Source organism: Numenius arquata, chromosome 3 (genome assembly GCF_964106895.1).
Source record: "Numenius arquata chromosome 3, bNumArq3.hap1.1, whole genome shotgun sequence".
Lineage (NCBI taxonomy): Eukaryota > Metazoa > Chordata > Aves > Charadriiformes > Scolopacidae > Numenius > Numenius arquata.
The window spans coordinates 24,701,664-24,845,842 of record NC_133578.1 but is presented as its reverse complement, the minus strand read 5'-3'; the positions used below and the strand labels follow the sequence as shown (position 1 = coordinate 24,845,842).

General features: G+C 38.2%; 2 protein-coding genes across 5 annotated transcripts; both read left to right on the top strand.

Annotated features, from left to right (window-relative positions):
- The first annotated feature begins 76,160 nt into the window (after window positions 1–76,160).
- Window positions 76,161–80,573, top strand: ATP5MC3 (ATP synthase membrane subunit c locus 3). 2 transcript variants are annotated; one of them, XM_074145207.1, is made up of 5 exons: window positions 76,161–76,210; window positions 76,302–76,391; window positions 77,317–77,394; window positions 77,765–77,958; window positions 79,355–80,573. In XM_074145207.1, the coding sequence occupies exons 2-5, from the start codon at window positions 76,353–76,355 to the stop codon at window positions 79,467–79,469; spliced, it is 426 nt and encodes a 141-aa protein (XP_074001308.1). In that variant the 5' UTR covers window positions 76,161–76,210; window positions 76,302–76,352; the 3' UTR covers window positions 79,470–80,573. The 2 variants fall into 2 exon arrangements, with proteins under 2 accessions (XP_074001308.1, XP_074001309.1); XM_074145208.1 differs by having other exon boundaries at window positions 76,161–76,192; window positions 79,355–79,599.
- Window positions 80,574–83,817: 3,244 nt separating this feature from the next.
- Window positions 83,818–134,109, top strand: ATF2 (activating transcription factor 2). Of its 3 annotated transcripts, XM_074144779.1 has the most exons (14): window positions 83,818–83,885; window positions 87,687–87,720; window positions 93,699–93,767; window positions 94,489–94,558; window positions 96,951–97,047; window positions 98,795–98,913; window positions 100,682–100,810; window positions 106,684–106,862; window positions 107,183–107,297; window positions 107,476–107,562; window positions 117,033–117,182; window positions 119,194–119,400; window positions 125,186–125,291; window positions 131,425–134,109. In XM_074144779.1, the coding sequence occupies exons 4-14, from the start codon at window positions 94,511–94,513 to the stop codon at window positions 131,649–131,651; spliced, it is 1,464 nt and encodes a 487-aa protein (XP_074000880.1). In that variant the 5' UTR covers window positions 83,818–83,885; window positions 87,687–87,720; window positions 93,699–93,767; window positions 94,489–94,510; the 3' UTR covers window positions 131,652–134,109. The 3 variants fall into 3 exon arrangements, with proteins under 3 accessions (XP_074000880.1, XP_074000882.1, XP_074000883.1); XM_074144781.1 differs by lacking the exon at window positions 107,476–107,562 and having other exon boundaries at window positions 131,425–134,070; XM_074144782.1 differs by lacking the exons at window positions 83,818–83,885; window positions 87,687–87,720; window positions 93,699–93,767; window positions 96,951–97,047 and having other exon boundaries at window positions 94,534–94,558.
- Window positions 134,110–144,179: the final 10,070 nt, after the last annotated feature.

Below are 144,179 nucleotides of genomic sequence, written 5' to 3'. Positions count from 1 at the left end.
CACCAACTTAATTGTTAAAGCATGAAGGTTTGAGGTGAGAAGCATACAGCCTTCTGATGCTTTTTTGTTTTAAATTAAATCATCTCAAGGGAAGTTTGAAAGCAGGTTGTTGCACTTACATGATGAACTTATTTCACAGGGCATGATCCTGACTCCATGAAAGACATCAAGTAGCTTTGGTGGAAAAAGGCCCTACAAAAGGAGATCACACGTGGGCTCTGGTATTCAAATAGTCCCTGAAGCCCTCAGAACAGTCTTGCCAAAAGGAGGATCAGGGTGTCCCCCTCGGGCTGCAGGAGTCTCCAGGCCACTAAATGCTCAAGTGGAGAAGCCATCAGTGTCCTCCTCCACTTGACACATTGTGGTGGCAATGTCAGTCTTTCCTAGGCTCATGCCACAGATCAACTGAGGCATCTCTTCCAGTCGTGGGTGGTATACCACTGTTTGTTAAATTTCCATATTATGGATAAGCACAGTGCATTACTTCAGAAGCGTTCACATAACCCATCTATATCCACAAATTTGGAAGGTAACTGAATAGCATTAATAATCTTACTGCAAATGTTTCTCTTTCAGCTTCACTGTGGTCTGTAGAAATGCCCAAAGAAACAAGACACTACTGTGCATCTGAAAGCACTGCAACATGGAGAGAGGAGCAGAAGCATTTGAAAGGAAATAAGAAAGACTGGTAAGCAAAGCTGACTCTTTTTTTCTTCAGGGAACTCTTCCTCATTTTAATGCTATTTAAATTTTTTTACATGTTTTGATTATCTTTTTTTTATTTAGCATTTTTAACGGTTAATAACTGTTGATTATTTTAAAAGATAGGTAAAAAATAGAACCCATAGAAGCTAGCATTGCTTCTTCCAAGGAAGCAAATAAGATAAATACTCTAAAAATACATAGGAGATGGAAAATGTCATCAATATGCACTAACATATTCTCCATATCATTCTTCAATATAAGTGTCACGAAGAAAACTAACAATCCACATCCAGTATTCTTCAATCAATGAGCAGTTGAAGATGAAAATTAATATTATAGAGTAGAATAACCAATTATAAGCCAATTCAAAAATCTATTTATCATGGACTCATTTTTTGCAATGGGTGGATGAGATCTGAAAGGGAGAGAGAGAGAGTGATTAAGCAGCACTGAGTCAACTTACCAGCTTCCCAAGCACAGAGCTTTGTCACCACCCCAAAAAGAGAGCTGATGTCTGATGAACAAGTGAGATATTTGGGCTCAGCTCTCCTCCCTGGGTACAAGGAGTCAGCTAAGAGAGTGGTCTCTCAGGCAGAGTTAGGCTCAGGCTCTCCATCAGACCAGCAGAATTTTGTTCCAGCATTAATTTTCTCCAAGAGAGTTGCCAGGATATCCTTGAACACATAAACCCAATTAAGCCAAGCTAAACTGATCATTAGGCTTTCAAGTATGTGTCTGCTGATATTTTATAAGGCCGTAGTCTACTTAAAGTTTCACCTCCTGCAGCCACCCAAGGTTGATCCTGGGAGTCCACTGAAACAACAGGCAAAAGCTCTTAAATTTCTGGGAGAGTCTTTGAGTGTCTCACAATTATAGAGGCCACTGTGGCTCATGTGAGGATGACTCCAAATTTCTTTCTACCCCTTCCAGCTGCTGAGGTAGCACCCACTCTGACTAGCTGGTGTGACTTTGACCTATACCCATGGGCATCCCAACAATGTGCAAGTGGGAAAGAACAGGAAGGGAGTGTAGGAGATGATACACGCTCATTTATCCAGGCAAAGACTGAATTCTATTTGTCACCTTGAGGGCCTGTTTAAATTTTCTGATTTTTCTCATTTGCAATAATTGTCATGCTGTAGCTGTGATCTTGCAGTTGTCATTCGGTGAGTGCTAGTACCTACTGGAAAGCAAACAAAACCTAGTGTTTAGCGTCTCCCTTCTCCTCCCTTCCAAACCCACCTCCCCACCCTAGTCCCAGCTTATATAGACAACTCACCTTTGCACAAATAGCCCTAGTCCTCCAGAAGGAAATGCTGGTCCAGCAACCAAGACACTTTTTAAAATAAATAAACTGAATTTGATTAACAGAGAGGATATGCACCATTCCCCAATCCTGCTGACTTTCCACTGACCTTACTTTGCAACCAAGTGGTCAGAAACCATTTTCACTGACCCAAGCTAAGAAGGCAACATCGCTTCTGTTCATCTGAGCCTCAGTTTCTTGCAAGATTAGTTCACACTTAAATATGGTGCAGGACTAAGTGAGTGGATACATCAGAGAACTTCTAGAGGGATTTTATAGACAGCCACGGGTCAACAGCCCCAGGTCAACACCGCTGGCCACAGCTAGTGTCTGCCCATCCTCATGCTCACTTTTGCCTCTTATTAGAGACCTCGTGAGCCTGAAGACATTCTCCCTCTTTGACTGCTGTCTGCATTTCTTTATGCTTTACCAGGTCTTCCGTGATAGTAAACATCTCGTATACAATTTTGCCTGAAGAGGTGTTTGCTCCCTTTGATTCCCTTTCGCAGAACTCAACAGCCTACAGGCTCAAGTCCTGTTTTCTTAAATTTGGAGATGTACTGACTAAACTACATGTCTAACCAGAAGCAGTCAGGAACATGGGGCCCAGCTCTTTGTGGTAGAGTGCTGGAAAATGAAACGAAAGGAATGTAAACGCGTTATCATCACATCCCACTTGAAAAAATCTTTTAAAATGCAACAATTAGAGTATTATCATTCAAAAATGTAATTTACGAGTGTCTTTTGTGGATCAGTAGGACTTTCAGGCTATCAATATCCATGCTATTGTGCTGTTATGGCCTAGGACTGTGTGGCCTTCACAGCTTTGTGCACTGAATATGCACTTCCCAGTATTTAAAATTCTCATTTGCCTGTTTGGAATCCCATTGTTTCTTCTGTTTTATCTGAAAGACACTGTCTGACTCCTTTTTCTCCCTTCCCAGGCCCTGCTCATGCTTTTAATGAAGAAAACCTGCAGACTGCAGTTGTGATTTCTGTATTTCTACAAGAACCTCCTTTATGATTTCTGCAAGGTTGTGCACAACCCAACTGAACAGGAGCCCAAAGTCTGCTGCCAGTGACTTTGCTGAGATCACAGGAGGGCTAAGAAAGACAAAAATCAAGCTAGATCTTGGTTGCATAATGCCAGTTACTAGAGGAAATACAGAGGATTAAATCAGAGGTGGCATTAAGAGGTAAGTGAGGGCAAGTACCTGTGTCATAAACTAGTCTGAGTTAAATGATCAAAACCTAAGATAGAATCTGGTATAATGAAAATGGAAACACAGCAACGGATAGGACAAAATATATTCCTTATTGCATCTCAGCTTCAAATTATCATTAAATGTGTACTTCAGGCTGAACCTGACCCAAGCTGACGTGCACTGAATAGTTACACCATGCCTTCTGTCAGTCCCTGCGACTGGTCTAGCAATAGAGCAAGGCTTGAAAAAGCTGGAAGAATGGTAGTTTTTTAAAATGTATGTATTTGTATTTTAAAAAAACTCATAATATTTTTCATCAGAACCTATTTCAAATGAGCACATATGGAGGATATGTATATACATATATATATGTATATATTTGTATCTAAAAGTAATATGAAGGTAGTTAATAACGACTAGAGTGCTACACTTAGTTATTACTTCCTCAGCACATCTTAAACTGAAGCCTGCTTGGTGGTTTTTACTATTCTGACAGCCAACAGGACATAGCAGAGAACATCCCATCACAGTGCTGGCACTCTTGCCTGCCTTTGCTGAAATCTTGCATGATTGCACTGTACCAGTTACACTGTCCAGAGAGCCATCACGAGTTTCCCTTGTCAGTTCATGTCCTCCGAATCCTTCCAGGTCATGCTGGCAGGGAACAGAGTGACTGCGGGGAAGTCAGGGAGTTGTACTAGTGATGGATTTGGCCCTTGGAAAAAAGAGACGGGTATCTCTCTTTTCCCTCTCTCTCTCTCCAGCAGGAAATTTCCATTTCCAATCCAATGACTCACACAAGTCTCTTCACCTTTTTATCTGAAGCTCTCAGTCTCCCGCTGAAGAGCAGAAGCTAAATTCTACAAAACAACATAAAGGGGATGCCAGTTACAATTAGGCTAAATTTAATGCACTCTCCATGTATGTTAATGCTTTATATACAGCTACGCATGCAGCTAAAGCGATAGATAGAAAATGAGCTGAGAAATAGAAGAAAATGAAGTTCATAGCAAAGGCTGTGTTTCCCCCAGTGGAAAGCATTTAATGATTGGGAATTGCCTCTTTATTTTACCCATGTTTCCTCCCAACTCTATCAGCCAACTTTCTGCTAACTCTCCCTCTGCTTTTTGTTATCAACTTGGGTTTTTTATCCTGTTCATAGGAAAAGAAAGCAAGCAGACAAGAATGAAAAACAGAATTAGATAAATAACTGGCAGCATTTCACAAGAAGCATATCCTAGAGAGAGCAACAACAATCTAGATAAGGTTCAACTTTTCTTTTTGCTTGCTTTAAGGACAGTTGTTTGGCAGCTCCACACTTCCCATGTATGCTTTTCAGTTTATGTATAAATGTAAACTTCCTCCCTTGAGTATCACCCTGCAAAGAAACAAATAATAATGGAAAAAAGTTTGGGGGAGATATTTGTAAATGATAAAAATCGTATGCATCTATAGTAACATATTTTGTATAAAGAATTTTAAAGCAGCCTTTTTACTCTCGTGTAGGAAATGTAAAATGCAATGATTGCTTTTTTTCATAACCAGTAACTATACAGACAGATATGCAGGGATAGGGAGGGACAAACAAACCTAAAGATGACAGATCTGTACAGAATGCTGTTAGTATGCCGGATCTTATTACAGAGCAGTGGGAGGCCTTGTACACTACGTACCAGCTCTATGGGGACCTCCATATTTAAAACAAGATGAAAAAAATGTGATTTGAAAAACCCCTCATGGGCAGCCTTCAAAGGCACAGACAGGTTCTGACTGGATTAACATTTATTGACTGTTTAAGCCTGCTTTTTTGCTTCAGGACAGAGATACACGAGTTTAATTGCAGAGGCTGTTCTGCCAACTGATCACCAGAGTGGCAACCAAAGCTTTACTAATCGTTCCTTCATTAAAGAAAAGTCTCTATTACAAAACAAATTAAGCATGCTCTGATACTAACCTACAGGTCCAATGGCATTACAGCAAAGTTTAAGCTGTTAGAGCACTGAAAAACTTATTAAGGTTTAGCGCTGAGATAGCACTTTTGTATTGATTTTACAATACACAGGTATTATGATTTATGGAGTGCTAGTGTCACTCTAACAAGCTGAAGGACACACAATATCATCTCCAACATCATTAAAATTCAGAAGCCTCTAGAACTAACTCATCAACCACTGTACATTGTCACAGACTATAGAGCTGTATTCCGGTTGGAAAATGCCCTAAGCTTTCTGGACAGTTGTCTTCATGTATCATTTAATTAGAAAAAAAAAAGAAAAAGTATATAAAAAAAAAGTATATAAAAAAAACCAAACTCTGCAGACATTTTAAAATTTAACTGATTGCAAATGTCTCTTTTATGTAACAAAATGGCACTATTATTTACCATCACCTATAACGAAATGAGTGTTTCTGCCTTCTGTTGCCTGAATACTGAAGTACCAGTATTAGGGCTATTGGAAATAGCTGGTTAATCCAAAAGGGAAGAGGAAGGCTTTGGCGCGCTCAGTGAGAGCCGTGCATTACATTACCTTGTTCTGTCTCAGGAATGTTTTATTTTACGGAAGTTTGGGTCCCCACCCTGTCTCAGACCAAAGCCATCCCTCCCTCCCAAGCGGCTGCTCTCGCTTTTTTTTTCCCAGGAAAAGACAAAACCCGGCGCTCCCGGCATCGCGCTTCTTTTAGAAAGCGGAGGAAGCGGCGCCGGATGCGAACAGAACCCAAAGGCCGCTGCGAACGACCAGGAGCCGACGATGCGGCAGCGGCCGCCGGCCCCGAGCCCCCCGCCCCGGCCGGCGGAGCGGCCCCGGCCCCATCCCGGCCCCGGCCCCGGCCCGGCGGTTCCGCGGTGCGCTGGAGACCCCTGTCGGCGGCCGGCAGCAAGGGCGGCCCGGGGGGGCCGGCGCCGGGGCCGGTCCGCCAGCCGCGGGCAGGAGCCGGGCTGCGGGCCGCGACGGGGAGAGAGTTCCGAAGGTGAGCCACGCCAAAATACGCAGCGTTTCTCCTTAAAAATGTTTTTGGTTTTGTGTTTTTTTTTTCCCACGCGTGTGCCTGCCCTTCCCGTCGCGCGGCAGTCGAGCCTCTGCTCCTGTACCCCGGTTCTGAACTAGTGACACCAAGTTAATATTTTTGCAACATCTGAGTAGAGGCACAACTTTCCCGTTCTTCTAGTGCTATCTAAGCGCAGGAAACCCTCCTCCTGGCATTTTATAACTCCGCTCATTGAAAGCATGCAAATGACAATGGTGTCTGTAGCATTGGAATGGATCTGGGCTAGCTGAAGGAATTTATCTTGGCAAAACTCTGCTTTATTACCCTGCACTGCACTAAGTAGTCACTATTCATAGTTATATCAATAGGAATACTCAAGCCTGCTTCTTTTCTGTGTGGTTATTCGTGCAGCCCACATGTGGTCATTTACACCAGCAGTACCAAATCACTTAAAAAAGGAACGTACGAGTGACTGTACAAACCACCTGAGTACCAAAGCCATTTGTTTCTAATAAGGCGGTGTAAGATGCCAGGCGTTATATAATAAGCATTTCCATTCTTTTCTTTTGCACAGTGATCACTGGTAGCTGTTATTTCCCACCTCAGTTCATGAAAAGTGTCATATCGTTATTACATTTGCTCCACGAATATAATCAAATATAGAAACATGCGTTCTACTGACGGTCTTTTGTGTGCACAGCTCCACTTACAAGCTGTGGGAATGTTTCATGTGAAAGGACTTCAAAGTGGGGCAATTGGATAGCTAAGCTTTTTAGAAAGCGGCTTTATCTGAGGACTTGCAAGGTGTCCTAAATTGGCAGAGCCTTGCGGTGTGCCCCATGCTTCTGTCTAGCATGTACATGTTCATTTTCCTCCCAAATTCTGAAATATCTAAATATTTTTTAGCTCTGAGTACACTTGAAAATGTTATTTAAAAATACAAAATACTTCCCAAATTATTTTTCTAAATAATGCTAAACTGTAGCTTATTGATTACTTTTATTTGAAATGACACTTAGAGCTCTTCGGATTTACCTCTTACGCTGGTGTTAAATCTTAATTCAACCAGGAGAGTGTCCCGATCTCAGATCGCACTAATGCACAGCAAAAGTACGTTCAACGTAAACAAGGTCAGAATTGGTCCATAACATATGAACGGCACTTGGAAGTAATTGAATTAAAAGCCCCACAAAAGTATAAATGAGCATTTCTGTCTGCGGAGAATTGAAGTACACCCCTTTTTTTGATGTTTCACAAATCTATTAAAAATCCTGCAAGACTCAAGTGGTCCTGCAAAATGCTACTCCGCTCTGTACAGCAGAGTAAAATCTAAAATAATAAATTAAGTCTTCTTAAAATCATAACAACATAAATATCAAAAGGATTAGATATTTTCCAAATCAGTGTAAACGTGTGTTAGTCAATGGCTTATTAGAGTGAAAGTTGTTTATATTTTGTCACTTATATTTTTAATAGCATATTATTTCTAAGGAAGGGAGAAAAGGCTTTTCTTTCCGCTATTGCCAAAGACGCCTGATTGCAAAATTCAATCAATCCTAAAATTAAAATTAGGAGGCCGGATCAGCATGAAAGCAATTGTGTTATAAGTCAGCGTTAAGATGTTATTGATAGAAAAGCTAATGCAATACATTTTCCTCTGTCACACGTTTCTGGCCCAAAGCAATTTGCCAACTAGCTAACCACCTCAGCATAAACACCGGGGAGCCCCCGCTGGGTCCTGGAAATCCCGCTTGTCTGCAAGTGCACAATATACAAGGCAAATCTCCATAAAGCTCGGTGCCACAGTTGAATACAAACACTCCTCAGGTCCTGCTGTGACTTGGCAAACCCCGCCGGACAGCTGGAAACTGAGAGGAAAGGAGCTGCTGCCAATAACGTGTTACAAGGGATTGTCAGTGCAAAGTTTCCTGCAAACAGACAGCGACTGACATTATTATTTTGCTGGAGGATATTGATGTGATGTATAAGATATATACGATGACACACGGTTGCATTTGATATATATTTGACAGGATATACGGTAAAGCACAGTGCCTTTCTGATACGATCTGTGTGCTTGGGCGAAGGATTAAACCCTGAAAAAACAGAGTTTGTCCCAACCTTACGTTTTACTTAACATAATTCTGGAAATCAGATATTGCCCTAAATATCTTTTTATTACGGGTATCAAAAAGATTTAGCATACTAAGGGTCATGAATGTGTATCTAACACCTCTGCAGCTGCAGTTTGCTGTAGCTAGATTGCATACAGTCACTCTTTCATTTTTTTCTTGGAACCACTTGCAATGAAGTGCTACCGGCGATCATTAAAAAAAGATTGCTCTTTTTATGTAGCTTGAATATACAAAATGGTACTTATCTGCATTCCAGTACAAAGAATGCTTGAAAGACAATTCAAAGGTATAAATGAAATAGCTAAATTAGGGATTGGTATACTCAGTCGTGATCAGTCTAATGTAAAGAATTTTTAATGTAAAGAAGCTACATTTTCTAACTGTGAATAAAAGCCCAGAGTTCTATATGTGTTATAATAAATTAATGCAATGAAAACAGGTACACTTATCCTGTAAAGAAGCTTATTAACCAGACTGCTAGTGCTGCAAGATTTGGCATACAGTAAACAATACTTTTTTTTTTGTTAGAATAATGACGTACAGTTTATTGTCTTATACTATGCAGCACTTGGGGACCACATCCATTTACCAAAATAATACCAAATTAGTACTGCAAATATTGAAATCAGACCTTTCAGACTAACCAGTGGCCTAATTTTCTCTTCAATCTGCTCTTAATCTCAATTCATCAATAATACTGCCTTATTATAGGACTTTGACAGCGAGCTAGGGCTTTTGATAAATTATACATCTCAAGCCAGATTTAAAATTTGAAGCTCAAGTGCTAATTATCTGTACAGGCCTAGTTAATAACGAGATTTCTTGTTAAGTATCTGATCACAGCATGGGCATCATTTGTCAAGAACCTCAAGTCTACCTTGGAGACTAGCTCTTCGAATTCTCCCTTGCCTACCATATGTAAAATTGGGATCTTTGTTTCTATAATAACCTTTTATTAGGAAGCTGACATAATGATTAAGTTCGCTGTAGACACATACAATGAGTTAGACAATTACCCTTGCTGCTTTAAACTACTCAGGCTCCTAGCAAGACAAAATAATTAATATTGAATTTTAATTTGATGTGTTCCACATTTAAACCCCAATTTGCAAAGTACACCTGGAAGGCTGCCGCTGTTTCCTTGCAGTTTGTGCTGATGAAATAAAGGCTCCTGCAGTTTGAATGTAAAAGCACAGAAGGCATGATGCACCACAATCACTTCTCAGTGGAGCAAAGAATTTTCGAGCATTAATGGGAAAGGTAATTACCTAGGTCTAACTTTATAGCCTTTTCTCTAATGAAACTATAATCTCCCAGGCCTACATGGTTTAAGCATTTACATGATTTTAACGATTTCACTGCCATAACAGTTGTCACACGTGGTAATTTAGAAACTCAGTGCCTTAAAACAAAGATGCTAATTATATTTCTATATTTTTATTGTTGAAATAAAACTGGACTGTGTGAAGTGACAGAACCATAATAAAAACAACCATGCGCTGCATTCCCTAAGTGCAAGGAACGAGGGGGGAGCATATTTGTTTGCAGGAAAAAAGGCGCCCAAGAGCTTTCACAACTGTACCTGTGAACTGCGCTGGGCGGTTTAATTCCCCTGAGCTTTGGCAGTGGGGGAAAGTGCACGATAGGGTCCGAGGAGCTTTAGTCACCCTGACTTCAGGCAAAACTCCCATTGTGCCCACTTGTGTAGTCATTCCCTTATTAAAAGACAAATGGTTCTCAACCCATTGCCCTTGGAAGGTGTAGTCCTGGAGCCCATCCCATATACTAGTCTAGTGCTTTCCTACAAGTGTTACCACAGTCCTGGTGGCAAAGCTTCCACCACAACTGACAAGCGCTTTCTCTCACATATGGACAAACGTGAGCCTGAAACTTGGGGAAATGGGCATATCGCCTGAAAGGCTGGATGGAGCAGCCATTTGCAGGCAGGGTGTATCCTGTAGCGTGGGTCCGGCTTTTCAGAGCGGTGCCTCCTGTGTCTGCTGGGGTGGGACAGGGCTCCCACCCAGCTCACATCATCCGCTCTTCACAGCTTTTGCAGCCTCCCCTCTGCATCTCTCTGCTGGCCTCTGCTTTTAATGCACTGGGCGGTTTGGCTACTGCCTCAGCTCTGTGTCAGACGTGCAGGCTTGCAGGGGTGTAACACCATTAGTAAAATCGGCTTTCCCAATGACCTCAGCTCTGGGGCTGGGACCCCAGCAAGCATCCTGCCTTTACTCAGTTCTAGTAGGGCTGGATGGTTTCCTCCAGAGTTGGCTTTTGTCTATACTCAAAAACCTCACAGCTCTAAGCAAGCTGAAGTCATGGCTGCTACAATTTCCAGGATAATCTAATTTGATGTTCATTGTCACGGCATAGCTGTATTTTCCAAAACCTGCTCACATCCACAAACTGGGGGCATCAGGTGCAAAGTTTGGATGCATACCAAAATACGAGCTTTCCAAAAAGGCAAGTGTGCTCATGCCTAATGCAGATACCTTCTGATTATTTTCAGCTTACAGACAACACAAAATGATACATTTAAACAGAAAAATCAGAAGCCACTTTGCTGATAGGAAGGTGAGTCTCAATATCATTTGGAGTGTCGGTTGGGAGTCATAATTTTAAAACTATTCAGACATTTCAGTTTTTTTCAATTCTTTACTGGGATGAAAAGCCAAGAAGATAGAAAATTATTTATCAAGCTTATTTTTCTGGCAGAGTCACTCCTACTGGTCCACAAAAATATGTCAAGACTGTAAGTAGTGCCTTTTGGATCACAAATTCCAGTGAAAGACAGTGTAAAATATACATCTGGTAGAACAATCTCAGAGAGGTAAGCTCTGAAAAATCCCCAGGGAGCAATGGGCCTGGAGGATGAAGCAGTGAACAAAGAAACACGGACAACTCATATACGGTGACCAAACACAGATTTCTACTTTGGCCCCTGTAACTAACGTTTCTCTCTTTGCGTTGATATGAGAAAGACCAGATGAGAGCCTTGCATGAAACTGTATCAATCCTTTTAGCCTGGGGAAGAAGACATCATTAGTCAGCCTCGCACCAAAGCAAGAAGTAAAGGAGCTGCCAGGCTGGGGAGGGGCAAGAATGTAGTGCTGGACTGTGGGGGTTTGTGGTTTTCTCTTTTTCTTTCCCTTAGGAAAAGGAATAATTAAATTCACCGTCTCTGCTTCAGCTCAAGGAGGACACTGCAGACCAGAAGGAGATCATGTGGCATAATAACATGTGATGATGGCAGGTAAAAGCTTCTTTTGTCCAAAGCTTAAACTTATCAGTGTCTGTAAATCAGCATTTACCATTATATATAAATTCAGAAAGATAATTTCCCAATCTTTAGGGATTGAAAACTCAAAAAGATTTGAAATTGAAAGGTCCTCTCTGATCCACTGACAAGGAAAACTCTTTTTGTAACACTTTCACAGTGACTTTTTCAGTATACTTTAAGTGTTAAAACTGCTTTTGCTTCGTTTGCGTCAGCAACAGGGTAGACAGACTAACAAGAGACATGGGCTGGTTACTGTCAGCTGCCTGTGGTTTTGTTGCCTATTCCATTAAGGAAGATTATTTGCTCGTCTTCTTCAACTAATGAGCAAGGTACTTGAAGCTATCCTGCCTTTACAACAGGGAAAGGACACAACGAAGAAGGGAGAAACGAAGGTGTGGTGAGTTGTCACCAGCAACAGCCCGTGGTGTCCCAGAGCAGATCCCAAGACAGCCAGGAGGTGCTTTAGTACTGCACGGACACATCTGTGTATCTGCTCCAAATCACCCATGTGCCTGTGCCCCAGGCCAGAGCAGCATCTCTCCCACCATGTGTCACCAGGCATGCATCCCAGGAAACCCACAAGCACACGTGCAGACAGATGTATTTAATTAACTTACCTACTGCTATGCACCCTGTGCTCATAACTCACTTCAGGTGTGTCCAGCAAGGCTCTTTATTGCAAGAAGGATTGCTGTGCTCACAGAGCTTCACAGAGCACAGTACATCCCCACTCATCTACTGCATGTGTTCAGTGTTACTTTTTGTGTAATAGCACAAAATAGGTGACTCTGGAAAGCAGGGCAGCTGAATGAGCCTCACATGGGGCAAGACTAAGGGCTACAAACTCCTGTAATTCCAACAAGATACAGTCTCCTGCACTTTCCTCACCAGTTTGTTCACACCAGAAAGTGCTCACAAGCTATGTTGCTCACCACAAGACAGGTCTTCCACACACACCCCTGTGTTTCCAGCTCCTAAACTGGGCTGTATCACCAAGGATGGAGACCTGTTAGTCTCCTCATTTTCTTAGCACTGTGAAGGAATACATCAGGATGCTGGATACTGAGGGAGAAGCACTAGGAAAATAAAATGCTTTATCAGTTTCATCATTAGATGACATTTTATCTTAGCAGATTATTTTCTTTTTTTTTTTTTTTTTTTTTGTTAGAAAGCATAGATTTGCGGTAACAGGCAGATGTTAGAAAAGATGAAATAAGAAGGTGCGTTATTAAGATGGTAAGCAGTGACAGGCGTCTTCCTTAGCTACTCCAGTATAGCCATTCACTACCAATGTTGCCTAATTAGCCTTTACCACTTACCCCAGGGAGGGGAAGCCCTGCGAGCTGCCGCTCTCCTGCTCCTCCTCTTCAGTATGACAAACAAAAGCAGCCAAAGCAGCTGTTCTGAGCCACTGGCTCCTTCAAAGGTGAGGACAGAATGATCTCTTTCTGCTGCTTACTTACTCCTGGCTTATATATAATATAATTTATATTATATAATATATATATAAAATTTCCTCTCTAGTCTAAAACATCTTGACTACCATTGCTACTGAATACTTTAAGCAATAGATTCCTGCCTTTTGAAGATAGTTTGGAAACCTCATGCATCATGGCGTAAAAAATTATGAAGAATTCTTAGTAGATTCCTGAATGTGTCTTTCTATAGGTTTTATAGAAAGAAAAAAATACGATTCTATTAACGCTGAAATTCAGAATGGGTTATTCAGATTAGGAGATTTCTAACAAAAATTTGTCGTTAGTTTTAGAAGGGGCTTCTTTCAGGGTTCCCATCACAATTAAAAATTTCTTCACAGCCACAGATCTTGCTGAACTGGAAGTCAAAACCGGCATTTTTTGGTATGTATAAATGATGTAATACTCAGGCTCAAGGTGTTAGATGTAAAACAACACTGGCGTAAAGTCAGTTTTAACTGTATGAAAAAATAGTAGAATTTCAACACAATACAGCAATATATAAAATTCACAAATGTTTACTAATGCACACAGGCAACACAAATCAAACATCCCTTTTTTTCTTGAGACATACATTGTTTTTTTCAGACATCATATTACCGTGCAATAAAAAAGCCCAAATCACTTATCAAAAATACTGCCAATGAAAAAATAGGATTGCCACTTTGCTGGTGGTCTTAGCAGATAAAGCAAAATTGCCACTATACATCATCCTTAAAAGAAAGACAATACCAAAGGGGAAGCTGCCAGAAGGTGCCATTTTCAGATGTCAAGATAAGGGATGGACGTGTGAATTAATGCAAGACTTGTTGCATGTTGTCTGTAACAGGCAACCTGGTGCCCTGCTAAAGCAGACAGCGATGCTTGCGCTTGGATGCATTTCTAGGGTGTATAACTGAAGGAACCTAAGAGAAACTTAAGGAAACAAATACTAGTCTTCAGAATATTCCTGGAGGCAACTGCTATGGGTTCTTGATAGTGCTGTAAGCAGTCCTTTTGGAGCTGTATGGAGAAACAATGCAGAGATGGGATCCTGGGGGAAAAAAATCCATCGGAAAAATCCATTAACCCTAAGGGCATAAATCGAGAAGCCACCTTTGGCCTTCCTGGGACAAGGGCTTCTAGGAAAGAATCACTAGTGTCCATGTTGTGAAAAGGCTGTGTAAGTACCATATTTCAGATACCGAGGATGGGAATGTTAATGACATGATGCAGAACAACAAGGTTAGTGGGCACTGCAAGAAATAACGACCATATTAACAGTAATGCTAAGAACTACAGTGATTCTAGGGACAGGTAAGTGTTTCATTGGTAAAATGAGTGCCTGCCAGGGCAGGGGCAGGTTTTGGCACATAAGGAGGTACAGTTTTGGAGCTTTTTTTTGGTGTTATGTGTGATTGTGATAAGTATCAAGATTACAAGGATTGGTTGTCTACAAAGCTAGCTATACTCTTGCGAGCAAGCAAAGGACCATTGGGGAAGCTGTGATGCAGGCTTAGGTTTCCCTGGGCTAGCATGTAATGTCCTTCTGAATCTATCTGTATGTGGCTAGTGCTTGGGTTTGTTGGACTTAAATACATTAACCAAGACTATCTAAAACCTCACCTGTGTTTAAGGGTAGATTTGCACCTATTTTGGACTTCTGAAAATGGATGAAAGTTAGTCAATTTCTTTTTGACAGAAAAATATGTTTAGCTGAGTGTCTCAGATATTAAAAAATAATATTCTTCTGGCCACTAACTTTACAGAGAAGTTACTCTCCAGCAACCTAAAGCCTCTTGAATGTGTCATTCTTAGGCTGAAGAGTGTGTCTATACTGCTTTGCTTTCCTATATCTCTACCTTGTAATGTTTTCAAGTTGCGTGTTCTTTCACTGCCAGAACTGTATTTCTGGCACAGCTGCCAGCTGGTTGCTTTGTGCTGGAGCCTGCTCATGGCAGAGCTACCAGAACATGGAGTCTCCTTAAGTTCTCTGTGTACCTTGTCTTATTCAGACAGATGAAGGGTCCAGAGCAGAGGTATCTGAAAGCAGGGTGCCTTGGTACTCTGTAGCTCAGAGCTGCTCACGCACCCTCCGCTGTGTCCTCAGACCACTGCAGAGCCAGCAGGTACAGGTGAGGGTCACGCAATATAACTGCAAAATCAGTTCTGCCATTTTCCTGCAAATGTGAAGGCTGTCATTCCTACAAAGCCCTTATGTGCTAAAAAAAAAAATCTAAAGAATTTACATCTGCTCCCTAACACAAGTGTAAATCCAGAAAACTGATACTGAGAGTTGGGAATGAGGCATCTGTGTCTATACTGAGATGCCTGTGTCTATACTGAGACAACTGAAAGCAGAATTTAAACATTAGTTGTATTCCTTCACCTGTAACACGACCATGCTTGAGTTGGCCCTAGAGATGGTTTTAAGAAGAGTGTTGTAGTGCTAAACATATCTAACTGTTAAATCTTTAACTGAGTTTTCACCGGTCATGTAAAAAGCCAGAGTAATACCGGAGTTACATTTCTACTGACTTACACTCTTCACAAATGAAAGAAGGTGAGATGACTTGCTAACTGGTGCAGTAATTAGTCTTCAAGAGGGTAGGAGATACAACATTAAATTGGAGCTCAGGTTACAGGGATGAAATCAAATGAACAAGTTCAGTGTCTCTAATATCTTACCACTTATTCCATAAGCTGTCTAAGTACATCAAGAGATTTAATTAATGCTGAGATTCCCTGATCAGTTGCAGAAAAAAGACAAAACACAGTGTATGGCAAAAGAGTCCTAATCAGACTGACCTGCTACGTGGTACCAGAATTATCAGGGTACCCTACATGCACATTGCAGATGCTGTACAGTCTCTGCGTCAGACTCTGCTGAAATTCAGACCTACACTGCAAGTTCCTGTACTCAGAAGGGCATTTAGAACAAGCTGAGAAGACCTTAACTGATCAATTTGTCAAGGAGAAAATTTTCGCTGTTAAACTTTAAATGGAAAAGGAGTTTCTTCAAAAATGCAAGACTCTTCCATCATGTACAAGCTCTTTTTACAGATTAGCTAGCATTTCTGTGCTGCCCACCCACTTCCCCAGTATAAACCCTGCCGAGGACAAGCCCTACAGTTCAAAGCCCTGTGGAGGAATGAATGAAGCTTGAAACTGCTCCAGGTGGGAAATGAGAACCTTCTTCCCCTTCATCTGACTAGACAGACGTGTTTGCCCCCTCCGGAGCCAACAGCTCAGCAGGGAGCCGTGCCTCACAGGGTCCGTATCCATCCTGCCCCAGGTGCAGCTGCCTGAGCACCACAGGAGCGGCAGGGTCAGGCCTGGCATGGGGCAGCACCTTGAGGTTCTGCTTTAATTACTTGCTCTTTTGACTTCTGCAAAAGAATGGAAGCATTTTTTTTGGAAGGGGCTACGTTCAGAGAGAAATCACAGTGCGCTGGGGAGTTTAAGTGGGGCATGTTTTAATTTAATAATTTAATTCTCTTTTCTCCACATAGCAGCTGGGCTTTGTATCCCAACTAATTTAGGTAGGAAGCTTGTTTTTATTCCATTAACTTGCAGCATGGATGTCACCAGCCATAGCTGATAGCAGTGACCACTGCCAGAAAGTCATCAACACTTTTATGTTTGTAGGTTCACAGTACTCCTTATTATGCCTGCAAAACCTATAACAGTGGATCTGCACAATTTGTTCTAGAGCGGAAGCTACTTAATGCTTCACTCTGTTAAAAATGCAAAAGTGAAAAAACTGATCTTGCCTCCATCGCTCAGACAGCTGCCGTCACTGGGGAAGGACCGAATCCGGAGCCTGTGCCAGTGTTTTCTGATGAGCTATTGGCACATTAGAGAGTTACCATGTTGACCTGGGGAGGAGCACACCTGTTCAGTCAACCCGTGTGCATGATAACATATGATAATCGTGCATCAGTGCTTCTGGGGACTCTGTCTTTACACCCAGACTGCCAAGAGATCATGCCATCTATAATGCCTACATGAGTACGCAGGGTTCTAGTTGTTGAATAATGTTGGAGCTTGTTTGTTACTCTTTTCACATGCTCAGATTGGCAAGAAGTTGACAAGATCTTGATCTAAATTCTCATTGATCGTTTGATTTCAGAAGAGCTGTAACACTCTGCAGTAGCTATGAATTTGGCCAGTTTTCTACATCATGTTGGTTGTTTAAGGACCAAGCAGAATATTGTTTTTTCTTTAGAGGTTGATAAGTTCAGTCCTCAGAAGAAGCTGTTGACTACCATTAGTAGTGGGTTCATTTGTTCTCTGCTGGACACTGCCAGCCAGCAGGGGTTTAGGCTGTTGTGCAGCTCCCAGCTCAATTATTTCTCAGGGCTCTTTGTTTAATATAATGGGGTCAAATTCAGACTGTAGGTGGCTGATGATTTCTGGTCCAATTTACAATAGCCTGTCTGCAAGCCCACCTTGAATCCAGTTAATCTCTTTTGTGAAATAAAGTGAAAACTCTGCAAAGTGTTCAGTATTTTGGTCCAATATTTAGTTTGTATTATGTAAGCTCATTAGCAATTTTTCCTGTTCAGAGTGACTGTGACATATTTATGCAGCTGTGTTGATAGAGGAATTATTTTTATTTCCCATATTGTAATGCACTGCAGTGGGAAGTTTTTCTGCTGAAAAATGAAATGAAGAAATGAAAATAGGTTTAGTACTACCAATATCTACCATTAACTGGTTTGTGAACCTCAAGTTTGCAACTAATCAGATATTCCTGATCACTGTTAACAGTGTGATTTTGTCTTTAGGAGGCCACAGTACTCTGGCTTGTCAATATATAGGCATTGTAGCTGACCATTTGGCCCTTTAGAGTGGGTATTAAGTTGCTACCTTGGCTGACTTACAAACACGGAAAAGGACAAAGGGCTGAAGGACCCAACAACTTCTGGAACATCACAGTGGGACGTAGGTGTGATGCTTGCCTCGGGGATCATGCAGAAAGCTCTGGGGATTCAAGGGCTTTTGCAAAATAAACTGCTGCCTTTATTTTCATGTTTTATGGGAGGGCTAAAACAAAAGGCCTCAATCTCACACTGTCTAAACAGAGTAGCGATGAGACTAATTATCTTCTTCTGGATTAAAGCTCTAATCCAGACTGCGTGGTACAGAGATCCAGACAACACTTGATATTTCATGATTTTTACAATGAGGCAAATAGATAAGACATTAGGAAAGCTTTAGCAATGATGATCCAGAATGCAGGGTACGCTCCCGTATCAGGCTATTTCTACTAGGAGATAAAGTGAGTCATCTGGACTTGATGTAGTGTGTTAGAAATCTTAGTTTTGCTAAAACAACATCTAACTACAGAGACAATTTATAGTAGATTTTATGTATAGTCCTAGTGGTAGACATAACCACCTGCTTGCAAAGAAGAAGTAAGGCTTTGCAGTTTTCTGGTATATAGCACCTTTTCCTCTGAAACAAGTGTTTTTCTTTCTATAGCAGTCAAAGTAGCAAAGACAACACTGTACCAGAGCAGCATCTTTATTTAATCTGATCTGTGTGTCATATTATTCTATATTGCATTCACTTCAGTCCATGCATGTTTGTTTCTTTGATGTGTATGCAGATCTGAGCACTTGCTATTTATTTTGGTGCAGGAGAAAGTGGCTGAAGTTTTGCTTATATTGCAGTTATCTGGTTTTACTTGCTTACTAATAGAAAAGCTTCCTTTTAACAGTTGTATCAGGAATTTTGCAATATAGGGATGCTTTTCAAATATAAAAAAACAGTTACCAGAGTGACTTAAAATGTAAACTAATGTAAACATAGAATTCTAAATATATTTGGTTTTGTGATAGAATAAAGTAAGCTCCATTTGCTAATTCCACAGTTGGTGGAAAAGGATAGAAAAAAATTCCCCTTTATTTCCCTTTGTAGATAAAGACATGAGTGTTGATTCTTTGCTCATGAGATAAACCTTCTTTGTGGCAGTAATGGATGCAACTTGCAAACAGGAAAAGAGGTAAGTAGGAAAAAACCACAAAGCTTACTATTCAGAAGCAAAACTAAAATAGATATTTTATATTTGAAAGTTATCTCACTATTGAGTAAATAAGATGTCAAAACTAACTGTAGTCCTGGGTTGGTTTCTGTTCAGTTCTTTCTCAGGAAAATTTAATAAAAAGTTGAAACTGAATAAAGACTATGAGGATGTGAACAGATTCTTTAAGCTGCCAGAGGTCAGCAAGCTTGGAAAGACACCGCAGAAGTTTCTAGGCAACTCTATATTTAACATTTATATGTCTTAATTTCTTATCTTTATTGTTATCCTTATTCCTTATTTCTACAGTTCTATTTTGAGCATTCGTATTTGACTTAAGTTCTAAAATCTTTCAGAATTTTGAATAAACAATGAATATTTCCTTCCTTTTTCTTCTTCTTTTTTTTTTTTTTTTTTTCAGATGAGCATCCTTTTGTTGTCCTTTCACTCTGTTCCGGTTCCAGTTGCTAATGCACAAGTAATAGAATCGAGTCTTAAGAAAAATTGAGACCCTGAAGGTAAAAAGCCTGAAAAGTTCAATGTGGAACTGTGAATAAAATGTATTAAGCTAAGAGTTTGGTTAAGGTTTTGGTGAAGCTTCTCATGTAAATGTTAGTTAGCAGAGCATGGGCAAAAGAATAAGATGAGTAAGAAACTGGCTAAACAGTAGATATTTAGCTGAGCTGAGTGGGAAAGGTATTGGAAAAATGGTACTGGTTCAAAGCCTGATCAAATCTAAAGAGTTGAAAAAATGTTTTCATTATTATCTTGACACGAAACAGATGTGTTAATGAATGCTGCAGGTGATGCAAATTTGAAAGGCACTGATGGTTTGGATCAGGTCTGGAATATTATATAGGCAGAACTTAGGGAAAAATAAGTTTGAAATTTAACAAAACCAAATGCAACATTAAAAAGAACTCTGGCTGCAATCTGGAATTTCATCAGAAACATCAGATGAAGTGAAAGTCATCCTTTAATCAGTGAGCACATACAACTCCAAGCCACCAATGCAATTGATCTGGTAAAGATGTAAACATTTGGGGCTCCCTCTAGGTTTCTGCACATTATTGTGTTTCAGAACATAGGTATGCTCCACATGTACAAGGCTTGTCTAGGCTAGTAATAATAAAGCTGAGGAGGATATATGATACTGGCTTTGCATATAGCAAAGAAATAAAAACAGAAAGAAGATTCCATTTAAAAATTGATGCCAAATAGAAAAAGGCTGATTTCAGGCCAATCTAAAATGTAGATGGAAAAATAAAACAAGGTCCATCTAACTCACTAGAAACCTGAGTTTAAAATAACATTCGGCCAAAGGGTTACAGAGTGCTGGGAACAAGTGTGATTTTAAGGTGGATCACTTATGACGACATGATCATTTTTAGTGTCAGAGGCCTGGCTTCAAAGCCCTCTTGACTGATTTTTCTTCATTTAACAGTTTGGTTAAATTGCAGTAACACCTTTTCCTCGGGCACCTCTTCAGCTCCTATCAGAAATCAAAACTGACCACTGAACTCAGTATCCAGAAAAGATTGTCAAAACCCTTCCATTTGCACACTGTGGTATCAACTTTCTGCAGACTCGCAGTCTCACAAATGCAGTTCTTGATATATCAGTTTTACCTTTTTGATCCTCTATTTGCATATCTTTGCTAAGAAAAAAGGGTTTTCCTGACTTCTAGACCTCAGTGTACTTTTCATGAATGCTCAGGCAAACTATCTGCAAGCATGAAATGGTTGAGGAAGAGAGTACACCTGCACTGGAGAAGAAGAATGCATTGCCATTAGGAAGGATGAAGTGTCACTCTTTTGCTGGTTTTATCAATAGGTATCCACGAGCTGCCAGATCTGTACTGCCCGGAGCTGTTCCTGGCAGGCATCTAAGAATGGAACTCTGTGGTTGGACACTGTGGTTTTCAGACACTGTAGTAGAAGACATTTCCCTGAGATTTCATGTCTCTTCCATTGGTTTCTTTCTAGCTCATTTGAAAAAGTGGCAATGTCAAAGAGCCAGAGAAGTTCTTGGTTCTCTAGGGCAACTATGGGGATAGTAGGCTGCACAAGGTACCTTCAGCTTAGTAAAGCCTTCATGCTGCTTAACTGCTGGGTATCCCCTTAGAGGAACAAGCTGAGAAAGATGATATATCATCTCTTTTTTTTTTTTTTTTAATTGTCAGGCACTAAAAAAAAGAAGAAAAAAAAAGCTGTTGTCCATCTGAAGCACTTTGTATGCATGAGTCACCCTTCAGGCACCTGGTGGAGATAAACTTCTCAACTGTCAGAAAAACTGCTGGACCTTTTGGTACAAAAGATCATCCTCTTAAGGATACTTAATGGCTGGGTAGCAGTCTCCTGTGTGAATGTATCTGAGTAATTATAGCTTAAAGTTATACTAATCACTCCTAATAGAGATGGACTGTTCCTCCTGCTGTGTCCCTCACTGCTCCCAGATGAGAACTATCTCAACAATTTGGGATTAGCAAAACCACTTGTTATACTATTAGCTTCATAACTTTATTAACATCTTTGATTATAGAACAGATGGATGAATCTTAATCATTCTATAATGGAAGATTAAATAGCTTAAATTATATCAATCATATTTAAGTCTTTACTTAATAAAACAACAATTTAAGTTGGGTCATCAGTAGGGTTTGAACCCAGGGCCTTAGATTAGCAGCCAAGACTTCCTCCATTAAAAGAGTAAACCCATTATCTGCTTGCAGTTGTACACTTATATCTATGTACATTGGCCATTAAAATATATGACACACGCTGTGCCAGTGGATTACACATTGAATTTTGAGATTAAGAATTCCTAGGTTCCTTTTGTGCCTCTCAGAAGGAGTTTTGCCCCCTGACTAGAGTAGGCAATGAGAAATGGGTCAGCTGGTGACAGTGTTCAGTTATATTTTTACATAAAGCTTGTATAAATGTTTGGGTATCAAACAACTTTATTAAAACGTCTGGTTCAATTACCTTTAGTTCAGAGACACGTAAGAGTCAAACATGCATATTTGGTGTATGCACTTTGAGATCCAGACAAAAAAGAGAGTTCTTGAATGCCCATCCTGTTATTATGAGCAGAATATAACCATGAGAACACAGTAAAAACTGTGGGCATTGATTACAGTATACTTTTTGTCATCTACTTCAGGTAAACTGCCTCACTGTAAACAAAAGTTTTCAGAGTTGTTTTTTTTTCTTCTACATCATTTTTGCTGTGCTACCTGAACCTTAGGTAACCTCAGATACTCTTTGTGACCTCCCCTGGGGTCAACACTGGTTTGTGCTGACCCAGAATCCCAACTGCACCTTATTAAAGCCCTTTATCTGCCACCTTATGAGTCGCCTTAGTAGAGATAACACACCAAATTTTACTGAAGGTGGCAAATGACACCACTGACTGGAGATAAGATGTAATATTCTCTGAATATTTAATGAAAGAACCATTGCAGACTGATTCAACAAATCTCATGTGAAAAAGAGATCTTCAATCCTAAGTGTAAATTTGAATGCAGTATATTTACAATGCCGGTCTACAGCAAGCTTTGATTTCATGACTGCGTGCAGAGAACTGATCTGTTTATTTTTGTAAATAATGTTGGACTAGCAGAAAACACATGACTGTTGCTTGACACTGTTAACTCAGAGCTGCAACTCCAAGACAGAAGGTGAAGCATGGTAAATTAAAGATCAGCCACTGATACGGAGTTTGAGAATATCACCTCCAAAAGCAAAAGACCCAAGAACACACTGAGGAATGTGTTTGGCTCCATCTTAGTGGGAACAGAAACTACAAATTTCTCATCAAAAACACTTCCTGTGGCATCATTTGGCTTCCTTTGGGGGGTTTAAAAGCAGGTCGAGCTCTAGCTAGCTTCGGAAAACTCACAATAAAAGGTACAATTGCAAAGTAGCTCTATAGCTGTATATTAACTGTTATAATTCTGCAAACTTTGCAAGTTTGCCCATCAGTCTTCCTCCAAACTTTACATACATACTAAAGATTAAAATTTTATTTGGAGATGTCATTTCACTTTACTGCGAATCAGTACATCAGCTCTTCTATAAGTGCACTCAGTTGCTCCCTGAAGAGAGAGAGAAACTTAGCAGTGGTATATATATTTCCTGCTCATTACACTGTAAAAACCCTTGGAGAACTGATACATTGATTAGCACAAGTCAGAAGTGCATCTTTGTCTTGATCAATACATTTGTGTGTTGCGGACTGGCTAATGGCAAGTGTCAGAGTGCCCACCTGTTTGAAATAATTGCAGGATACAAGCATTAACCTATTGAAAGAGCACATTTATTGGGCACAAAGAAAAATTTATGATCTTCAACTATACAGCCTGTGCAATAACACTGACTGCCAAGTAGAATAGAGATAGTTCAGCTATATTAAAATAACAGGTAAATCTGGAGTCTGGGGTTTGCTCCAGGTATTTAAAGACCTGAGCAGAGCATAATGAAGGAACAGATGTACCACTTCAAGCCAGTATGGTACATGAGTAGACTCAGAGGAGCGTTGGAACACAAAATAAAAAAAGATACAACTCTGATCAAAAATATATATTTAAAGGTTCAGAAAATAGCATGACTGTTTATAGAGTCTGTATGGAGTCTTCAAGGTCTGATATAGATGTGCCGTAACTGTAATTCATGTCACTCCCTGAGGATAAGGTACTTTTTTATGCTCTTGTGAATTATTTTATATTTTAAAATAGCTTTTCCAGGTGAACTGAAACACCTAGCAGGTTGCTTTTAAGTACTCTGATACTTCTGACTGGCCGTGTTTTTCATTTTAAGCTCACAAAATGGAGGAGGAGCTCCCTGTTTTGTCAATCTTATAGACAAGTAGATAGAAAGTTCTCCATTGAGATTAAGTTAGGTTGCCTTGTTAGCATGCAGGAATTAAATATTTCCCAGGAAAGCACCTAGCTGCCACAGTAAGCTTATTCTAAAATAAGCTGCTTTCAGTATTTTCTGCTGCTGCTATTCTACTCCAAATGGCATATCTCCATACTCAGCAGGAGATAACTATTGTCTGGTGGTTCAATATCTCACCTGGTAGAGGTTATGTCTAACTTCTGGTACTCCAAGGCACAAATAAGCATGATTTCCCAAGCAGATCAGAGGAGACTCATAACAGCCAAGCTGCAGAAAGACCTGGACCAGACCTGTCCACTCGCCTTTCTTAGAGGAGACAAGAGATGTCTGAACACGTCCTGATGTATGGAGATAGAAAGGGAGTAACTTAGAGCCATAGAATAGTTTGAGTTGGACAGGACCTTTGAAGGTCATCTAGTCCAATCCCCTTGCAATAAGCAGGGACATCTTCAACTAGACCAGGTTGCTCAGAGCCCCGACCAACCTGACCTTGAATGTTTCCGGGGATGGGGCATCTACCACCTCTCTGGGCAACCTGTTCCAGTGTTTCACCACCCTCACAGTAAAGAATTTCTTCCTTATATCTAGTGTAAATCTTTCCTCTTTCAGTTTAAAACCATTACCCCTTCTCCTATCACAACAAGTCCTACTAAAAAGTCTGTCCCCATCTTTCTTATAAGCCCCCTTTAAGGACAAAAGGCTGCAATAAGGTCTCCCCAGAGCCTTCTCTTCTCCAGGTGGAACAACCCCAACTCTCTCAGCCTGTCCTCATAAGAGAGGTGTTCCATGCCTCTGGTCATTTTTGTGTCCCTCCTCTGGACCCGCTCCAACAGGCCCATGTCTTTCCTGTGCTGAGGACTCCAGAGCTGGATGCAGTACTCCAGGTGGGATGTCACCAGAGCAGAGCAGACAGGCGAAATCACCTCCCTCACCCTGCTAGCCACGCTGCTTTTGATGCAGCCCAGCACACAGTTGGCTTTCTGGGCTGCGAGTACACATTGCCAGCTCATGTGCAGCTTTTCATCCACCAGTACCCACAAGTCCTTCTTGGCAGGGCTGTTCTCAATCCCTTCATCCCCCAGCCTGTATTGATATCAGAGGTTGCTTCAACTCAGGTGCAGGACCCTGCACTTGGCCTTATTGAATCTCATGGGCCCACTTCTCAAGCTTGTCCAGGTCCCTTGGGATGGCATCCTGTCCCTCAGGTGTGTCAACAGCACCACTCAACTTCCAACAAGAGACAGCCTATGTTGGACTGAGGTACCCTAAATACTTCATATGGTTTTACGGTGGAGTCCTGAAACTCTACAGTTGCCAAAACTGAATCATTATGGCCAGGGAAACACAAATTGCAGGAAACAGTCACCTGAGGGAAGCACGCTGGTTAGGTGCCAGTGCCCTGAGTGGCTGTCCTGACTTTACCCAAAAGAGCCTGATACAGGAACGAAGAGTTGTTTGATCTAAACCCAAAATTTTGTGTTGCTGCAAGAGAATCTCTTTCCATGCTGAAGCAGCTAAACTATTATCTTTTCCCAGTCTGTTTAAGACAAAGTGTTTCTACAGCGCTCTCTCAGATGCCATAGCGTTGTGGCTTTCTCCTGGCCCAGTCAGCTATATCTCCTTATCAGCGTACAGCAGGAAGACTAGGACTTGCATATCGATCTCCGGTTTTAGTGTAATTAGGACTCAGGGCCTGTACTAGGTTTGTCACATGCCTATGTATAGGTGACAAACAGGGGTATTTGAGATTGTTCTCTGAAACCTCAAAACATTGAGGTTTTGTACTAGTTACATGGAGATGGAGGTAAAACCTGGGCTTGGGAGGAATCTTCTTAATTATAGGTTGAGAGCTGCCACCTGAATTCGGACCCATCACCTTGATTTATTCCTTGAAATAAGACCAAATGGGTAACAGAAGCCTAAAAAGCTCATATAAGAGAAGTTAGTGGAGTGACTGTTCCTCCTATTAAAGTAAGAAAACAGTGATTAGGAAGTGTAATATTGAGTTTTTCCTTCTTGTTTTCTGTAGTGCTGAGTTTGTAGGAGAGAGAATGTGCACTTCTCAGGTATCTTGGAAGTGCTTTTAAGTGTTTCGAACACATCTGCTGGACTCTGAAAATGCTTTAATTACTAAAGATTAAGACTGGTATGGGTTGGGGATTTTTGGTTTTCAACTTCTACAGGTAATCTGATAGTCTTTTCTGTTCTTTGTAGTTTCCTATAGTCACACTGAGGTTAGCTGTATAAATAACAGAAATTTACTCACCCTAATGTATCTTTTAAAATAATATCCGAGGATGAGGTACTATTGCTGTAATGTAGAAAACAAACGTAATGCCATTGTTAACAGCATGTAGTGCTCCTGCAATCCACAAAGGTACAGAAAAGATGGAGTTTAACCAATGATTAAAGGGGAGCACTGAATTGATAGAGCAGCAGTGACCTCTTTTCCCTGTGGTTTTGCTGTTTACATGAGAAGTCTTTTAAATACTAGTGTTAACCTAGCTCTGTTTTCACTAGCTGTAGGCTAATGCATTCGTTACTAAGCAAAAGCCATCCTTTTTGAAGCATTGTGGCAAGTGTCCGCGCTAATTGAAAAGAACCCTTTGGAACTTGCTCTCAGTACAACAGCTGGCTCTCTTGGTAAAATGGAGAGCTCCAAGTTTTGAGGCAGCCTTTAATTAAATGTAAAAATGTTTCAGGAAGGTAGTAACAAATAGCCCAAAGCAACCATGTTCTGGGCTTTGCTGCTGAGCTGGATCAACCCTCTGACACGTGCTGAAAGGAATTCTTGTGAATCCAAGAGGAGCAGTGTAAGGTAAGACATTGGTGACACAGGTTCTGGGAGAGCATTTCAGATCCACTGATTTGTCTGTGGACTTGGTCTAGTGAAATATTCAGCTCTTGTCTTCAGGCTTTCCATAGTAGCATATCTAATACAGAAACTGTAATAGTGACTTAATATACAGTTGTTAATATGAAATTCAGTGCTTCCATTTGGATGCTCAGCTTTACAGTAATGAGTAGCATTTTAGGTGGGAGCTATGCTGGCCAGGTGGATGCAGAGTCTCATGCATCTTTTGTATCTCAGCAGTTGTCACAAACTTATAAAACCCCCTCTGGTTATGGGGGGTAGAAACTTCCGAGTTAAGAAGGTAGGATTTTAGGTGTGGTGTTTAGTTATAATAGGCCCACCTTTTCATCGGCTAGGAGGAGATGGATGTTCACTTTGTCACGTGCACATCCTTCCTTCAGTTGCAGTTCTCTGGTTGCTTCTACAGTTTAGTCTGTGCGAATAGGTACAGGTAGTGCTTGGTGAAGACACCAGCAGACCAAGCTTGGGCGACAGTTAAGTATCCAGGGAGATCTAGATTAGAATCTAGGCTTGGACAAAGCACAATGTCAAGCACTGAGATGCCCGTTTCACTGGTGTCTGTGGGTGACACCTGCCCAAGGAGAAGGCAGCCCAGTGGCACAACCTCTGCAGCCTGAAGGAGGAAAGGGTACTTGCAGCCTGTTCTCAAATGCCCAGGAAGGCATTTCCTGCTTGAAGAGCACTGGACATAAAAAGCCAGTTGTAAGTGATGGAACTTCTATGCAGGTATCTACACTCTTCATATTTACAGTGTTTGCCTGCAGTACTTAGCTGCTCATACATACCTGAAGTCAGTGTATGAAATTGGAAGTTGACAATGTACTGTGAATTTGACCCTTTTTCAGCCTGTACCATGAAACAGAATCAGCCATTACATTATATTTGACTGCATTTTCTTACATACCTTTGACACAAAACCCAAATTACACCGGAAGGGTTCTTCCTAAGAACCAAGGCAACTTTTCAGTATGCTTTTATTCTTACTTTTATTCTGTTCACTCTGTGGGTCCATGTCAGTTTGCTTGATGTTCACCTCTTGAACTGAGTAAGGAATCATTGCCATAGGGATTTTATAGTGTTAGAACTTATTACTGGTAATTTATTCATATTCAGATCTGACCCTTTTGGGACATGCCCTATGTAATAGAATCTTTCATTACATTATCTTACATAATTTTTGCACGGAACCCTAGTCCCACTGGATGGATGTTTCCCAAGTACTGGGAGAAGTGCTTAATGAAGGAATTGTTGCCATAGGGGTTTTACAGAGTTACAGCTTTCTATTGTTAACATATTCAGCTTGGAAATTGCGTTTATACTGTACATGCAGATAGACAAGCTAAAAAAGGGAGATTAAATCTCAATTAATTCTGGACACTTCTGAAACATTCTTTGGAAAAACAGAGCGCATCTATCTAAGCAAACTGAGACTGTGTTTAAAGCACTGTTTGAGTGTCAGTTATTTAACCTGCAAGATACCTCTAAAGGACAGGTTCATAAGCTTTATTTTCATCAATTTATACATGAGAGTACAAAGAAAGAACTAAGTGACTTACTGAGAAAAATGCAGCACATAACAAAAAAAGCCCCTCAAATTCAAACTTGGGGCTTCCTGTTCCTGGCGTGTCCTGTCGTTCTTTTTACAGATCTTTTGACTCCAGCTGCATGTATGTGTTACACATTTGGAATCTGCATGGCTCCCAAACTGGAAAAAATAAGAAATGATGAGCAGCAGTATGTGTTTTCTTGTGGAAATTTTTTTCTTCAATGAGTTACTCAATGCTTGCACTGTTGCTGAAATAGCCATCAAACTGAAATGCAATATGCCATATGCAACTGTCTTAATTGTGAGGCCATTCTCTTCAACATATGTTTAGAAAAATTGAATGCAGACTTTGTAGTAAATAAGCTATTCTCTGAATGTTGCCTGCAGTACAGATCTGCAAAGATGTCTTAGCATAGGGCATGTTTGTATGAATACATACATACAAGTTTAAAATACTTTTCTTAATTTTAAGATGAAGTCAGGCTGTTTTACAGCTTTTCTCCAAAACATTCTAGGTGGGAGCAAGAGGAAAATAAAAATACAGGAACAGCCAAATGACCGTTTGACTGTCAAACTCAGTAACCTCTCTCTGACAGTGGCCAAAAGAGATGCTCAAGTGAGAACTGAAAGAAAAAGGACAGAAGTAATCCTACCTAAAAAAGTAAGCAGCACAGAGACTGTTTGTGACAGATGTTGCTCTGATTAAAACATCAAATACTGTGAGATGCAAAAGAAAAATTTAGTGCAGTCAATGGGACTCTAATGTGTACAGAAATAGGTACATCGTGTACAGTTTCTCTCTCCTGATTTCCGTGGTTTTCTAGTTTGTGAGCCTACGGTTGACAGACACCCAGACTGAACATGAGGCGTGTGCTCTCACTCAGGCATCTAGATCTGAGGGGGGACTGTAACAGTTGAAAATCCAGAGTGCCAAGCTGTCATGAAGTCAGAAGGATGCTCTCACCTTCCCATTCAATGTCATCTACAAGGCATCAGGGGCTTATGCTGTCTGGGTCCAGGTAGGTCTGGGAATGCTAGAAGCTTAAAACCAAGAGGGCCACCAGAGGTCTGTGCCCTCTCTCTCACCAGGTGACCTGCTCTGCCAAGGCTAGGAGGAGTTTTTAACGTGGATGAGCACACTCTTCCTCAAAGCTGTAAAGGGGATGGGAGGATTTTGTTTTGTAGCTGATGGAGTAGACTTGTTAATAAGGTCTTAATAGTTAAATCCTGTTTTGAAAACGTTCATCCCCATTCCTATCTCATCTGCTTATTTTCTTTCCACCTTCCATTCTTTGGTGGCTGGAGCAAATGCGTATACACTTTAGTTTGGTCACACAGCCTTGCTGGAAGAGCTTGGTTCTGTCCTCAGGACAACTGTCTGCCAAAAGGATGATGCCATTCCTTAGTAAAACTTCTTTTTTCAAGCTGAGAATCCGTTTACCTCTGCCCCCTCCCCCCCCCCCCCCCTTTTTTTTTTTCCACACAAGGCCATTTTCAGTCTAACCCTAGCAAATCCCAAGCAAGCTATTTAGCAAATGAATGATAGTAAATGTTCTCCTGGATAACCTTGGTCATAGATACAAATTAGTATGCTGTTCACGTGGGCAGGATTTCAGGTTGGTGCTAGCTATTGCTGGGAATTTTCCTCTCTGCCATATTCCAGTTACATTTCATGGCTCTCGGTTGTAATACTATTTCCATTTCTCCCCAGCATGAGAGAAACAACTAGAATCCTGGCTTGCAATCTGTCTCACTAATGCTTAAGCTGGTGTTCACAACCCTAAGGGCTTGTAGACAATTTAATTACATTCATTTCATAATTTCAAGTGATGGTATTTTGTAAACATTTTTAATGTATCATCATTAATATGCTAAGGAAAGAAATCTATTTCTGCCAGGAAAGAGGAAATAAATCTTCACTATCTCTTTGGTCCACTAGTTTACATTTAGAATAGAACACCTTTTCTGAAAAGCTGTTGGAGACATATGCTCCCATTATTATCTCACAGTGATTTATCACTAACTCTAAAATAAACATTATATCCAAGTTACCTGCTTGCTACTGCTCTTACTATGCCTTTTTGGAACATCTTAAAGAACCAGCATATGAACATTGATGTGGGTTTGTTTGGCTTGGGTTTTTTTTTTGCCTGCACTCTGTTTTTATATTGTTGCCACACTTACTTTTTCAAATTGTGTGACGAAGGAGAGAAACAAATAAAACCAAAATTGCCATCTGGCATCCTAGGTAGGAGAAGGCAAACTCCCACATAGAAACCAATACTGAAATGTCCTTATTAGAAGGATGCTGAGTTGAAAAATTTTCATGCTCTATGGGAAAGCTCACTAAAACATAAGGTATGCTATACCCTTAAGGCCAAGACGATCTTTTTACCTACGTATTTGGGGCTGGGTGAGTCAGTGCAGCACTCGGTAGCTTAAAACAGGCATAGAGTCAGACCACAGTCTGAGCTGCCCAACATCTCTCCATTTGTGAAACAGGACATCTGTTCTCTGCTTTCCAGCCACTTTTGCAAGTAAAAAATAACACTGTTTCAAATAGAGTTGAGAAGAAGGTGGTTTCTTGTATCTGGAAGATAGAGTTGATCCAAGGCATAAGACAAGTGGAACCTGTAGTCCTCTGCCTTAGTGGTGTCTGCCTTTTGGTTAACTAATCACAGGCTGCACCCGCTTCAGAACAATGCCATTAAATTACGGATATTTACTTATATTTGAGATAAGAATCTAGTATCCCTCTCAATATAAAGGATCCTATTATGCCATAGCTGTGTAAACCAAGAATAATTAATAATTCCAAAGGAACTTAGCTTGAGTTGAGGTTAAGGAAAAGAGGGTAACAAAGAATAGAGTGAGGTTGGGGGAAGTTATACAATTGTGTGGCTACATTTTAAAAGAAAAAGCTGACTAGAAGCCACTTGAGTACTTCCTGAAGGCTAATGTTATTTATTTTGGTTTTAGCTGCTTGATCTATGTTGCAAATCTTCTAGTTCTCATGCCCTGTACAGAATTAGAACTCAATTAACGAGTTTGGTCACAAGATGCATCATTACCCCAACTTGAAAGATGAGGGGAAGGAGGGAGAAAGGTCACTACTCAGCCCTTCATTACTATACCATTTTCTCCTTTGTTTCTGGTGATCATTGCTGCAGTAAAATTTGTTAATAGCTATGTGAGGGAAGCTAGCCAAGCTGAAGTATCTCTGCTCTTTCACTAAAAACTTCACCCAGTGTCAGTAATTTTCCCTTGGGCAGTGGACTAATCCTGAACATTTAAGATACTTGTCTCCCTTTTGGAAAGGCTGCTTTAGATTCATAAATGTTTGTCACTGCTTGAAACTACTAAATCCTGCTCTGTTCTGTGCTTTCTGATTGTTCTGAGGTTGTGCAGTGGCAAAACTATACAGAAATTCTGGGCCGGTTATTTTAAACAATAAATAAATAAAATAATCACCATCAGGTACAAAACTCTCATTGAGTGTGTGTAGACTACTGCTTTAGGATTATTACAATAGCACTTCTTGGTCTTAAAGCATTAAGAATTGCTTTTTTTTTTACCGTGTTTATAAACTGATGTGCGCAAATTCAAAACCTGAAGGATTGCCTATAGATATTTGCCAAATACAGTATAACTAATGCTATGTGGTCCTAGAGCAATGTTGTGTTTTACTCTGTGGAAGTAAGTCCTGCATTGCATATTTATTTACTTCAAATGTTTCATATTTTTCAAGATCATCTCTTTAGTTATTTTATCCAGTAGATATTTATTATAAAATACAGACACACATCACAGAATACCACAGTAGGTTTTCCTGGCAAAAATGCCAGGAAATTCTAGTTGTTTCTCTCATGCTGGGGAGAAATGTAGCCTGCTAGAAGACAAGAGGTGAGGTTAAAAATAGTTAGCACGTGGCAGTGCAAGATAGGAGTTTGGGACTTTAAGATCCAGTCTAATTATTCACTAGACCAGTATGCTTCTGTCATCTTCACCAATTCAGAATAACACTTGGAAAAAACAAGTGACCCTCACTATCATACATAATGTGGCAGCTTAATTGGCAAGAAGAGAGTGAAAAGTAGGCTAGGAAAACCCTTTGAGACTGATGGAGCATATTTCAGTGGCTTCATCAAGGTAATGTTCCCCAGGTGATTGGAGGCAGCAAATATTTCACCAGGAAAAATATAAAGGTGCTTCAACTGCAGAACCCCAAACAAATTATTACAAACACTTTTTTTTTTTAAAGAGCCTTTCATATCCTACGTATCTAGAGGAAAAGTAGAAGAAACTGATTAATTTTAAAACCCATAAATTATGGTGTTAGTGCACCTAAAAATAACTTGCATTTGCAGTGAGATTTAACTCAGTTGTGTTAAATGTTTGATTTCATCAAAGGATGGAAGCAGTCAATGTGTATTTTTGTGCAGGTTAGCACATAGCACATCCTTTTGCACACATGCCCAGAATGGAAATAATAATGAAGTATCCTTAATTTCATAGTCAAAGAGCCTATCTAGACCCACCAGGCTCACAAAAGCTCACATTTATTCAGTATTCAATTTACAGTCAAATTTTATAAATACCCTTTTAAGTGGAAACAATGTAGCTACTATTAGAAGAATTTCTGATTAAAACAATCACAAATTAAATGAAGACTTTTTTTGTTGTTGTTGTTATGGCTTTCTAGATAGCATAGTAAAACTACAAAGAAAAGAACTTCTAGAGTTTCCAGTACAAGTAGCCTTATTCTGTTAAATCCAGATTTAAATAAATAGTCAAACTTTAAATATCTATTTTAAACAAAATTCATAGCCCCATTATTAGAAGAGTTATGTGTCCCCACATCAATGTAAGGTTAATTATTTATACCTTCTCATTAATCTTTTCTGTAAAAAAACCATCGTCACGTGATTTTGCTTTTTAAGCATTACTAATGTGTACCATGGCAACTAACATAAGCTACTCTTTTGACCTAACAAAATGCGTGGGAAACTGGAAAACACTTTCTCCTATTGTTACCTGTGCACATAATGTAGGGTTGTTATCACCAAGGGTCCCATGTTCATATGAGGAGACTAGATGCTCTAGAAAGTCTAGATTAACTTGGGTACAGTTTCAAAATGACTTAATGATATTTGAAATGGAAATGTACTAGCTAGTTGTTAGTTGCCAGTTAAAATAATTCCTGTCAGCAGTGACTAAAAGTATTTGAGAGTAATGGTGTTAGTCCCAGTCTTTCAGACCATGTGTTTGCATCCTAAAATCAGACATCCTCATGTATGCTCTAAGCAGAGGGAGTTGAGTAGCTGAATGGGTCTGGCCAGAGTATTTTTTTGTTTTAAGATGGGTCTATAGAAGATCTGAGCATGGATATTGTCCATGCTACTGGAAAAAAGGAATTTGATTTCACATCCAGGAAAAAAAATAGAACAGGAGTTTTGTCTGATGTTGAACTACAGATATTTACAATCACCATGCTCAGTACTGAGATACCATCAGGGATATAATATTTATACCTTACTGGTTGTCATACTTTCCCTAACGCATAAAGCTTTGACCTGAAAGAACAGTGTCATTATAACGGGCCAGACACCATCAGAGATATCTCTTCCCAGAGTTAATTTTTATAAGAATTTTCAAGGCTGATACAATTTTCATTCCCGAGTCCAATAAATAAATAAAAAGTACAAAAGATGTTTCAATTACACAAGTCTGTCAGCTTATACAAAGAACGTAACATTTCTTAAACTGACTGCTGTGCTATATGTTAATTAGTCATCACCAGAGAATGAAGGGCTCCATTAGCAGGCAGGTGCACATGAGATGGTGTTAACGGAATATATATGCACAGATTCTGAAATCTAACCATCTTATTTGCAATCTGTTACTGAGCTGAAATTTAGTTAAACATCTTGAAGATGTACAAAATAGCTTGCAGAGGAGATACTGGCTCTTAAGTAATTGGCAGCAATGCTAGCTCATTAGAATAGCCTCTCATCTGACATGCCAAATGTGCCCTGTGTTGAGCTGTTCAATAATCAACAACCAATCGTTCCTCTTTTCACATCACTCAGCATGACAAATCAGTGATATTAACCACACGGGTTAAGGACAATGCCAGTCATTGTTTATATCTCAGGTTAGCCAATTCTCTTTCAATCAATACAATGTCTCTAAAAATACAATACAAATAGACTGGTGGTGTAGTCTTTGTAAAAATCACGTGACTTCCCCACATTTTAAAAAGAAAGCAATAAATTATAAATGTGCAATACAAACAGTGGTATGAAACTGGCTATATTTAACTTGAAGAATATAGGGGCTGCGTTGCTGAAAGGAACTGGTCACTGTGTTTGCCAATACCCAACTTGGAGATATCCAAACCCAGAGTTTCAGAGGAATACGTGATAAAAAGCCCAAGTGGAAGAAGTCCCTTAGCTTTTCTCATGCTGAGTCAGCTTCACACTGATAATGCTCAAGCACTTCTTCGAAGTGACAGGAGTTAAAGGATGAGAAGCCCAGGGCACCCTTTTCTGCATGTGTTACTTCCTGTTGGTCAGTGCTGAAGCACAACTGCTGTTGTGCATCTCTTAGTTTAGTTCGGCTTCTCTCAGCTTCACAGCCTTCTGTAGTCCTTACCAAGTTGAATAATGTAGACATCTGTGCATTTTATCACCCCTGTACTTACCTGCGGTCAAAATCACTGATAAATAAGGAAAGGGATAAAATATGGTCTTCAGAGAGTACTATTTGCTGCTTTACTGTGCCACCATTAGCCATGACAGCAAGTGGCTGTTTGCTCTTATCCATAGCATATTGCTGGTCATCCCTCAGTTCTGACGTACAACAGCACTGTACTTTTCGCTCTTTCACTTCCTAACTTCAGGAAAAGCATCTCATAGAAATGTAGCAATGAGTCAGTGAGTCTAATATCTACTTGACGACAATTTAGTCCTATACTCTCCTTATCACTAGTTTTGTAAGCAATAGTAATGGAAATCCACAGAGTACTGTGACTATCAGAAATTTAAAATACTGGTAATATGCTAAGCATACCAAATCCTGCTGATTCTGTCAGTTTGGAAAGAGCTGCAGACTAAGTGGAACAGGGTGATATGCTCTGAAGGTAGCTGAAAGGACATGAGTCATAATTCTAAAGAGGGAGGCTGGAGAAAAGGATAAGGAGAAATAGTAATATTAGAAATTTCTTGAGCTCTCTGTTCCTCAACAATGTGTAAGATCTAACAAAGAGGTGTTTCTCTTGCTCTGCACACGTTTGTGATCTGCCAAGCTGCAGATGTTGTCCCTGCAGCCAAGGACACGGCAACCTTTCAGCTTGCCTACTTCAATCCCTGGCTTTCCACTTACAGCTGAAGTCCTGCAGTTGATTGCCTCCTGAAATGAGCACGTGCCATCACTTTTTCTCCAGCTTTGCTTTCACTGGTAACAGAGCAACACGTGAGCAATGGAGGGCTCCTTGAGTAGTGCCTACGCACGAGGTCGGTCTGCAGGCTGAGCAGTAACTCAGCACTGGTTACCTCGTGAGAGTCTCTCACTGCAGCTCCTTGTCTCTCTATTCTCTCCCTCCCCTCCCTTATTTCCCCAATTACGTATAAACACAGTAACTTGATTTCAAAAGTTTTGATAATGTTGTGTTTTGTCTGAATTTTGGCTTTATTTCCTGTTTCATTTCTGGCACCCAAACGTTTTGTTACACTGCTTTTGGTGCTTTCTTTTACATAGAAGATGGTAAAAATCTATACACCATATTTAAATATATATTTCTATAGTATAGACACTGGAGAAATTAAAAGACAGAACACGGAACACCACTGAAAAGATTCTGTAAATATGCATAGTGGCTGTCATTAAAACTATATTTATGCAGCCTCCCACTGGTCTGTCTGGGCATAGCTGGGCTCCCTTCTGCAGTACACACTGTACCACTGTGGGAAAGCACAGTGCAGGGGGAAGTTATTTGCTTACGATGGGAATCACATAATAAATACATCCTGAGATGGTTGGGATATCTATTACCGTGCCTTGGCGAGCTTGGGCATTTAAATGTCTAGTCATTTTTCTTTTTTTAACGGCTCATTTTACATACAGTACATCATTGTACCACTGACCTTTTCTCTTCTGACTTGTGCTGATGACATCATGAAAATGACAAGATTACCAGGAGCGATGGAAATAGGTGCTTATCATTGTACAAATTAGCAAAGAGCTGGCAGCAACAGGAGCAACATGATAAGCTACTACATCTGCTCTGGTGCAGACGAGAAGACCATGTCCCAGCCATCTAAAATCAGCAATGAGAATTCAGTTAGGGACAAAAGCTCTTGTTTGCCCAGGAGCTTCTCTCAGTGTGGGAGCATCCAGATGATAATGTCTGATTACCATCTATGAAAACATGGAGTTAAAGGTATTAAAAAGCCAGTATTTACCAACTTCAATAGATAAATGGCACACTTGCTACAAATATCTCATATTTTAAATGTGGAGTTTAGTCATATTTTTTGGCTGAATTTCGGTAATTACTTCCACATAACAACCTCTCCGCTCTTTTTAATTCCTTTTTTCAGTTTTAAAGTTATAATAAGCACTGAAATGCTATAACTGTATTTCATGATGGTTTTAAAGTTCTCATAAGAATATAGGGTTCTTGTACTACCATATTTAAAATGCATTGATATTCCTGAGACGCTAGCCTTGACTCAGTATAGCGGCATTATTAGGCGTGTAGCAAAGTTTATTTAGTAGATTCACACTCGTGCTAAAAGTTAAGCATGGTCTTAGTACAATACTGAACTGGGGGTCTTGAAAACATAACTATGCGTGCTGATCTGCTAGGATAGTGCTGTAGAGTGAGTAAAATGGTTAAACAGATGTCAGCTAGGTAAGCAATAAGGAAGATCACATAGAACTGAATACTCGTGTAATCACACTCTGGCTATGATGGGAATGAAAAAGACATTTTGAGTTGTGTAACTTAGGTGATCTGCCAGCCCAACAGACCTCCTCTGGCTTCTATTCAGTCTTTTTTCAGCGGTGCCCAGTGACAGGACAAGAGAAAATGGGCACAAACTTGTACATAAGGAGTTCCATCTAAACATGAGGAAGAACTTCTTCACTTTGAGGGTGGCAGAGCACTGAAACAGGCTGCCCAGAGAGGTGGTGAAGTCTCCGTCTCTGGAGATGTTCAAAACTCACCTGGACAAGTTCCTGTGCAACCTGCTCTGGGTGGACCTGCTTTGGCAGGGACGTTGGACTAGATGATCTCCAGAGGTCCCTTCCAACCCTGTATCATTCTGTGATTCTATTCTTATCAACACCACTTCTAAAAAAAACCCAAACAAAAAACAAGAAAACCAAAATCATTTTCTGTTTACAAATTTGTTTTCTGTGCACTATCAGAAGTTGCAGATAACTAGGAAATAGATGAGGTGAGGATTAGACTGCAGTGGGTCATTCCAGGGCCACTCGGGTGCAGCAGGTGTTGGCACGGTGTTGTGATGACTGTAGGTGAAAAAGGTGATTTCAATTTTCTTAATAACATTGCAATGCTATTTTTGTGGTGGTCTTATTATACCTGCTAAGAATGTTGACTTTCTATCATTCATGAACAGGTAAATGTTTCTGTAAGAAAAGGCTTTTCATTTATGCTCAAGAATATAGTAGTTTTTATTACATTGACACCTAGATTGAGGGAGGAAGTGAGGGCACAATCAAATACATAGGAAAAAAACATCACCCTGGAACGGTCACAATGTAGTAATAAGGCCTGTCCTTCAATAATCATCGTGACTTGAAGGTGAATAAAGATTTGGGATCGTCCTCATTTGCTTTGTCAGGACTTCCTGTAGTATTCTTTTGCCCTGTGTTCTCACCACTCTTGTAGATCACACACGTGGTGTTAGCAAAATTGAATGAGCTGTGCTGGGTAGTGCTCTATGTCTTTATCATCAGAAAAAGATGGGACAACAGCATCTGCTTCTCTGACTACAGGCATTCTGGTACTTTATCTGCGCGTGCATAGCTGGAGGCTCTACTAGATCTCTTTGCTCTTGTGGTTTGGTAATTCCAGTAGCAGGTAGCTTTGGCAGCATTTCATATCAGTAATGGTATCTGTTACTGTCTCTCAGTGAAGTGGAAGTGTCCATTTCTATCCATGATCCTTTTATCCTAATTGAATTACTGGAGAACACTAACGTCAAATGAGACACAAACTACAGACTAGGTGATGGCCTTCATACCACTGTGCGATGTCATGGTTTTCCTACTGCTTCTAGATCTCCCTGTAGATAGCAAAAGAAATCTATAGGCTCCCTGCCTGGGTTGGCGCCTCCCTGGAAAGTGGCTCAATGCAGCTGCTCAAATTAATTGGCATATATGGGAAGGGACAGAGCAAAGAATTTTTGGAGAGGCACCAGCTTTAATATAGGCAGGCTCATCTTTCTCTGCAGTCAGTGAAAAGGGAAAGGTCTCCTTCATATTCAGTTCATGTTTCTCAAACTATGAGACTACTCCAGGAGTCTCCATTCCCCTTGAGCCTTCAATTTATTTTTTAGCAGGCAGCTAAAAATTAGCTAGCTATGACTATGTAAACAACAATGGGTATCAACAGTCTTATTGCAAACAAGAATAGTAAGACCAAGCAGGGAATTGCAAAGAGTCATCGGAGTAGTGTAGCTAAATGCAAGGTAAACCCCAAATCTCCCAAAATATGAAAGTCAGTAACTTTCAGAAAATGTGTCCTTGGTCCACTCCCAGCTTTCTGCACTCAGTGAAATTTGCTGTTGGTGAAAGTGCTTAGAATAGCACACGTGAAAATTTTAATGCAGAGCACTTCAGCCTTTCATTCTATATCTGACAGGAGATGTTTCCGTTTGTGCTCTTCATCTGTCTTCGGAAAAGTGTGGGCGTGAGTCTCTTCCCATCACAGCCCGTACAGGCAGCCTGACCAGACTCACTTCCCAGGATGGCATTAGGCTTTTGGAGATCCCTCACTGTATTTATGTCTTGTAAAGATCCTATTGCATTGTCAGCACTTAACACCAGATAATAATTCTGGAGCCAGACACTCCCATCGCAGGTCACAAGTCACTTCTATTGATTTCAAATACAGTGCTGCTTTTATCTCCGCTCCATTCAGGAAAGAGTGTGGTTGGGTCACCGTCACTATATATATCATTTGAGTAATACAAGAAAAGTAACATGTTGGAGGAAATTCTTGTACTTGTACAAAGGCAACGCTGCTTTATACTAATTTTTAGAATGGTGTATATAAAAAGGAGGACATATTCTTTTTCTTTAAAAGTGAGATAATAATCCCAATGAAATGATAGGGGTATTGTCACTGCCTTAAATATGAGCAAGAGATAATAAATTTTCCTATTCAGTTTGTAAGTCTTGAGCAGCTGGTTAATATTTACCAGCTTTCATTAGCAGCAAGTACCCAATAGTTAAATCTTAACCTCAAGCTAACTGTGTAGAAAATAAACAATTTCAGTGAAGAAGAATGTCTCTGAGAAATCTAGTTTGACCGTGTTCCTTCACCACAATAATAAGAAAGAGAAAAATGTATATAGAGTTAGCAAGAGATACCACACCAGCACGAGTCAGTGAGGCTATTGAGAAGAGCAGATTTTAGGACTTTGCACCTGGCTTGCTTTTGAAGCAAACTGAATGACTAAATGGTGGGGGGAAGGGAGTAGAAGAGACTTTATACATATATATATATAACCAAAAAAAAGAGTTGTTATTAATGCAGCAGTAGAACCTTAAGTCACAGACAGACATTGGGCATGGCTGCTCATAGCAGGACCCAGATGCCAAACTAGAAAAGATACATAATGTTTCCCATCACAGCATCTGGCTTTTTGGCAGAGTCTACACACTTGGGCATTGATGACTCTGGGTTTGCTTTGTAGTCTTTCGAACAGTTGGATTGTAGTGGCCCTGGGCAAAACTGCAGAACCTCATCCTCCATAGCACATCATTTCACATGGTATTTCCCTTTTCCTAAATAAACTTCTCACCACCAGATAAGCAAAAATTGAATTGCCTGGTCCCTTAATATAAAAATATGTTAATATTGGAAAAAAGCAGGATATCAAATTCTTAAATGCTTGCTCTTGTATTTCTTTTTTTCTTTTTTTTTTTTTTTTTTGGGGGGGGTGGGGGTGCAGATCAACCACTGATCATGACTGTATAGACAGACTTGGGAAATACCCAATGCGAGTATGCCCTGCCTGCAAATGAGAGAAGGGCTTAAAGCGCATACATATTCTTCTTGCATGTCCTTAATGGATTTAAACTAGTAGTATGTCAAAGTAAAATACATTATACCGATATATAATGAAGCTCTCTCTTAAAGCAAGTTCCGTTAAAGGACAGAATCGCTATATTTTCATTCTATACCTTTCACCAAAGGCTTTTACAGTGATATTAAATATTAACTCTGTATAGGTTTAATCCCAAGCCACAGCAGCAGCCTTAAGGTTAATAGTCCTTTTAATTAAAGGATAAGTCAGTTATTGAACACAGAAGCTAATCACAAAAGGATTACCACTGAAAATGAACATAGTCTGTGCAATTAGTCTGATAATTAAGACTTAAGTACTGGACAGAGATCAAAGTGCTTGTAATCTGCAATAAAGTTCCTAGAGTTGTAAGGATTTTCAAAATGTTAGTTTGTGCTTTATTGCACCTTCCATTTATTGTGTACCCATGATAGCAGCAAACACATTTTCCCAATGGATATCAGCATGTATAACTGCAACAGCTGTTACTACATAAGCCTGGTGTTTCTCACAATATGATTACTCTGTCAACGACTACCATAAAAGGTGGCATCTGTATTCATCAAACAGAGTTATCAATAAATGTAAAGCCATACAACAATTAGAGATCTCCAAGGAAGAACAAATCCAACCAAAAAAAAATGTCAACTACACTATTTAATTACTAAGATTGTTAATCAATAAAATGCTTTCATAACTTTTAATTAAATTTTTATTTGAACTGGATGTTTAGAGAATCTGATTCTTTGTTTTCATTTCATTTAACAGTTGCACTACTAAAGTACTGGTGGCATCTGTGAACAACCATCCTCCGGGGGACACTTCATGTCTGTAATTGCATTTTGTCACCTACAGAGGGTGTTAAGAATCTTGTTAAAAATAAAGGCAATAGTTGGGAGACATCTCACTGTAGCCATTATTATAGTGCAAATTACCAGGTAGAGCAATCCAGAAGCTGTCAGGAAAGGTTAGTAAGAAAGAGTGTCAGGAAATCAACCATTCAGCAATTCATCATGGCCTAATGCTAGCTCTAAAATGAAAGCTTTAAAAAAAGGCATTGTTTTATGAAGTAAGGGACATTATTATTTTTTTTTTTTTGTTACAGCAGTGAATAAAGATAACAAGGAGAGTGGTTCTCTTATGAAAGATATAAAGACATAATGATGAAAAATGTCGATTATTTTATCGCACAAATTTGCAGGCAAGGTAAAAACGAGAGAGAGGTTGTTACAATTGAAGGAGGCCCTTGCTGTATATTACCTCACCTTTATTTTTATATTTATTTTGGAATATGCAGTCTGATTTTTGCAATCCTTGTTCAGGCAAAAAAATGACAGGCTTTCCAGGTCACTAGTCTAGTCCCTAAAGGCTCTGTCATGAAAACAGATAAAATTTGCTTTTCGGGAAGTTTTTATGAGTGCAGTCTTGATACTGGTTGTAGCACAGACTGCCTTTGTTCTTTTAAGGGATATTGGAAGAGTTTGTTGCCAGTTGTCTCACTAGCAAGTAAATGTATTTGCCTCTTCCTTTGATTTTCGGATTTAGCTTGTCAGTAAGGACCTTCTGATGTTGACTATCAATGATGATTCTCTACTGCTGTAATGCCACTGGTGTGGCCATATCTGTTCTCTGTTTCAGACTGCCATTGTTATGGCGCACTGTCTGAGGAATGCCATCGCTGTTGGTTCGGGTTTGGTTGATTCGGGTTTTGTTGGTTCATGTTCATAATTATGGCAAAGCACTGGACACAAAAGTCAGTGTTCTATATAACAGTTAAAACTGTACTCTCGGGGGTGGAGGGGGGAAGAATAAAACCAAGCAAAATCCCCCTCCAAACCACCAAAAGAATGAATTAGTAAAATTTCCAGAAAGAACGGTTTGCACAGACAAGTGACAGTTTCCTGGTTAATTGTGGCTGGGTAAAGTGGAAGGAAGGGAGGACAGTTTGCTGGTGGGAGGTGAGAGTTCCCGTAGGGCATGCAAAGAGGAAATAAAGTATACATGTATTACAAATTCAAATTTTCCAATTCAAAAATTGTTATTGACATCTATGGGAGCAGAGTTTAGGCAAAATACTAGCATTCATTTAATAGCCACGCTTAATGTTTCCTTTGCTAAGAGGAAAAAGTAGACAAAAGATTATTGTAACCGTGCTGTTCAGAGGCCTGGTTATTTGCCAGCACCAATGCAGCTCTAAAATAGCTTTGTAATACATTACTCAAGAAGCAGAAATCCTGTTAGAAAAGAAGGGGACCAAAAATCTGTCCTTGTTCACCATATGAAAATGTCACAAGAACTATCAGTAGCAAGGGATTGCATTTGAGTTAATGAATAGATATTAGAAGACAGTTGTCTCGGATTGAGGGCATCCCGTAACTTTAGGTGATAGCTGGGAGACCTGCGAAGATAATAAATAGAAATAATAACAAGCAGAATACTGTATAAGAAGGCAAGTTGAAATATACTGCATTTTACTGAAGTCTCTGAAAGCTCTTCGTGTGCTATGCAGTCCTATGTAAAATCATGTGGAAGAATAATGCAATTATCAATTAATAGGTTTTTTTAAATTGAACTGATTGATGATTAAGCGGCAGAAAGTTTAATTACAAGCACAAACTCACATCAAGTTTGTATTGGTGAAAAAGAGTTGTATTTATATCCAGGCTTAATGCAGTACCAAGAGCTAGTCTTAATTTTCAATGTTAGCGATATTTACTCAAGACTTTTCAGAATTGAGCACTCGCTTCTCATAGATGGGAAAATACCCTTATGAACAGTTAATAGCATCAATCACTTTTAGTATTTGGATGTCAGACATGTATGAAAACCCTGCTAACTACCTTCAGTAAAGAATTTTAAAAATTACTCCTCAAAATATATATACATGTATTTTAACTCACAGGAGAACAGATTAAGGGAACACTCCTTCCATGACACGTTGGATGAGAATCTGTCTTGTTGCAATGCTAAAAATTCTCAATCCATCAATTAAATGCAGATTCAGGGCACCGTCTCATATTTCCTTGTCAAATAAATTATGTCTTACATCAAAGACCACACAGATTCCTACTTAACAAAACAGGGGAATGTCTGAACGTATCATAAATGTGAAATATGAAAGAGAACAAAATGAGACAGCCAATAAAATGTAAGATTTGTTAGTCAGATAGCATATACCTTAGTGTTACCAGCACTCAGAATTTGTGATTAAGGAAATATCCTTAATTTGTCAATAATTTTCCCCACAGAGTGAAACTTTCTTATAATACAAAATAGCAAACATGAAAATAGGAAAAGTAGCAGATGAAATTGTGTTTAAATGTATACATTTACATTTTAGTATTTTAAAAAAAATCTCTTTTTTCTCTCCCATTCTCTTTTCAGTAAAACGCTAAGCTGGAAAAGGATGCATGTTGTCAAAGGACAAACTTTGGAGACGATATAAAATTATTGAGGGTAGTCAAATCTAAAACCATAAGTATAAATTGCTTACAACTTTTATAATAACTGTCTGAGAAATAAAATGGTAGCTAAAATTCATGTCAATAAGGGCAAAATAACATGGAGAAATCAGCTTTAAGCAAGATACTGCCACTCAAGAAAAAAATCTCAGGTTGGGTTGCTTTATGAAAACATGAATTTGGTATTCCTTAGTTTTCATACAGCAAACACTGCCAAGAATAATTTGGAAATAATTTCCAAAGAAAACACTAAACTGATTAGTGTGTGGGCACACTCTGATGCGCATCTTAGATACACCTTGTTCTGGTCAGAGTATAATAGAAAGTTAGAGAAGAATTTGGAAAAGGAAGTACAAAAGGAGGATCATACACAGAGTGGTTCCGTGCCAATAATAACTAAACAGATTGTGACTTTTAAAGTTTTTTAAAACTACCTTAAAAGATGGCCAGAGGAGATCCAATAGTAATGAATGATAGTGTGAAGAAAGCGAAGGTTGCTCATATTGCTCATAAGAGGAAGACTAGGCAGCATACATCAAAATAAGGTGCATTCAAAATGGACAGTAAAACCGAACAGAATCATGAGTTCCTTGCTATAGCATGTTACACAATCCAAGAGCATAAACAGACTCAAAAAGGGATTAGACAATTTTGTAAAATATAAATCCTCTGGTGACTAGGAAATAGAACAATCCAGATGCAATCTCCATAGACAGAACACATGACAAATCATACTGTGCATTCCAGGTACTTGCTTCAAACAACTGTCAGCAATAGCCCAGTAGGATGGGTGAACCTTTAGTCTGACCCAGGATGGAAACATAAGAAGTTTCACTGGCAACCCTGATCTCCAAGGAAATGACTGTACAGGGAATGCAGCTCTGAGCTCTCATCAAGATAAAAATGCATTAATAATGTGCATTTTCCTTCCAAAATGAACATTCCTCATTTTGTTTCCAGTTAGTAGGATCTCAGCATACTGAAGCAGCTTTTGCAGATGAAGACTCTGAAGAAACTCTGGCCAAACAAGAGAACGAGCTAGGAGGTAAGAATTTTAAGGTAGGTAAGTAATTAGATAATATTCTTTTAGTGGTCTAGGTAATATGGTGTACTCTGTGGGCACTGGCTCCTACCAATAGACATTCACACTGATATTAAAAATAGATTAGTGTATGCCTTGTTTTCTGATTAAAAAGGAAGTTTCACTGTCTATAACTGATCAACAGTTCATTCAGATGAGTTAATAAACATCCTCAAAATATCTTTTTTTAAATCTCAATACAGGTAGACAGTCACCAACTCATCCTCCAGGAGCTTACTTTTATCAGTAGTAGACAGTAGAAATTCTCCTAGCGACCCATGCATCAAGCCTCTGAGTTCTTGGCAAGGCAGCCTGTTTCTTCAGACTGACATTAAGCTTGATATAAAATCCTCAGATTAAGATGAATCTGCCATGTGGAAATAGTTCCAGTGTTTAACTACCCTTTGCACTTTATTCTCACTCTATGCTTCACTGGCTTTTTTCCAGTCATTAGATCTTCCTATGCTTGTGCCACTAGCTTAACTGTCTTATAAGTATCAAACGTCTTCATCTGTAGATAATTATGGACCATGATCAAACTCTCTCTTAATTAACTGTGGATAAACTAAATAGATTAATCTTATTCCAAGTCTCTGTGGAAAGTTAGGTTCCCACTTCTCAAGGTTGTTTGTTTTTCTCAGAGATTTTCTGATACGTCAACATACTTCCAAAGGGTAGGTACATCCCAGGCTGCAGACCCTACCTCAGAAACAGACTTAATGCCACATTTATCACTATTATTACCATCCTTCACTTTTTCCTCAGTCTTTCCATCTACATCTTGAAGAATCACATTTGGTCTGTCTTTGTCATTTTGAGACAAGTTTTCTAGCTGCTTTTCAGCCATGACTCCCAAATCTTTGCAGCCCGTACTTTCTAAGACAGAGTTGTCCATCCTTCTAACAACTGGTACGTTACCCACAGCTCTTCATTATTTCCTTTGTTTCTCTTTCCTTTTACTCCTTATACCTAAATAAATAACTATATGGAAAGAAACCCTTCCTGCAAATTAAAATAAGTCAACTTGTGAATATATGATATTTACCCTCAGTCGTTGAAATGTGATCACAGTATCTGTCTGTCTCCACCACTATAACAGTATCTTCCATTTGAGAAGGAGGTATGATACAAGGAATACATCATGAGATGGAAAAAATACTTCATTTCTTAATTATGCTGTGAACTTTTTCTTCATTTGACAATTTCCCTCCCAAGAGAAATAGTCAGCATGTGACATGCTGTGCCTAGCTAGATGAGCAAACACAGCATATATATATTCACAAACATAAAAGAAGCATATGAATTGTAATAATTATAGCAGTGGTGAGAATATAAAGGGGATGGCAGTTCATTACACAAGTTCATTAACCAGAACTGTTTGAGCACATGTCCATGTGATCTTGCAGAATGTAGGCCTCTTTTGGCAACCGAACCTTACTATAAGCTTCATGAAGAAATGGGTGGGTTTCTTTTTTCCCCCAATCTGAGATCAGACATCAGCAATAAGGCTTTTACAACCTTTGAATAAGTTATTAAAGTAATAGCAGTAATACCATGCCTCATATTCACGAGAAGGAATGAATGAATCAATCAGTTAAATTTTTCAGCAGTGTCCTACATCAGCCTGGTATTTTCAATCATATCAAAGTCAAACATTCTTCCTAGGAAAGACAGCAATGCACGCTCATATGTGGTGGAGATGAAAGCGGAGGAGTATATGGGTACATAGCTTCCAATTTAGTTTATGGTATAATGCACATGTACAATTTTAGGAGCTGTCTGTCTGATGTTTGGTCAGCTGCAGCCTTTTACAGGAAGGAGGGAGACAGGGTGCTCTTCCACAGAGGCTTCATTTCTGCTCTTTTGCGTTATCTTTAATCTGGAGTTACAATCCATGTGCTGAGAGCAAGAGGTGTTTTTCTTCCATGGGGAAAAGTATGACCAAAATCACAACAACCTTATCGTGATTTCGTGAGAGATCCATCTCATCAGCTGTGAGAGAAGTTAAACTGATAAAGAAGAATATATATAAAAGGAACTTTTCTCCAGCTGTATAAAACATCACTTTAGATAACATCTCCCATGCTCGGCAGCTACCAGTAAAGCTCTGAAAGAGTTTACTTTCTTTCTGTCTCTGTGCCTGTTTTTAAAAGAGGAAGCATGAAGGTAATCTATTTTTTATGCTCACGACTGTTCAGGAAAGATGAAAACCTGAAAGCCACGACAAAACCCTCATGAATGCCAATGGCACCACATTTTACCTACCGCTCTGTGAAGACCAATATCCCCCATTCACGAGGCTTTAAGGGTAGTACGTATCGTCACAGGGAGACTGCACCACTGTAGAGGAAATGTCTCTTTATTTTTATTTTTTAAAACAGAATTGTAACCCCTCATTAGCTTTTATCAATACTCATTTGTGAAATAATACAAACTCCTTTGTTAGCGCCGGGGTCATTAGGCCGCCAGGCAGGCATCCCAGCAGCAGTGGCTGGAGCCAGCTGCAGCCTGTGCGATGCAGAGTCGGGGCAGCGGGAGCGGGGCGAGGGCACTGCACACTGAGGACAGAGCCAGGCTTTACTGCTTTTTGGTAGCTTTAACAAGAGGAAGGTACTTGAGACTCACATCTATTTGTAACGGTCACGTTTTCACTATGCCATAGCCTCCAACATAACTTACGAACATTTGTTTTCTTTTGGGGCCTGCCCTGAGAAGAGAAAGGTACCAAGGTATGGCTGCCGTGGTGGCTCCTTCAGTTTTGCACCAAGGTCAGTAAACCCCTCTATCTGCCTATCCCTTAATTGCTATATGTCATATTAATGCTAATGATTCCATTAAAGTCTTAACTACAGAAATAACAGAGAAAATAGAAAAATAACCCAAACACTTTCTCTTTTATTTAATCCCATTTATTCCTTCTCTAACACATATATATTTGCTCATTTTGGTATGCGGGCCAAGAAGAACAAATTTCCATAAAAATCTTCTGAAATTCTGGCCGAGAGCAACCCAAATGGAGGACCTGACTAGGTCACAGATATGACCACAGTCTTCCACGACATGCTCTCTTTCTTTCATTTTTTTAAGTTCTCTGAAAACAAGAGAATGAGCCATGAACACATGAAGATGAGAAGGGATACCCAACAAAGTGGAATAAATGCTCTTTCTTGCTCAGTAGGCCTGGATAAAATTATACATTTAGAGTTGGAAATCCTTTTTTTGTTTGCTTTTCCTTTTTCAGTCTGTGTTTCCCACTTGCAGTCTCTGAAAAGAAAACTTATATGATCGTGTTCCCATCATATAATGCCGAATTTTTGAATAGCAGGAGTTGGAACATTTGGATCATCCTTGTTGCTGTTGCTGAATCCTGACTACTGCTGTTTGCTTCCTTATCATTAATAAAGACCAAGGAGACGACAAAGAGACTATGGTGAGAAACAGTAACTCTATTTTGGCATCAATTTCCCAGAGTAATTCTGTCTCTGTACTGATGCTCAGCTACCACATAGGGAGGGGTTTTTTTGGTGGAGTATGCACCGAAGAATGCTAACCAAGGAGATGGTTTACTTAGTAATTCCCCTTCAGAATTTCTTTGGGAGTGTGTAACATTGGGGTTTTTGGATTGGTATGTAGAGTATAAGCATGATGGACTGTGATTATCTGCATTGCTGAAAAACTACTGACATTGTAGGTCTGCAGTGGACTGCCACATCCTTGCACGAAAGCAACCAGCAGTGCAAGACATCCATGTGCTGTCATCGTCTCTACCAGTGATTGGGAAACTTAAAATTGAGAAGAGAATAAGGAGTAAAAACAATAGGACTGAGGATTACCTGGGTATTTGTGAAAAGTATTGGTGTCCCATTTTTACCAAGAAATCTTAAAAGGACAAGGTGGATCTATATGATTCTAAACAGTGGCACTCCTTAGGGGTCAGTATCGGGACAAGCACTGTTTAACATCTTTGTTGGTGACATGGACAGAGGGATTGACCGCACCTTCAGCAACTTTGCCGACAACACCAAGCTCTGTGGTGCAGTCGACACATTGGAGGGAAGGATTGTCATCCAGAGGGACAGGCTTGAGAGGTGGGCTTGAGACATGTGAACCTTATGAGGTTAAACAAGGCTGAGTACAGCGTCCTGCACCTGGGTCAGGGCAACCCCAAGCACAAATACTGGCTGGGCAGAGAATGGATTAAGAGCAGCTCTGAGCAGAAGGACTTGGGGGTGTTTTTTGATGAGAAGCTCAACACAACCTGGCAACGTGAGCGTGCAGCCCAGAAAGCCAACCTGTCATGGTTTCGGCCAAATTTACCAAAACCAGACCGACAGATGGCCCTTCCCCCCCTTTCTCCCCCCAAAAGAGGAGAGGAGAAAGAGATAAGGAGATTCAGAAGTTTAGAATGAACTAAACTACTTTAATGAAGAATTAATATTAAAATAAAAATAAAGATGAAAATAATGAAATAGATACAATATATACAAAACCGTATCAAGCTCCCAGGATGACAGTCACATCACCGGCAGGCACTGGGGAAGTCCCAGACTGGACTCAGTGACGAATGGGAACTGGATTCCAGCTCTGGAGTCAGGAACACATGGATCGGGATCAAAGGCAGATGGACAGACAGAGTCCTCTCTGGACGTCGGCCATCGCAGGAAGGGGGCTGAGCCTTTGATCCCTCAGCCTTTATACTGAGCATGGGGCAGATGGGATGGAATTACCCCAGTTGGTCAGGTTTAGGTCACCTGTCCTGTCCACTCCTCCCCACTGATATGACCTCTTTACGTTTTTTCCGTTTCCGACCCTCTAAGGGGGCAAATAACGAAATTGGCTGACCTTGGTTGTTATAGCAATAAATATAAGCAAGGGCCTCTCTGCATACCATTCCTTGGCATGGAGCACAAACATTGGTCTTATCATTCTGAGAATGAGCAGTTTTCTCCACAATATGCTGTTCATTTCAGAGAGTTAGAGGAGGCCTAGCTAGGATGTAAAGTTACAGAACAGAAAATTGGTTCAGTTTTACTTCAAACCAGGACACAACCATATCTGAAGTGTACCCAGCAAGTCAAGGGAGGTGATTCTGCCCCTCTGATCCACTCTGGTGGGATCCCACCTGGAGTACTGCTTCCATCTCTGGACCCCCCAACAGAAGAAGGACATGAACTTGTTGGAGCAAGTCCAGAGGAGCACAAAGATGATCAGAGGGCTGGAGAACCTCTCCTATGAGGACAGGCTGAGAGAGCTGGGGTTGTTCAGCCTGGAGAAGAGAAGGCTCCAGGGAGACCTTACAGCAACCTCCCAGTACCTGGAAGAGTACGGAAGAACTCTTTATCAGGGAGTATAGTGATAGGATGAGGGGTAAAGGCTTTAAACTGAAAGAGGGTAGATTTAGATTAGATATTAGGAGGAAATTCTTTACTGTGAGGGTGGTGAGACACTAGAACAGGTTGCCCAGGGAAGCTGTGGATGCCCCATCCCTGTAAGTGTTCAAGGCCAGGTTGGATGGGGTTTTGAGCAACCTGGTCTAGTGGGAGGAGTCCCTGCCCATAGCAGGGGGGCTGGAACTCGATGATCTTTAAGGTCCCTTCCAACCCAAATGATTCTGTGATTCAGGGACTGTAAGATTTAGGTTTCCAAAGAAGACAAACTTTGTTAACGCCTATCTCTCTTGAAATTCCAGCTAAAGGAAAAGGCGCAGTTTCCATTTCCTGGTATCTCTGTTAAGACTATATACAAGGTTGCTTGCTTGACTTGATGATCACTGAAATGTGGACATATCTGCAGTCCAGCACAGTGGAATATTCATTAATAAAATAGGTAAGCACTAATCTGTTTAAATTTTAAGCAGCCACACTGAAAAATATATCAGAAGGCTCTCACAGCCTACTGCAGTCTACTGTACTAATCACTTTCTAATTGCATTTTCCATAGTTTGTCTTTGGAAAACTGTCAACAAGCATCCTTCAGCATTTGCTTAAGGTATTTTTTTGTTTTTCCTTTAAATGGGATTAAGTGAGATTTTAATAAATTATTTCAGCAAGTGGAGATTGAGTAATATGAGAAAACTGGTTTGCAATTTCTATTCTTACCAATCTTGCTGTTACAGAGCTGTTCCTACAATATTTTGTGATAGTTTGGGTTTTTCTGCATATTGACAATATATCTGTGATACCTGAGTTTAAGATTGTAAGTAATTTGATATCTATGTCATATCAGCTGCATTATCCAGGAGTAACATTAAGTTAAAGAAACTCCATCACCTGTGGATTCACTGTAGATCACTGTCTCTACAGACATAGAAGCCAGTGAGCCACAAAACTAATAATAATTAGGACTCCTAGCTGAGGTGAAAAGCTATTGCTTCATGGAACTATTTTCCAATCATCCTCTTTCCAGCTGAGCTGGACTAGTGACACTATAAACTGGCAATTAAAAGACTCAAGTTTAAAAATACCTTCAGCTTCCCAGGTCCCACAATGGCAAAGGTTAAGTGGATTATGTGGAGATAATTCACTCAGCTCCAGGGGGAGGGTGCTGATTGCCTGGGCTGTTGGTTACCTCCCTCTCCCCTCCTCACTTGCTGAAGCAATGATTGTTCCAGTAGTGTCAGTTTTGCCAACATAAAACAAGCGGGGGGAGAGAAAAATCCTGAAAAATTTTCCCAATGGATGCTGCAATTACTAATGGTCGCTGACTGATATTTGCAAACTTTACTTTGATACAGCCTTGAAAACGGAGCCTGGAAGTGGTCACTACTCCTTGGCTAACATCTTAACACTGCTAAATATTGACCATTCATACAAGTTTTCCAGCAAATGCATCCTGTTTGTTCAAGGGAAAAGAAATACGAATAAGATTGCTGGCCTTACATGAACAGCTACTCTCCCCCATGCTCCAACTGAATTAAAACCACCAGTTACACCTCTAGTTGTGTGGCAACACCTACACAGTGTTTCCAATTAACTTTGTAAGTTTTTAATCAGCGACAAATGCATTTTTGTAAATTCAATTTGCCTTTTATTGCAGCACCTATAAAATGTCTTGCAGCATTCCGGAACTTTGTGAAGGTTTTACTTGCTACTGACATAACGCAGCTGGCGGACCTACAACAAAGGCTAAGGTTTATGAGCAACTTGAATTAGGATGTAGGTTAAGCAATTAAAGTTCAAGGAGGGGGAGGGGGAGATGGCTTTCCAAAATTTGCACTTGCCAATGTGAAAAAGCACACCAAAAACATGCTCCATACCAGTACAAGCAAAACAAAAATGGAGGCCATATTCAGTTTTAAACTCACTATTTTGAGAGAGTTCCGTATGTGAAAAGGTCACACAGATTTCAATAATAAATCTGCACTGCTATTTGTTTTCTTTTTTAATCAAACTCAAATGCATCCTGTTAAAGGGCTGAGTGATTACATCGTAAATCTGAATGTCCTTGAAGATGATGAAGAAAATGCTTATCTGTAAAGCGATCATCATGCTGCCAGTTCTATCATTTGCACGTTTTTACAGGTGCTAGAAAAATGGTTTAATTTTAAATCATTTGCTTGATTTTCTAGGTAAGAAAAAAAATATTCTTGCAGAATTTACAGTTAAAGGAGTAAATGGGTTACTTGTAACATATGGAAACAACTTATTACATCTAATCTTCTGTATCTAAATTCAGGATATTACAACAATCAACGTTCAGAATAAACATAAATTAATATTTCATCTTAGTGAAACTCAACACTCAGTACATTAACTTCTGCTTCCAGTTGTAAGATACAATGCTACTAAATTCAACAACTCTGAAATTAGTCATTTTTAATGGGGCCTAAGTATAAATTTGCCTAGCTATGTTTTAAAGGTAGAGCCACTCAAAATAAGGTTACTAACTCCTGTTTTGGAATACTAATGCATGTAAATCCTTATTCTGTGGGGTCTAGACCAGTACATATTGTGCTAGATTTCTCATTTCTTCTTTTTTTTTATTTTTTATTTTCCTTATATCTTGATTTTTGCTTCTTTTGTCAAGTATTTATTCAGTACTTTTGGCAGTGCATTTTTCTGTTGTAAGCATGATTAGGATGTTGCTGCAACTTCTCCTTTGTGCATTTGGGTCTTGCAGCTGATTTGTCACTTTGTCTGAACCCAGATTGTGGACATGTCTATGGCTAACACCAGCAGTGTATTTTGCTATTGCAGTGCTAGAAGAAAGTTGGGAAATTAATGTCTCTCTGGAACTTTATTCAAACAATGGATGTGGAAAACAAGGTTTTGGATTTATAGACATTCTTAAAAAAGAAATGAGATATGGAGCAATGTTTTGAGATGGGTAAACACATTTTGTAATTTCTTGCATGACCTATTTCCACTTTAACTTAAATCCCATCCAGTTAGATTAAACAGAGACATTTTGATTTCTGGAGACTTTTGATCCATGGAACTTAAGAGCTACAAGATACACCTATCTGGCACTGATGCAAGTGCCAAAATCTTTCTCAGAGGAAGTCAACACAGTGCACATTATCTGATGACAGTGGAAGTGCTGCATTATTTACTGCATAGAATGTCCACCCTGCAAAGATTAATGTGTTTGTTTAACTTTGTTCTGTCTGGTTAATTGGCTCTAGTCACTGAAGACCCTCATATGCATAGAGTGAAACATCAATCTGTTTTATTTTCAACATATTTTTAAAATTACTTGCTAGATTGTCCACTAGTTGAAAAGACATTATGGTAAAAGCTTACTGTACTTTACAAAAGTCTAAGGTTTCTAAATTATATTTTTCCCACAGATCATAATGAGCAGAGGGAGTAACAGCATCATTCAATCATATGCATCTAACTTTGCTTCACACAATTTTCTTTAACACTTAGAAACATTGTTTTTATTTGTTTTGTTGTAGATCTTGCAATCTTTTGCTCATAAACACAAACATTAACTTAAAATTGAGTTCACTGAGCCAGTTTTGAACTGCATGCAGAGAAGATTAAAAGAAATAGTACAGAATCCTCTCCTGGGAAAGATCAAATGGTTACTAAAATGAAAGCAACCTAAAACTGTAGCATTTAGCCCAGAGTGGGGGAGGGGAATTGGGCATTTAGCTATAATTAACACCTTCTACTTACACTCTCCAGTCTTTCAAATGGATTGTTTCCTATTATGGTTAGTTTCTCAGAAATCTGAAATCACTTTGATTTAAAAAAAAAAGAAGAAAGAAGAAAGAAAAAAGAATCAGAAAAAATACTATCAACTAATACGGATAAATTGGAAGGTTTGGTCTTCAGGCAATAGTTCTGTAACCTTCAGGTATCTACAGTCAGCCATAAAGCCATCAAGCATTAACTACATATACAAATACCTTATTTCTGTGGGAATATGTGATTGCAGAGAAAATAAAACTTTTCCCTACTTTCTAAGGAACTTGTACTGAGTTTTTGCTTGGGCAAGGACTATATTAGTTTATCTGAAGCTTGAGATTAGCAACTTTATTCACGTTAAATAGTTAAAGACTTCAGGTTAAAGTCTTAAAGATTCTTGGTGCTATTTCTCCATTCCTCCATTATTTCAGCCAATGCTGCTTAAAAGCATCTCTGGGACATTTTGAATGAAGGTATTGTAGCTCTTCCTTTTTTTCAGTTTGTCTTGATAGGTAAAATGCCCAGAGAAACTGAAAAGCTGACAAGCTTCCTTACTTGGCTTTCAAAGGCCTTGCTCAGTGTTTTTGTTGTGTTGCAAGCTGGAATCTGAAATACAGCTTATTTTCTCTCCCTCTCTTCTATTGTGTATGAACCCTTGTCAGAACATTGCCAGGATCATTCAGTCCCTCAGTCTGGTCCCACAAAGTACATGTTATTTTCCCTAAACAACAACAAATGTGTTGCTATTTTGTATCAGCTGATTTAGAGAAAGATATTTCCTGCCTTTATGAACTTTGATTTACATGTTGCTACTACTACACTCCTTTGGCATTTATAAATTCATATCCTGTGTAGGTTCATATCCTGCCCTTCTAATGCATTGCAGGTTGTTAATGTACTTCTTAAACTGGAGGAGGTAAATGTCGGTAGTACATCAGTAAAAATAAATTCTGGTTCATATGTGTATTAAAGAAAATATAATCTGTGTATTCCAAAATAACAAGCCAGTGGAATTTGCTTCAAAATCTTTCCCTAACTGCAGAAGTGCCTCAAAATCACCACCTCTCCTTTCACCCTCTCCCACTGTGCTGTACAGGGAACCCGAAAAGTGTGAACAGAGTGCAGATGTATCCTGCCGAGCTTACTGTTCACAATTGACCTACCCCTCCACAACGTATGTGGTGATTCTGATAAATTTATGCACACAGCCACATAAGATTATGAATGCTTTCTCTGTGTTAGGCCAGGAAGACCCTGAATACTAGGAGTTTTGGGGGTATGGAGATAGCAGTTTACGTATTGATTTCAGTTGTCTGTCGTAGTGCATCAAGTATTTCAGTAAGAGGTGACACGGTATTTAAGAAAGAAGCTAACAAATCTAAGATTGTAAGATTGGTTCCTTTCTCTGGCTGAGATCTAGAAGGTATGCAGATTTGTTTTCACTTTTTCTTGTTTTGTTCCTAAAGAAAGGCTGTTTTGACTATAAACTCATTTGAAGTAATTCCTTCTTCTGTAGATAAGGTTAATACTTTCTGTCTAACTTGCTCTTTCGTGCCCAAGGGGTGTAACACATATGGTAAGTAACAATAAAATACTGATCTGACTGTATGACTAGGGCATGTGTGCCTAAAACCTGAGCAATAAAATTTCCTTTCCTGCTCAGACAGAATCGTATATGCCTGTCATATTTTGTTGGTTGTTAAATGGCACATATAGTTATGGATCACAAGCAAAAGCAGACCATCTACAGTATCATTGCATATTTGTCATCTTCAATGAAAAGATAGCAGTTTTCTATATTTGGAAAATTAAGCTATAGGAAAGTAAACAATTATGTTGCTTATGAATATGTTTGCACTTAAAACATGTAGAAACTTTAACCATTCAGTATTAGTGACAAAAAAATGTTTCTGATATAGCTATGGAGAGGGACACACCCAGTGATCAGAAAACAACACTGTAGAGCAGTAAGTTTTTTAAGAGAAATAGTCACCTTTTCCAAATGCAGACAAAAATAGCTTATGGATCCAACAACTCAGACCCATTTTATCTACATTAGTAAATACCATGTAATTCATTAACATCCAGTGACTAGAGCTACCTGAAAGACAAACGGTATTTAAGTTACCAAATTACAATAGTGAGCCACTCATTTGGTTAGCCTTCTGAATTCTGAAAATGTTGGTTCTTTTCCTGTGTGGTAAATGATTTTGGTAAATTATAAAAATGGAAAATAATTTTCAAAAATAATTGGATATAGCAAAATGGAAAAATTGGATGAGCTAAATATACAGCAAAAGTATGCTCCAAATTATCTTTCAAAGAATCCAATGACAGAAATCAATGACAGTGCTTTTGAATACAAATTATTATTATTATGAATGCATATTAATTATTAATATCACATGCTGCAAACCAAACTGCACTGCTGTTTTCAGGAATTTCTTTTTGAAAAAGTGTGAACATTTAATTAATTAGCCTAAGAATTCAAGGTATTTTAAGTGTAGTAAACAGAAGACAATCCAGTTACACTGGTAATCCAACCTCTGCACTTTCTTCAAAGGTGGCTAAAATAATATTTGTTTAACAAAATAAAGCTTTATGACTTTTTCTTAGCCCATATGGCAGCACAGCACACTGAATAAGCGATTTGGACACAGCAACATTGACCTTTATCAGAGAAACTGTTGGTCAGGAAAGATATGAAATTTTGAGTTCTTTCTTTGCAGGTACTAAAAATGTTTGATCAATGCACAGCCCTCAACCAAATAAGTAACTGGGAGAACCATGCTTATCTGGATACTGAAGAGTGATTTGTCATTATTCAAATGCCACCTGAGGTAAGAAGATTTAATTTTGTCAAATTCTTGACACCAATCACTAAGTAAAGACTACAGGAGTAACTGTGACATGTAAGAAAACAGAGTGTGGATAAATTAAATGGATTTTGGTGACTAAGTATAATTTACTGATACAACACTGTGAATGCTTCAGATAGGCATGTGTACACCTCCTACAGGCCAGGCATTTTAACTGGATCCTTAGCAGGTTATATAGGCTGAGAGTAACTTGCAGTAATGCTTCCGTTCTCCAACAAATAGATGTGTGATACCACAGAGCCTTTGAGATCCCTCACTTCTTTTCATGAAAGACTACCAGCAAAATTCTTGATCTTCTCTCTGCCTGTAAGATGAAGTGTCCATAACTGCCATTTTCCCCAATTTTACTGCTGCTTTACATTCATTAGAAATAATGTAATTAAAGTCAGGCTGATGATCATAGTTGAGTTTTCAGTTTTAGACGTCTGTCTGAGATGAACTGAACTGAGATGATCCTGGGTAGGAACTGAACTGCTAGGCCTGTTTTGGCTATGTTTATAAACACGTAAGGTTTGTAGCAAGAGGAAGTATCTCCCATTACAGGGGCTGGTAGGATTGAAGGAAAAAAGATTTCATGTGCACAGCCCCTTCATCAAATCTAAAAATGTCTTTGTTAGGGTGATGTCGGTTGGGTGTGTACATTTGCTTAGCTCTCAAACTCCTTGCTATTAAGTGGTTTTGCTCTTGTGAGAAAATATGGGAGAATAAGCTTAAATCCAAGCTGATATAACATTTTTTGTGCAGCTTTATATTACTTTATATGAAGTGACAACAATATAGGTATTCATATTTGGTTAAGATTATTACTGAAATGGGTAAAATGTCACATAGCCATCTAACATGTTTGCTGACATTTTGGGACTCAATTAGGAGTTGTTTAACAGAGGTTTTTTATACTGCTTTCCCCCAGCAAAAGTTTTAAAGAAAATCTAGAGATTTTCTTTGGAGTTGAGCTTTATATCCAATCTTCTCTTACATGTTTTTTCAACAGTTGTGAAGTCCTATTTTTCTGCTAGATTTGAGGATTGAATGAAAATGCTAAGATATCTATTGAGGACAGATTTAAGACTTCTGACACTTTTAAACACTGTCTGAAAGTGAACTGCAACAAATGGTAACTTTGAAATGCATTCCAACATCTTTCAAAATGTTAGGTTTTGAGTAACTACAGTTTTCATATTTGAAATGTGTTTTCCCACAGAACTGTGGTTTAAGTTGCAAAATCAGAAATGGAGCTTACTAAACATCTTTGGAGCATGCCTGCAGCCTACAAGATGTGATGGCCATGGTCTGTGTAGTCAGGTCTCAGATTTTATTCCAAATACCACTCATGCGTGCCACGCATTTTTCACAAAGCTGTAAGTATGATGCTCCTCATTTAATTAAGGGGTAGACAAAAGTTGATTTTGAAGAAAATAGGACTATTTGAATGCAATCAAGGATGGGTCCTACCCTCAGATATTTTTCCTCAGTTCCTGCTGACAGCAGTAAAAGTTTTATCTGGGTGTTTGCAGACAGAATTTGGCTGACAGAGGATGTGGAGTGTACCACTGTACAAACCTCAAAGGTTTGTGCAGCTTAATCACTGGTGCTCCCTCTGCTGGTAGTGAAAGATAAAAATAAAAATACAATCAACATCATGGATTTCTGTTTCATAACACAAATTAAAATATTCTCAGTTTATATGTGTAAATTAGCTAATATCCACAGTTTTTATGCAAAACTGAGCTCCATTTCATCTGACATGTTCAGTATGCCATAGCTACTGCAATATCATGTATTTTCAACCGTGATACTTTTTATAAATACCATACTACCTCATGTGAAAAATGCCTCATTTTGAAGCAACCATTAGAACAAAATCAGGATGCAAACTAGCATCCAGGAGAGATTCTGCCCAAAACAGTGAAAGTATGGCTAATACCCTGTTCCAAACAGAAACTGTTCAGTTCAGGGGTACCAAAAGTGAAACAATAAACAGCTTACTCAGGAGATGTATATGCATAGTGTTCATATGTTTTCCCATCCAAGACCACTCCATACCTCCTACCAAATCTTCTTTTAACACCACATGAGTGAAAAGTCTTCTTATTTTCATAATATGAATATGGTAAAAGGTTAAAGCACTGAATTACAGTTTGTTGACAATTCTCTAAAATTGAACTAAAATTCTCAGCCAAGGCAACTAGATGCAATGCCATATTATTTTAGAATTTAATCTGTGTATGCATGTTCTACTGACTGCTATCTGTGTATGCATGTTCTACTGACTGCTATACAAGTTGCACATGTGCATCTGAAGGAAGAATCTGAGCCTGAATTTAGTGTTTAGCACACAGCTTATACCTTTATACATGCAGTAAAGCACATTGCAATGTAAGTTTTGATCAGAGACAAGGAAGGTGTGTTCCCCACTCGTTATTCTCTAATCAGAAGAAGATAAACACCAACAGCCAAATGCCTTTAGGTCGCAAGAAAATGTGTATCCGCTCTTACTTTGTTTTAATGGATAAAGGAGCTTTCAGGAAAACATAACACAGCTAAAACTAAAGATCTGAGTCTAGTTAAACCACCTAAGTGAAATAGGTTTTTGGTCTCACATCAGTGCATATTGCAAAAGCATTTCAAATCAGTTGATAGTCTCCATTTAAGCTGAGCTTTTTGAACTGAAATAATGCAGAGATCTACACAACTAAATTACTTTCACCTCAAGAGATATTTATGGCTGTGATCTGTCAAGGATACACTTGGAAGCAGTGACATGATAATAGGAGTGCTGACTACATGGTTGCATGCAAGTACATAAGGAGCCAGGCTTAGATTAGAGCTCCGAGCTACTAACAATAAAATACAGTTTTCTGACAAATGCAGAAAGACTTTCCAATGACTCATAATTCTTACATTGGTAGTCCAGCACAAAAACACCACCAGCAGCAGCAATAGTAATTTTTAGAGCAATACAGTGAAAGCTATAGTTGAACTATAGTTCCAGGTTTTGACTTTTTCTCTTATAAGAAAGAGCTATTTTAACCTAATTCCAGTGCAATTTCCATGTGGGCAATGATCCTTCAAGGAAGCACATTTTCACAATCACAGAAGAATGGCAGACATTAAAGAAACAGTAAGTTTAACTGAGATTAAACTTTTAGTATAATGAAAGTTACTTCACATGTTTTTCCAGGAGAAAATATTTATCAACAACAATTCAAGACCACCACCACCATACCAGTTCTAAAGTAAAAAAAATAAAAGCTTGAAGACTGTCAGTTTTCCATACAGTATTTATGAGTGGAATTTAGCACAATCTTGCTTAATCTGATTTCTTGTGTAATAGAAAGAAAGATAGGGTACTATGGAAATGATGTTTTTTTCTCTGTAACACTCTGGACTAAGACACTGCTTTACTGCAGTTCCTCTTAGGCAGAGTTTATATTTTTGTCAATCCATTGGTTTGTCTCACCAGGCAAGAAACTTCCACAGTGTGTCTAAAAATCCAGGGGAAAAAGCCTCCCCAGAGCTCTTAATGTCTTGCAGCCTTGCATACCTGAATTAGGTGTCAATCATGTGGGTATTTTTGGTAAATGAATAAATAAAAGCAACTTCTTTTCCTCACCACACTAAACAGTCCACTTCATGGTAGGAGATCACCTTATCTCTTATCTCTGGAGGTACCTTATCACTTCTTACGGGGAGGCCATAAGTAACTGCATGGGATTTTCTCCTGTGGACAAAAAAGTGAAGTATTTTAATAGAGGATTTTCAAGAGTGTGTAGGGAACTCCCACACTTCAATGAAAGCTGAATTCCTTGGAGTCTTAACCCTTACTGACATAAAATTAACATTTTATACAGTTATTGAACAGCAAAATTACTAACAGAAGCCTATTCCAGGACTGGGAGGTACAGGATATTTTGCACTCCAAGAATGATGTTTCTAAAGATGAATCCTCAAGGTTGAAAATGTTCCAGCTATAATCCCACTGAGTTAATGCTTCCTGAGTGAAGTCATGGTATTACTTCTGGGAATAATTCAGCCCTGGAACTTGGTCATTTTACTATTTTAAATTAGATGAGCCAATTTCTTTAGCACACATTTGCTATGACTGCTGTTTACTTGTTTCCAAACCTTTAGTATCCTGTTATTTCTGACATTTACTTAATGCCTGTTTGCAGTTAAAAACACATTTTGTATTTAGTCTGTGGGAAGTTATCATTGGAACATATAGGAAAAATAAGAGAAAAACTCAAGGACGTAGACTCCTCTGTAAAGAAACAAATAGTGATATGCAATCAAAAAGGGAAGGCTGACTGACTCTCTGTTCTAACTCCTGCAGAAAGGCTAGCTTGTGGTGTCAGTCCTTCCCACAGCCTGTGGGGCAGGTGTAGCCAGCAGCTCTACCTGCTCCATCATGACAGGTCTTCCCACCCACACCGCGCCTGCTTGCACTCAGGCATCATGCACAGCATCCTACTTGCTGGTGGCCACCTATGCCAGACAGCACTCTTCTACATGCTCCTCCTCTGCAGAGAGAACAGTGGAGGCTAATTTCTCAAACTGGAGGAAAAACTTGTCTTCCCTCTAGGCAGGCACCTGGGCCAAATTTAGTAATTGCTTTAGAAATCTAGTAATTAAATGCAAGATGATTCTGTTGTATGACATGCAGTTTAATGACTTTAGCTTTTTTCCATGCTGTATGGATATATTTGGTAAAGATTTTTAAACACCAACAGCTTCTGCTAAGCATTAAAAATGCAAAGCGTAATATAAGGATAACAGGTGCAAAAGCAGTTCTTTAATGTTCTTATGTGTTCCTCATGAGTTAGGTGGATACAGTAAAATCAAAGGGGGTAAGCTGTCAGTTTAATATACCAGTGTAACTTCCACTTATGAACTCTGACAGAAGCAGTGATACATTATATGGCTATTCATTTCTCTTTGATATTGTTTCTTCTGAGAAAGATGGATTTGCTTTGCTGTATTTCTCTCAGCTAATACTATCATTTGGGTTGCTGTTTCTCAGAAAAGCCTTCTGCATGAAAACCAAATGCAAATGTCCTTCTGATAAAACTATTTCTTACTGTCACCACAAGGCAAAAAGATACTAGGTAGCATGGAAGATTATTTGATGTTAAACCTGTTAGTCTAATTCCATTTGTAGTTAAAGTATAATTTACTATTAACTCCTTTTTTCTTCTTGTTTTGTTTTTTCTTTTATTTTTTTAAATTCTACCAGTATAGTTGGTTTTGTATGATTCAAAGAATGTCTTACTGATAAACAGAGAAATGAATTATGTGATGTCCTTAAGTAGTTATGGATAGCCAAAGGAGGTCCTTCCCATAATTTGACTAACACAACTATGTGCACTGTCCTCTCACAGAAATAGTGCATTTAATGTTTCTTATTAAATACGTGTCTTCCCAGACCAATGTCAGCAGTAAGAAATAGAGGCAGCAGTTTGCCTCTTCCTTGCAGGTATGCAGTCAAGTGTAGTGTTTTGGCCAGTCTGGTTTTCAATGACTGAATCACAAGGGTTTTCCATTGTTTCCAATTTGCAGTAAAGTCCATTGTTTTTAATTTCCAGTTTCAAATTAAACCGACAGTTCCTCCCTTTCATTATAGTACATCATCAGCCTCCCAGAAAGCACTATTTTAAATAGAAATACTAGGAAAAAAATTTTGCTATTATAGTTATCTGTAAACCTGCATGTTCTTCACAATTTTAGTAATTATTTTATTTATCTTTCTGATTTGTCAATTATACTTTCTGTGCTTCCCAAGATTACTACCTTATCTTGGAAAGTTTTGGAATGATTTTACCAAGTGGACATTTCTGAAGGATGCATCTGAACTCAGATGCCCTGTAATAAACCATAAAATTAATAGATTAAAAAACAGATTTGGTTATTTAGGCAGCACACAATTGTCACTGGTCTCTTGCAAAAAGTAAAAGCAAGTGTTGGTCCTAAATGATTTGTAACTGAAGTAAAAACGTACGAAGACAGAATGTAGAAGGAGAGCAAAGTTAAGTGACTACTACGTCCACTTTAGTGAGATTGCCAAGTTAGTTAGTCTTTGATTTCTCAGTCTGACTCTTTTCTCAAGTATAGATTCTCCTTCAAAAAAGATTTCAAGGCTGGAAGCCAAAAGAGAAATAGAAAAAAATTTTCAGCATCACAGAGTAGTCACCAACTCCTTGAAATTCAGTGTTGTAGGTGAGAAGGAACTCCGTGGGATAAAATAAGCTAAAATCCATTATTCAGGAATAAGATTAGAATGTCTTATAACCACTCCTTGTCTGTGAATATATTAGAACCTGGTTAAAGAAAAAGAAATAGTCTATTGTTAAAATTGATGGAGAGTACAGACTGATGGAGAATATTATAAGGTTATTATTAGACTTATTTTTTCCTAATACTGTTTAGAAATATTTTAAAATATAAATTCTAATAAATGCAATAAAGACATTTTAATGTACTTTCATGGTAGGTTCTAAGGTTCTAATACCATAGATACATAAACATACACATGGTTTTCTATTCATCTTGCAGCTCACATAAGAATCACTTTCTAAATTAAAATCAGAACTTCACTTAGGAATTTCACTTTCTTTGAAAACTATTAAGAATACTCATGAGTCACACCCATAGCTTTCTTCTAGCACAGAGCTATAATGTAAAGAAAGTTTCCTCCACTCTTTAGGGATTGGTTCTCTCTTGAATCCTGGATAAAATAATTCTGATAGCACCTGAAGGATCAGTAGAGGATAGTGCTTCAATTACAGGCAAGAACCTGGGCCAAAAAGGAGCTCTCGTAATTCTCACAGTGCTCATTACCTTTGGCTTTCTGCCTTAACAACTGGCATATACTACATCAGGTGTATAAATGTTCTGTGTGGTTCTTACATATTCTCCATGCTTAGACTCACTTGGCAGTGCAGACCTCCTTCTCTGCTGCCTTTCACCTTGTGAAATCATTATGTCATTTACTTCATGTAAAGCGGATCCAAACTACTTCTGAATTACAAGTCTTTGTATGACACCTCTTTGCAAAGGTGTGCATGGCCACACTAAGGGCAAGGAAACAAAATTCTTTGCCCAGAATCAGGATTTCTGAGCTGTAGTTGTCTCAATATTTATAGTGTGACTATTTTAACAGAAGTTGTTAAAAATATTTATAAAAATTACCTTTGTGACAGTTTGCCAGTGAAAAATACTCCTATCTATAAGGTGCACAAATCTGGAGAAGTCCGGAGGATAAACTCAAACAACGTTCTGGTTTTGCATCTGGCTTATGTTAGTCAATAGTATGTAATGTGATAGTATAATAGAAGTAAAGAGCGTATGGAGGGATTCTAATACTCAGCTACCACATCTGTCTCTCTACATTATCATCATTAGAGTGTTTAGATGCAATTTATCTCCCTTTCCATTTGAAAGGTTTGTGTTCCCTCCTATGAACTGGGCATCAGCCCAACCTTGATGGGTTGTGTCTGTAGGGGAACGCCTTCGCTTCGACACCTGCTATTAGCCATCATCAGCCCAGCAAGCTCTATTTTGATCATTTATATGTTTGCAATCCTTAGCCAAGCAGGGAAGGAACCAGTACATGTTTCGCTGATGTGGAAACAAGAGAGGAAACTAGGGGAGAGAAAAAGAAAGATATGTCTACTTTTCCACAGCTGACAGATTTTATAGCTCAGACATAAGGAAATTTAGCAAAGCTAGGCTCTGTTGCCATTTTAATTAAATACAAATAGAGAAGAGGGATGCTGCTGGGGTTAAGGCCATGGGCTAAGGCACAAGAGATCGAGAGTGAATCACTAGCAACTGCCACAGTCTGACACTGGGCAAATCAACTTCTCTGTACCCCAGATTTACAAAATAGCTTGTGTATTTAGACTTCATGTTCCTTTGGGCAGGGATTGGCTTTTACTACATTTTTCCCAGCATCCAGTACCCTGAGGCCCTGATATCAATGAGGTCATCTAGTTATTATCATAATACAAACAGCCCCATCTACATCTCTGCTTTCTGGCCTAGATCTTACCCAAAAAAGCTGCATGTAAAAAGGAACTGAGTAAAAATACCTAGGTGAAGCACAGAAAATTTTCCTTTCAGGTCAAAATCTGAAGCAAAATATTGTAGCTATTTCTGTTATGTTAGAACCAAATTGCTTATCACTAGCTAAGGAATAACGGAGAAAAAAGTGGAGCTGAAGCAACTCACTTTGTTGTCTAACTTCCAGGCATTCACAGCAAAATCAAAAAGCACTACGGTAATCAGAAGTTCCATGCAATTGAGTTCCATCACTGTCATTTAAAACAGACCAAAAAAAAGGGCGCAGGGAATACTCTTGCAGTGCATACTTTGTCATAACTGGTAAATTGTTTTAGAAATGGTTGTTAAAACATAGTTTGGAGGAAGGTAGAAGATCCCTATTTTCTCAGTCTTCCACTAGAGAATAATGTAGGATGGTCTGCGCTTTTCTAGTCTCATATTACTGGGATGCGTAGGTGGGTGTGATGCCTGCAGTATGCGTAGGCATTCTCATGTGAGCTTTAATCTAGAATCTAGCCTGCACAAGCTGCAATGACACATCCAGTTGCAGTGTACACAGATGTTGGATACAAAAGAAGTCTAATTTGAATCAGGAGATCTGGGTTCTGTTAGTGACTCTACTATATATTTCCTGTATTGCTCTAGGCAAGCCATTCAGGGCCTGATCCAGCCTCCATTTAATTCCACAGCAATCTTTGCTCTGGCAGCACGGTGAGCTGGATTAGACTTCTTGCCTATCGCTTTCCCAGGCTCTCCGTATTCCTCAATGGTACAATAATACCTACTCACTCCATAGGTATCTGGTATGGCTTAAACCACTTGCCTCTTAAGTGATTTGCTACTTAGGCATAACATGAATATGCAGTCAAATTAAATTCTTGATTCAGCAAGCTGAATTCAAGAATCAGCAAGCTTCAATCAAGGAAACACCTTTTATGTTCTGTGTCATTAGGTGTCGATATGTAGTCTTAAATATGCAAGAAGGTAAATAACTTCAGTGGAACTACTTAGGGGCCTAACATTAAGCATATGCCAAAGTACCTTGCTCAAGGCTGTATTGTCTATCATTAGCCATACACATCCTTAAAGCTAAGCATCTGCTTAAGTGTATTGTTTCACTTCCTCCCTAAAAGCATAATACTCATACCCTTTCTAGCATAGCAAACATGAACATTTGAGCCTAGAAGATACCAAAAATAATCTAATTTGATTATATGAAATGTCCAAATAATTACTTTTGTCTTTCTAATATATCTAAAGAAACACAGAAAATTTAAGGTTGTGTAGCCCACTCTAATTTCCAGGAATCTTGCTTACCCTATAACCCTTTACTTTTACATAACATTGAAATCACAATACGGATGTGTATTTTGAAGTAATTGTGTTGGTGGTCCCTTCATGCTTTCTGAACATCTAACAGTTAGCTAAGCAAACACACGTGACTGATTAAAAGAAGAAAGGGAACTATTTTTACAGGGACCATTAAACTTTAACTGCCATCTGGCAGGGAATGATTAGAGAAGATCAAAATTAAGGCAGTCAACACAAATACTGTGTGGATACCTCAGGGAATTAATGTGGATAGAAGACGGTGGACTTGTGGCTATGTTAGGAGACAGACAGAGAAGGAAGTGGTGAACACATCCTTTATGACTGCTGCCCTAATGGCCACGTTCATAGCAACAGGAGCAGAGAAAGAAGAAATCAAGAACACCTGGGAATAATCAGACGCTTGCTGTCATAAAAAAAGAAAGTTAAAGCATTATACAAGAGCTACACCATTCTTGCTCCCCAACAAGTCAGGAAGGAAATTTTTATTGTGGAGGTGTGTTGAAGTTGGCAGGTAGTTAATATTCAAATTAGCCTACTATCTTTACACAGGCATTTTAAACAGGGTCTGTAATAAATCTTTTAATTGAATGACCTTAAGGAACATGGACCTGTGGTTAATCTAACTGAACACTGGATGTCACTATTTATACACACTGTTAGTCATTTTAGATGCATTAGAAATATAATCCAGCCATGAATCGGAACAATCCAGCCTTAGCTTTTTCAAATTAGCTATCTGTAATTATCAGTGTTCTTGAGATAGCAGTTTCAATGAGCCAAAGCTTCCAAGATGTGTAAACAAACACAGGTCACTTCTTACAACTGCTCCACTGCCTGCCCTGCCTATGCTGCCATCAGGTGACCCCTAACAAGAGTACCATGGCTGACTTCATTTTTTTTGCAGGAAAGATTTGAGGTTTGGATAGAGAGATAATGGACTGGCTGCTCACTGCAACATCTCACAGCTGAGACTCTTACCAGCTAGCCAGATTGTTGTCTTATAACTCTGCTGTTGTGACTGGTAAGGAACAATCAAAATGTAGCTCACCCAAAACAACAACAGCCCCCACACGAGGCAGCTCCTGGTCTGACTGCACTGGAATAGAACCTTCTTTCTGCCCCTCAAGAGCTATTGGGACCCCTGGTCCCTCAAGCATCTGACCCGAGATTTTTCATTTCACGGTAATAATAACAACACACAGCTCTACTGCAAATCTGCTCCCCCTCCATGAGGGACAGGAGATTTCCAAGGAATACAATTAATTTGAAGAAGTACTTCTAGGAGCCAGAGGAAGTTAAAAAAAAAAAAAGAGTATGTATCTGGGTCCAAATGGTATGGAAAACAAATCAGTGCTAAGAGTCCAGAAGGTGAGGTTAGCTGCCAAAAAGACTAAGGACGGAAGACAGGTGATAGGAGGTAAAGATTAGGAACAATTGATACAGTAATGTATTGTGAAATGAGACTGGCTATTTTTGTTTCTTGAGCTCAACACAGTATTCAGAAGTTTGACTTTTCAATAACAAAGGAGAAGCGCATTAAGTATGCTTCAAAGCATATGAAATTTTGTCAACTGTACCTGATTTCATAAACTTATGCTAAACAAATCAGAAATGTACACATTACTGCTCTGAAATGTACAGTCAGTACAAATGTTTGGTAATTTTAGACCTTGATTCTCAACTGAATTTTCCAATATATTTATGTGTCTACTTGTCACCTTGCGTCCTTGAAAATGTTAGACCTTTAAAAATTTTACTCTTATGCACATTCTTAAATTCAAGATTTTTTCAGGAAGATGTAAAATATAATTTAAAACAGCCTTAGGTGCTTTGCTAGTAAAGAAAATGACTGAAAATACTTCTTATGATTTGCAATAATACATTTCTATGCAAGACATGAACATGGTCTTTCCTAGGGCCATACTGCAAGCATACTACTGTAAAAACACCATGGGTGTTAAGGGGGTTGCATTTTTTGGTTTCTTTTCCACAGATCCTGGCTGGACAGTGAAATATCTAAAAGTAAGTAATTGTGACTGGAAATGTATGGCTGGAAATTATCTGCCCTGAATCTTATTTTATTCCAAATATTTTTTTTATATAAATATTCTGGGAAAAATATTCTTTTGCTTAACTACAAAATTATCCTTTAAATTTGAGCATAGTGGGCTGTCCAGGTGAGGCTCATGGATGGGTTTTGCTCTTTCCTAATCCATTTCTAGCCTTATACAGTACAGAGTAATTCTGTTAACACAAGTAATCTGTTCGGTGGGGCAAAACAGGAGTCAATGCAGCAATATTAAATTAAGACGATACTAATGCTATATGTATAATATTTTATTGTTATATTTATGTATCCTATATAGAGCATTACATAGAATATTAAGTTTAATAAGCAACATTAATTTTGCTGTATATATATGCTACTTTACTACTGGGGGGGACAGAATATGCTTTATACACAAATCTATTCAGATCTGGAAAGGCAAAAACTGTGAAGTGAAAAGGTAATGTTCTATCATTCTCTCCTCAGATTTTACTATAGACACAAAGCAATCAAGGGCCACCTGAAAAAGCAGTGCAGCTCTGGTAAACTTCTGCAGTTTGTTGCCCCAGCTTTGATGCAGAAACCTGTTAAGACTGCTAACTGACCTGTTAAGAGAGCACATAACAGCCTATGGCTCTCTCCTGTTAACAAGGCGCAGAGCATTTATGCTCCACATGCAAAATTCCAAGCACTGAGCCAAACTGAAAGAGAAATACAGTAGACATTTGTTGATTTTTTTATAATGCCCACAAGCATCTACAGATGTGATCCCATGTAATGAAGCATGTGGCCTTAAGCTGGAATTATTTGCAAACAGCGGGATCTCCTGGCAAAAGAGATGGCACTTGCTGTGTTATGAAAGCTGTCCCTCTAAAACCATGTTTGGTTAGCACCTATGCCCTGTTGAAATTGGCATAGATAATTCTGAGTGGGAACAGCGCCAGCACGACAGATGGGAGTGAATGCAGGCATGCCAGAGAACCAGTATGTTCATCAAGGCTGAATATTAGGGACAGAGTCCTTTCCAAGAATTTAGAAATGGCAGGCTGTCAGAGTTTCTGTACTTCAGGTACAGAATATAAGAATACATGTCGTCTTTCTGTAACTATGAGCAAAATTAATTATAGTAATTTAAAAATAGCTCATCTGAGCCATGCAAAGCATGGCAGTAGTCAGCTGAATTAGAACAACTGTTTCTATGGATTCAGACTGGCACCAGGTCCTAGAGGGCAGAATCTATGCCCTGGAGCCAAAATGATTCCACAGGTTTTCTGTTAAGTGGTTCAGACTGAAGAGCTTTCGGACAATAATGAATATTCTTCATTTAAGCAGGGCCTTTCAGGCAGTGATCCCAAAACAATTTGCAAGTGTATGAGAATTTAAACTCATAGTTGGAAGGTACGTAATTTACAATTAAGCAAATGAATCTTGCATGTATTAATGGAATATAGTCCCATCTCCCCTCCCACCAGGTATTATAAACTGGAACTATACTCTCTGGGGAGAGGGTGGAGGAAGAAAAAATCCTTCTGCCACAATCCTGGCAGATATATGTGTACCCTGCTTTTGCTCCTTACATGGCACAAATAGCCATAACAGATCAGTTATCCAAAATACTAATTTAATCTCCAAACAGGAATTAGTAATTTCTATGTTTTTTGAGCACTGGACAGCTACCTTTCCTGTCTCTCTTTGCAGATTGTGAACAGCCAAAATATATTGCCCAAAAAGACTTGCCCAGGAACACTTACATGATTCTGAGAAACAGGAAGAACAAAAAAATCTAACAAAAGTAGCTTAGGTACTAGTGTTTTAAAACTAAGAATCTGGTGTTGCAATTCCCCTTGCACAAAAAGCCTGTACCTCCAGAAGAGCCCGCTAGCAAAACATCACTCCATTTTGGGTTTATTCAACTTCAGCAACAAAACTTTATGGATACTTTTGGAACCACTGGCTCTAATATGGCAAAGTCTTGGCTGTCTGTGCTGTTCTCTGGATCTGTGTTTTCTCAGAAAGTGTGTATCCTATGAAAGGTGTTAGGTTGCCAACATTGTGTTCTAAACAGTGCAGCTAATAGTGTCAACTTACAGCTGAACTTTGTTTTCTGTTAAAAATGTGTTTAATACTATTAGTACGAATAAAAAGCATTGCTGAATTTATTTTCATTTAATCCAGTGATATTCTGTAAACTCGAAATCTCTGTGTGTGTTACCCAGTCAACTGACTGACCGTTTCAGGTATCAGCTGTTTTTTGCAACACAGCAAAGAGGAAGCCTGAACCAGCCTTGGGAAATATGTGAGTCAGCTGAGTAAAACACCGTAGTTAAGTGAGTTTATGTTGTAAAGTAATACATGCAGAGGCACTTTCATTCCAAAGGTTCTGAATTTTTCTGTGTATTTATAAGAATTACTTTGATTAAGCATCAGTGGATGGTTTTACTAGTACTTTTCCTCAAAACTAAATTTCAAAAAAATACTGGGTAGATATGCAATAATGATTTTTAAATACATGAAAGCTCACCCTGAATGTGGTGATCCTGGCACACACAGTGTAATAGAAGTAAAGCATAATTCATGAATCTAATGTTTCCTTTTACTTTGAGTTATATTTCAAATACAAATAAACATTATATTAACATATGGCATCAGAATTTTTTAGACAATTTATAATTTTTGTTGACGTATAAAATGAATTGGAAAAATATAGGGTCACTTCCACCTTGTGACGTGCTGGGTTTCACAAAAGGGTGGCTATATTTTTACATATTTACACTGTTGTACAGCATCCTGAAGCAAACCAGCACAACCTGAATGCTGGACAATAGGGCTTGTTATTCAGAGTGAGAGCAGCTCTACCAGTCTTTTCTGGCAAGGCTGCCCTGCAGCCTTGGTCTCACCTTCCACTAGGAAGATCCTTCCACAGGAGCTAGGATGAAAATGAGAACACCTCTTTTCCATGCTGAATTTCTGCTGTAGGACAATGGTTTTCCTCTTGACAACATCCCATTTTGATGTATAATGGCTATGGTAGTAGTAGACTCTACGTATATAATCATTGTCCCATTTAAAGCGGATCTTAGAGACGCAAAAATGACATGACAAGGATTATAACGATTTTCTATTCGAACAGCATCAATGGTCTCAATAGCATTGGCATACTTTCACAACATGGTATGATGTCTGTGGTTAATACCATCCATTTCTAGGACTTGGGTGTTAATCAATTGTTGAGCAGAATGCTCTACAGCCTAAATTTGCCCTACTTTGTCAATTGCCTTCAGCTCTCTACTAAAAGTAGCTGTTGAGACTAAAAGAAAACTAATTTTAGCAATAAATAGCTTGGGTAAGTACTCTGGGGGACAAAGATCACCCAAGAAGCAGACTGTTCCTTTCCCCTGTAAAAGAGAAGTTCACAATGATGAGAAAAAACTTTTATCACCTGCTTTCCTATAAAGCATCACTTCCAATCCAGCCAACCCAGCGATTAGAACTCCCAACATTACTTATGTCAAGATTTTCCAACTACTAATAATCAATAAGGTAAACAGGTATTAAGAGTGAGTTACCAAGAGATTTTCTACTTAAAGCAGAGCCATCTAATAATGGCTTCATTCCTTCTTCCCAGAGCTAAGTTGGTTTAAATATTCTGAAGCACATTAATTCTGCTCTATATACCTTCTTTCCACAAGCCATTGCTCCAGTTACCTGAGAGGACCTATGCAGTCCTGAATGGGAAGACTCAACCACACAGTTGTGAATGGAAGAGGCAGGAATGCAAGCTACTCTCCAGACTGAAATATGGCCTAGACTGTGAAAAACAGTGAAAACCCCTGACTTTGTAAATCAATATCAATCAATGCCCTGTGAAGTACATCATAAATCTGGAAGTCCTAGAGAGCTAACCCTGAGGTAATAACACCACTTTACATTTTAAAACATTTCACAAACATTAGGACAATCTCAGGAGGCCTTTGATCTGATTTTGTCTTTTGGGGCTCTTCCAACAATTAAGGGTTATTGGAATACATTGCTTTTCCAGACACATCTCCTCTTCAAAACAGACTTTAAAAAAAGACTAGTGTGAGTGCGTGACATGCTTTGAGGTAATAATCCTCTGCTGAGAGATAAAATTTAACCTGAAGGAATAGGTTTCAATCTAGACGGAGAATTTTTTATTTTGGTTTTGGACAATGGGATTCCTCCTGACTAGCCAAGATTTCTCCTTCAGCAAATATAGAACAGACACTCATCTTTTATAAGTTATTAATAATAAATGATGAATTCTCACAGACCCTTTTGTGTAAAGCACTCTGGACATACTCATTTATTCAGCACTGTACAGGATTTTAGTTGTTCAAATGAACTGATTCACAATTGCCAAAATTTGTCTGTACCTGGAGGAAAACCAACCCGTATCTACCAGACGGACATGCTAGTTTACAGGTACTGTGCCCAGTTTCCTTATTACCTGCTTTCTGGATGGAAAACTGAACAAGTATAAAGGTTTGATAGATCTCTTTAAGAAGTCACCGGAAAAAATACCATTTGGATGCAACGTCTGTTCTGCTGGTACTCATGGGTTGTAACAATCACAGTCTGATATGTGTAGATAGAAATTCATTTCAGGGTTGCAAAGTGAAACCGCATGTCACTGTAGGACTGATCCACTACACGATGTACCTATGAAATGAGCTGCTCGGCAGTAAAGATGAAACAGATTGTTGCTTTTCTAAAAATAAGGACAAAATAACGGGGAGAATCTTTATGGTTTCATGGGAAGTCTTCAGAAGGCTTGGGAAATCTAGGATGGTCTTCCTCTTTCCTTTCTCAGAAAGGAGAAGGCCACACAAATGAACCACAGCTAGTGGTCACTTGCTGTTCTTACCACCCTGAGATAAACCAGGCTCACCAGCATGGAGCTGTGGGAGAGAAGTGGAACAGCTCTTCAGGCACCACAAACTGCTCAAACAGCTGCACTGCATCTTCTTTGCCAGAAGAAAATGGGAAAGGAAACCTCCTCTGGCAGCCTTGGCTACTACCCACATACAAAACTGATTCTGACTGGGAGAGACAGTTGGAAAACTGTAAGTCCATTCTCAGAGATTTGGGGAGTTTAGGATAAAATTCCAAGTGAAACAGAGTTTCAGAAATGTGGTGAGCAATTAGAAATTACACTGCTCTTTAGTGCACCAATGCACTTCCTTGGGGACTTAGCAGCAGGTCAAGCAGATAGGAAACAGTATGAGATTAACAGAAGTCATTTTCTATAAAGATCTGCTTGAATTAAAGTGAACATGGTCCCCAGAGTAACAGCTGTTCTAACTACTCCTGAAAGCAACAGCTGAGTTGTGCATGTAAAATACAACATCAGCTGTTGTGCCTTAAAAGCTACAATAAACAAGTGTTTAATGGTGGTTTTGACATTGTTCAGATCAAACAGCTTGTGAATGCATTTTTTTGCAAAACATTCCAGGGTGGGAATCGTGACAGAAGAGGGCAATTTCTTTGTGAAAGAAGAGGGTTGCCATTTAACATTTTGTTGAATCCATGTGACTTCGTGCTGTGCATATACAGTAGCGTAACGTCCAGTTTCTTCTCCATTCAGGAGAGCTGTGGGAAGGTCTGTTTCATGCCTGAAGGTCCACACCGCTAGGTTCCCAAGAAAAAAAACCGTGTCTCTAACTGCTTGCTTCCTTCCAGGAACAAGCAAATTTCTTTGTTGCAAACGGCCTGCTTGCTGCTACACTTCTTAAGCGAAGTACACTACTTCATCAATGGTATACTTTGTATGTTAGCGTACAGCAACATGTTATATTTCAGTCACTCCACCGGTACAGCATCCACATTTGCTTTATGGTGCTGGAACTATGTGTTACCACAACACATAGATTGAAATTTTTTTAAAAGTAATTTTTTTTTTAAATGTGAAAAGTCCTGCCTTACCATTAAAGGGTTTAGCCATTGATACTTATCTTTTATTTGGTGTTTGTCTCCACTTGACAGGCAGTGCAGAACTCCCTGTTCACCTCAGTTCCCAAACAATAGGTGTAAGATATGGAAAGAAGAAAACAAAAAAGCAGGCAACTTACAACCTCTTCTGCAGGCCTTTATAGACTCCCTTTTTACTGCTACCAAGACTCTGGACACACCTCGTAACAAAGCCAAGTTTGCTCTTGGGTTTGAGGTAGGGAGCACAAAGCCAGGAAATTCTAACTGTCCTGTTGTCTCTCACCTTAGGACCTACAACGGGTACAACCTCCACTGTATCCAAGGATCAGAAAACACTGCATTGTAGGTTATAAAAGCAACACTACCATTAACATTAGCATGCAGCTGTTGAAAGTGACTATTCATCATGTTTGTTTGTTGGTGTTCAAGTTGCTGATGTGGAGTATATCTCAGCTGTGTGGCACCTGTGGCTTAAACAGTGACAGCAACATCAGCAGTCCATGTAGGTTTGCAGGAGGCCAGCAGCTAGCTCCTAAGACACTATGGTGCATTCCCATCCCTATACAAAGCATACATATCCTCTTCCCTGTCCCTTTGCAGACAGTTTGTAGCACACAGACTATTTTGTAATTTAAATTTATGGCACAGATTGTATCAAATAAAAAATTTGCAACAACTTTAATATATGTTTCCCAGTGTTTTACTCAAAACATGGATTTTTCTGCACTTTGCTTAGTTGGCACTAATACTACTAACGACCATTAAAATAATGACCCCATTTTTAATGAAAAATCATTTTCATTACTTGGGTGTGAACCTGCTCATGACGCAAAAATGACTAATTGAATACCAGGGACTTTTTGAACACTTCAAGGGCTCCCGGAGGTGCCCTCTTTTTCTGTCCGTGAATCCTGCCCCGCTGGGACCTGAGGCGTTTCGAGTACCTTTCTGCGGTGTGTGACCGTCCCGCACCCCGACAGCGGCACCGGAGTCCCAGTCAGAGCTGTGCTCTGCCTTTCTCCCTGAGGCTGAGGACGCGCTGCGGCGGCGTCGCGCCTCCTTCCCCTCAGCAGAGCGCGCCCCAGCTCTTTAAAGCTCTTCCCTTTAACGGGCTTTTCTCCCTCCACGCCGCGGAACGCTGCCCGGCCAGGGCGCAGAGGCCTCACCCACCCCGCTCCCCTTCCGCGGACCCTCAGGGTGCCAGCCCACACCGCGCCACCACAAACGCGGGCCTACGGCGGCAGTGAGGCCGCCGGGCTGGGTGTACGTGCCGCTGCATGGTGCTGCGCAGCCCTGGCTAACGGCCCTAACCGCCCAGCTCGCGGCGCGGCCGAACTGGCCTCGCTCCGCCCCTCCGGCGGCATACGCCCCCCCCGCCGCTGCCGATGGAGTCGGTACAAAGTGACCTTGGCGCCGCACCTCCGCCCCCTTCCGCCGCGCTGCATCCGGGCGCTCGGCCCCCGCCCCGCCGCGCCTGCGCAGAGACGCCCCAGCCTGTCGGTTCTGAGGTGCGGCAGCCGGAGCGGGTGAGTGGCGGCGCCGCCGCGCCATCCGTCCCCATCGCCGCCCCCGCCCGCCGCCGCGGGCCCCCTCACCCTTCTCTCCCTCTCTCTGCAGCGATACCGGATTGTGCTCCCCCCCCCCCGCCCCGGGACGCCGCCCGCGAAGATGTTCGCCTGCGCCAAGCTCGCCACCTCGCCCTCCCTGGTGAGTGGGGGCGCGGAGGGCGCCTGGGCCTCCGCGCCGGCCGCGTCCCGGGCTCCAGCGGGGTCGGCGGCGGTCGCAGGACGCCCCGAGGGCCGGGAGGCTCTCTGAGCCCCACGGCAGGCCCCAAGGACGAGCCCGTACGGAGTGGGAAGGGTGAGGGGGGCGGACTGCGGCAGGGCCTGGTTCTCCTTCCCGCCTCCTTGGCGTGGGCCCTTTGCCAAGGTGAGGGGCCTTCCCACACCAGCGGCGAAGGGGGAGGGCAGCGCAGCGAAAAGCTCTCGGGCCTGGTGCGGTCAGCGCCTTGCTGTAGGTCAAACTCCAGCCTGTTGCTTGTCCTATGCAAGGCTGGGATTTTTTTGCCCTTGCGGAGACAAGGGACTATCCTGTTCCAAAATGTCCTCTTTAGCCTGCAGAACGTCTTGTTTTGCATGGTGCAGGCACAGGTTTCCCCTGCAGGAAGAGCTTTGTGCAAGAGCCGATATGACCTTAGACTGCTGGAAGCCCAAGGACACATACAGGCCGCTTGTGAAATAGGATTCATTCATTTATGCCACGCTAGATTTAAAAGCTTGGGTTACGTCAGTGCATTTAACAACTTTGGAATTCTTCTTGGTGGTTTTTATTTTTGTATTTCAAAATGTATATCACTGCCTCCTGGCCTTTCTGGCTTTTTTGTTGCTGTTTAGCTACGTTTTCCGTTAGTGTAATGCATGTACAGGTTCATTGAATGATGGTAGCTATTTGCAATAATGTCTTCTGAAGACGGTGTTATCAAATTGCATGGCAGTATTTGCTTCTGTATTGTTTATTTTATATCCAACTATGCAAAGATTGCTGTCTTTCACGTAAGACAAATGGCGTAGTGCATGGGAACAGCTGTGATCAAATGTTTCTTTTTTTTATAGCTCTTTTTCTCATCTTGCAGATCCGTGCTGGATCAAGAGTCTTGTACAGACCAATTTCAGCATCTGTGTTGTCTAGGCCAGAGATCAAGAATGGAGAGGTACCTTATAAACAAAATTCTGTATCTTCCTAAATTATCTGGTGAGCCTAAATGTCCTCAACCTAGAGTTCACTTGTACTAACTCAAATGTTTATGGTGTGAAACTTGCTTTAAGTCAAACACCTAATAATACTTGTTGCTGTCTTGCTGTTTCCCCTGAGTAGTCTTTAACATTTAATGTTGATTGCCTTTGAGTGGAACAGGTAACATCGTGAATTTTTTAACTTGTAGTTATAGTCTCATCACTTGGAAGAGGGACTAGACATTGGATCTAACACAACTTTTAAAGCTGCAAAATAGTACTATCAGAGTGGTCAGAGAAAACGGTCTGTGTTTGAATATAATGATCTTTCATGTTTTGTTTTCTTAGGGCAACTCAACACTTAACGGGGCCCAAAATGCTGTCTCCCGACTAGCACTTAGAGAATTCCAGACTAGTGCTATCAGCAGGGACATTGACACTGCTGCCAAATTTATTGGTGCTGGTGCTGCCACAGTAGGTGTGGCTGGTTCTGGTGCTGGTATTGGAACAGTCTTCGGTAGTCTAATCATTGGTTATGCCAGGTAATCAATCTCTCTTATAAAATTCTCGAATTGCATGTAAATGTATTTTGAGACAGCGCCCCCATATAAGCTAAGCTGTAGTAAGGATGATGGCACTGTAATAAATTCTGTTAATAATAACTACTAATGATAGACATGGTTAAATAGAATTATATGAAATTGCAATATATTAATCAGGATGGATGTATTGTTAAATTCAGAACTTTGTACACTCTACCTGTGTAGAGATGTGAAAGAAATGAGACCAATTAGACTTGGTCAGTATTTCGGTCACTGAAGTCCAATGTTTCATCATTCAGTTCCAGAACTGAATTAAAAATCTAGCCTGGATCTTTTCCCATGTAGAAGGGAGAAGTCTTAAAGAGAAACTGCATGAAAACTGATCATAAGTAACGTGAGTTTGTATGTTTTAGACTTAGTAATCAAGATTGTTAATTAGAAATGGATGCTTAATTCATTTTTCTAATATGTGCAGCTTTGTATCTCAGAATATGTAATTACTTTATTGAATGAGTAATCATTCCATCTAGAAATCTGAAGGGTTTGAGGACAGGGGTTCTGTAGTAGGGGTGAACTTCCACGGAAGTTCACCATGTTCCTGTAGTAGGAATAGTTCACATTATATCATGGAAGAGCAAAACTGATACAGGCATAAAAAAGCTTTACTGAAGGTTTCATGTTCTTCATTACTTTTTCAACCAGCTAAGACTTAATTAAGTCTTACTTCTTAAAGATTTTTAAACCCTACTGAAGACAAGGAAGTTCACTTTCCACTTGAAACATAAAGTGCTTTCAGTACGAAACTAATGTCTCCTTAGAATTTGGCATTAACATGCCAATAAGAGATTATAGAACATTACTTCATAGTATTATGTTAAGGGTGTTTTTTTTTTCTCTCCCACACACTTCTTGGAGGGACAATTCATTGCAATTTTGCAACAAACTGCTGTGTGTTTATTTTTTTGTCTCTAGGTGGTTTAAGTTCCTGTATTTGTCTGAAAGCTACTTAAAATGTTATACACAAGCTTTGTTGGAATATAGTTCTAATGTCACAAATGTGAAATAAATTTATAAAGCATAGTGCTGATAGTTCCTGCATGGGAGGATGTAGAGAAGTCAAATTCAAAAGCATATATGAATGTAGTCACAAAGATTGTGCTCATTTGGAAAAGCCATATACAATCTACATAACCTGAATCTAATCTTAATTGCCAAGTCATTTGTCTTCAGTGAAATCCTTAATAAAAACTACTTCTGCTTGGATTTATTGAATTTTCCTGTCATGGAATCTGTGGCAAGGAAGTATAAGGTTCTGAAGCTGTCAGATGCATTAAACTGTATGAAAAACGTCTTAATTTTAAAGAGACAAAGGTCTTACACCTTCGCTTTCTTTTAGAAATCCTTCTCTGAAGCAGCAGCTGTTCTCATATGCTATCCTGGGATTCGCCCTGTCTGAAGCTATGGGTCTCTTCTGTCTGATGGTTGCTTTCTTGATCCTATTTGCCATGTGAAAGGAGATCTGCCTGTAATATTGGCATTGGAATGTAACTCTGCATTTTATGGGACTCCCAAAATGTTGGTGTCATGGAAATTGATGCTATTTCCAAAGTCATTTCATTAAAGATAACAACTTTAACTGTCAACCTGTTGCCTGCATTTATTATCTTTCTCAGTACGATATCTGGAAGACAGCATCTTGTCGTTCAGTCACCATGCATTTCTCCTGATAATGACATATCACATAGGACCCTTCAAACAATGACTTCAAGTCAGACATTTTATTAATACATGCAGGAGTGTCGCTTGTTTGTTAAAATTAGTGTGGCATACCTTTGAAAGATCAAAGGATACACAGATATGATGTGAAAGGCTGTACTGCTGGCCTTGTTCCTTCAATTGTTTCAAACTTAGGCAGAGCTGTTTCTGTGCACAATTTGTTTTTTTTTTTCTTTTCCTCAGGCTAGCTGGCACATAAGGTGTTCTGGCACTTCTTGATAGAAGGAGCTAAGCACAAATCCATGGGCAGTGACAGGAAAGTTCTCTTTGTATCAGTTTTCAGTTACACTACAAATTTTGATCACCATGGTAAAAATTTTCCACTTCGTTCTGAGCAGTGTCCCAGTTAAACTAAACTAACTACTGCTTTAGATTGGTCCAAGGCTTTTAACTGCAGCACATTGATATTGTACACTTACTTAGTTACTGCATTCTTGGCATCACCTAATTAAAAGGGAGAAGTTCCAGCTTCCTAATTTTGTAAAGTCAGCCTTGTGTTATCTCCCTAATTCTTTTAAGAGCAGGAGGGTGAAAGCATTTTTAATAACAGAATACCTGCAGTATTAAGCTTTGCTTCTCACAGTATCTGTCTTTTAACAATCTAAATGAATTTTCTGTTTTGTCTACACTTACAGCAACATATTCTGTGCTACTGTATACTAATCTGGTGGGGGAGTTGATAGCATCTCAAACTTTATTCAGAATATTAAATAATAGATCTGATCATTCAACAAATACAACATGAATTTTGGAAGAATGTGAGCAAGCTTGTTAAGAGGTCTGTCATCTTGCTGTTAAATTAGTAATTACTGAAATAAATCTAGGAAACTTTTTACTGTAAGCTGCCTATCCCTAGGGAACTGGAGAAATGACTAGGCTCTCAGATCACTGCAAGGTGCAGGTAAGACCTTTGTTTTTATCTCATTCAAACACAAAATTAGTGTTCATGTAGTTTAACTTGAACCTAGCATGAGAAGCTACTTTCCCCACATGTTCATGGAAGGAAATGGTCATCTCTAAAGGATTAAAAGTTGCCATGTAAATCCTTTTATATATCTGAGGTTTCAGACTGTAGAATATGCAGCATCTTTAAACATTCATCTCTAGCACAGTATCAGTAGTGCCTTATATGACTAGGTCTGGAAGTGAGAGTTTTGGGGAGTGAAGGAGGGGTAGGAGGTAAAGCATACTGCAGCGGTCTTACATGTGGTCTGTGCTTACACTGGGTTTGTTTAGGAGCTCGCTCATCCTCATGAGCTATTCTGTTACAGAGCTGACATAGAGCGCATTTGCCCTGGATGAAAGGCAGATAATGATATAAAGCTCCTCTGTGTACTGCTGTCCTTCTGGAGGGTGATGAACTTTGTTCTGTTCTTTCAGTAATGTAGAGATCTGTGCAGGCATCTGAGGTGGTAATCCCTATTTCCTAATGTCATGGACTAGTCTAGCGGACTAGCTTAATTCAAGCTTTAGATTTCAATACCATTGGGATTTGGCCAAATAAGGATCTTCAAACTTGTCTTGGTCAAGCCTAGCTCCAGCTCTGTTAATCATACTTATCAATTTGTTTACGTATAAAATGGTTCTGCTGAGTTACACTTGGGTGTTTGATGTGGAGAGAAGTTCTGGCTAAGCTATTGCTCCATAACCTCAATAAGAAAGCCACCTGAGTCATCATGAGCTGCTTGAATCGGCTTTGAATAATGATTTCTGGATTTACATCCCAGCTTTTCCCATGTGGTTCCCCCTATCAACATGTACCCTTTTCTTTATGATCAGCCTTGTCTGAAAGGCAGCAGAGATCTCGGGTGACCCTGTAGATGGACTTAAAGGCCGTCTATTTCAGTAGTAGCATCTCCCCAAGCTTGTTACTTTTTTCCTTGCTCTTGAACTGGTGAATATGGGCCAAACCCAAACAAGTTTGCTGCTAGGTTACGCCAATCTTAAAAGAATCAGGTCTCAGTGTTAACAGATAAAGACTAATGAAGGTCTTTCAAAACATGGCCACCAACCTTCACACAGGGGATTATCCTCCTTATAGACAATAAGGGGCTTATGACTGATGGGCAGATTTTCACACCTGAACAGGGCACATTGAGTCCCTTTCTCTATTGCTCTGTTTTCACTGCTCTTGAAAAATGGAGCTTGGTTTCAGTGGTCACTTGAGCGCTTCAGCAACAGCTTGGTCAATTTAAGTGGTCTTACAAAAAATTCCCTTGGTTTTCCTAGAATGCCCACAAAAGAAACAACTATAATTGTGTAAAAGATTAAATGTTGCGGGTTTTTTTTTAAATAATTCTCTGCAGCAATTGGGCAGCAACAAGCTATTTAAAAGGACTTGATCTTCTGCGTAAGAGTTTACATCAAATCTTTTTCATAGGTCAGAGAAACCAGATACAAAGTTCTATGGGGTGATACTGTAGGCTTCACTTTCCTGAAGCCTTTGTCAGTTTTTCGGGCACGGACTGTGCTGACCTTAGAGGCTGTCAACTCGGGAAGAGTCACGTTGTAGATTCTTCAGATCCAAAGACGGTGTTAGTGTTTCACTGTTGAAGATGGAGCTGGCTGGAGCAGAGCTCTTCATTGTCACTGAATAACTACTCTGCCTGTTGTCCCAGTAGATCCAATATCATTCCACCTGTGATAGTGTTGTGCACAACGGTGTTAACCCTAATGTATAATGAAGGAAATCTTTATGTTACCAATTATGTTCTTAAATTATTGCTGCAGGTAAAAATGATTCATCCTTTCTGTCCTGCTACTTTCCCTCTGTTTGTGTTTTTTGCACCAATTTCAGACTGAGGAAAGGCAAAGAACTTGGAGTTCAGCTCTCTGCTGAGAGCTGCCACGTGATGCTGCCACGTGATGGTAGATCTGAAAAATACTTGTTTCCAATGCAGCTCTTAGTTCCTCTGTGAAGAAGGAAGATCTCTGTTCCTCTCTTCACTTTGCACTGTCTCACATTTGAGCCCATCGCAACATGCTTACAGTAAAGAATAATGCCACCTTTACATAACCTGTACTTTTATGCAGTGTTTTTTATCTCACCTTACCTCAAAGAACTTTGCAAAAGTGCTGTACGGTACCCACCAAAACAATTTAGAAGAAATGAAACATACAACACTTGTCTTTTGCAAACTTAGACATAATGCAATTTACTGGAACCAGTACTTCTTTTTTAGAAGTTAGGGGTTTTTTTTGTTATTCATATTCTCATACTCCGGTCAGTCTTAGAAGACAGCAGTTCCAAATGATACACAGAATTAAAATCTCATCTGTGATTCAGAGCATGCACTTGCTAAACCACATTGCCATTTATGATTATGAATTTTAACTCATCCAAAATGCTAATTTCTTCTGTGTTAAATTTAGGTAAAGATGCTTCCTTCCCTTGTACAGTGCTGCAGCATTTTTGATGCAACGTTCAGTAAGGTGAATGTTGAGCAGAAGAATGGCTTCAGGCACACACCTGGTTCCAGCCATGAGAGATGTGTGTTGGGAGACTGGGAAACCCCAGGAATACAGTCAGTACATGGGTTTGGAGGGCCGATTATTCCAAAACTTCTATTATTCCAAGGCTTCGATGTAGCCTCTGCCTGCCTGCTGCTGCTTTCCCTGGGTTCTCCTGCAGAGCCAGCAGCGGAGGAGGGGGCACTCCATCCTCCGAGCTCCCCATCCCACATGCGTGTGCGAACCCTTCGGCAGCTGCAGCTTGGCCCAAGGGACACAGCTTGGCTTGGCTGTCGTGGCAGATGCGCTCTCCAGACGCGGTCACTGCACCGAACACTGGGGAGCCATTTAACGCCACTAACGAAGCTCTTGGCCGAACGGGGCGCGAGAGCTGTCGTTAGCACCGTCGGCTCGGTGGCCCGCCTGCGGGGGAACCCGGCAGCACCTCCCCAGCTCCAGCCGCGCCGCGGCGCCGCTCGGCCACACCCAGGCACTTGGCGCTTCCGGCCACACCGTCCCTCAAACCGCCCCCTCCCGACATCGCCCAATCCGCGGCGAGCCCCGCCTTCCGCCCCGCCCCCCCGACCACGTGACCTGCACCACCCCGCTGCCCGCGGAGATGTCAGGCCAGCTATCGCGAGAAGTGACGGAAGCCTGTGGGGGACCCGGCCTTTAACGCGCGGTTCGGCCCGCGTTCCCGGGTGAGTTTGTAAACACTAGCGCGGTCCGGCCCGGCCCAGCGGCTCCTCCTCCTTCTCCCTGTGCGCCGCGGCGGCACCCGGGCGGGCGGGTGGCCCGGGGTGTGAAGGGGAGGGAGCGGTCCCGCTCGGCGGTAGGCGGGGGGGATACCCGGGAGGCAGTAACATGGCGCCGCCGCTCCTCTCCACGGCAGCCCCCTCCCCCACCTCGGCTTGCGCCTCCCGCCGCTCCTAGAGCCGGGGCGGGGCGGCCCGGCCGGCGCCGCCGAGACCGTTACCCGCCCGGAGGTAGGGGTCCTGGCGCCCCGAGAGAGCCGAGCGGGGCGGGGAGGCGGGTGGGTGGGTGAAGGGGGCTGCAGCGCCCTGCGTCCATCGTCGGGCTGCCCCGCGGGGGCATCGCCAGTGCTTGCCCCGGGTCCGGCCCGCGGGGGTGTGAGGCATGGAGGAGGGCGGAGGAAGGGGGCAGCCAGCCTCGGCCTTTCCGCCTCAGCTCCGAGCAGGCCTCTCCCTGCATCCATCTTCTGCTCTGAAGGGAGGCCTGGGTCCGTACCCGGTGCTGGTGTCAAGGAGGGTACGGTGTGTGGGGGTGCTGGGCGCTAAGAGCAGCTTTGCTGCACCAGCGGGAGGTGTTGGCCTGTCTGGGATCTGGCCGTGGACGTGGTCCTTCTGGACCAGCTGCCCCATTGACTTTGCCTGTTATTGTGCATTTTGCATCTCGAGTTGTCTTAAAAGGTGTCTGAAGCTTTCATGTGAAAAAAACACACATCACAGGCCCTCAAGCAATGATGGCTGTGTGATATTTTAGGCACAAATGCTTTATGCCACGGTGCAACTTGATGTTTAGAGTTAAGGGATATGTGTGCTGCCATGTTGCTTCTGCAGTCTTACTCTTTCTACAACCTTTCTGTATCCCTGTTCTTGAGATGGGATCCATGAGTATGTTTCCGTGTCCTGTCTATGCACTCTGTATCACCAATTTGCTTTTTTTTATGTTACTTTCTCCCAGAAATGTTTATCTTCAATTAGTGATACTGTCACCTGTTCCCTTGCACTAGAATGAGCAAATCTAATAAAGCTGGAAGCTCTGAATCATCCGCCTCTTTCCAAATAATGACCATGAATATGGCCAAAGTGTATTTTCTTTTTCACCTTTTAAAATAATATTTTTGTTTTCTTCTTGTCATGTTCTACTCGTGGCAGTGAACAACCTAAGCTCTTGCTGAGTGTAAAGCTAGATGGAGTTAACAAAAACAAATGTTCCTGAAGTTAACTTGTAGTTCTACTAGGTCTATGTTTGATGCTAAATTCAGCACTAGCTTGTAGGATGAGGAGGACTTTTCCTTGTGGTCCTAGTCTGCCATAAGCGTCTAGACATGATTTGTTCAGCCTTCTACTGAAATAGAAGTTACTACTAGTGGACATCCAGTTGCAGACCTAATTTCAGAGGGACAGAGAACAAGTTAGGTGTTCTCTTAGTGTTCATAATTCTGCATTCCAGAATCAAAATCAGAAAGTTGTCATATTAAGCAAAACAGTAACTTTGTCAGGGACTGCTTGTTATATAATGCATAAAGAGAAATGTGAAATAATAATAAAAAAAAATCTTAGTGTGTAGATGGAGTGAAACAGCTTTTTTAAAAAATCCTTTATGAGTTTATATATTAGTACTTATATTGCATGCTAATACTTAATCATCTAGTTGGGCCTTTGATCTTCAGTGTAGTTGGTGTTTTTATCCAGATTTTGCTTCTAGAAATAAGAACATGTTTGGTGTGTCTTTTTCCAGAAACTTCTAGGCTATGCAGCATCTAACATAAGATGCTTTCAGTCTTAAATTTGATCATATGTAACTTTATACATAATTTTGGTTTTCATGCTACTTCTGTTTTGTGACAGTCTTGAGCAGCCTGAAATACGGTATTCTCTCGAATCTTGTTTAATTAAATGTTGGGTATATCTGTTGCCTAAAATTCCTTTTCTGTTATCAGCTATTCTTTTTTTTTCCTTCCAGTATAAATCAGTTTAAACTTACAAATGCACATTTATATCTCTGAGAAGCTCTACTGTTTTTAAAAGTTTATATGTTATTTCTAATCTCAACATGGTGGGGTTTTTTTTTATGGTTTCTTAAAATAACCTTGAATTTCTGTAAAAAGCAATGCATTAAACTTTTTTCAGAGGAGCAAACATGATTCAATACCATTAACTTCTCTTTTGGAATAATGAATAGATTTCAACTTATTGTCCTCCAGCATAACTTAACTACATTTGTTTCACATCAATAATGTGCACTCTAAGGAGGGATTGGATATAGTTAGTGATAGAAATATGAATCAATATTTAATAATTATTCAATGCATTTTTTCCCTAAGTTTATGATACATTGTTTCCAACTTTGTCCTGTGTCAGTTTCAGTTCAGCCTGAGAACTTTTCCATTAGTTTCAATTCAGATAGCAGCTTCTCTTTAGTAAGCTATTCCAAGCAATATAGTGTGTTTCCCTTTCTAGGTAAATGCAAATGGTCATTTATATTACTGCTTACAGGAAAGAAAAAGATTCTGTTTAAATGAGCAATGGGAGTCCTGTAGTGGGATATTTATGATATATTAAAAGATTTTTTTAAATTAAATTCTTAATTATTGTATTCAATTTTATATTTCAGGGATGCTTAACTTTTTGTTAAGCTTTTTTTTTTTTTTAACTTGTTGGAAGTAGTGTAGCAAAAGTACATTGGATTTCTAGTGTTTGTTGGGTTGATGGGCAACATTACGATGTTCAAACCCCGATAAATTAGTTGGGAGGGTAAGTCCTGATATCTCTGTAAGCAAATTTTGAGAAGATCAGTGGAATATTAACCCCTGTATATTTCTTCTCTGAGGTTCATTGGCCTTTCACTTACCTACAGAGCTGTATTCACATAGCATGAATTTCCAGTAAGTCAAAGAAAGATCAAGGTGCCTCTGAAAAATACTTGAGCTAGGGGGTTGACTTAGGAGCTGCCATATTCAGCCAACAGTAAACGTTAGGTATAAGGACTCTTCTTTATTCCATTAGTGCTCTCCATTAACCAGAAATATACCTTCATATGGAAAAAGGCTGCTCCTTCAGCAAAGCTGAAGTAACTGAATTGCTTTATTTCTATACACGTGATTGTCCAACTGGCTTTCTTGTTGTTATTTGAACTTGTTAAGTCAATTGTCCTCATTTCTACATTTCTAACATCTTTTTCTTCTTGTCCAGACACTCCTCCCTTTATTTATAGAATCTTAGACAAACTGAGGAAGGTATGGAATTAACCTTAGACAGGAGTTACAAGTAGTTAACTAATAACATCAGCAAAAATGCCCAATGTTTGACTTTGAAAAAGAAAAAATCTGAGCATTATGGTACAGGCATTACATTCTTCCTTATTCTTCCACAGAACTCTCTGAAACAGATCATGTGTCTTCTAGGAAATAGCACAACCACTCTTTTAAGCAGTGAAGTGTGAAGAAGGAGCTTCCATTTTCCTCTTTGCCAGTTTTCAGGTTTACAACCTTTAAATATTCTGGACTACAGCTTAGAGTTTTCTTGCAGAATCTACTAAGCTACTTTCTCATGATTCCACTTTCTTTATAAGAAGGAATGTTTTTATTTTTCAAACTCTTTCTCCTCCTTTCTTTTAACTGTTCAGTTTTATTTTTTGGGAATGCTAAATTCTGTGGCATTACACAAATACAGTCAGTCAGGATGCTTTTGAAAGTGGATTGTAATGGTCAAGTATTAATTACACCACTTTTGCTTCTCCTTTCTTTTGCTTTATAGGAAACTGAAAAAATAGCTGTTCCAGTCCCTCCAGGTAAGTGGAGCAATGATTTTTTTTTTTTCTTTTAAAATACAAATTTTGGTTTTATTTATTTTTTAGCAAGTCAACCTCTATAGAAAATTGTGGAAATAAAGACAGGCTCAAATGTGGGAGGTGATTAACATTTATGCTATGCAATGCTGTGTGAAAGTATTGAAAGTATAAAAGGTGCCCTGTTCATTTTGATTTGCATTGATTTGCTCAGTTGCATGAGAAAGCCATCTCTCTTAATTTTGAAGTGTTTAAACTTGGAAAACAAAAATAGCTACTTTTTTTTTTTTTCCTCATTTAAAGAAGCATGTCTATTAAAATGCACGTACGGAGCCAAGCAAAACACTAAATTCACCTCTTCAGGTAACCATTAAGAGAATGTTGTTCTTTACTTGGCAAATATATTCAGTCCACTTGACTTCACTTTGAAAAAGTATGCACCTCAAGTAGAACTCTTTAAATTGATAAAGACTGAAATACTTTGGCCTTTCCCTTTTATGCTTGTTTCCTATTGTAAAATGAAGCTTTGTGGTAAAATGTTAAAAAACTGGGGCTATCTAAAGCAATCACACACTAAGATGTCATCTACAGATAAGCTTACTAAGAGTTAACAGTTCTGTATACAGCAAGAGTTTTTATCTTGCAGTGAAACGGGGCACAATCCCAGATCAAATGTAAAGAATAAAAGGAAATGTTGAATAGACGTGATCGGTCTTGAGGAAGTACAAACATCCGTAGGAAAATACATTACTGATACTGTAACTTAAGCACTTAGTAATGTACAGACCCAAGGGAGACTAGATGCTGATGGGCTACTATAATTCTGATTTGTCTCAGTGGCCTAATGCAGGTTTTGTCCAACTTTCTCATCATCTTCAAAACAGAATGTACAGATGTTTCTTGAGTTGGAGCTGCATGTGGGTGGTCAGTCCACCCACAAAACTTGCGTTTGCATCACATGTAAGCAGTGGTAGATAAATGAGCTACTACTGTAGCTGCAGACTGTCAGATTGTCCTCTACGGACTGTCCAGTTTAGGGGGGGTGACACACTTATGAGAATGTGCATCTCTCTTCTAGCTTGCTGGCCAGTATAGGAATGCTGAAATGGAAAAGTTTTAAGTTTTTTTTTCTTTTTTTTTTTTTTTTGTATGCTTATAGTTTTCTGTCTTTTCTGTGTTCAGTTCAGACTGTTTTCTTCCATGCTGTTTATGTCAGCCCTGAAGTTGCAGGAGGGCAGTCTCTGTATTGCCGTGGTGCTAACAATAAGTAATTACAGGGTGAGACTGCACAACCCCTGAGCAGGTTAGTGCATAGAGGTCTTTTGGCATACAGCATGCTTTATACAGGGAAACTGTTCAGAGGCTTTAGCTCCAAGTCTGACAAATCTTTACTAGGTATGTATGAAGGGTGATTTTTTTTTTTTTTTTTCTCAGCAAATTTGGAGAGGTTTTTGCAGGGATTATCAATACATATACATTTTAAACTATTTAAAACTAAAAAAAAAAAAACCAAAACATTTAAACTTTAAAAGCTATTTAAAACTATTTTACAGCTATTTAAATGTTTAATAGAAAAAAAAAATCGAAACAAGGCGTTAGTTGTGTAGTTGTGTTTTCCATGCTCCTGTATGTAGGGAACTAAGAGAAAACAGGAGAAATTTTACCAGTAAAATAAGCCACCAAGACATTGCTTAAGTCAGTGTATGATTCTATTCTTTTACAAATTGTCTACAGAAAGGTATTTTAGAAGCAAGCCTCAGAGTATGTAGTAATAGTTTCCAGAAAAGTGTACCTAAGATGTTTAATTAAAATCTTATAAAAATATACAAATGGTTGTTGCAGCTATTTTTGTAACACATTTAGAAAAACATTAGTGTGACATTTCATAGAAACATCTTTATTTTTTTTAAACAAGCACACTATGCTAAATATTAGTAAATTGCTTGCAAACCTGTTCTTATTTCTGTGTTGTATATATTTTAAGCACATATATATACTTATTTATATATTTTATTGTACTGTTTGCTTTCCAAAAGTGATAAAAGAGGATTACAACCTTTTAAAAAGGAGTGATGTGAAAGTATTTTACCTTTGCATTAGAAGTATTGAGCAAACACTAAAAAAGAGAGATTACTTTATGATTTAAGTACCGAAGTTGATATATTGCTGAGATTATTTAATGGTTTTTCCATGTTGAGGTCTGATCCTGTTTCTCCCTGTAACTCAAAAGAGTTCTATGTATGGGCTTCGTTATGCTACTGAAAGGAATTTAGGGTTGGAAGGCTTACAGAAGAAAGTTGCAGTTCAGTGGACTGTAGTAAGAATCATTTCACTGAACTCTTCAGTTTATCTGAAGAGCTAAGTTGAGGCTGGAGTTGCACATTGATTGGATTGCTTCAGGAACCATATTTTTTTTCTATGGGACAGGGTGTTTGCTGTTCCCCGGGTAACAATCCAAGATGGCTATAATTCATCTCTAGTGATTGGGTTAGCAGTTTACATACTTTATTTCTCAATTGGTTGGGTGAATAACATATTTGTCAAGATGGCATTTAAGTTTCTATTTTGGTTTTCAGGGGAAGAGTATTTTGTAAGTTCTTCTTTTGTACTGTGATATTCTCTCTTAGAGCAGTCAGTCTCTAATAATCTTTTGAAATCAGAATGGCAATCACAAACTTTTGTTTCTGAAAATTTGCCTTCTATGTGTTAGTCTTTTTATTCTTGTGAGGCAACAAACAATCCAGAAGGAAAAGAGGAGGCAAAAGATGAGGTTGGTTTGTTTGCTTGTTTTCCCTAGCAGCAATAGTTTTAGTTGTTGGGCTGTAAAGTTAACTACACTGTCTTCTAAACCTGTCAGAACATTACCCAAGTTTGGATTGTCTTTTGCTGTTGTTTACGTCTGTTTCTAGCTATGACATCTTTATGGTATACTTCAAATTTCAGAGTTATCTTGGGTTCCTCAGAATGTCATCCACTCATTTTTAATATGCCCAAGGATGAAGATTCCATAGCCCCACTGGGCACCCTGTTCCAGTGTTCAGTTGCCTTCACTGTGTGATTTATTTTTTTTTTCCTGTTCTTTTTTTTACCTCCCCTTATACTTGCTTGTAACCTTCTTAATGTGTCTTGTAAATGTTGCATCTCATCCTTTTGTCGTACGCTACCCAGAGTCTGGATGTGTCTTCTCTGTAAGAATACATTAGATGATGTAAGACAGCAAATAGATTCTTCCTTAGCCTTTCTTCTCCATGCCAAACAAACTTTGCCTCCTGATATTCCTCTTGTATGTAATAGTCCAGCCTCCTAATTATTTTGGTGGGGCCCCTGCTGGTTTCGCTCCACTTTGTCATCTGTCTTGAAGGGCTCAAAACTGGGCACAGCAGTCCAGCTGTAGCCTCATGAGTGCCAGGTAAAGAATAACAATCAATTCCCTTCATCTGGTTGCTATGCTCTTGCTAATTCAGGCCAGTAGGCTGTTAGCTTTCAGTGCATACTGCAAGCAGTATGATGCTGAATTGTGTTCAGTTTGCTGTCCACCAGGAGTTACAGGTTCTGCCCCAAAGCTGCTTGACAGCCACTTGGCCCTCAGCCTGAACGGTTGCATGGAGTCATTTCGTTCTAGGTGCAAGCTTTGCGTTTGTCTTTGTAATATGTAAATACAATCCTTACTGAGTTGGCTACACTAACGAACGTGAGCCCTTTGTTTTCCTATCCTGTTGGATCCGGTTTCTGTTTAGATTTGTAATGTCCGAGGTCTTGCTGGAATGCATGAGTGAACTTCTTTTTTCTTCTAAGTGCACTAAAATTTTACTGCTTCAAGGTACTCTTTTTTTTTTTTTCTCTTTTTTTTTTTTTTCTTCTTTCCTCAGACGTTAGCTGGAATCTCTTCACAAGGCATTACCTCACAAAATTCCTTGTAGCCTGCAGTAAAATAATACTACAAAGATGAGGAAATGAATTTATCTCCAACTTTTTCCAGTAAGTTTGCCAGGAGGCCGACACTTCTTCTTTTTGACAAGGATTTACTTTTAGTTTATAAATTGGGCATTCAAAATTCACAGGCTTCACAAACCAAAACACAGAACCAGATAGCAACTTCATATGCAAATATGTATTTTGGTAATATTCCTTTAAAGGAGAAAATGAGCAGACTTGAAAAATTGATCTTTACAGCTTATGACTTAAGAAAAGTACTAACTGAGGATGAAGTAGATTTTATGGCTGATACTATGCACTTGTGAAAGACTGACAACAAGCTATAGGAACAGAGTGGAGAAAATGTCCTACATGCACTTTTTAAACCAAAATCTGTCATTCTTTGGATAAAAAACCCACAATTGTTTCTTTTCCCTTCAGATATTTCTGATATGGATATAACTCCTCTGTATATAATATATATCCATATGTGCCTATTGTAGCCATGTATAACTATATGGTGTCCCATGATCAAAATTTAACAAAGCAAATTCCTTTGAGATCTAAAGGGGACCGACTTTGTTAGTTTTGAACCTACATTTAAATAAAAAAAAATCTGATTGTAGCACAGCTGAACAAGGATAATAAGCTCATGGAATAGCTTTTAAGTGTTTGTTGACGTTCTAGATAATATAAGGATGTAATACTAAAGCTCACTGATAAGGGCCTTATTTTTTTACTCTAAAGCCTTAGTCGTGAGTATTCAAACTTGTCCATAACCTTGTTAATACTCTTTATTGGTGACAGTACCAAGTTCAAAGTTTGGACAGTTCAAGAAGTATTTCATCCCTTCAGAAACTTGAGACAGGTTGTGAACTCTTTGCAAATAATAGCAGAACAATCTCCAACCCTGACTTGCTTTGGCATCCTTTCTTTGGGACATAAATGTTTCCCTGAGTTGTCAGTGCCAAAGACTCTAAAGTTTCTGGCAGCCATTCATCTCTTCTTGGCTTCTGATCTCGGTTCAGAGTCCTCATTCTGTTGAACATACATATTTAGAAGTGATGCTTTGGAATCTCCTCCACTCCATGTTTTGCTTTTTTGCTATTCAGTGCCCATGACCAAGGACACTGGGGTCTCCTTCTCCTTGATGTAATATCCCAAAAGTCTGTACAGTAGTTTTTTACTGTACATACGCAGGCAAAAGGACCAGGTAACATGTTCCCTGCAGATCTCTGAGGTATTAAGCCTTAAACGATTTGCTTATGCTTACTTGATCTGTTTTGTGTCTAGTGCTAAATGGTGTATCAGAAGTATACATTCTTAGGATGGTTAGACAGTTTCAGAAGCATTGCAACTTCTCATGACCAGCCTGTTGGGGGAGAGGTCAATTTATTCTGCTTACGATCTTAATCATAAAGACATCTTTATTAATCTTTATTTGCTTCATCAAGCTAAGCAGTGTTCAGAACTAACATCGTTAGATCTCCATACAAATACTCATATTTAAAGATGAATGTATTTCCTCCAGGGTAAAGCCACAGATGGCTTGAGAGTGCTTGTCATCTTCTGCCTAATTAGCTAATTTGGTACATTCATTCCCCCCTGCCCGCCCTGTTACTTGACCCTAAAATGAGGTAACACTAGTATTGAGATTAGTTACTCTTCACTTTTGGGTTTAGTGATGCGACAACAGTATCTTGATTTTATGTGTTCATTGTACCAAAACTTTATTATTTTGATGTCACAGCATCCACATACTGGTTTTATGCTTTGTCCAGCACAAGTTGGCTCAGTCTCATCTGTGTTTCCCTTTCTCTTCCTGAGGTGGGGTGATGCTGCCTGGCAATGTTTGTTCTGTGCTTGCAGGATGAAAGAGTAGAAGCATCTCCTTCTGTCTGAGAGAAAGCATAACTAATTAGAGGATGTATTGAAGTAAATACTTTCTTTGTGAAACTGTTGTGTTTAATGGGTGAATAGTGGGCATTGTATCATTTAACTTTACAAAATCATGTAATAATACATGTTTAACATGCATAGTAATTAATATTTTCTTACAATTACAGCTCATTGCCATGAAAAGGAGGATATGATAGTTTGCCCTATGAAACAGGTTTATATGTGAAATCTGGCAGGTATGTGTGATGAGTATGCAAACCAGCACAAACCATAATTAATTTACTACTTAAATATTTTTTAGCCTGTTGGTAATTTAGCTGTATAGCTGAAACATTTACTTAAAGTACATGGTTTTGTAATTAAACTTGTAACAGCTTACATAAAGGGCTATCTGCTAACTTATCTTTAAAGATAAGCGTTAAAGTTTATGAAAAGACTAAGGAATCAATCACTTTTTCTCATCTGTTGGCACTGTATCCTTGACTACTGTTTTGTCTGCTGCTTTGTTCTTGTTTTTAATTGTGGGTATTAGGTTGTTATTACAATGTATTTTTATTTCAGTAACAAGTTGTCTTACTGTATTTTCAGATACTTTTTGCAATTAGTCATGTTACCTGCAAATTGAATCATAGAATAGTTTGGGTTGGAAGGGACCTTTAAAGTTCATCTAGTCCAATCCCCCTGCAATGAGCAGGGACATCTTCAACTAGATCAGGTAGAATACTTTCCAATTGAGATGTGTCTTCAAAACCTGCTATGTCCCCATTGGGTTTTGTGTGCCTTCCTGACAGAGTTTGGAATTCAGGTTCTACTTGAATCTCAGGTATTTAGATACTCAGTGTAGCCAGAAGGCAGAAATTCTTGCCCATGGAATATTAAAATAACCTGTGGATGTTGATGTATTGATAACTTGATGCAATATTTGTATAATTTTTTTCCATTCTCATATTAATACAGGTAGCACAACGACCTGTGGAATATGAGTGATGACAAACCCTTTTTATGCACTGCCCCTGGATGTGGCCAGGTAATGGTCTGACTTGAAGTTATTAACACTGATCAAATAAAAGTAAAACAGTGAAATGTATGCGTAGGGATCGAAGAAAAGGGGATTTATGGTAATTGGTAGAAAGCTATCTATGTTTTGCTGAAAAGCAGGTGACAGCAAGAATTTCTAGCATTTTGTGTGTTTATTCAGAAAATGCTATCCATAGAAGAAAAAAAAACTAATTAAATTACCCTTTCTGAGCTGAAAATAATTCATTTGTTAGCCCTGCTTTATTTGCTTTCATTAAAAGAAAAATAAACATTCTGATTTGTATCAGGTAACCTGTATTTCTCAGAATATTTCAATGGTAGTGGAGAGCTCATTGTGACATTTGCTTGTAACTAATCTTCACAATTATGGTGACTGCAAATATTTAATGCATAATTTTTATTTATGTATATTTTTGTATATAGGAAGATGCTAACAGTATGCATGCCACAAAATATATTTCAATTCCTATTTTAGTTTTAATGTATTCTAATAAATAATATTAGTAGATATACAGCTGAACGTAAGCAGAAAAGTAAAAATATTGAGTGTTTTAGCAGATGTTGCTTAAGAGGAAGCCGTCTTAATACTTCAATTTAGTAAACTGAAAGGAAATGAATTTGCATTATCTACTGCACGAGTTGGACATCCCTGCATTCTTTATATAGGATATCTTAAGCTGAATTTTTTCATTATATTACTGCACTTGGATTTATTTGGCTTTTGAGTTCACAATATTTCATTTTTATTCTGAAAACTTAGGTTTTATCATGAATGACAACATTAATGTTATATTAATGGAACTTTCTGTATTTAAAGCGGGAACAGGCTAAGGTTTCTTATGTCTAATGTGTTCAGAGACATCAAAAATAACAGAAGAGAACTGTCTTCTCCTAAGCAACATACTTGTCCCCATCCTATTTGAATCTAATTTTGATGAAAGCTCTGTCAGAAGTGTTTTGGCAACTAAATCTCATAGAAGATGCGTTGTGGGGCTACAGCAATCCTTGGTTCCCACGAAGGAGAAGAGAGAAGTTAGCATCAGTGAAAATGGGCAAGGCTTCTCCAGATGCCAGCTCGTACTACAGAATAGAGAGAGGGAGTCAGGATCTGGAGATCCTATTCCTTCTGAAGGAGCCTGTCCATTGCATAGTGGGGACAGAAAGATGTACCTGAGTCCCTTAGTTTGATAGAGCACCAAAGTTTCTGGCTTATGCTGTATCTAGAGATAAGGCACATAGGCTATGGAGAGCTGGGCATGTGGAACCCTTGGCAACAGAGTTGTAACAAAAAAAGTGCCTGGCCTGTATCAGCTTGTCTTTCAGTGGTCCTGCATTTTTAATTTCCCTCTCCACTCCACACATACATGTCCTTTCTCACAGAAATATTCTGGGTGATTGTATTCTGAGGTCAACAAAATTTTCCATATTGTTTTCTGAGATGACACTTGGTGTGTATCTGTTACAAGATATATGTGGAGTAACTTTAATTATTGAGGAATAATCAGAAACGTAATTTGGGAGTCAAATATTCACAAAGAGAGGTAAGAATTTGCATATTTTGTGAAATGTGTTCTTTTTAGGAAACCTGCATCTTGGATAACATTTTCTTAGATTATCTGGATTGAAACACTAATTTTACCCACAATTACAGATGCATAGAAAATTTCAAGTTACTAAATGTAAGAATTTCTATTTTCCAGCACCTAGCTTGTCTGCTTACTGCTTTTTTTTTTTAATAGAATGTACCCCAGTTTTGGGGGAAGCATGCTCAAAACTGGCATACATCTGAAAACTTGATTGAGTTTTAGAATGCTGATAGGTTTAGTTCATTCCCAGCTTTTCAGTTGTCTGACATTGTTCCAGTGTTTCCCATCCTATCTGCCTCTTATTTTATAAAGTAAATGGTCAGGGGCAGGAGCTATACTTTTTTTATTTTTACGCTATTAAATAGAGCAAAGTCTGTGTTTGTGATTACAGATCAATTCTCATTATCGTGGTAATATACACAATACAGAAACCAAATAGTGGTAATCAATTACTAAACATTGTCAAGATCCATTAGTATAGCAAGTGGCTGTTTGCTAATGGTTGATGATGTCTGCAGCACTCTGAAGTTTTATCTTGGACCTTTGATGAATGTAGGTACTTACACTATCATTTCCCTGATATCATTACTATTTAGTTAGTATGAACATTTTTTTGAGTTTTATAATATTTCTGCTTGGTACTGTTGACCAAGGAACAAGATACAACTGCCTACGAGGGTTGTCTGTTAAGGTAGTAACAGTAGTTCTGTGTGTTGTAAGAATTACTTTCTGTAGAATCGCATTACTTTATTCACACTCAAAATTACAACTATTTCTTAAAACTTTCTGCTGCAGCGTTTTACCAATGAGGATCATTTGGCTGTCCATAAGCATAAACATGAGATGACACTGAAATTTGGTCCGGCTCGTAATGATAGTGTCATTGTGGCTGGTTAGTATATACTTTTATAATTAGTTTATTCACTTTTCTGCTGGAATGGGCATACATTTTATGTATTTTTTTGTACATAATGCATAGACATATGTTAAAAGAATACAAAATATTTTCTTTGCTATAGTTGTCTGCAATGTGTGCTTAGGCAATATTTTCATACATAATTAGCTTTTGTCAGAATTTGAAGCCAGTATTTCTCTCCATAAGTAACTTTCATTTGGATCTGATATATAATCTAAGTATTTTTCAATGATCAATACTTTAATAATTGATTAAATTATGTAATAAGCATTCAGTAAGAACACACACTAATAAAGGCTATGCTTAAGAGGATCTGTAACTAGATTAAACTGTATTTTTTTAGTTATTCATTGATACTACTTGTCTCCTAAATTTTAAAATATGTAGTGTTTTTTACATATTATGGTGACATTAGAATGAATTGATAATTACTGTTCTTTAAATGGGACAGTAAAAGGAAGATAATGATTTTTTTGTTTTAATTTTAGCTTAAATTCAAAATATTTTTGCTGTGTTTCCACCTCTGAATCCATGGTATACCCGTGGTCAGTTGTAACTTTTTTTTTTTTGTCCAGGATCACAAGTAATCACCAATGGATGATTGATGGCATTATAAATGTTAAAGCTCTTGAATGAAGATAGCACATGCTAATTATTCTAAAGTTATAGTCAGACTGTTTTGTTGGGTTTTTTTTGGTGGTGGAACAGCCTAAATGAACTTCGCAAAGGCTTTAAAATGTTTTCCAAATTTAATAATAACTGGCTAATTTGTTAGGACAAGCAGATTAAAAAAAAAAGTTATTCTTAAAACAGCAGTCATACGTTTTAAAATTCTAAATGTGGTCCTCTGCAATAAGAAGGGGGACCTGTCAAATAATCAGGTGTTTAAGAATGAAACCATGGCAGGGTCTGTCTCTTTGGAGCCACGTTCCAGTGTATGAACTGATGAACTGTTAGTCATAAATGCCAGGTTACCTTAGTAAGATGCAAATAATACCACTTTACAATATTTTAAGTGTAGGTAACTTATGTGGCAAATATGGTTAATTTTGACCTGGTAGTGACAGTGAAATAATGGGAATTTATGTAGCATCAAAAACTTTGTAAAAAGACTTTTCTGAAATTGCTTCATAAAGTAGTCACCCAGATACCAGAAGTCTTATGGTTCCAGCTTGACTATAGAGGCATAGTAGGAGTCAATACCATCTTGTGTACAATATTACACTTTCTTTTAGAAGTTCTACACACTTGAAAGTAGTCACTACTGTTTCACAGTATGAAAAGAAGGAAGCAAACTGTCCATGATGTCTATGTGCATTTTTCTCCTTTTTTTTTTTTTTTTTATATTAATGCCTTCATGTAGGCCTCATCTTTATTTGAAAATAGAGCCTACTTGCTCACTGAAGTGATCTGGTATACTAAACTCTGCGCTTAAGAATAGCTCCCTCTGGTTTCTGGACAGAGAAATGTTTTGATACACTCCCGAAACTCTTTAAGGGGCTTACTGATTGCAAGCTTCAGTTGCTTGTCTCCAGCAGGTGGAGTATGCCTTCTGGCTGGCCTCCCTGCAAGGCAGGAAGGAGCTGCTTGCAAGGCATGAGAGAGTTCTTGAGCACGTTGCCTCTTTCTGTTTGCTTTTAGTCTGAAAAATATTTACGATAAGTAGGTTCATAAATGGTATTTTTAAAATAAAATTGCGGGCTTTTTATACACTTCATTTCAGATCAGACACCAACACCAACTCGATTCTTGAAGAACTGTGAAGAAGTGGGCTTATTCAATGAATTAGCAAGTCCTTTTGAAAATGAGTTTAAAAAGGCTTCTGAAGATGACATTAAGAAAGTATGTTCAAAAAGCTTTTTATTCTCAGAGTTTCTACTTTTTTCATATCAGAAACTCCATTTAAAGAAAGTAGACTTTGGATTTATGTGTTGCCTTCTAAGTTGTATCAATAATCATTTGCCAGCTGCTTATATATGTTGTATGGAGAGAATACAAATCTAAGATTACTCCTCTGAAGATTAGTTTACCTGATTAATTCTCTGTAGTTAGTATGGTCAATGGGACACATTGACTTTGTCTTAATTTTTTAAGTATCTAGTCTATATCTGTTGAAGTTAATTGTTTGCTTTGATTGGAATTTCATTAGACCTTGAATAAGAAAAAAATAAGTCTGAAAAGTCAAGAGTCTTTGCAGAAAGAAAAAACATTTGTAAGAAACCCACATGAAAAGACTAGTATGTGAATGCTGATTGTTTTGATGAGTTTTAAAATACCAATGTTATTCTAAGAATCAATAGTAATGATAATGAGTTAAATACAGACTAAATTTAAAGAAATGTCAGTAATTTGGGTATAATTTTTGCCCTTCGTTGTTTACCTACGTGATTTCGTAGGCAGTGATTTAAAAAAAAATTATACATAAAGATTTTGCAGAATTAGTATCTGTGTTTTGTTTCAGTAAAGATTTTAACAGATACTTGTGAATACAATGGATTATTATCCATTCCTGACAAAGCCTCATGCTTGCTTTGTTACCGTAACTATACCAAATCATTATTGTTTTAATTTATTTTTTTAACTGATGCATGCTAACTGTTCTTAAAACACTACATATGGTAATACTGATTCTGGATGTACTAATACCATATCTTCTGTGTAACTCACCACTACCTTGGAGGAAGTTAGAGGAGTTGCGAAGTATTTTAAACGCTTTGACAATTTGTTTTATTGGTATTAATTTTCCCGTCTGCCCTCTGTGTTTTGAGAAGAAATACCGACCTGACATATCTCTATCTCTGGTTGATTAATCATGGCAAGGAGAGGGGAAATTTACCATAATAGCACACTTTCTAGGGGGTTTTTAGTTCAGTTTTTTTCTGTAGTATTTCATATCAAATGTGGTATGAAAAGAGATTCCACTTTTAAGAATCTTCCCTGCCTGTTAGTAATGTATTTTGTAAGAAAACAAGGAATTTAATTGAAAAAAGCATTTGGAAGAATGTAAATAGAAGATGAGCTTTGGGGAAGTTTCTTGCAAAAGTAGCAGAGTAGACATGAGTAGAGGCTTTCAAATCTATATTATTGGTTTAAATGTTTTTGTAACTTAATTTCTTCATGGCGTTTCAGGTGTCCTGGTGGATTTTATCTGTGTAGTAATGCAAAACTTGCTTTTTCAATAATTATTTGCTGCAATAAGTTGAAATTAATTGTCCACAGTAGCTTTCTTAATTTGGAATTGTAGTTAGGATTTTGTGCTTTGTGACATGAGATATAACTCAACTGTAATTTTTACATGTAGCACAGTCCTCCCTCAGGTATAATTTTCCTGGGACTCTTGGAAAAGGAAAACTTGAAAAGTGTTTTTAATTCTCAAAAAGAAAATGCTTAGTCTGACATTGGTGTTGAAAGACGGAGTGTTGACCAAAGACTGGTATTCATGTAGATGCTGGAAAAATAGCCTTGACTGGCTCTCTGCATCAAGATCTTCCAAACATCAACACCTCCCTGTTATTACAAGGCTGATACTTCTCTTTAGTTGCTTACGTTTTCTTGTATATTTTAATTTTTTTAGAGATTGAGTAATTTTGTTTTACACTGGTGCTCTTAGATGCCTCTAGATCTGTCTCCTCTGGCAACACCAATTATAAGAAATAAAATTGAAGAACCTTCCGTTGTAGAGACAACTCATCAAGATAGTCCTTTACCTCATCCGGAGTCTACTACCAATGATGAAAAGGTCAGAACTCTTTTTTTTTTTGTTTGTTTGGAATTCAATTTTCAGATCTTTTGATGATCTGTAAGTTTATTGTACATGATGATAGCCACGCTACTTAGCTGGTTGAAAGGAAAAGAGTTTTCATTTGCCATATTCCTGTGGGTATGTACTGTATTTATTCAATTATTTTACTTAGCTTTGCTCACAGCAGTTATTTTACTGGCCATCCAGTAAAGCCAGAAAGAAAGTCAAATTTAATATTCATGCGATGTTAGAAAAGGCTAAAGGGCCTCTTTATTCTGTTCTATGCATCATCATTCCTGAAAAAGCAAAGAAAATTCACTTTTATTATTTTTTTTAAATAATGTCAACACTTGGTGACTCTTCATGTCACATTCTTGTTATCCTATGTTTTACTATAAATTGTTTTGGACAACAGCAGGGGATGTTCTACAAAAATGTATTGGGATGAATAGCCTGTCTTTCATAGCTAAACACCAGATAATTTTGTTTCAGATTTTATACTTCTTAGCCCATAGTAGTATGTTTAAAAGTGATCTCAGGCATTTGCTTGTTTAGTGTTTACTTCAATACTCGTAGAATACTGAGGTATTGTCTGTCACTAGAGGATGTTACAGTCGAATCACTTTTAGAAATACTGCTCTAAAGAAGAAATACATGGTTTAACAGTAATGATGACTTAGATACGTGACTTGTGGTGTTTTCATGATGTGGAATTCTCTTGAACACAAAACGAAGCAAAATGATTGACATGAATTAATTATTTCTATTTCTGTGTCAATAAATAAAAACATTAGGAATGGAACATAATAAAGCAATATGGTTGCTCTAGTCAGTCTTTTTTCTATGCGCATCTTCAGCGGGCTGTCTGCATTTGGTGGACTTAGCTACCTTATTGCCATAAATCAACAGGACACTTCAGGATGCCAGTAGGGTAATTCAGGTTGGAAGGGACTGCAGGAAGTTCCCAGTCCAGCTTCCCCCTCAAAGCAGGGGTTAACTCTGAGATCAGACCAAGTTGCTCGGGGCTTTATGCAGTCTCGTCTTGGAACATCTGAGGAGGGAGGTTGCACAGCCTCTCAGTGCAACCTGTCCCAGTGCCAGGCTGTCCTTGTGGTGAAAGTGTTTTGCTTTGGATCCAGTCTGAACCTCCCTGTTTTCATCTTGCACCCCTTCTCTTTTCCTGCCAACAGGCACCAGTGTGAGAATAGCCTTAAGTGTGTGACAAACTTAAGAGAGTTTCAATTCAGATGTGTCTTTACAAAGCTTCACTGAGTTTTATTAGTTAGCAAGAGTGAGTAATCATAAGTAATCAAGGCAATCATGTTGTCAAAAATAGTTTAAAGGAATACATGTAAAGAGCTGCTTAGATTAAGCAAATCATAGTCCAAATCTTAAGTTGTCTTTATTTCATTTCTTCTTTATTTCAGAGTTTAGTTTGTTTTTTCTCTGTGGATACTTAACTCTAAGTACTGTAATTTTGGCAGGAGATAATATTAATATCTTTATACAGTAGTGGTTCAGTATCTCATTAGCATCATTACAAGTGAAAATTATATCTCAATGCTTGGCAGTACTTAAAAACTTGCCTCATTCATGATGTGATTTCAGTGTTGTCACTGTAACAGTGCTGAAGTGAAAAGCTGCTGCTGCTCAATGCTGTTCTGATGTTTGATTGTAGAGACAAGCTGAGCAAGGATGAGGGTGCTGCTTGGAGTGTGCTGCTGCTGAGTGTGGCCTGCAGAAGTTGAGAAATGTGAGCAGAGTGTTGCTGTTTTCTCAGTTAGATTTTTATATTCTCCTTCTATAGATGTATTGAAGGAGGGATAGTGGTTTTGTTTTTTTGAGGGCATAGCTGGTTTTAAAATATATATGCCACTGTAACCATTTCATTGGCTGTATATATTTTAGTAGCCTTAAATGATTACAGCCTGTTAATGTATGTGCAAGACAGTTCTAATTTCCCTAATTTTGTAGTTGTCAAAGGAGTTTCTTAGAGAGTCTTTAAAAAAATTATGCTTAATTCTTTTCCTAGTTTTCCAAGAATTCCTTGAGTTCTATTAGACTTCAATAAGAGTTGATATTCTACTTTGAATAGACTAAGGTATCATTAGAAGTATGTAAAGCCTTTTAGCCTAAAAATAATAAGCAAATGAAACCTAATTTATTCTTTGAGAGCTTTCAGATTCATTCTACTTGCTTATTAACAGTATTTTGCAGAGTGAACCTCAACAGTTTCACAAGTTGCTTAGTTGTTAAATAGCTAATTGCCTACCTTAATTTAAAACAAATTGTTTTCTTACAGTAATAGTCAATGACAGTACTAGTTCTGGCCGTGTACCTATTTTGTATAAAGATTTCTGTGTATTCATTGATAACACTAGGAAATTATTGCATGATACTTGCTTTTAGGTACAAAATACTTGCAAATAAGCATCTCTGAAAACACTTTTTTTAAAAATCTTTTTTAAATAAAGTAACTGTCATCTCCTGTAAAATATTTTCCATATCACCAGTTTTTAGTTTCAAGAATAAAAGAGTTGGAGAGGTCATTTCATTAAGTCATGAATATCTTTGAATAGGCTTAAACTTCCTTCTTGTAAAGATGGGTAAAGGTAAGATCGCTTTGACTTAATCTCATGATTGCAAATTCATCTCTCTCTTTCTTGTTCTTTAGCAGAATATATTTACAAACTATTTTATTTCAGACAAAATTTATACGTCATTAGTTCAATGCTTTGACCAATTAGTATCTGCTATCAGACTGCTGTGCCTATGGTTTTGTTTTTATATGCCAATAAAATGTCAGTTTCCTTAGATACATAGTTCTTAAATCCCCAGCTTGTGTTATTGCCACATTGTTGCAGTAACTAGCATATGCATGTATTTTTCAGTGTAATATAGAGCAAGTTAGTGTCAGAAGTGAAGAGGAAGTTGAAAATACTTTGTTTTCAACTGTATAAACACACTCGTCAGTAAATGTGTTATTCCTTTAACGGTTGAGGATTGTTTCTGATCTTTTAAACAAAGCACAAATGCTGTCTTTAATAACACACAGAAATAACTGTATGCATGTGAGGTTTCTGTTTTCAGAATTTTATAGATTTATTTCAGTTTTATACATTAATATTCTGACCATTGCTGAAACCTGGTTTCCATAAGAGCACTTTGTCTAAATGTTGCAAATACCCTACTAGGAAAAAGGCAATCAAGCCAGGGGAAACCCAGTTTTACAGTCAGTGTTTATTAGAACATCCATTAATTAAGCTTCTGTTATTAACAGCCGATAAGTATTCACAGAATGCCATAACTTACTCCTACATGGTTGCAGCAGCAGTTGGGAGGCCAATCCCAGCTGCTCAAAGGTGGAAGGTTGCACTGACATGCCAGTGGCTTTTAGGTAGGTGTTCAGAAAGTGTTTCAGGTCAGGTTGGATGGGGCACTGAGCAATGTGATCTACTAAAAGATGTCCCTGTCCATGGCAAAAGAGTTGGACTTAGGTGATCTTTAAAGGTTGCTTCCAATGCCAGCCCTTCTATGAAAGTCCTTCAAGCGATACATTCTTTCATCAAGTGTATATATAATCCTGTAGTCTTTGTTTGTGTATAGTAGCCACTGTGGTTTTGGATGTTGTTTGAATTGTACAGCATGTTCATGCTAACATAGAGATTCAGCTGGCATTCTGAGTTTATGAACTGTTGCAAATTCAACAGGGATGGTTTTCTCTGGGGCTTATTCATTCTTGGGAGACTTTCACACAGCCTCTCAGCACTTCTCGGTGTTCTGTATTGTGGTACCTGTTTCTGCATCCACACACACAGGTACTTAGAGAAGCCACTGATGCAAACCCATACAGGAGGGGCTCTTATGGTGTTGTTGTTGAGAAAGTGTGAATATCTGGTTAGTTTAGATTTTTGTACTAAAGCTATATGTATATGGGTCTGTGGCTGCTGTTAGCCAGCTATCTTTTTGCCCCTTTTTATGCAAATTAGAATTACTTTGCCATGGCTATTTATTCTGTGATGTTCATACATCTAAATTTATAGTTAGACATATACTTCTATATATATCTGTTGCCATGTATGAAAATGTTTCAGGTAAAAGGAGGAACAAGAAGAAAATGAGTTTACACCTCTGTTGGCTCTTAGGGGCAAACATAGGTGTTCCTGTGTCAGATCCCTGCTATGGGAATGGACTTTGTAGTGGCTCCTTGCTCACAGTAATGAGACACGTAAAAGTGGCAAATAGCAGGCAGGAAAGAGTGAAGCTGAAACCAGTGAAGAGTGACACAATATTAATTTCTGAATTGACCACTGCTGAAAGATTATCAGTGCAAGTATTCTCCCCTTATGCCTTCCTCTAATTTCACATAGTCAAGGAATTCGGTGTTCTTTGTTTTCCCTGGGGCTCTTCTCACTGAATAACATCTGTATAGCTGTTATACCAAATTCCTCATTTGCAAAGGAGTGTTTAATCCTGTCCTAAGAATATGCATTAGTCAACTTTTCCCAATTTTTTTTCTGTTTCTGCAATTCCATACTGGTTGTTTTCTTCTTTTGACTGAATGCTTATCTGTAATTCTAGGTACTGTGTTCAAATATTGCAACACTTATAAATACACCAGATTGATACTAAAGAAAAAATTCTTGCTTTCCTCAACACAGCTCACTGTTATTCTCTAAAAACTCTCATTCACTGTAAACAGTCTTTTAGGCCCTTTGGGGAAAAGCCTGAACGAACTAACGAAACCTTGATGACAAATTTGGCCTCTGAGCTCTTGAAGGGAGAAAATTTCATCCTTTCTTAAAGCCCACCTATGGTTCTATGAAGTGCTCAGAGGAACGCAAACATTTTGCATTGGATGTATAAGAAAAACAATCTGTAAGACCTTACTACTTAAAGCTTTTTGGATGAATTTTAAAAATTTAAGCTTAATTCAGAGCCTGTATGACACAGGTATGAGATGTTCGCTTTGACAGTTTAACAGTGGAGCAGCTAAAGTCTGCTGGTCTTAAGATGTAGTTTTATGTGCCTTTGATTGCAGTAGCTAGTGTCAAAAGAATAAATAACTTGGAAAAATCCTGTCTGAAGGTTAATCTGAAGTCTGACAATATCGAGGGTTTCCTGAGAGGGAAGACACTGGTTACAGGAAGGCATTTCTAGGTTTTCAGAAACAGCAAAGCAGGTACTAATTGATAATGTACTTTACCTGATTGCTAAGCTAAGAACTATAGTCAATTCTGTCTACTATTTACTTGCAACTAAGGAAATTTAATTTCTGTGCTCAAATAATTTCTTCCGCATTAGTATATGCGTATATTTTGCAAAGGTATGAATGTAACACTCAGAGTATTTTTAACTTAGTACCACTCTAGTTAAGAAGTACATGGGTAAGGGGTAAAGGCTTAAAAAGAGACAGGTTTTTTCTGTTTTACTGAACCATAAAACTCTCTTGTTTAAGTCTATAACAACGGACTGAAACTGAAATGTACTTAAGGACACCATAAAATGTTTTCGTTATTCCAAGTGTGGGTAGACATGATAGTGTTGATAGTGTCATGTGTTTCATGGCAAAAAAACCAAAAAACCTTAATACCCGATCAGACCTGAATTATAAGTAATAGTAGCCTTAGCATATATTGAGCCAGGGTTTGTCGTAAAACTAAAATCACTGTCATTGGAACAATTTCACTTTGGTTTAAATGAATCATCCAAAGGGGTTTTTCTTTGATCTTTTTAATTGTATTACTGATTCTACTTGCATAATCTTATAAAAATTCTGATTTGTTCCATCAAACTGTGTTCACTTAATGGTTGGAGTTAATGGCCTATACTTGTATGTTATAAACTGATTAATCTTTGTTTTTCCTCAGGAAGTGTCACTGCAGCAGACCGCACAGCCTACATCAACAATAGTTCGTCCAGCATCGCTACAGGTTCCTAATGTACTGCTTACGAGTTCTGACTCAAGTGTTATTATTCAGCAGGCAATACCATCGCCAACGTCTAGTACTGTTATTACCCAGGCTCCATCCTCTAACAGACCAATAGTGTAAGTTACATAAATCTTAGTAAAATGTTTTCTTACAGAATTTGAAAATTTTTTGTTTTGTTTACTTTCAGTTACTGTTTCTGCAGTTAATGTACAAGTTTGAGATGCTTTGGTGTAATGTGGTGCTTTACTACATATGAAACATACAACTTTCACTACACGTGAAATATAATTCCATGTTCTCCACATCACTAAGTTCATATTTTTGATTGCAAATAAATATTACATTACAACTGTAAACAATCCAAATTTAAAATAATGTGTAAACTTGTTCTCTTTTCTGGATAAGTTTTCTTTTATATAGTTCATTCCTTTTTCAGTCCAGTTCCAGGTCCTTTTCCTCTGCTGTTACATCTTCCTAATGGACAAACCATGCCTGTTGCTATTCCTGCATCTATCACAAATTCTAATGTGCATGTCCCTGCTGCAGTTCCAGTAAGTAAGCATGATGCTATATTAATTTGAAAGTGGAGCAGATGTGCATAAGTGCAGCATAGAACTTAGCTTTAAGCAGCTTGATAGCTGTTTTGGCTTCAGAGGGTAGTGCTGTCATATGCTCTCTATTATGATAACATACTCAGGTTTTCTTCATTTTTATACTTTATCTGGTCAGCTTGTTAGACCTGTCACCATGGTGCCTAGTATCCCAGGAATCCCAGGGCCTTCCTCCCCACAGCCAGTGCAGTCTGAGGCTAAATTGGTAAGTGAAAAACTCCATTATTCCTCAAGAAGAATAACTTGAGAAATTAATTAAATTCTATTGCTTTTTAAAACAGCTTTAGTTTTCTTTTGTTAGTCTAAATTCTTCAACTACAAATTTAATAAAAACAGAAAAATAACAGGTGCATTTATTTTACAGTTATTTCAAATTGCAGCCTATGTTAGTTCTGTTGTTAATGGTAATTTTTATCTTATTTTGAATCATTCTTCTAAATGAACTAGACTTTTAACTAAACTCCTTGGTCTTTGTATTGGAGGATAGGAAATGTTAGTTGGAAGAAAGACAAGATTATTGGCATGTTAACAGCAAACATCACCTTCAGAGAAGCAAAATGTGTTTCCTCCCAAAGGATATGATATTTCTTAAAAAAACTAGAGAAATATTTTTTTTTTTAAACAATGTTTTCAGAATCTCAACTGAGTATGGCCCGTTTGGCAAGAGGCGTGCAATTAGATGCATGTAACTGACATACTTAAGAAATTGTTTTGTGTGGAGGTTGTTTCTGTTGCTTCAGAGGACTTGGGGATTACTTGGGAAAAACATGAGTAAAACAAGCAGAAAAAGTTTATTTTAGGTTTGGTTTTGTTCTTTTTTTTTTTTTAAATATTAGTGATCCAATTATAGTTGTAGTCTGAATCAGTCATCAATTTCTTGAAAAATTTTCTGCAACATTAGGTAGTTCCTTCTCTGTTTTTGCTGTCTTGTTTGTTTGTTCCAACTGTTCTAAAATAATGGGAAGTCTATTATTAAACAATAATTAACTCATGTACGTATTTACAGATTCTTCTGTAAACAGTACCTGTCTTGTGGTGTTCCTCTTCTGACTCTTACTTTGTGCTAAAAAAGAATCAAGAACACCTGGTAGATAAAATGTATATTTTTGTCCATCAATATTGATAAGTGGGAGGATGCCCGTAACATCCTTTGATATCTCGTTTCTCTTGACCTAAACCTGTGGGCTTTCTTTCCTTATCCATTTGCTCTTCTCAAACCACAATATGAAAAACAGTGAGTCTGGGAATAACAATTATTCTGCTGTCTGCAGTAATGGTATTCCAGTATAGTGGGCACACTATTAAGTATATTGCTGAGTGATTGGCTTTTACAAAGCTTTAAAGGGGGGAAAGAAATACATTTATGTAGTGGAAACTTTGATCTCATGTTGGAACAAGCAGTCACTCAGATGCGAAGAAAAACAAAGATCATTAGACTTAAAATTTAACAGTCTCATTAGGCTTCTCGTTAGAATTTAGCTAATATATGCACTTCAGTGATTGCTTATCTTTTTTCTTAAGTGAGACTGTAAAAAGGGTATTTGCAGTATTTTTTCCTTCCTTGTCGCTTAATATAGAGCATGAGCAGAATGCAAGCATATCAGAATTATGTATATTTCTGATGCTCATTTACTTTTATATAGTGCCTATTCACAAAAATAAAAAACTTTATTTCTTATCACTCTTAAAATAAAAGCAATTTAATGAGAAACTTCATGTTTATGTAGAAAAGCTTCCAAGAGGAAGACTAGCTCACTATGCTATGTGATGCATTGTTGGCAAATACGTGATGGTTTATTAACTGTAAAGTTCCATTTAATTTTTAAAATTTAAGTCTTTGTGATGCCAAATCCTTTTTTTCATGTATCTCTTGAAAATAATTTTGCTTCTGTGTAATCAGGTTTATTTTTCATGTGTGTTCCTTGTTAAGTCAACAGAAGACTTAATATTTAGTTTTACAGCTATTTGTTTGCTTTTTACTTCATTAATAGTTCACATTTAAAGTTGAAATATTAAATTTCAGTATTACAGATTAGAAGTGAACAGTGTATATTTCATTACAGTATATTTCATCTATTAACAATATACTGCAATTTGTGGATTTGTGGATTTATTGGTATGTTTAAGTTAGTAGAACACTGGGAATGCTTCCTGTGTCCTTTTGCCTGCCATAGCCATGGTTCTGCTTCATGTTGGGGTGAAGTATGCCAGCCCAGTATTCTTACTGTCTTTGGGGCAGAAAGCTGGATGAGGGGGCAAAGCTGTGTTGTTCCCTTCTCAACAATCAAGGCCCAAGAATCAGGATACTTAGAGGTCTTTAGAGTTCTTGACTGTTGCTTTATTTTATTTGTTATTTATTATTTGGAGAATTTTGTTGTTCTTTATAGCCAGCCCTTGCAGTCTCGTGGATTTTTTTCATATTGCATTATAAAATGTAAAAGTAGAATATGTAGGAAATGTAAAAAAAATGCTCAAATAGTTTCCTAACATTGCAACTGTTCCTCAGATATTGAAGTAAATTTGGTAGTGGATGGGATGCAAAATTTGGAAAGTTAACATGTTTTTTTTTTGTTTGTTTCTCCAAAGGGTTTGGTCATGTATGCTTTTGGCCATCATTGTTTGAATCTTGCTTTTAGTCAAAGACCATACTTTCCTAATATGGTATTCTGCGCTTTCAGCTGTCATGTGTGACAATAATATTTCAAGGTATTCTTAATTGATGCAGATCTAACTACTGCAGAGCTTGAATAAAATTCTTGAAGAATCGTTTGCAGTAGCTTTGTCACTTCAAAATGCAATATCCCCAAATTGTTACCAAATACAAAGGACAACTTTGTCCTGTGTAGAAGGCACAACTCCTTGTGTTTTGGATGAAATACCTGGCAGGAACCAGGCACTTCCCTTCGTCAGTGCTTTGTGCCTTTCTTTTCCAAGGCCATTTCTGCAGTTAATTTCTTGCGTGACATTTTAAGGAACTACTGGTGTATTTTAGAGTTTTGTAATAAGAAAAGCACTTTGTGCTCTGATGTCATTCCTCATCTCAATCATTCATTTTTCTTACCTGTTTTCAAAAGGCAGGCTTCCTTTTGGCTTATAGTGCATTATTTCCTAATGGTATGGAGTTTAATTATTTAAATACCAAATTTGCAGAACTTAATTTTTATATTTTTATTCATGTGAAAACAACGTACTTTTCTATTTTGATGAATAGCTGTTGTTTCCTTATGAGTTGCATATAACAAATTGTACCTAGAGCATCATATATTTCTTTATATAAAATCACGGATGAACTTTAGTCAAACAAACTGACACTTTGATTTTTAAGAGCTAAAGCTTAAAATAACTGGGAGAAGACATCTTTGGTAATGAGCATAGGATGCCTTCCTATAGCACAATTAAATTTTTTCTTCAGCTACCCTAGCAGTCTTAAAACCCTGTAAAGATAAGGGAACTAATATACTTGCTGTGTATTTTTTGCCCACTATGGACAGCTTTGGGAGACTTTTTTTCAGTTCATAAATGGGCTCTGTTATGACCTTTGAAAGTGTTTTTAGATTAGAGCATCCAAACTTAATGCATAATAATGAGAGCTGTGTATTCATTTCTGTATTTGATTTCTGAAGCATCAGGCTCCTTCAGTACGGCAGTTTTGGTTATTCACATGCAGCACGTTACTGAGATGTTACCTTAAGAACTCTGCTTCTCCTTTGCTCTTTTCTCTCATTACCATTAAAGTTGTTTGACACTAAATGATCACATGAATTCCATGGAGCAACAGTTGGATGTGAGAACAGGTTCACTGACTGAAATATCAGATAGAAAAATATATACCAACTGCAAGAAATAATGACTGGGAGGAGAAAAAAAGATGTAAAAATTAAAAAAAAAAAAAATCTATGCAGTGAGCCAGATACTTAGGATTGGTGACTTTATTGCAGGAGGGTCTTGACTGAAACAGGTGAAATTTAGTGGTCTTCCACTGTGTGTTAAGCACAATCTTAAGTGTCTGCTTCAGCACTGAAACATACAGTGCTTTGTGTTTTAGTGCTCTGGGATAGTTACGTGAAATTAGATTACATTTTAATTGTATTGTCCAATATTGAAGTTATTGGAGTGAACATGACCTGTGAAAGACACTGTTCCTATACTTTTGAACATTCTTGGATCCTTTTTTTCCTGTTACTAGTAGAGCTGAAGTGAAATATGACTAGAGATTTTATTCAGACACAAGCTGTCTTTTACTGTTATTCTTTTGAAAATATTTTTGTATCAAGAATGACATTCAATGAGTGAAAATGAGTTTCAGATTTCTGTGGCACATTTAATATAAATTGTCGGTTTTTCTGCTGCAACTCCATATTTGTTGTTATGCTCAAGAAACCAACTTCCGCATACTTAAGTAAAATCAAATGCATAAGTCAGTTTTGTGATATTTTAGAGGCTTAGAAGTGGATGCAGTAGCTGTGTGTTGTGGTTTAACCTCAGCTGGCAACTAAGCACCACACAGCCACTTGCTCATACCCCCACCCAGTGGGATGGGGGAGAAAATCAGAAGGGTAAAAGTGAGAAAAATCAAATTGAGATAAAGACAGTTTAATAAGTAAAGCCAAAGCCACACAAGCAAAGCAAAACAAGGGATTCATTCATTGCTTCCCTTCGGCAGGCAGGTGTTCAGCCGTCCCCAGGACAGCAGGGCTCCATCACATTTATTTGAGAAGACAAACGCCATAACTCCAGAAGTCTCCACTTCCTCCTTCTTGCTCAGCTTTATACGCTGAGCATGATGTCATATGTCATGGAATATCCCTTTGGTCAGTTGGGGTCAGCTGTTCCAGCTGTAGCTGTGTCCCCTCCCAAATTCTTGGGTGTCCCCCTGCCTTCTTGTTGGCAGACCAGTAGAAGCTGAAAAGTCCTTGACTGCTTAGCAACAACTAAAATATTAGTATCTTATCAACATTATTCTTATCCTAAATTGAAAACATAGTACTTATGCCAGCTGCTAGTAAGAAAATTAACTCTGTCCCAACCAAAACCAGGACACTGTGCTTAAAAAAAAAAAAAAAAAAAAAAAAATTCCTCACAAAGATCAGGATGCATGATTCTAAATATTACAAAATTGCTTCTGATCTTCTTGTGATAAGATACGTAATTATATGCTTTCTGTATATGAAATGTGAGTCATGCATTATTCCTAGTTGTAAAACATCTTTTTTTTTTGAGTGTACAGCTTGTGGATGCAAACTTAAAGTTCATACCCTTCAGCATAGATTGCATAAGTTTCCAAAGAACTTAAAAATTGCTTTTAACACTGAATGTCTTCCTCTGTCTCCTCCTATCCATATAAAACCTTTTGTCACAATCTGAGAAATACCTTGCACACAGTGGGCAACCAGTAGGCTTTCCGCAGGAGGTGTCTACTGAGAAGTGACAGAGGGCAGCTTGGCAAATGTTAAGAAACCGACATTAACTTGCTGGAGCCCGGCATGGGACCTCGTGTTCAGCAGAATTCTTCTGACCTGTCTCTCTGCATGCCGAGCTAATCAGCAAACACCTAATGAGCCTACTCTAAAGAAACAGACCCTCTCACAACCTACTTCATTTTCATATGTTCTCTGGGGGTGGAGAGACAAGACTTCATAAGGACTGATGATGCTGCAAAGACCACAATAATGATAATTAACTTGCTGAATTTAGAAGATTATGCTGTTAATTAGTTGCAAAATAAAGATAAGTAATAGAGCAGCAGATGGTAGGATAACACCCAGGAGGAGGAGGGTTATTACTCTGATGAGCTTTTGTGGCAGATATGAAATATGGATCTGAGGTTTTTCACAAATTGTTTCTGGAGAATATTATCTTGTTTCTGTGAGCGCTTGATGGAATGATCTAGTTCTACAAAATTTTGACAGATGCGGTGAGGATTTGTTTTCAAGGATATACATGAACAATAAAACCTTGCTAATAAAGACTTTAAAAGCTATTACGCGAGTTGAAAATACCAATTTTAGTTTGCCTCTAATAACAAAATAATACCAAACAAACCTTGGTTGTCATTAGGTTTTCCCACATAGTAATGCTTATATACATTTTTTTCTAATCTTTTTTTCAACATACTTGATTTTAAAACAGAGATTCTCATTGTATTTGCGGTAACTATCTCCCTACTCACAGGAAGGACAACATCCATATAATATTTTACTCCAGAATTAGCTTCTAAAATATGAAACCTTCTAAATATGAGCTGGAAATCTCCTTGTGAAAATCTGTAGACATTCCTCAGACTTTCACAATATTTCTGTATTTGTGGATAACTTTAATCATAACTATTTGAATTTCAACTTTTAAACTTAATACAAAACTACCTTAAACCAGGACAAAAAATAATTCTTGTCTATTTCTGTTTCCATAGTACATTACATTTAACAATGTAATTTTCAGAAGGGGTTTACTTACAAATTTACAAAATTACATTGTTTAAATATTAGCATTACAGTAGGGAAAGTTAGGTCCTACTCTGCACATCCGTTGTGCTTCATGATAGATCTTTTATAATGTATACATAATATTGTATTATTTCCTTCACTTTCTACTGCCATTCTCAAATGTAAAATATACAAATTTAATAGAATTAACTTCCTTTCTTTTTAAGATAACTTTGCAAATGTTTCTTTAACACAGAAATGCAGAAGTAGAAAGAATGGAGCTAGACAATAATAATTACTTGCCTTACGTGCGCAAAAACCAACCAAACAAAAGCAACAAAAAGCCCCCAAACCCTAATTAGTTTTGTTCGTCTCCCAGATCTTCTGAACTTGGACTGTCTTTCACTAAGTTATGCTAGTGAAACTTTTTCTTTAAGTAACCAACTTTAGGCAAACACTACAAAGCCTATCTAGGAGTTCACAGACTGTTGTTTTGGACTATTTTTGTGGAGGATACTTACATCAAGATTTGCTCATGCAATCATGAGCAGAGTAGATCAGACACTCTGCCCATACGCGTCCTTACCATATAAATGCTATGGTCCGCTGCCATGAAAAGAAGAAGTTAGCTTGTTATCACTGAACTGACATACTCACACACTTGAGTTGGATGAAATCTAATCATTTTTACTTCCCATGGCAGTGGAAGAGGAGTATATGGCAAGTTGCTATGTCTTGGCTGTGTAATTGTTGAGACAGTAACTTTAAAAAATCCCCTAGTATGATTGCTTAAAACAAAAGAAAGGATACCTTTTGAAACCTCAGCAGAAGTTAAAATAGACACATTGTAACTCATTTGTTACAACTAATTTGTGCTGTCACTACTATCTTCATTTTGTCTCAATGCCATGTCCTGCTAAACAGCAAGATCCAACCTATGAAGTAATTCAGATAATAAATGAAAATATATTGTGAAAAATCAGATGTTAATAACTTATGGAAAAGATACTGGATAAAATTGTCATCTTAACATTAAATACTTGCTACTGTCTTTAATTTATTTTTTTTTTAATAGTGATTTGGAAGTGATGTTTTTAATGACCAGGATTAGAATTTTAAAGAGTGGGGGGGAATCATCTTACCACCCTTTCAGTTGTAATTAGATCATAGAGTTTGGTTTTTGTAATTTTACTTAGACAATTTAGGGCTTTCTGTGCTTGTCTAGCTGGAGACAGGGACTGAAATTTTTTTGTTAGTTTCTTTTTCCAAGACAAGTTAGGAAGGTACAAGTTCATTCTTGATTTTGTTTTAGTGCTGTATAGGAAGTGTTAAAACAGCTACCTAAGGGCTTAGGATTTTCAGAGTGCTGTGCATATATTAAGAATTATGGACACTTTATCTTAAAAATTTGTGTCATCCTTCCCTAATGCCTGCAGCTAGCCTAAATTTTTGTTGTTAGAGCTGAACACCGGGGAAATTACTGTAAATTTGTTTTATGTACTTTTCTGAAAGCACCTTCTTCATTCTGGGAAACTTATGAAGTTGATACAAAAGTGAGGTGGAGAACAGAACTTATATGTACACTTGAACAGTCCCTATCTGGGGTAATGTGTGCTGTTAATTCAATCTGGAGCAGTCACTGCAGGAAAGACTTTTACTACAGAAGTCACTGGCTAAAGATTCCTTAATAGCAAGCCAGCAGAGGAATGTTGGAGTTTCTCATTTCTCTTTGTAGTCTTCAAATGGGGTATCTACTGGTGGTGGTTAGATGCTACAGCCAAATATATGGATTTCATAGTTGATATAACTTGCCATGTTGCAGACCTGAAGGTTTTTTGCAGTTCTGATGGAGGTAATTTGCAATCTGTTATTTTAACTGTAGAATAGGATCCAGGAAAGGTAGGAGAGAGCTGTCGCAATATTCCAATGACTTAATTGTTGAGAGACGTTGGATACTACAGTTTATAGATAATATCTGCATAAATAGGTGCAAAGTCTTCTGCTTATTTTGAGCTGGCCAAATACAGCCTAGCTTCAGCATTTTTAAGACATTCTATTAATATTCGTACTTGGGCAATACTTTGTTCATATTCCAAAATATAATACAAGTTATCAGAGCTTTTATAAACTCATATATTAAGTCATTAGTCTGTTCTTAAACTTGTATTGGACTTTTTAAAAATCCAGCACTCTAGAAAAACATTCTTTAATACTATTTTCTAGTAAGGTAAATTCTTCAGTAAAACTGAAAATTTCATGGTATATTATATAATATTAATGAAATTTTAAGAAAGGATCTGGAATTATGAGCAGTTGTATCTATTGAAATGTAGTGTTTATCACTTTATCACTTAAGATTAAGAATTTGTTGTAAATAGAGTATGCTACCTGTTACAATTTTAATAGATTTCACCAGAAGTTGAGTGAAATAATTTTCAAGAGGTAGTCAATAAAATCAATAAAATCCTCTATCAAGTTGTCAGTAACTCTTGAATGTATTATGTATATCTGAACTTTGAAGTTACTCTTCTTTGTAGTTGGCTGTGTACAATAAAGAACTTCAAACCTTTCAGCAATTTTTTTAATGTAAAATAGCATGCCGTAGCAGTTACCTTGCATATTTCTGTATAAATAAAAGCTAATCTTTACATATAATTTGAAGCTTGATATTATTTTGTGCATTACTTAGATGTTTCAGCAAAGACCTTGGCTTTTATTTGATAATTACTCATAGGAAGGATTGTAGAGGTAAGTATTTGTAAAGACCATGAAAAAGTAGTCATAACAAACTACTTAAAAATGGATAGAAATCACCATAATTTTTAAAACAGAAAGAAGTTTGTGTTCTGTTCTTTGCCTGTTTTCCCTCATGTGTGATTGTTATCTTTCTGATCTGTACCTTGTGTACTACCAGCCTCAGCAACCATTTGTTAATGGCCTTTCAGTCATCTCTTTGTGGGCACAGTTCATCACGAAGGAGGCTTTCTGTTTCCTTCTCCATACAGTTCACCATCCTTCTCTTTCTGACCACCCTATGACCACCCTCATTATTATTGTCATGCTTAAAAGAAATTGTCACCTATTAGTAGGTATATGCCTAGATAAATAGATAAAGACTATAAAAATAAAAAGCTATTTTAGAGTTGGAGTTCCTGTTTCCAAAATGGAAACAACTGTTAATATAAATAATAACTCCTCAAGTTAGCATGATAGAATATTCCTCTTTTTTCTGCTTTTTTTTTTCTGCTTTCAGAGATTGAAAGCCGCCTTGACCCAGCAGCACCCTCAGGTAACAAATGGAGATACTGCCAAGGGACATCCAAGTGGGTTGGTTAGGACTCAGTCAGAGGAACCACGACCACAGTCACTACAACAACCTGCAACATCAACGACTGAAACACCGGTATGACAATAGAGCGGATGTGTAATTCCTACCCCCTTCTATGTTATGCAAGAAAAACCCGAACATCTTTTCCCTTTACTCTTGATTTGTAGACTAGAGGTTAACATGCTACTGAATCCAAGACTACAGAAACCCAAGATGATAGTTTCAAAATAGGTATTATCGATATGCTCAAATTTAGAACGAAGTCCTCTTGATTTCTGGAATTTGCTACCAGGAAATTCTGTGGTAGTTGAAAATTGTACAGCTGGTTATTATATATTTGAAAAAACTAAGTGCTTTTATTCTATATTTATATTGCATGATTAATATTTTATATCGTAAACACTCTTCAGAAATTTTTTTTAACTGCATCAGGTATCGTGCTTATGTTAATTTGCTTGGAAGTATTTTTTCTGGGCTGCCACACGCAGAGTTTGAGCTGCGTGATTAAGTGTGCTGTGTCATCCCAGGTATGGAAAGGGGGGCTCTGAGTTTAGGAATGGTGTGCTGTCCCTTTGGGATGATAGATGAGAACGGGGAATAAAGGACAAGACCTGTGAGTCAGACTGGAAGAGGGAGTGCTGCTGGAGGAAAGAGATACTTTCCTGGGTGATTCTTGGAGGATTGCTGCTGTTCTAAAAAAAACTTGTTGGAATGTGTTTTCAAAATGCTTTTAAAAATCTCTGAGTTATTTTCAGAATTCACAGCATAATATGAGTTTTAGAAAAGCTACATACTTGGCCCAGAACTGGAAAGACCTGCATCTGCAGTGAAAGCACTCAAATTCTTAGGCAGGAGTGAAATCAAATAATGTATTAAAACAAGTATGTTTGGAGCAAAAAGAGGAAAAAGGTTACCCATGGTAAAACAATTCCCTTCTTAGGGCTGATATTCTCCCGTGCTATCTTACGTTTTTTAAAAGAATATTTTCATAGTATCATATAGCAAAATTTTCAAGATTAAAAGCTTGCTGTTTAGTTATTTTGTGGTTACTTTATAATAAGTATTTAAAACAAAAATAATTACAAGTGTTTCATTCCTAAAAGGATAATTTGAGTTCCCAGGGTACTTCTTATTATTGGCTATCTAGAATTTATGCCAAATCGATATGCCCACTGATATGTGTTTGGTGCTTTTAACTTAAAAATAAAACTTTCTTCCTGTGCTATACTGAATATGCAGGTGCACCTGTGAGTATGTCGTGTAAACAGTTATATGCTGTCTATCCTATCACTTTAAAGTATTTTAAGATCCATTATATTGTTACCATAATTCATTAAGTCTTTGCCTAGGGTCTATATACAGCTATAAAGGAGTATAATGTATAATTTAAAATATTGAAATATTTTGATGCTGTCATAACATGTGGGTGCATATAAGGGAAATTGGCATGGAGCAGCGGGGAACACATCAACAAGTAGGAAATGGCTATCTGGAGATCCAGGGATCATTGACAACGTTTGTCAAACAGCTTCTATGTGCTGGGCATAAACAATTGTGTAGTATTTCAGTTGTGACTAGGTTTGTGGGAAGAGTATTTGGGAAGGGTCAAAAGTAGAAAATCTATTTCCTTCTAAATGTAACTTGTAAAAGGTATTTTGGGTGGAAGAGTTTTTTTACGTTTACCTCTTGTAAATACTTGTGTCATCAGAATTGGTAGAAGAATGTCTGAGGGTCCATCTAAAGAAGTATTGCTTCCAAGCTTTATTCAGTTGCCAAATGTAAATGTCATGCTTCACGTGTAAATGTGAAGAGAGTGGCTTCCTCTAGTGCAATTTTAAACCAAAGCTAGAGCCATGATTAAAAATGTAAAATGACAAGGAATGTAAACACAGCATTCTTTTTTAAAACATAGCTATAGAGCTAAGTGACATTGTTTTCCCCAGAAGAAGTGCATATCACCTGAATGTATTTAGAAATGTTGTGAATGCTTTTCTCAAGATGCGGTGCGTTTTTATATTAGTGCTGTGGGTTAAGTCATGAATAGTATTATATTGTTAACTTCTGTAATACTTGTTACTGTTTTCAGGCATCACCAGCCCAGCCTACACCACAAACACCAAATACAGGTGGTCGGCGAAGAAGAGCTGCCAATGAAGACCCTGATGAGAAAAGAAGAAAGTTTCTGGAGCGAAATCGGGCGGCTGCTTCCAGATGCCGACAGAAACGGAAAGTCTGGGTGCAGTCATTGGAGAAAAAAGCCGAGGACCTGAGCTCACTAAATGGCCAGTTACAGGTATACTTTTTATTTCAAGTAAAAATGAACGATTTTCCATTCGTAGACAGTGATCCTGGATCAATGGAACGTAAACTTTGCATGAAATCAGAAACATAAACGGTTTTGTAACTGGTGGCTCAGGTCAAAATTGAAAATTCGGCACTAATTGCATATAGTGTTAAAATAAGAATATAAGAAAATACTCAGATTTCAAGATGTGTAAACTTTAGGATCATACCCTTTTGTCCTTTGTTCCATTTTAAATAACCTTCAGACTGTGATACTAAACAAGGATGACGAGATGCCTTGGAGTAAAGGCTTATGAGTGAAGTCATAGCCTTACCTTAAAAATATCTTGCTCTTAATAATTTGTACCACAGCCTGAGTTATTTAAATAAGATTTGGTTTGATTTCCTTTGGTTCATTTTAACTTCACTTTTTTTCCTTTAAAGTGAATGTAGTGCTCGTGAAAGGTGCCAGATTGACATCACTGGAAACTGAAGGCCTCTTTTGTCCACAGAACAGGTACAGCACAGGCAGCGGCAGTGCAAATTTCACCACGCTGCCCTCCCAATGTGCGTAAATCCTATAGGGAGGGAAGTATACTGTAAGAGGGTAGTCTAGTGTATGTTGCAAGTCATTTTTCCACCTCATCTGAGGTTGTCAATCTTGGGAAGTTGACACGTGGACACACTTTTCGCCCTATAGAACTATCCATGACCCTTTTGTTTAAACTACTATTAAATATTAAAGCATGCTTTCTTAATGTTTGCCAGCAGCACGTGAGAATTGGCATAAGGTATTGTTTCAAAATGAAAAGTCTGAAAGTTTTTTTTCGAAAATTACAGAAGGGAAAAATGATGTCATTTCCTAAACGAAACATTCATTTAGAAAATGCAATGGAAAGTATTTTGATATGTTAAAAGTTTCACTTTTTCTTTCATCAGAGCTGTTTGCTGAGTCAAATTCACAGATCTTTTCCTTCCTATTAAAACTCCTTTTTCATGCTGTTTGATAAAGAAAATGTGCTAGTTTAACCAACAGGGAAGTAGAGCATGTTGAGATTACTTCTTATCATGTAATCAAAATTAGAGTGTGTCTATCAGTTGTCTTCATGTCTTTAAAAATACTCAGCATCTCAGACTGTAAAATGTGAGAAATTCTTACCGAAGCACACAACGTGGAATTGTTTTCTGTGCACCAGCATTAGTTAAATTTCTTGCTATTATATAGTCTTCTCATACCTGTTCAGGCTTAAGACCTGCTCCTTTTATGCAGTCACAATCCTCGCTGTAAATCTATTAATTAAAAAATGGTTTGTAGCACTATGGCTTAAATAATCTAAGAAACAAGTGAAGATAGATCTACAAGAAGAAAATCAAAGAACAAACAGATTGGCTATATTTCTTCTTTTTTTTTTTTTTTTTGTAATGAACGTAATTTTTGGTATTATATGAACTGCCTTTAACTTATACATACCCATTTTTATACCCAAAAATGATGTAAGTACCATGACCAAAAGATTTCCAGATTTCCAAGAGTTAACACAGTAATAGTGAATTCAAGAAAAAGAATTTTCTTACGGTCTGCCAAAAGCAAAACTGTTAGCTGTGAAGAACAGAATGACTTGTAAAGAAAATTGAATGTCAGAGAAATAATTAAACTGTACTTTATGTGGAAACATTAATCAATCCTATATTTCCATAATAAGTCTTTACTTGACGGGCTAATACAGCTGATCAGCATAGTGGTCAGTAATGACCCATGATTACTTACTTGAAATTTAATAGTAAATTTAATAAGTTTGGAGTTTTGCCTTAGTACAGTTTTATAGACTGAGTGTTACGGTTTAGTAGTTCATATGTTGTTTAATGTCTAAATGACCTGCTCAGCTGAATTTACAAAGATGTCTCATTTCCAAAAGCAGGTTAATACCAAAATGACTACATTGCATTGCTTCACATAACAATTCTGACTTCTTTCAATGCAGTTAGTAGCTTTCTTGAAATGTCTGTGTCAAAGCTTCTAATGTCAATGTCAAGGTTTTTAAGACTGAAAACTCTCTAACAGTACTTACAGATTTTGAAGAGATTTACTTGGTTGATACATATATTTTGTTCCATAGTTTTCAATTTTCTGTAGATTTAAAAGATGAAAGTAGGCAGAAGTTAATGTTTGAATGTAATCTTTTTTTAATGAAGCATTATTTTTCAAATTTCTGCTTAAGGGAAAATTTCCACCTATTACATTACACCAGTAATGTATTTAGGTTAGGTTGGCTGCCTTTATTATAGTTTTTTTCCATGCTTCCAACATTTTGTAGTTTATTTACTGTTTGCTTTTTGTGGACTGTGTTTTCTATTAATATGTTGACTTGTTTATTCATCTTAAATTTTATATAGCACATTGTATTGCCTCTGTGCCTTGCAAGGTATAGTATGCTATATAACACATTAAGGAAGTATTGACAGTGTGTCCCCAGTGGCCGTATTGCAGGATCAGATGCCAAAGTTCAGTATGCAATCTGCATTTGGTCCTTGTTGCTTTAATAATCTTAGAGGGCAGTGTATTAGTAGAAGAATGGCCTGTCTTCCTCAGGAGGTCATTGTAGGTTTTAAAGGATCAGCAATCAAGTGGTGGTTTGTACTAATGCTGCAGAAGCTGCTTTGGGAAGGCTAAATTGTGAAAGAAACGCCTGTAAGTAAAGGTCCTTTGCCATGTGGGCAGGGGTATCTTGTTGAAGTTGTCCAAAAAGAAGCACGAAGAGCAGTGTTTAACTCAGCCACAGACAATCCCCCATCCCCATAAGTCACACTTACCTGTCTGATGATAATTTTGGCAAATATACCTCACAAATATTGTCCCATGCCTTGCTGAGTAAGGGTTAATCTGATCCCACTATTACATATGTATTTTGGATCCAGGGAGAAATAGGCAGATAGAGAAGAACATATTGTACACTGTGTGGTGTACCTTCATAAGAATAAAGAAGGGAAAGTATCTTTTGAAAAATGGAGTGCAGGTAAAAATAGATATGTTTTCCTCCAGAAACCTGTTTTCTAATGTTAGCGCATTTTGAAATGTGGGAACATAAAAATTCTTCTAGACAGCATGTGAGGTATATTTCATGCTTATTTAAAGAAATGTTGATGCCTGTGCTTGACTTGATATCTTGTTAATGAAGAGGACTTTTTCAGTGTGAAAACTTGAACAAATCTTTCTTCATGCCAACTGTTGAAGTGTTTATTCCATGTGTTTCTTGTTAGCCTGTTGTCAGCATATTAACCACGTGTTAAATGACAGTCACATGTTAACATGTTTTGAATGATATGGAAAGACTTGCTATTGTCACATACATGGTAAGAAACTACGATGCGCATAGGAGTTGGTTCTAACAACCCCCCGTTTATTGCCAGTTAAAGTTGTTCTTACTGGTAGTATGGAACTAACAAGCATGGATTGCCTTTCTGTCACATTCCGTGTATCAAGTGTCTTGCAGACATACTCTGTTCTACTTTCAGGAATGATTTGTGCGTGGCACATAGCACTGTTGGCACACAGTTTTTGTGTTAATAACAATGCTAGCTGTGTATTCAATGAGAATACCTCAACTTTTTTAGTATAGAAATGCTCTTCCATTTTTTTTCAAATCTGCTTTAAAGTAGGATAAGATACTTGCTTTTTCTATTTCTGTTAGTGAAATTCTGACTTTGTATAATACAACTGACACTAATCTATAAACTTCCTTTTCAAGTTTTTCATAAACTTTTACTTACTTACACTCATAAACATCCACTTCATACTTACATATGGTGTTTGTGTACAAAATTCTTCCTTAAAATATGGGAGATGCAGGTAGAAAACTTCTGAAAAACTTTTCCTGATGAGATCACTTATTTTGTCGACGTTCCTTTGAACTAACAGAAGTAAGTTTCGTATTCTTGGATGTTGCTGCTTCTGTAGATTATCAAGAAGTGTCTCAAAACTACATCAGCACTTACCCCCCAGTCTTCCCCCCCAGCAATGTCAGTTCTGTGCAGCTGCCTGCTTGGCATCCAGATTTGTGGCTACTCAGTAAATAGCATGATGAACTAAAAGGAGACTGAGAGCTGGAGGCAGAAGTCGTGTGCTTGCTTAACAGCCCAAGATTTCAGGACATGTAATGCCAGCTGGTTAGAGAATTTGTGGGGTTTTTGTATGGGTTTTTTTCATTGCAACCTTTTTTATGTGCAATCACATTTTTCTTTCATTAGAAACATCCACGAAGTCAGATTTTTGGCTTACTTTCAGCTCTCAATTTTGTTCTAAATATAAAGTTTCTAGAAGAGATATTTGATACAATAAAATAACTGAATAGAAAAGTAGTCCTTAATAGCTTAAGAGGATTTTGCAAGTATAAAGGCTTGAAACTTTTTGTCTTCTAAATGGAGAGAGAGGCTACAAAGAGGAACTTTGGTTCTAAAGTCTGGTATTTTAGTAACAGTATTTATAAGCTGTGTTACTTAGTGTAATTAAACCTAATAAATTCTGTTCTTAAAACTTACTTTCTTTACTTTGGAATCCTTTTAGTTGTAATTAATCACTTCTCTGACTGCATAGCTTTATTTCTAGCTTGCGAGTAAACAGGTTGACTTTCTCATGTTTTATTTTTTCCAAATAATTTTAATTGCAATCCAATTTTCCTGTGTTTGTTTTTTCTTTAACTTGCTCCAAAACATGTAAACATATGCATTTACCAAACAATTGTCATGTGTGTGGTATGTTATGTTAATATGCAAAGGTTCTTATGTTTAAGTAATTTCAACTATCAAAGGAAAGGATTTATATATAAAATAACCCATGAAAAACGCATATTATGACAAGATATGTGGATCACAAAGCATTACAGATAACTTGATTCTGTAGATACGTAAAGATTTTTCTACTGTTTAAAGTGAAAATGCATCTTTCAAAATGCCATACCATTTTTAATTGGGATTGTCACATAATGCAGTTCTGTAGTGCTTCTCATCTGTAGATATCAAACTGCTTTACAGGGAAGGTAAGTATCACTGTCTTCCAGTTTACAAATGGGGAAATTGAAGCACAAAGTAAAATGACCTTGCTGAAGGTCACCCAGTAGTGGAAAGGCACAACCTGGGAAAGAACCCAGTCACTAGATTCTGCAGGTGCTGTCTCTTAGATTACACTCCGCTCTGGTGACATAAGCTGACATTTCAGGATTTTGTCATTATTATCAATGATTCCTTCATACAACACATTTATGTAGGGTTGCCAAAGAGAAAATTAGTATGGAAATCAACAATCGGTAAATTATTTTCCAGAGATTTTCAAAGTCCAGAGTCACCAAAAATAATTCTGCATTCACTGATTTTATTTTTTTTTTTAACCTTTTTTAATGTTTGCTGTGGCATCTGTTAAAATGTGGGTAGTTAAATGTAGGTTTACTCTGATTTGAATTAATCACAAAACCTTGCAGAAGAGTCTTACAGTACCCGCATCATGTAAATGAGACTATATGTAGACTCTGCATCTGTAAACTGAAAAATCATATGTTGTATTTTCAGAAAAAGCATTTCCTAGTTTAAGAAAATCATAAAATAGAGTTAGCCAAGTTTCAGCTAATATTTATGTATTCTGAGATAGAAGAAATGTATACATTTTTCAATATATACCAAATGGAAACTTCTTGTATTTTATCTACCCCTAAATGAACAACTGAAAATCCTATAAAACTTAATACTTACCTTCAAAATTTGTGTAGTTTGATCCCGGTAAAGTACGTAACTTTCTTCTCCTTTAGAATGAAGTCACCCTGCTGAGAAATGAAGTGGCACAGCTGAAACAGCTTCTTCTGGCTCATAAAGATTGCCCTGTAACCGCCATGCAGAAGAAATCTGGCTATCATAGTGAGTAATGTTCCATTACCTATAGCCTTAGGCTGCATCAATGAAATACTGCCAAAGTGAACTGAGTGAACATTAAAATCGAGAGGTGCAGTTCTAATATTACATTAAAGATTTTTATTTTAAATCTCAAATGTTATTGGAAGACAGGAATGAATATGTGATATGCAGAAATATATTTTTTAAGTCTTTCCAGTTGAAGTGTTGCATAACATTGACGGTTTTATGTTGGTTTAATAAATGCATATGATAATTAGCATTTAAGGACTATCAGTTTCTACACCTGCTTTTGAAAATATAATTAAAGTATTAAGAGCACAGGATAAACCATTTTTTATACTTTATCTTAGCCTAGTACAGTGAAAGGTCCTCGCGGGTTTTTTCTTCATCGTAATGAGATTTCAGTAGAGGTAATATAACAGCTGTCCTCATTTACCATAACATCCAGAATCAGTCAAGCCGTTAAAATAATCAGATGCAGGTTCATGGCTCCTACTGTACAATGCCTTCTAGATTGTTTTGCTTTCCCCATTAAGCGAACACTTTTCTATAAACAGGATATTTTAAAAAGCGATTCTAATACTGGGGGGAATAGCATTTTTTTGAGCAGCATTTTTTTTCTAATACATATTTTTCCTTGAAGTTGCTCATTTGATTTTTCATCCTTCCAGCATTTGAAAGGTTAAGTATGCTTTCCTGACTTGTAACTTCCTTTTTGGATATGATACACAGTGCCAGAACCAGCTGCTGCTGCTGTAGAATAAATGGCCAATTTTGTCCATTGTACACAAATTTGTTACAAATAACTGAGCTGGGAATGCATTAGGCAACATTCATAATATATAACCCACAGCTTTCGTTTTTATGATTTAGTGATATTTCAGGATATTTGTAAATGTGAAGATTGTTTCTGCCATATGTAGCCACTTCATTTTAATTTGCCAGTGTCAGTAATTCAGGAGAATAAAGGAACATTTTGTATTGCATGCAAACAGATCCTCAGGTGCTTGCGATAAAACTTAATGGCCACCATCTTTACTTGTAGTCATTGTAAGCAATTTCATCAGAATGGGCAATATTTTTTAATTTAAAAGATTCAGGAGATTTAGCAACTCTCTATTGCTATATATATGTAGAATACTGATTTTGTCAGTTCTGAGCTTATAAATCTTGGTCCTTCGATCTCCAGTCATTTTGACAAGATGGAAAATAGCATCTTGGAGTAAATTGGAACAGTATAGAAATATGTTTGGGATTTATATTAACAATGATTGCTGCAGGGATGAGGCCATTATGGCTCCCATCTGACAGAACAACATAATTTCATACGGTAGCTACCAGGGGATAACATTATGCATGCAAGGTTTTTCAAAAAAACGGAGAACTGTAGGTTTCTTGAATTTTGATGTTTTGAGGATGCGTGTTCCTGAATTGGCATGAAAAATACTCAAACATAAATCTTAAACTGGCAAGTTAATTACATGCTAAGGATTTCTTTGTTGAAGAATTAAGGAATGGCCTGTTCAGTAATACTTATTTTCTGCCCTCAGAAAAGGACTTTAATGTTCCTAATTTACCAAAGAATGCAAAATAAGAACAACTAAAATACTAAGTGGTGAGAAAAGCCTACATTTGAGATTTTAAAAAAAAAAATAGTAAGCAAGGAGATTGGAAGCATAGCTCACCTAGTTTCTTGAAAAGTCTCTTGAAAGTCAAAGTTCAACAAGAATGATAGTGGTAATGCCATCCCTCTAAATGGATTTTGTCACATTATGTCCACGTGAATATTGTTAGGAAAGCATGTTGGTTAAGTGGCATACCCTCATGCCATAGAAAGTATTTTTAAATAAACATTTTATGTTCATCAAGTAATCTAAGTTGAATTACTTCAAAAATGTGTTAAGTGATTTAACAGTCTGTCTCTGTGGAAGAAATTGAAGACACCAGATTACAGAGCTCCTGCAGTGCTGAATATTGTGCACTGCTGAGGCAGTGCTAGTTCATACCATGCAGACTGTGTCTTAGCAGCTAAGTCCACAATTTAGTGGGGTTTCAGGTATGATGCACTTAAAGAGACGCAAGTAATCTATTGCTTTTCAGGGTATTTTTGGCACTTGCTTTTACATACCTTTTAAGGTTTTTTGGATTTCCCAGGCGCGTTTTTATCTCGGGCCAGGTAAAAAGCACAACAGTGCAGATAACCCTTTCTTCTTCTAAGATTGTTCTTGAGATCATATTTTCCTTATTTAAAAAGTCTTGTGCTTGCTTCAAAAGAGGATGTCATCAGGACAGAGAAAACAGAAAAATGGGTATTCTACTTTGAGGTATTATGAATGAATTTCTGTTGCAATGCTTGAGTTTTCAGCCAGTGTACATTTTTGTATTTCCCAGAGAAGGATGCTATTGGTTCTGAATGCATCTTTAAACATTAGGGGTAAAAGGAAAAAAGTGGTGTGTATAGGAGAAATCTAAATGCTGTTCATTTATTTTTCATTTTAGCTCTTCTGTACCAGATTATTTCTAAAAGTCTTCTGCAATACTCCTATATTTTCTCAGACTTTTTCTGGACTTGGAGGAGGAAAAGGTGAAAACTTGTGAGAAGAAAATACGTTGTGAAAATCAGAGTTGTAAAAATTAAAAGTTGAAAAGGGTGTTTTAGGTATTCTTCCATATTTTTCAAAAGGACATGGTAATATTCAAGAACACTTGTAGAAAACTGCATATAAAGAAAGATAAATGTAGGTGGTGGTAAATGGGGTTTTTGTGTTCTTTCTCTAGTTAGTGTTAATGAAATGGTAAAAGATGACTAACCAGTTTCAGACCTCAAATAACTGGAACCACTCAAACGACTATGTTCCTACAGCCTGTTCTGGACAGGCAACAGTCCTTCGGTGACTGCAGGGGATACTCACAAAGGCCAACTCGCTGGAAATGAGCATTTCTAGGCTTCAGTCCCTCTATAGTCCATGGATGGCCAGGTGAGAATTACCATGAGGCTTCCTTTCTAGTGCTTATCAGGGGACAAAAAGGAAGTTTTGGATCACGTCAATGCTTGCACACTCGCTCCCCTTCTTTTTGGTGGGTTTTTTTCTTCTGAAGACTGAAATCTCTCTTTGTTTACCTTACTGAAAGCTATTGGTAAGCACTGCTAAGAAGTAAGTCTCCTCTGTGCTTTGTTCGGTATTTTTTAAAATCTTTTCTGTTTCTCAGTCTGGCCCATGTAGCCCATTACCAAAATAGGTCACTCCTCCTCCAGCCTGTGTAGGAGCCACACAACCTTCAGGAGAGGGGTCTGCAAATTTTCAGCCTTCTAATGTACAGCACGTGTTACTTCTGTAGATTCATTTCTAATTCGGACCCTTCGTTTTCCTTCATTTGAGGCAAAGCTGGGGGAGCCACTAAAAAGCTAAAATTCCTAGGCTTTGTTCTACATTGTTAGCTGCAATACAATTTTGGTATGTATCAGTTGCACTCTCGAAACCACAGTCCTGAGCCTGGCAATTCTCTGGTCAACTAAGGAAAAAGAAAAAAAAATCTGACGGAATTTAAATATGATTTTCCTGCGTTCTTCTAAAAGTCTTCAGGCTCAAGAAAACAAGTCACCGTTGTAACGCGGTGACTTTAAGTATCTACTATATTCATTGAGTAGATTTTCTTGTTTGGTTTTAATTCTTCAAATGGAGTTCTGTATTCAGTTTTTGGCTGCTATTCCTGTAAAGTTGGTGCTACATAAGGAAGGAAATCTAAATAGCTGTTCTTTAGGGCAGCACCTCATTTCTAAATATTACTTTATAGTTATTGCACAGATTTACACTTCCAGTCAAAGGTACTACTGTAAACTAGTGTTAGGTTTGTATCACTCATATTCACCTGTCTGCTGTAAGCCCCCCCACTTCTAGCCCCTGCCGTCTGAAAATACCGGAACCGTGTGCTTTTGTCTCTTCAGCACAGGATCTTTGTCTGCTCAATGATATGAAAACTTCTATTGCACGTTGGTGATCATAAATATTCTTGTAACTGTTTCTTCCATTGCATATATGGTCTTCCTGAGCCCATCAATATCAGAAAATCCAACTTTTCTCATTTTTTTTACCACTGTGTTGTTATTCCTTCTGAGTTAACAACATACATGTTAAGGGATATTGAATAATGGAAGACTTCCTTCTCTGGCTGAAAGAAAATGATCTACTTTGCTTCTTCTTTATCTCTGGCTTGTAGCATTTAAAACTAGCCCTTTTTCTTGAGAATAAGGAGGATTTGGCCAACAAGGAAATCGGGGATCAGCAAAAGAAGCGTAATAGGAACAACAGCTTTGAAGAGGAGGAGCAGGTGTTACAGAGGGGAGACTATTGGATACATGTTGTCCCACTTGCTGCCATTTCATTCTGGGGGGAAGAACATGCCACTCATAATTAGTAATTCAGTATTTTTCAGGAAGTGGCACTAGAGTTTCTGGTTTTAACAAAATTTGCATGTGTTCCTTACATGTTTTTACATGAGATCTTGTAGGGCTTGCTAGAGGTGCTTAGCAAAGATGAAACATTAATTAATAATTAAGTTAATAGTGTTAACTGAAATGGTACTCGTTTATGTTCTTCCTGTTCTTGAATGGGCAAATTCCTACTAAGGATCACAGATGTCCTTAGAAGTATCTTAATTTTCTTTCTCTTGCTGTATACAGTTACCATGTAACCTTAGGATACGTGGTAGTTGTCAGCAGACCTAGCTCAGTAGCATCTGCCTTTATCTCCTTTAATGCTTGAATGATCTGTTTTTGAAAAAATGCAGTATCTGTAAAATAGTTGACCTCATGGACGAGAACATTATGATACTTTCAAACAATTATGTCCATGCTCTTGTAGTAGAGGTGCCTTGTTCATGTAGGCAGTATTTCTTAAAAATATAGCAGTTTTGCTTGCTTACCCATCCTTTTTGACCATATAATTCTTTCCCAGAAGCAGTCAGTAATAAAACTGTTGTTTTCAGCCTTCGAAGAGGAGTGTGTTCTTAGTATGCATGGGATTGCTTGAAGAGCTTTATACTGGGGACTTGACTTGCTAATATAGTGAATTTTCTTACCCATAGCTAGTATGTCATATAAACTTCAGTACATCATAAACTTCATTTCATCATTGTTTGTTCATGCTTAGTGTTCCTTTTAGTAGCTGCTGTTAGCCTGGTTTCCTCTGGAAACAAGGCAGTAGTAGCACAGTGGTGTTCATCTCTTAGTGTTAGTGTCATCCTTCCCTGTCCCTTCTCTTCCCTGGGGTAACTTTTGAATTTGTAGGCCAATCTCAAGCAAATCTGAAAGGGGCTGCAAAGACAAGTCTAGAGAAAATCAAGCTTTATTCCATTGCTGTGTCACAAGCAATGGTTTTGTGCTGCTTCTGGCTATGTTTGCATGTATCTTTCTATATTGTTATGTTATACAATAGTCAGTAGTATTTTAAAAGGGACTTCCAATATTCTGTCTGTATACTGTGTTTAAGTCAGCATATAAAATTATTGTGAAGAATACTTGAAAACATGAAGTAGCACAAAGTGGTAAAAAAAATTATCATTAAATTCGGTGCCGATACTTTCATTTTTGAGTGAAAAACAGTAGGCTTATGTGGATTGAAAATTTGTGGAAGTATTGTCCAATTAATATAGTGGTTTAAATAATATTTTCTTTTTCCAGATATCGTATCCATGATCACAAGTATTAATTACTGAACACAGAACTGTTCTTGTTTCGGTACTAAGCAAACACAGTAAACGACATGTTAAAAATCTAAAGCCTTTTCACATAGCACCAAGAGATCTGGTAGCATTTTTAATCTGTAAGTAGTGTTTATTGACATGAGCATTCATCATTAGAATTAGGCCTGGTACCCATCAGCTGATTTACTAGGCAGTAAATCAGACAATTTTTAATCTTGACTTTGAAGATGTGAAAATGTTCTTATTTCCTGAATATTCCGTAGTACGGTCCATATTTTTTTGCTTACAAAGTAGTATTTTCTTTTAAAAATGATAATAAGATTGTTTTGTAATTTGTGCAGCGTTACACCATGAATTTTAATTATTCAGGGTTACCTGGGACATGTTGGTGTGCATTCCGGGGGGGTGAAAAAAATTAATTTTTCTTCTTCAGCTGCAGATAAAGATGACAGTTCGGAAGACATATCAGTGCCAAGCAGTCCACACACGGAGGCCATTCAGCACAGTTCTGTCAGCACTTCCAACGGCGTCAGCTCAACTTCCAAGGCAGAAGCAGTGGCCACCTCGGTTCTCACCCAGATGGCGGACCAGAGCACGGAGCCGGTGCTTTCCCAGATCGTCATCGCGCCTCCCTCCCAGTCCCAGCCTACAGGAAGTTGATTAAAAACTTGCATTGCTTCAGTTTCTTAGATATACATTTGTGACTTTAAAGGGAAATCAACAAAAGACCAGTCTCCATCTAGGAGAAATTGTAGCTTAAAATTATTCATTTTTAAAAATCCAACTTAAATTTGGCTTTAATGATTGGCAGGTGAAGATGAGACAGAGCAACCAGTTCTAGTCTCTTTGCAAAAGACTTTTTTTTTTTAAGTATTAGTTTTATTAGTTATTTTTTGTGCTAAATGTGTAAAGTGTGTGTACAGTACAATGTGGTTTATTTCATTTTTAATTTGGTATTATTTCAACAAACATTGGGGTGAATTACTAAAGGTCATCCCCAAGACTGTGATGGTAATATTATGTGACATTTTTATACCAAAGTTCTGCATAGTCCCTATTGACTTTGTAACGTGAGCAAGGTCATAAAGCACTAGGCAAGAGGAAGACAGTAACAGTAAATTTGCTTTTAGTCTTTTTGCCTTTTTGTTGTTTTGCACATTATGAGAGGAAGAACATTGGGAGAAAAATGTTTGGGTTGTTTTATGTATAGCATTTTGGTTGGCTTTTTAACTGTTGGGGTTTTTAATTTGTGTAATAGGGCCAGTACAGTATATGAGATACAGTACTCTTATGCACATACCTATCCTAGATGAGGATCATTACTAAATAGATTTGATTTTTTTATTTTAAATTGATGTCAGGTGGGTTGGTTTTTTTTTTTCCCCTCCAACACTTTCATTCTGGGGGGGAGGAGAGCTTTATTTCTCCAGTCAGAATAGATATCTATAACTACTCTTTGTTGCTAGGCTGAAACCAGTAAGCATATTGTAAAATACAGGGTTATCAAATACGGAATACTTAGTATTCCAAAGTAGGTTGATATTTTGTGGATTTTTGAGTCGCAGACTAAGGAGTTTACTCATGGTTTTGGATGCCAGAAAAGCCTAAAATCCTTCTTCAGACAACTCAAGACTTTTTTTTTTGTCATTGTCTTGTATTTGCAAGCTAACTTGTACTTAATTCTCGTGTAAGCACTGTCATCTTTTAGTAGCAAAAATTTTGATACCTTTCTTGTGGGATAAAAAAAAAAATCAGTATCTACCGTATCTTGGAAACAATGTAATTATAACGTGGTGTGTGTGGTGTGTGCGTGAGAATGGTTCCGTAGTTAATGCCAGCAGTCTTTTGCTTGAATGTTTAAAGATGCCTTCAATGTGATGCTGGCTGATAGGTGATTGCAGTTTTAAAATGTTATTTACTGTGCGAACTTGGATAACTAACATTCCATGATGTAGTTTGTTTCTGATGAGATGATTGTAGGTACACTCTCTCTCATTATCCAATCATCTGTAGGATATTGAGTTTTTTAAATGTGCCATTATCTATTTTGATTCTGTACTCATGTTCAAAATACAGTACAATATTTTACAATAGATTAAGTTGTTTAAAAAAAGTAGATGTGTGCTTTCAAGTCGGAAAACTTTGTATAATAGCAAAAACAGATGCATAGTAGCAACTGGCAGTAAAGCAGGTTTCCATTATGTATATAACAAAGATTTAATGCATTTATAATGGGTTGTGTAGTTCATTTGCTCTTCCTTCTCCACACTATACTATGTGTTTTTTAAATGTCAGTGCCATCAAGTTTCTATTTGATTCAGTTTTAAATCTAAAAATGTAATTGATCCACAGGAAAACCATAATTTCTACACTATATATACAACCATACTATAATGAAAACTGGAAAAAGAAGTATCTAAGTCATATATGTATCATTGCAGGGCTTTAAGCATGAAAATAATAGGGATTCTAAATATTTTGTATTTTAAAACTAAGAAAGTTGAGTTGATAACCTCATATGTTTAAAAGTCTTACTTTCCCACTTTCAAGATAAAAAGCTGTAACAGTTACTGAACGTTTCCGGGGTGGTGAAATACAATGGACCTCTTGTGAGAAGGAAATTAATTGCAAAGGCACAAAATGTGAATTCTGCACGAAAGCTATACAGTCACTTTTCATTGTAGTTTTGGTGGACTAGCTAAGGCCTCATTGATTATACTATAATTTGCTCTCCTAAACACAAAGGCTTTTAAATCATATTTATATAAGTGGATTTTTTTTATAACAAAACTGTCACACTTGTAAAATAAGTCTACATACATGTATAGGAGATGTGTAAACAGTGAATGAATTTAACAGTGGGGCTGGAAAAAGAACCATTAAAATCTGTGTTCAGCAAATAGAGAAAAGTTATTAGTCGTACTACCATGGATTCCGTTTTGAGACGTATGTCACACTACTTCTGTACTTAGCATTCTGGGTCTTTACGTTTGACATGTTTCACAAACTGTACTGTTTTCTTTTATGTGCAGTTTGCATGAGTAAATCATCAAAGAGAATAAAATCTATCTTTAAGTTATGTTCCTATTTTAATGAAATTATAATTGTTCTAAAAGGCAGCACTGTCTTCAGACTTATTTCTTCATCCTTGCAATTATCAGCATTTTTCTGGAAGTCATTACTATAATGTCAAAGTAACGTTATGTAAATAAGAACACATACGGTTCTTTAGAAAATAAGTCAAATTCCATTGCTCTGCAGTTGAGCTCTGGCAGCTTCTGAGGAACAAGTCTTGTATCATTAATTCCAGGAGCCCAAGGTAATTGGCAGATAAAGGATTTTGCAGACAGAGCTTGGTGATCCCAGGTGTTTCTCAGCCATCTCTGGTTGCCCTGAGTTCCTCAGCAAGAGCACTCTGTAATCAGAATTTCCAGCTAACTTCAGGTATCTTAATCTGCTCTTAATCTACATGAAGCCAGGAAACAACAGATGAACTGCTCGCAGTTGTGAAAGGTTGAGAAAAAAATATGCCCTCACGCTTGATTTTTAGAATATTAAAAATGGTTTGGGCTTATTTATGAATGTTGGAAACATGGAGTGGCGCATTCTGTTATATCATCATTTGAAATGCTCTTGACAGAACCCTGATACAGAGGCTTTGGAGGAAACTAAAAAGATAAAGTTGCTGTGTATTTGCATTTATTGCATGGGTTGACCGAAGGAAATTAAACCGCACGCGGTTTTGAGCCCAATATGAGCATAATGCCCAAGGCCTCTTTTGCTTTGTTATGTTCTTCTGACTCTGAGTTCAGCTTCTCACTCCAAGGGAAGAACCAGGAAGGCTGTATAACAGGGCAACTGGGGGGGAAACCGACCCACTTTTTAATGTCTCCACTGTAAGAAGACCCGGTTTTATACCTCACTATCCAATCCAAGTAAGCCTTTTCTCTTTAAAATGCTAATAGAGGCTGGGCAAAGAAAGATATTACACTGATGAAACAAGATGACAGAAGTGTTGGATGAGTTGTGATTTCAGCTACCAGAATTATAGAAGTAATTTGCTTGGAGACAGACACAAACATTTTAATTGGTCATCATAAATGATAATGAGGGGAAAACATAGTGAAATTAAGTGCATCCTAATAAAGTAAGGTACGTTAAATTGCACTGAAGGAAACTTCAGCAATGCTTCTTGACATGATTAATATACTCATGACAATGTGTCTAATGAAGGTTGTTTGCATTTATGTGCTGCCTGTTGCTTCCCTCAGTAGAGAAATAATTTGAACTGCACTCATTTACATTGCAGAACAGTGAGTGTAAAATTGGTTTACAGTACTTTTTTTTTTTCCCTTTACATTGATTTTTAACCATTGTATCAACAGGAATACAGGTATGATTTATTTAACCAATGTCTTGTATAACATTGTGTAGGGGAGATCCAGATGATGCCATCATGAAGTAATTTGGATTTTCAAAGTTTCATATTCTTTATTAGTAAGTCTCCTGTCCTTTTAATCTAAATTTTAGGTTTTAATAACTTTTTTTTTCTTTGTGGCATTTAAGAGCACGATCTTTCTTGTTCTTGCTTTCTTCCTTTTCAAAATATTTTTCTTTGAGCCCCTGAAAGTGCTTATATATTTAGCGTGGGTTTTCCTCTTTTTGCATATTGCTTTCTTTCTTGGTTGTGTTAACTCTCTACAGCAAGCTTTCATTTCAAGTTGGTAGTCAGGAAAGGAATTTCTGCACACTCTGTATCTTATCTGCTTCAGCTAAAATAGATATGAGAAGCTTACGAAATCTTGACATTTACATCTTCCTAGAAGAAGATACATTATGAGATACATATTTAGGTCTGGAAGGATGTCCTGAATCTCCAGTATGGAATTTTTAGTGTTGCAAAGAGTTTCATTACAGATGCTCTGCACAGCTAATGAGTGCAGGTTGTACACTGATGGCTTCTTAATTCTGCAAAGTGGAACTATCGAGTTTCTCACTTCCTAGATGTGGGGTTAGTTACCGTCTAACTACATGGCTGCCAATAGGCTAACAAGAAACATAAACTTGATTCAATTTGTGTCCTTCTACTTTAAGCCTTGCTCAAAGTCTCTATCCCTCTTCTATTATCATTTTTATAAAGACAATGTATGTTGTTCCAAGCACTTTTTTTCCCAGTCATTTTTGAGGAAGGGGAGGGGAGGGAAGGCTCTTAAATTTTTAAATAAACTACTTAGAATTCTATCTGGGAATGAATACTTAGTCTGAAAAGTGTTGTGAAACATTTATGCAAGTACATTTATTATTTTTAATCCCTAGCTAAAGAAACAGTAGCTTGAGCTGCATAAATTGATTGGAAATGGTTACAAGCATAAAAAGTACCAAAACGCGTGAAGCAAAGAAAAGGATTCACGCTTCTAGGAGCTTCTGTTTGTGTCTGCTATTGGTATTAAAACCAAATGGATCAGGGATTGGGCAGTATTTGTAACCACTTTGGGCGGCAGGGCCCAGTGATGCTCCCACTTACAATTAATGAGCTTAAAGGATATTGCTCTGTCGCCTGGGGAGCTCTGTCAGTGGAGGCTGAGATGAGCTTCAGGAATGAGCACACCATCACACAGAGGTTCCCCCCGAGGAAGGGAATTACAGGTAACCAGGTTTTCTTCACATAACTCTCGCTTCAGGCGAGCATAATACATAAAAGTACAAACATAAGCTATTACAGTTCCATTTAATGCCCTCTGTCCCCAGATGGATTGAATGCAATGAGTCTGGTGGGTGTGTTTAGCTACCTGTAAGACAAAAGTTAAGGTCTAGTTTATTTTTTTTTCCACTGCATATAAAGTCCCTGCTCTTGTTTCACTGCAAGCTAGTACTGGCATGGTACATAAATAGTATTTCCCTCCCTTTAGCTGAATCATTTGGTCAAGACCATTAGAAGGCAAAAATACTATCCTTGATAAATCACCTGACTGATGCATTTGAGAAACTGAATGACTTCAAAAAGCCTGCTAATTTGTTTCTGTTTAAAAATAAAATGGGAAATTACATCCACGTCCTACATCTAGGATCCCAATCAGGGGAAAAGGGAGACAAGTAAAGAGAGAACAAGCCCTCTGCTTTAGCAACAGACAAAATAAATTGCCTTTCTGAATAAATTGAGAAAATGAAATGGAGAGGAAAAGAAAGCCCGCGCTATTTGCCCACTATTCCCTCTGAACAGGATGGTGCTGTGTTTCGCATCTCAGTTGTGCCAGCCCTTTTCTCTGACACGCAGAGGCGTTCTGTGATGATCTATCTCTTCAAAATCCTTACAGCGATGTTAGAAATGTTTTGATCTCACTTGAGGTAAGTAGTATAAACACCCTGTTATTCATGACTGCGTGTTGAGAAAGATACTCTTAAAGGTGATACAATGTATAGTAAAGTCATTCCACTTCTCTATAAAGTGCCAACAAACTTTATAGTCAGCATGGTTATGATTTCAAAACAAGTAAAAGGCTACTATTTCAGTTTTCTTGTTTTCTGTCCTCCCTTTCAGCAGAATTTGCTTTAAAGAGCTAATGATTTTTGCTGAAAAAATAAATAATCCTTGTAAATGCCAAACAGAGGCTGTATATTTCACTGGGTGACATTTTGAACACTTGATCATTTGTTGAATATTTAATGAATCTCAAGTTTACAGTTTAGGACTTTCACATATATGTGAATATATAAAAGATTTTTTTTATATGCTGTCTCTAATGGTTTACCCAAACTTTTTAAAGCTCCTATTCTAATAGGACTTAATTTTTTTTCTTCTATCAATTATGCAGCACTCTCTTGACTGCTGTGTCAGAAGGCTGCTGGCCATAGATCTTCTGGAGCTCTGTTTCCAGCTGCGACACAACTGATGCTCTTTCTGAGTTGTCAACATAGTTGTATCTGTCACTTCCACCTAATATGGCACAGCACTGGCTTCCCTGGGATGGAGACACGCTATACTGACTTGGATGCTCTCCTTCTGTGGTCTCTTTAAAGCGTAAGTACCAGTTTGCTATAAACTCTGGCCTTTTCCTTGTTCCAAAGGTCTGGCAAAGTCATTTTGTTTGGGGAAAGAACCGCATGATCTTTACCTGCCCTTGTGATTTTACATCTAGTTTAGATTTTGTTGTTGTTTTCACCTATGAGGGAAGGGCACACACCCCCCACTTAACATAACTGCCCTTCAGAATATGCCAGGCACCCAGATGTGTTCCTTAGGGTGCATAAAATACCGTGGGGCTTGTCTACCTAGAAAAAGACACCACTTTGGCAGAGTTAGGTTGTGATAAACACGAACTTTAAGAGATTGTAAAGTTTTGTTTGCTATGTCCATTGATTTATTTCAGTCCTGCTCATGTTACTGGAGAATATTACTAAGCTAAATTTATATAAAAAAAAAAAAGCGTGCACGTGTATAGCTACTAAACCAATACAGACCCACTTAAAATTTTGCAGTACACCATTTTTTAAAACATTTGACTTAAACCAAAGCAACTTTCCTACAGTGACAATTTCAAAGAAACTTATGGGTGTTTTATGAAGATGTGAAGATTAATTTTACCCTAGTGAAGTTAGATTCCTTCTATAATGAGGCCTTCCCAAGCAAGTATGAGAGCAGGATCTGATTTAGCCAGCTGTTAATCACCATCAGTGCTTCTGTCAGTGAACGTAATTTAGTCAAAGAAAGCCTGAGTGATGCACAGGCATTCTGTGCGGCATGATCCCGCAATTTTTTTTCTTCTAACTCAATATTGTATTTCTTCCTAAGGCCCAAAGTCAATCCTCAGAAGTCACTGTCATACCTAGAGCCTTACAGTAGCTTAGTCTAAGCAGGGAAGTTTTACTCAATTTTATTCTTCAAGTGCTCAGAAATCTACGATATTAGTGTTTATGGGTTATTTGAATGTTGCCATAAGCCTCCACCCTGAAAGATTTTGAAAATTTGTCTAATCTACCAACAGCCATTCAGCCCCTTGCCTGCGGCTCGCAGCAACTACCACTGCTGTCGCCAGCAGAGCTGAAGACCTGTTAGGAGCAAGAGACCTTGGTGTGAGACCTATACTTTAGATACCTTAAGTATATATAAAAAAAAACCACTTGAAAGTAAAGTATTTCTGAAGCATGTTGGTATGCAGTTTTGTATTACTCAAAAGGCTTAGTTGTTTTTCAGAGACCATATTTGGAATATCTTTTGGGTTCTGTTCTGGGGTTTTTTGATTGGTTTTTTTTTTTTCCCTTTCAGAATTTCAGTGGGAAATAAGTTATGTCAATATTCTGATTGCTGAATTGTGCTGTATTGAACTGTTAAACAGGCTGCTATATGCTAAGAGCAGCAGTATTTATGGTGATCCAATGAAAAAACATCTTCATGATATTGTGTGTATCAGCATACATGCAAAATTAAATTAAATACATTTATTGAAGGTGTTTTGACTTTCTGTAAGTAAGAGTTAACTGAACTCTAGTCTTTTTTATGGAAAAAGATAATAGTTCACTTCTCAGTCTCCTATTTTGCTGCAGAGTAAGGGAAATCCTCTTGCTTAGTTTTAATCTGACATTGAGAGGCTTAAGCTACCTACGTGTCACCCCGGGTGGAGCCCAGTAGAACTTCATTGCACCTCTGGGAGCTCTGCATTGTACCCTGCAAAGATTAAGAATGGAAATGTCATCTTGTATATCATAGCTCGTACAAGCTGAACTTAAAATTAACTGGTGCAAAGTATAATATTAACAAGTGAATATTATGAAATTATTTTTTCATAATAATCAAGTTGTAACTGCTCTGTTCCTGAACAGGAATTATTTTTTTGTACTGCAATCTGTATTAAGGGTTTATCCAAAAATAACACAGGAAATACTATGTACAGTTACTGGAGCAAGGCATTTCTGGCAGGTTTCCATGGCACGCTCAAAGTCTGAACTGGCCTACATTTGTTTTTCATTTAAAAACGTGGAAAGATTTCTGGTAAGTGCTGACTACAGCTTAAACCCCTACCTATTGAGCAGAGGGCTGAAGAGTCACAAGCTATAGTTAAATAAAGGAGACCTAAAATTTGCAAGCACCTTGTGTTAGTGATTTCTTGCTTATACAAGACAATGGATAATAAATTATTAACCGAATGAGGTAAGTAATTCCATTTCCTACTGTTTCCTGCTGTCTGTAACAAGTAATTTGAAACCTGGGAGTTCCAAATTTCTCAGGAGCAAAATGCCATCTAGTGGTAACTGCTGATTATTTTGAGACAGTACATTTTTTTTTTTTTTTTGTATTGACAAAGTCTTTGTATATTCTTTCCTGATACTCTACGTTTTACAGCACATTAAGCTCTTGAGAGAAGGAGAGAGAGAGGCTGGGGAAAGGGACAGCTTCCCCAGGCCTGTAGTGGCTGGGATGCCGTGCTGCCTGACTGCTTGAGAGCTCCCTCCCTTCCTCCGATTCCCGCCTGGGGCAGCAGCCCAGTTTTCCCCTGCTAAGGGCTGAATAAACCATCAAACGGAGTTGACAGGCTGCACCTTTACTGTTACTTGATAATAAAATACAAAAACTTTAATTTAGCTCGTGCTGCATGAAGAAAAGCCACCTCTGCTTCACTGACTGTTCATCTGTCTGTCTTCTGGCAGGAGGCTTTTCACTCCCATTCATCGTTCTCCAAGGAGATAAGAGGAAACCATTCCCTCGGCTCTTCTGATGAACTACCAGGGAATGGTACAAGCCTCTTCATAGCACAATTTGGCTGCTCAACTCCTTAAAGAAGAATATAAACTCTAAAAAAACCAAAACCAAACCTAAACAAACAAACAAACAAGAACTGGCTTCTGGAGTAGCATAACAGACTTTGCTTGTACAGAAGTAACAATTAAATGCCCCCTGTAATTATATTTAAATGTATTAATCAATGTAAAGTTGGGATAGGAGGCAGCAGTCACACCCTGCAGGTGATTTGAGCCCACTGATGGAGACACTCCTGCTTCAGAAACAGACCTGACTGAAAACATCTTTGCAGTGTTTCATCTACCTATGGTTTTGCACCATTTTACCATTGTGAAAAGGGTTTTGCTGCTGTTGTTTATGGGTCTGCTTTTTTCATGTGCTACCTGAATTTCTCCATCTACTGGTCCACATTACCCTGTTCCACTGCAAGATGCTCGCAGCAGTGGTCGCCAGGGCTGTAATTAGACCAAGGATCTCTGACAGGTATTCTGCAGAAATCTAATCTGCCCTTGTTATCATAGAAGTCAATGAAGATGGCACGACATCGGTTTGATGGGCTGTGAAGGCGTTTGTGGATGGATAAAGAAATCCTTCATTTTGATTCTTGTTTTGCATGGTCTTTGAAGCAAACTGCAGCAGACTAAAGTGTGTGATTAACAGGGCACTCACAGCACAGCTCCCCAAGAGCATCCCTGGAGGGGACGCTGCTGTGGGCTCACTGCTCTTGCTGGGATGCCAGCACCAGCACTCGAGCCCTTGTCCATCCCTCTGGGACGCTGCTGGTTACCAACCCAGGCCACGGCATGGGGCAACGGCCAGTGCAGCTGCAGAGGAAGAGGAGGGAGCAGAAACAGGATTAGAGCCGCACCGGTTTAGGTGGGAATAAATTGCAGTGGAAGCACATTTAGGTAGGCAGAACAGGAAGAGTTTGGGGAATGCTGGCAAATGCAGTCTGAAAAGTGTCAAGAATCTGTCTTATTTGTCCTACCTAAATATTCATAAGGAAAACCCTAGATCTGGGAAATTTCTTAAATAGTGCTAGAATAGTGCCTTTCTCTGAGAACCAACTGTGGCCTTGCAAGTGTTGTGGCTGCACCTGCCTCTCAAGTTTTCAGAGCAGCAGGACGCTTTGAATTGGATACGAATCTTCACAGGCAGAAGGAAGGGGTAATGTTGTGTGCACAGGAAAAGTAAAGAAATCTTAAGAGTGAGTGTTCAATCAATCAAACCTTGAAATACAGGGGAAAGAACAGTGAAAACAATCTGAACAGTAATGATCCATCTGAACTTTGCATGTATATTTTCTGAAGCTACAAAACTAAATACAAATATAAGTGAATCAGTATATAGTGCCCACACAATGTTTTTCATTCCTTCAAAGAACTGGACAGAGCACAGGTAATGTTACTTTTAATGCCTTTATATGAGTAATGATTATATGCTACAAAAAGGAAATTAATTTTAATGCTGTATAACATGATAATCTGGATTAATGCTTTTGATTTTGAGACTCTCAGAGAACAAACTAATTGGATTTCTTTGTCCTATGTTCCCTTAAAACATGGGACAAAGTTTAAAACACATTCTTCTTAAAAATATGTCCATCTGGGAGCAGAAAGGAGAGCTTTTTTCCCCTGGTGCCCCAAAGAAGATGTTTTCTAAGAACAAGCAGCAAATTGGCAGTTGAAACTTCGCTGCAACCCCCACTGAAACGGTGAGGGCCTGGGTCCCCCAGCTCAGGCACTACTGTACAGTGTTTGCCCAAGAGCTTTGCTTGGTTGCATCTTTTCAACAAATATTTCTTTGACTTACTGGGGTTTAAGCAAAAAAAAAAGAAACCTCTGGAAGCTGCTCCCCTTATCAGTGACTTGTTCCTGCAGATAAAGTAATTGTATTTACACAGGCTGAAAGCATTGGTATCACATCTCTTCTGCGTGTAGAAAACCACTAGGAACTGAATTTTGGAAGGACTAAATGAGGAATTAGTTTCCTATATATCTGTTTGATTGGGGATCATGCGAATTTACAATTGAATACGTGAGGCTGAATTCTGGATCTGCAGTTGGTGCAGTGATATGCAAGTCAGATTGCAAGATCAGTGGTGTGATCTTTGATTTTGTTTAAAATAAAACTACTCCATGCACAGCTGAAAAGTCGCCAAGTCTTAGTAATTGTCTCTGGCACTGTCAATTTAGTACCTGGATATCTGCTAATTTAGTTTTGCTTTGTTGAGGAGCTTTCCACGTGTCTTGGTTAACAATGAGCAAAATGTGTACAACCATGGGACATAGTTATTTTATTATTAAAGAAAGGAAATAACAGTTGTTTCTCCCTTCCCTCTCCCCTTCTCCCTGAGAAAAAACAGTGACTTCAGGTATAGAAATGAGCAATTTGTCTCTGTGGGGACCACATAATAAATTATGCCTTTTGGCACTGATAAAAGGGCTCAGATAATTTTGTCCTTTCATAGGGAGTCTTATTGTTGTAAATTTATAGTTCACTAAAACTAATGTGCGACTGGCAGATCAATTAATGAATAGTGAAAATCTCAAATCCTAATTAAATCCCACTATTACTTCCAGGATTGGTTTATCTCCTCTCCAGGAATACTTGATTTAAACAGCTTGTTTAACAGGAAAAGCTATTGATCCCTTCAATAACACTTTAGAATCATTAAGAGGAAAAACGTTAATCTCCTTCAGCTCTTTGAAGCTACTTTGGTTAATGTCATCTCTCTGTAACCCTGAAGAGCTAATGCTGGTCTGGAAAGATATTTCCAATGTTATTCTATGCTGCTTTTTGCGCCCTGCTGTTGTTACCTGCCTGCTTGCAGCATTAGCTGGGGTAAGCACAGTGAGGCCGAAAGATAGCATCAGTGCATGAGCTTCTTTGTTCGGTTTGGCAGGTTTTATATTCTCTTTCTGAAGTCTTCTTCGTGGAAGAAAATACACCTCTCTTAGAGATTTGTTGAACTGCAAATTAGTTATCCACTGCTTTTGCTCAACACTTTGAGACTTGGACGTAAAAGCATCTTCAGGTCATTAAAATTCATTCTACAAAGGCACTTGATAACTAGATTGCATATATTTATACAACAGGAAATTCTCAGAATGTTTCCAAAGTTCACTTATTCATATAGTCCATCTTCTAAACTATCACATAAAATTCCACTTCAAAGTTGATGCAGTTTGTCTTACCAGGACCCATACACCCTTGTGATGTAAAGCACATTATTGAGCTTTAAAATACCTTTAAATGTTTCATGTGCTCTAAAACTTGGGCATTCTTTCAAAGAACCCTAAGGGTCCTAGATGATGTAACTCTGCCTGAGAAGCAAGTTGCATGAGATAACTAATGCCCTCATTAAAAACATTCTTTTTTTAATTTTTGAATGGCTTCAGTAACACATACATTGGCTTCTCAAAGAATATAGAAATCACTTTGAGGGCTCTGGT

What these genes read in the sequence shown, in the direction of transcription:
- ATP5MC3 (XM_074145207.1), top strand. Translation starts at nt 76,353, where the DNA reads ATGTTCGCCTGCGCCAAGCTCGCCACCTCGCCCTCCCTG. An exon ending in TCGCCACCTCGCCCTCCCTG is followed by an intron (nt 76,392 to 77,316) that starts GTGAGTGGGGGC and finishes CTCATCTTGCAG; the next exon opens with ATCCGTGCTGGATCAAGAGT. An exon ending in CAGAGATCAAGAATGGAGAG is followed by an intron (nt 77,395 to 77,764) that starts GTACCTTATAAA and finishes TTGTTTTCTTAG; the next exon opens with GGCAACTCAACACTTAACGG.
- ATF2 (XM_074144779.1), top strand. Translation starts at nt 94,511, where the DNA reads ATGAGTGATGACAAACCCTTTTTATGCACTGCCCCTGGATGTGGCCAG. An exon ending in TGATAGTGTCATTGTGGCTG is followed by an intron (nt 97,048 to 98,794) that starts GTTAGTATATAC and finishes ACTTCATTTCAG; the next exon opens with ATCAGACACCAACACCAACT. An exon ending in ATGTCCCTGCTGCAGTTCCA is followed by an intron (nt 107,298 to 107,475) that starts GTAAGTAAGCAT and finishes TTATCTGGTCAG; the next exon opens with CTTGTTAGACCTGTCACCAT.